Source organism: Rhinolophus sinicus, chromosome 7 (assembly GCF_057876585.1).
Source record: "Rhinolophus sinicus isolate RSI-liver-muscle chromosome 7, RSI-T2T, whole genome shotgun sequence".
NCBI lineage: Eukaryota > Metazoa > Chordata > Mammalia > Chiroptera > Rhinolophidae > Rhinolophus > Rhinolophus sinicus.
The window spans coordinates 48057112-48179007 of record NC_142507.1 but is presented as its reverse complement, the minus strand read 5'-3'; the positions used below and the strand labels follow the sequence as shown (position 1 = coordinate 48179007).

At 46.2% G+C, this 121896-nt stretch overlaps 1 protein-coding gene across 1 annotated transcript; it reads right to left on the bottom strand.

Moving 5' to 3' along the window:
- Positions 1-5683: 5683 nt before the first annotated feature.
- Positions 5684-74187, bottom strand: PTGFRN (prostaglandin F2 receptor inhibitor). The gene is made up of 9 exons (XM_019730614.3): positions 73847-74187; positions 45190-45558; positions 42351-42764; positions 36594-36974; positions 24810-25235; positions 20089-20508; positions 12166-12273; positions 8864-9169; positions 5684-7415 (listed from the first exon to the last, which is right to left on the bottom strand). Exons 1-9 carry the CDS (start codon positions 73893-73895, stop codon positions 7249-7251), a joined length of 2640 nt encoding a protein of 879 aa, XP_019586173.3. The 5' UTR covers positions 73896-74187; the 3' UTR covers positions 5684-7248.
- Between the last annotated feature and the right edge of the window lie 47709 nt (positions 74188-121896).

Below are 121896 nucleotides of genomic sequence, written 5' to 3'. Positions count from 1 at the left end.
GAGGTTTTTTTTGGTATATGTTTTTTTTCAGGTTTGACATGCCCAAATATTAATTCCTCAGAATCACAGAAATTGTAGCTATTGTGGCCCCCTATCCTAAGCAGACCCAAGAAATATTTAAACAGGGACCTTTTACACGTCAGGCTCTGTGTGAGGCATTTTCACAAACGCAGTTTTATTGAATAAATCACGTCACCAAGTGATAGTACTATTTCCATTTTACAGAAGAGAAAACTGAGGCACAGAGGAATCAACTAACAAGACTGCATGGCTAGGAAAAGGCTGCATTCTAAGGCTGCCTTCTCACTTTTGGCTCAGTGCTCTTTCTATTGTACCTCTAGCTTGCTGCTCACAATTTTCAGAAGGTAGAATGTGTGGGGGAGAGTGATTGGAGGACAGAAAAGGAAATCCCCAAGGGCTCAGCAGGAAGCTGATCGTGATTTCCCTGCTTTCCCTACTTGAGCTCTTATAATTCAGGTCTGATTGGTGGTTACCCCACAGGTATGGGATTTACCCAAGTATATGGGCGGAGCCTCATGTGTACCCACATGGGACACCAGCAGTGACACCACAGGAAGGCATCAAATGATCTGTCAACTCCCTGCATTTTTTACAAATTGAAGGCAAGACCCTCAACCAGTAAAAAGATTACAACACAATGTATTGCAATATTTGCTTTATTTGGTGATCGATACTCAAACCTGCAATATCTCTGAGGTATGCCTGTAATGAATTCATTCTACCTAGTTGCTGTCACATTTTGAGGGCTTCGATTTTTCATTTGGACGAAACAATTTGATTCGTCTTCCAGCCTTGCCTAGGCCCCCATCTCCCCTGCTGCCAGAGTAATCTAAAATGCAAACATTGCCCTGTACTTTCCTGATTAGTTTTGCAGTGCCTCCCCAAATATGTCTAGAGAATCAAGTCCAAAGTCCTTGACTTGACTTTTACGAGCTGGCCCTTGGCAACTCCGCCAGGACTTCACGCTTCAACTCTCACCCTTCAGACACAGAACCACTGTATTTCTCTGAACGAGTCTTTTAACCTCATTTCCCTCTTTCACTTTTGCAAATGCTATCTCCCCTTTGCTTAGAACCTTACCCCACTGCTACCTGGTAAATGACCATTCAGTTAAAACATTCTGAATGCATCTCCTAGGTGAAACCTTCCTTGACATCTTAGAGTTCACCACTCCCTCCTGTGCTATGGCAGTGAACTTCTATATAATTTTACTTATTACATGTAATAAGATGAGTTATTTACATGCCTCCCTCTCCTAAAGACCACGAATTTCATAAGGGCAGGGCCCAGTTCTTACTCATTTCTTATTCAAGAAATACTTACTGCATGCCTAAAATATTCAGGCCCTGAGGCTGGTGTAGTGATTTAGAACATTTACAGACTTGGGAATCAGATTTGGGTTCAAATCTTGAGCAAAGTACTTAATTTAAGTCTCAATTTTCTCATCTATAAGAATGGGGACAATAACAGCAGAAACTCCACTGTCTGACACAATTAAGAATTATTAATTGATCAATTAACAGAAAATGTTAGCTAAGGTTGGGAATCATAAAAAGTATGTCTTAAAATTTTTATTTTTACCTCAACCACAGACATATATACATTCATTCACCAATCTCTTGGCAGAGGCCCAGGTTTTTCCTTTGAGTACGGGTCTCTTGTCTGGAGTCTTCTATCTCTTTTTTGCTTAAACCAAACCTATAATTTCTTTTCTACAAATTTCAGGTTTGATGTCTTTAAAATGGAGTACGAATTTAAAAACCATTTGTGACGCCAATGGAGTACAGCATCCTTCCACATTTCTGTGATTTGTTCTCCTTCAGTCTTTTATAGTTGTTTGGCCTGGACCTAAATTAACAGCATTTTTAAAGAAGCAATTTGCCTCTATTGAGTCTTTCTAGAGAATTCACGTTACTTTTTTTGATTAACACTTCCTTCTTTGGCACTCACATTTCATTGGTCGGCATACTATTCAATGAATTTATATAATCATAGTGACCAGTACTCTTAGCACAAATAGGGTGGAAAATAAACAGAACAGAGAGGACTCCGGGGAGTGTCACCTCTCTGGATGGAGCTGAGCCACCCAGGCCTACCTGAGCAGTACACAAGCCCCCAGGAGGAAGTGTATTCCAGTCATTTTATTGTTTTCTATACTTGGACATCTAGGCCTTGCTGATCCTGGAGACTGCCCAGGGCTAGCCAGTTCCTAGAGAAAGGAAATGATTCGCCTGTGAGCACGCCTTTCATGTGCAAACCAACCAATCCAGAGCCCTTACTCCCTCCCCCGCCTTCATTGGGCGTGCATGCTGGGGACCCCTGTCCCCTACCTCTAATCACCCCAGGGACTGGTACCAGACAACCCCTACGCCTCAGAGCCAGCTGAAATGATGCAAACTAGCCAATCCTGAGTCTGCTTACCCAGTTCCTTCCTGTGAAGACCACAATAAGGGCTGTCACTGCCCAAACTTCTCCCTTGGCCTGAGGGCCCCTGGTGCTTCCCTGTGTGGCAGTGCGTGGCATGCCCCCTCGTCTCGGGATCTGTGAGTACAACAAACTATCTTTTCAGTGCCACTCATCTCCTGACCTGTTGGCCCTGCCACACCTAAATAATAATAAAACCTGTGCTTTCCAACAGTGTGGCACACACATGGGTCCGTGGATGAGAGGAAATGGAGTGGCTGTTGTTTGGAACATCCGGTTCCGTGGAGAGCAGGTAACAGAGCTTCTGCTATAGCCGCTGTGAGGTGACTTGAGACACTTACCCCAGGGCATGACACGTCGTTAAGAATCCGTGTTAGCTTCTGTCACAGTTAAGCAACAGGGCCACAGTGGTGAATGGCCCGTCCTCAGGTCACATTCAGACCAGAGCATCTGTCAGGCAAGCCTCACCTAGCAGAGGGGGACAGAAAAGGCTCCCGGGACCTGGAGCGGAAGTATGAGATAGGCAGGTAGAAGAGGAAACGAACAGTACGTGCCAAGGTTGAACAAGGGCAAGTGGCAGGTTCCCCGAGCTTAGCACAAGGTCTAGGCACACAGTGGCTGTGCAAGCAGGTTTTTGTTTTGTTTTAATTTAAACTGAGGCAGGAACACGGTCAGTAGTAGGTAAGGGACTGCTAAAGACCAGCTCTGACTGTGCCAGCATCCTGGCATGAGCAGAATCCTCCCGGTTCACTGACAACATGCTGGGAAGGGCCCTTTGCCATAGTAGAGCACTAACCGGCTTATAAACTGCCAGTACCTTCACCATGGCTGGGATGGTGCCAACCCCTGGGCAGGTTAGTCATCAGGTCACAGGCCCTGCCTCTGAAGACCTACCTCACAATGTGAGGGGGTCCCTGCCTAGGACACCAACGGGCCCACAAGACAGAACATGGCGGGAGGCCAGCCAAGGCCGAGTGGCTGCTCCAAGGGCCAGTGGGCAGTCGGGGCTCCCCGCGCTCGCTTCTGTCCAGGTCCCTGAACCCAGGGGCTTGACCCAGCACCTTCTGAACCAGTTTGGCTCCAGACTGGGTTATGAGTCAGAAAAACCACTCTGTTCCAGTCACAATATGGTCACACAACTCTGGTGTTTGTTTCCTCATCCACAGAGAGGAACACCATCTAACTTCTCTTTCCTGACAGGCGACCTCAAAGTCATGAGAATTCACCGAACCCCAAGAGACCTTCCATGAGGTCTGGCCCTCACCTTTGCACTGGGTGGGAATCTCAGTATTGATCCCGTTAATTCCATTTCTTCTTTTATCTTTAGTGAACATCTATGAAGCTTTCATAGGATTCAATGAGATCAGAAGGTGCTAGAGCCGCAACAAGAATTCAGCTACAATCCCTCATGCAGAGATGAAACGATAACAGAGGCCCATACCAAGTTCCTCACACAACTTCAATTTAAATTAAACTTCCTTTAATGAAATAAAAAACAAATGGTGCATTGCATAATATTTGTGGTCACAGTATAAAACAATACAATTAGTTCATATAACATCGGATATGGACAAAAATACACGAGACCCTTTCTTTGTCTACATAAAATTCGGCAGATCCTTATGTGCCACGCTAAAAAAAGAAAGAAAATCAACTTTTTTCTCCTAGTGATCTGCACACCATAGTTATCACTGAGAATTTGGTCAAACAGTGGAGGAGAACGTACCCAAACCCCAGTTCCCTTCTTCCTCTGTTGTCATCGGTGAAGCTAAAAAAAAGTTTTCTGAAAGTAGCAAGTTGTGTAGTATTGCTTATTATTATTCCTGCCAAAAAGGCTCAGTCTTTGGCTCACAGATGTCACTGACAAAATCATGGCTGCAGGCAGCCTGCAAAGCAAGAAGCAAGAGCCACCAGGGAAAACAGATAAGGGTCTGGGTCGAAGGGACTTCCTTCACCAGGACCTTAGGGGAAGCCATGTGGACAGGAGGGGAGAAAAAGACACAAATAAATAAATTTCTAAATTAGGATTGAAATCCAGTTGGTGAGTCAGAGTTCCACTGTCCCATGAAAAATCTGAAGAGCTGTTAAAAAGTCAGAGTTTGCATTTCTCCTTCCTTTTTTTTTTTTTAAGTGTAAAGTGTATGTAAACATTATAAAGTAAACAATTTAAAAGTGATTTTTGAGGCTCCTATCTGAACATAGCGTAGGCTCTTTTTGGGGAGACTTTTAGGATTAGGGAAAAACCCAAACATTTTATAAAGTTTCTTTTTGTTAAGAAGTGCAATTTCATACGTGAAACGTGGCTACGTCCTGCTTCCATCCCCCCTGGTACTTCTGGCAGGAAGCTCTTCCAGAAGAGCACTTTGTGAGGGCCCCACTAGGTACAAGGGAGTGCATCTCACACTTCTAAAAGGACACACATTCCAGGCAAGCTAATGTCCCTGGAAGGAACGGGGGCCTTGGCACAACACCCTGGAAATTCTCCCCCCTTTGGACCAGCCCTCAGGCGACTTGCGCTTTGGCCCGCCCAATGGCCAGGGGGTGGGGTTGGGGTCAATGCCTCAGCAACCCCAGCCCTGAACTGCAACAGCAATTTGAAAGGAAAAGGTGAGCACATATCACCTTTACTACTAGAGTGTCTGGTGTGACCCATTCATGGTTTCACAGACACCTGGGACCACCTGGTCACGCCCCAAACTAAGTACCTTTTCTTCCTACCAAGAAGGGCCCACTTTACAACAATCCTGAATCTTCTTTTCATATGTGTGATAACTGCCAGGGCTCGAGGGCACTGGCCGCTACTAACACAGCACCTGTTGACATGCATTCTCTCTAACTCTGGTTTGTACAATCAATCACCTGTGACCACCGCCTCTGAAACAGCACCGTTAGGAAACGAGACGTAGAAAATACCCAACTTGAGCGCTCTCGAGGCCTCCTCTTCCTCTAGTCACTCGCGCTCTGCTGGGGCACACCTGCCGCCTGTCTTCCCACCACAGACTCCAGGCCTGGGATGCGTCTGTGTTGCTACCATGAGCACAGACGCTAGCGTCTGTCACATGAGAGGTCCCCTCAGTGGGCAAGACAAAAAAGAAAAAACTGAATGGAAATCTGCCTCCTGGGGGTGACTCGGTGACAAGTGCAGAACGAATCGTGGGCAGCAGAAGTGGACAGGAAGATGGTGAGCCGGGAGGGGCACGGCTCGTCCGGCCCATTGTTATAAACAGCCGCACATGAATGGCCATCATTTTGTATTACTTTATTGCTCAAAACAAACGCATCTTTTTTTTTTTTCCCCTTCGGAAGACAGAGCAGTCATATCCATCAGAGCTAGGACAGCAACAGACAGGGATGCAATGTGGGGCATGAGTCACCAGCAAGCCTCAGAACACCCCACCGGGATGCTTCCGGAAGGCCAGCGCTGTGCCAGGGGTGAGACATTTCAGGATCTCTTTGGGTCCGTTGTCCCACTCCTGGTACAAGCACTCGGGCAAAACGGACTGCTCTCAGATCTACTCTGCAGGCTGTTCACATGGTAATAAATGGTTGGGTTTCCTTCTGCTCCTAATGGGAAAGCAAACGTACCACAAAGTATATACCCTTTCTCACCAACCCCCTGCAGGGGAGCTTACAAAGACCTGAAGGACTGAAAAGGTCAGAGAAAATGCATGGCTCTTCTAGGCAATTTCTGATTCCGTGAAGTCAGTCCGTCTTGCAAGCAGCAATTCCCCTTCACGTTAAGATCAAGCAGCCTGTGAAGGACGTGGGGTATGTGTGGGTTCCCCTGGCAGTCCCTTGGTGGCCAAGACCTTTGTCACCTGCGAAGGGCGGTAGGGGGCAACGGAGGTGGCTTCTTCCACCTGACACGCCCCTGGCACCACTGACCGTCCCGGCACGAGCTGCAGAAACCTACTCCCACAATCCGTCTTCTGCTCTCCACGGGGCCCCTCGAGGCACAATGGCCTCAGCACTGGTGGAGTGTCTGCTCCTTCCCTTGTCCCCAGCCTCTTGTTCCATGCAGACCGTCTCTGGACTGCCCTGGACAGAGGTGGCTGTGTCTTTTTCTTCATAATTCATTCTTAAGGCTAAGGTGGCGAGATAAGGTGCTCGGTGGAGAGCCAAATTCTAGATGCCAGGGCCGCCATTTCAGCACTCTCACATAAAGCAAAGAAATGGAAAGGGGGCAGAGAAGCAAAAACTGAAAATACGCATTTGGGCTCAATAAGAAGTTACATACTGCAAGTTTAGATCTCAACTGTAGTCTAAACCCCTGAAAATAGGGGCTGGGGCAGGGTAGTAAGAGCCACAAGTTAGCCTTTGCCACAGGGCTGTGTTGTCGTCGCTGGGCCGGAGGACAGAGTGGCACCGAGCAGGCCGGCCTCCAACCCAGAAGCCGGCCCTCGAGCAGGCAGTTACCGTCTCGCCCAAGACAAAGAACTCCGAATGCCATCACCCCTTCCTCACCGCAACCCCTCGAAACAAAAGATATAAACACACACAAGTCAGACATCTATAAACCAGTAGGAGAAAAAAATTAGGCAGAGGTTAACCATTAAAAAAGCCGCCGTGGGGAAAACACACACTCGATGGTTCTCAGAAAAGTGCCGTGGGAAGAAAAGCCGTGTGCTGGTAAACATGTCTGCGCTCAGAACTTGACATGCAGAAGCGAGCGCCAAGTCCCACCTGAGATTAGAGACGACTGCGTTTTAGTGGAACACACTTCGCGTTAAAATGTCACTGTCCTCTTCTCGCCCAAAACGCTCCTGGATCGTCCCCCCGTCACTGCCCGTCCCGGGCACCGGCCTAGTCCATCTCCATGGACATGAGCCGGCGGCGCTCACGCCTTGTCTCCTGGACCTCCTTCTTACAACACCAGTGGGAGCTGCAGTACCCGATGAGGCAGGAGAGGAGTCCGATGACAGTGGACAGGCCGACGCCGATCAGCAGTGGGTACTTGAAGGCGTTTAGCACTGGCAGGGGGAGAGGGGAGAGCAAAGAGAAGCCGGTGAGGGATGCTAGGGAGGCAGCCCCAGGGAAGCCCACCGCCTCCCGGCCCCACCGGGGTGAGCCCCCTCCCCAAAACTCAGATCTCATTCATCCTGCACCCAGCACTGCGCTCGAGACAGGAGCAGCTCAGACGTCTCTGTCCAAAAAAATGAGCAAATGTCTCCTCACCCAGTTCTTGGGGGGAGCGGGAGGATGCAGAAAAAAGATTTTATCCGACATCTTTGAATGTCAATTTGCTTTTTAGGGTTTTGGCAGGAGACTGGCTTTTAAAAGTCAGTATAAGGGCACCACACACTCTGCAGCAGATGCCTCCTTAAAAAAAAAAACTGTACGCAAATCAATTCTATGCATCAAGTAACTGAAGTGTACTCGGGGAGCTATTTTAAGTAACACTATAGTAAATTATCTAGCAAAGTGAATAATCACTCCCCCACTTGTTTGGTAAATCTGGGTCTTCATATGGAGTCACTTCAAACAAGGGACTTCCAAGATGCAAATACAGTGCAAGTGACTGAGTGTGAGGGATGCACTGTTTAGATCCCACACCCCAAATCCCGTATCACCTCCCCCCAGAAGGACCATCACTCCTTGGGAGGTGCCTGACATTTAACATGGCTGAATTTTCACAACTGCCCTATGAAAGGTTAGCATCCCATTGTACAAGAGAAGAAAGAAAGGATCAGAAAGGTAAGTCATCTGTGGAAGAGCTGGGGTTTCAGTGCCAGTCTCACCCCCAAATTGACGTATCATCGGGGAAACACATTCAAAGGCTCCTACTAATCCCTGGAGACAAGACGTCTCTCCATGGAGTTTCTTCAAGTAATGTTTACTTTGAAGCTTTGTGCCGAGAAGACGTTTCTCGTTAACCAAGGAACACATACCCCTACTTGGGACGCTCAGGTAACAGGGGGTGGGAAGAGGGCCCTCTGACACCAAGGCCGGCAGCTCCCCTTCCCATCTAGGGGTTCCGTGAAGAAACCCCTCCACACTAGTGACAGCTGGAGTGACCCCCATTCCAAGAAGCAAAACCAACATTTAGGCAAGTGTGGCAGGAACCCATTCACGGCCTTGCCTGGAGAGCTGAACCTGCTCTCTCAACTGTTCTCTGCCTCTGCCTGGCAGAATCTGTGCCAACCCCAGGACACACTGCAGCGGGTTTGTATAGAATGCATAGAAAGCATCAAAAATCTTTCCAGCACGTCTTAGAAATCCTTTCTCAGTGGTGCCTCCAGTACATGCCACCAAAGCTGGGAAAACAGCAAGGGCTGCATCTGCTCAGATGTCCGATACGGGCTCCAGCCAGGTCTAGAGAGAAAGCAGGCTGTGCTGGTTGTGTGGCACGTTCAGCAGCACAGCAGAGAGAGAAGACATTGCCCGCACCCTGACAGATTTATTTGTGTGTCATTCTTACCATCCATCTTCACAGTTATAAAGATGGGCTTGGAGTAGATCTCTGCCTCCTTCTGCCAGGAACCTGTTGGTGACTTCACCCAGGGAGTTACGGAACAGTAGTAGTTGCCAAAGTCCTGGTCCTCAGAGCCGTGCACTTGCAGCAAGAATTCCAGCACGCTCACACGCTCCAGGCTGAGGTCGCTCTTCCAATCCCTCTGGGCCGTGGTCACGATCCCCTTCCGATCCAGGGAAGACAGGAGGACGGGCGCCTTGTCCAGGCCAAAGGAGTGCACGGCAAACCAGGACACATCAAAGGCCATATCATCTATGGATCACCAAGCCAAAATGCTAGGGTCAGTGCCAGGGGCAGAAATACCATGCACGGCTCACACGCATGTCACCCACTATGGGCCAGCACCACTCAACCTACCCGGGCGGGACCAAATACCAGGAGATCGCAGAGCGGGCGGCTTAACCCACGGAGTCCAGCTCCAGAATCCACCCCTTAACCATGCCACTGCCCCCACCCAGCCTAACGAGCACAGGAAGAAGTGTCGGACCCTGAACGATCTCCTAGGAAGGACACAAGAGGTAAAGCGGGACTGTGGTGACATCACACGCGCTGCCTCCCGAAGAAAGCAGGGTCCTTGGACATGACATGAAAGTCGTTACGGAATGAAAGGTACATCAAGTGACTCATAAAAAATGTAGAGTTGTAAACAGTTTAGATTTTACGGTTTGCTGAGGTTCCCTCCCCACCCCGCAGAAGCGCTTAAGTTCAGAACCACAGGAAAAAAATGTCAAGCTGAGAAAACTGAACACAGTTTAACAGTCCCACTGAGTAATGCTGCTGAACCGTAAAGGACTCTGCAAAATTAAGGTTCTAACAGCCTCAAATAAATTAATGTGGGCATAAGAGAGAGAAGACTGGCACAAGTGGTAATTCTTATAGAATGTGAAAATAGAGTGTACATCACGAGCCCCTGACCACTTCTTTGAAGAGTCACCAACTGATATTAGCTGTGTCAGGTCTGAGTTGCATCCAGCGGGCAAGAAAGGACTGCACGGCCACGAACGGTTTTCTCTTACATTCGCTTGACAAGGCTTTCGACAGAGATGTTAAATGACACAATTTTTGTTAAACCAAATAATGCTTACTCGTTTAGTAAAACCACACTGCTAATGACCTCAAAAAGCACATCATAAGGCAAATAAATCATAGTCAGATGCTTGCAAGAATTTCTACAGAATTATCCAAATGACGATTCCTTTTCCACTCGCTCTAAAAATAAGGGCTACGGCAAATCTCAGCTCTACCTACAGGGTGACAGCTCTCTACTCTGATGCTCAAAATACCTTCCTTTTCGTCGCATCGACCCACTGTGGTACTTGAGCATAAAATTGGATTGTTCCCAGTGTATAGGTCATGTCTTGCCAGGAAGACCAATTCCCAGGTGGCAGGGGGAGTGCTGTCAACGTCGTCACACCTTCATGGTGCCCAAGTAGAATAGGCACCCAAATATCACTGTCATGTACAAAAACTCTAGCTCAGTGCTGCTGTCCCTGAGGTCACAGAAGGTGCTGGGGGCGGTTATTGAAGGCAAAAAGTCACACCGTGTCCTTGTTACTTATACCCAGACTCTAACCCCAGTCCTTTCAGTGTGGTGGCCAGGCTGCAGGGCCCAGCTACCCGGGCTAGACTTCCAGCACCAGCAATTGTTAGCGATGTGACCTGGGTGAGTCACTTAAATTCACCGTGACTTAACGACACCACCAAGGTTAAGTTAACTATCTTTCTTGAATGCTTAGAACAGCACCCGGCACGTAGTAAGTGCTCAATAAAAGCTGGTTGTCACGGACAACACTCTCCTTTCCACAGCTCAACATACGACTTCCTACAAATAGGGGCTGCTAAAAGGAGGGGCATGACCGTCGATAGCAGGGGCTCTTGGTGCCGTCATGACGCACTGGTGTCCTCCAAGGGACTGGCCTTTGCTGACAGAAGCCACCTCCTGGCAGTGAAGAAACACCCTTGCTCCCCAGTCATTCAGCCTGTGGACAATGCCTGGGGGGACCTACAAGCCCAGTCCCTTACCTCAAGGAAGCCATATTCCGTGGTACGACCCACGCTCCAGAGCTCCCCGTGGGGAGTTAACTTGTTTTGAACTCACATCTTTGCCTGGCTTCTTTCCCTGCTCTATCTCGATTCCCCTGTGCCCTCACTGTTTTCCCCTGAGAGCACGTCTTCAATGAATCACTCACACGCTTTGTCTCAGGCTTTGCTTCTGGGGAACCTGACCTAAGATGGTGCCTGGAAATGGCCACCATCTGCCCCCACCCCTCCGCCCACCTTGGCACTTGGCCCACTTACACAGCATGTCCCTTCCAGAAGAGAATTCTTGCACAGCCCATAGGATGTGTGAGGAAAAACTAAACTACAACTTGTGTTTAATTATTCAGGACCTTCCACCCACACAGCGCAAGAGTGCAAAGTTCTGGAAAAGTGTGATCTGTAAGATTAACAGCCACCTGTAACTTTGGCAATTACTCTGGAGGAAAAGGTTTTTATATTAAGGGTACCAATGGTGACCCACGATTTATTGAGAAAGAGCATTTAAATGATGTATTATTTGTATATATCATAAATGAGCTTGAAGGGTAAAAAAGGGAATTATATTATTCCAACTTTTACAAAGATTTCCCTCCCCTTTCCCTGGCAGTCTCCTACTTTCACCTTCATTTTCACTTCCGAATCCTACTCTGTATCCTCAGTCCTCTGCACCTCAGACATGGCAGTGACAGGTCACACAGCGACGTTTTGGTCAACGACAGACCACATTTACGATGGTGGTCCCATAAGATTATAATGGAGCTGAAAACCCCTACCACCTAGTGACGGCACAGCGCGATTCATTCCTCACATGTGTGTGGCGATGCTCGTGTAAACGAGCCAAGTGTGCTGCCAGTCGTGTAAAAGTGTAGCACAGACAATTCCAGTAGTAGGCTGTACCATCTAGGTTTGTGTAAGTGCCCTCTGCCTGCGGGTTTCAAACCAGCTTCAGTCAGCCCTGGAAGTAGCCCACTGATTGTTTTGACAACACAGATTAAAGGCCTGGATGCGTTTCCAAATCATCTGACAGATGCATCCATTCAATAGTATTTATTAAACACCTACTGAGAACAAAGTCCTGGGCTGAGGAGCAGTTTGGGGATAAACAGACAATCCAGTCCCTGAGCTCCACTTCGGTGTAACAGACAGGATGACGTAAGAGACGTTTACAAAAAGCCATATAGGGAAGGAGAAAGGGTAGGGAGAGGTACCTGGGTCCACTGCTGCTCCTTCGACAGTGACGATACAGAACAATTTGATCAGATCTCCCCGGATGACTGATGGTGTATCCGAATACACGGAGGCGTTAAATACAGGACCTGCAAGAAAGTGATGCCGCCTTATTAGTCTCTTTCCCACTTTTGTTTAAATTCCATTCTTGGTACTCGAATGGCCATCTAAATGGGGCTCCCCTTTCCTTGGAATTGGGCTAGAAACTCACAAAATAGGTGTGCCAAGGTTGCTTTTCTTCTATTGAGAGAGAAACGCGAGCCTAGGCACATCCAAATAAGCTTCACCTGAAGATTATAACCAAAACAGAACTCTTTCAAAGAATTACTTTGCTTATGGCTTTTCTTTTTACCTCTTCTCCGATGACAACCACAGTCTCATTTGCAGGCCACCCCTATCTCCCACCCAGGTACAGCCTGGGTTGTTCCTGGTTCTGCATGGTTTATTTCCAGGCCAGGTGGCTTGGAGATCAGAGGGATCAGGGCTGAATCAGGGACGCTCTGGGTCTTGGTGGAGTAGCAGCCGCATTGTGCTGGGTGCTGGAGAAAGCACCTGCTGTTAAGAGGCAGGAATCCAGGAAGGAAACAGACATGCCAACAGTGACAACATTTCCATCAACTGTCATGGGACCACTGCAGGCATGGCTTTGATCAGCCGGGGACATTGAGGTGGCATGGATACTCCTTAAAAAAAAACTACCCAGACAGGATTTGTCTGGGACATCTTCCTAAGGACACTCCCTTGATATCCAGCTCACTTTTGTAAAAGACCGCTTTCCTTCTTCCAAAGGCCAGAGATGTTTCTCCCCAAACCACGCTAACTCCCTCACAGTACCATCTCTCACTGCCAGGCAGAAGTGCCCCCTCTAAGTTTCTGAGTTGTAAGGTAATGAGCCTACATATGAGCAACAAAATATGTAGTGTAAATATTGAACACACAAAGAGAATTATCTGGGGCACCTTCCGTCTTCTTGGGCAGAGAGAGGGGCTAGATAGTGCATTTGTTTTTTAACCCCTTTAGAGCTCACTTTTAGGTGACAGCACGACATAGCTTAAAGCCAACCTGATCCAAAAGAGCCCAACATTTACCTTATCTCCATTCCTAATATCTAGGAACAGAAAAACCTAAAGAAGTTTCCAGAACACCAACGCTAGGGGATTTTCCTTGGGTTTCCTGGGAAGCAAAGATAGATGGCCCCGAACATTCATTCTGAAACTCATTAGAAGCTAAGAATACAAGTGTTAGCACTCCTTTTTAATCAGATTACCAGAAAGAAAGAAAAAGTACTTTTAAAAAAATAGGGTGGGGGGTGGGAGATGACGGTAAGGGGGATCAAATATATGGTGATGGAAGGAGAACTGACTCTGGGTGGTGAACACACAATGGGATTTATAGATGATGTAATACAGAATTGTACACCTGAAATCTATGTAATTTTACTAACAATTGTCACCCCAATAAGTTAAAAAAAAATAAAATAAAAATAAATAAATAAATAAAAAATAAAAAAACATCTAAAAGAAATGACCATGAGAACGAGAGTAAAAGATCGTGGAACCCAATGAGACAAAGAATCAAAAAGGCTGCCTTTTCACTTCAGCATCAGTAGTGAGATGAATTCATCAGATTGCTTTCCTAACACCAAGTACATGAGTAATCTGCATTCTGCTGGGAGGAAGGTGAAAGGTAGTTGGAGCATATGGAACGTAGGGAGGTGAGGCCGCCCTGGGCGGGTTCTGCAGAGTTCAGATTCGCCAGAGAGTAGCAGGCGGGGACTTAACTCGAGGGCATCAAGAACATAACAGCATGGCAGCCAGAAATGGGGAAAGGGATGAAAGCAAAGAGGACATGACCTCCTGCTGGACGTCATGCCCGCCCATTCACTCGGCTCTCCGCCAGGTTCCCTCAGGTTCTTACCACCCTGGATTTGCTCTGCTCATAGCAGGGAGGTGGCAAAGGATCGATCCAGGTGGTCTGAGCAGGCTTGGTGGCAATGACTGGGGGGAAAACTTCATGCCATATATGCCCATCTGTGGGTACAGGTTGGTAGCACCCATGGTGAGCAATGGGACCACATATTGTTTTCTCTGACTAGAAATTTCATGGCTATAAAATAGAGCTACATTAAGGGGTTTTCTAAAAGTGTCCGGGGGCCGGCCCAGTGGCTCAGGTGGTTGCAGTGCCGTTAGAGCACCGTTCTCCTAACGCGGACGTTGCCGGTTCAATTCCTACATGGGCCAGTGAGCTGTGCCCTCTATAGTTAAGATTGTGAACAATGGCTTTCCCTGGAGCTGGGCTGCCAGGAGCAGCCGGAGGTGGCCACGGGCTGCCGTGGGCTGCCGACTGCTGCCATGAGCAGCTGGTGGCCAGTGTAAGTGGCCGGAGAGCTGCCGTGAGCTGACCCTCAACCGACTGCCTCAGCCGTGGGAGTGCAAGGCTCATAATACCAGCACGGGCGAGAGAACTGTGTCCTACAAACTAGACTGAGAAACAACGGCTTGAACCAGAGTGGGGCGGGGGGTGGGACGGAAGAAGGGGGGAAAAAATGTCCGGGCCCCTTCTGAGAGAATATAAATTGTAAAACATAAAGAGATCCTCATAATGGATTTAGGTTTTGATTTAATTTGAACCAGCAAATAGAGACGTAACGTAATTTCGACAAATTTTACTTCCTTTCCTTTATATTTCCCAAGAAAACCCCAGATGCCTTCTAGGTCACCAGGTACAGTTCTCATTTCCCTAGTGGCCGTGGCTGCGGGAACAGCAGAGCATTTGTGCTACGGCTCACCACGCAGACGTGGACCAGGGGAAAGGCCTCTGTTGTGAACTCTTCACAGCGTGATTTCCTTCTCATGAAATCAACAACTCACTCACTGTTAACGTGGGTCCTCATCCCGCACTTAGAAATGCTTTTATTACGGTCCATTTCTGTGGTAATGCTGTTTTTGTGAGGGGATCTGTCTGGTTAACTGCAGAGGTGACAGACTGCGGCACAGAGAATGTAAATGAACAACCAGAGTCACTAGATGTCCCCCGATTCCTAGTCTGCAGAGAGGACATGACCACTTAGCTTTGATCTACATATACCGACACAAGCCAGGTTCCAACTCCAGCCCCCTAAACAAAGGCTGTTAATAGCAGTATTTTTGTGAAAGGGAAAATTACAGACCAACTGCATGTCCATCAATAGGGTGATGGTTAACCAAATTCTAGTAGGTATAGTTATTAAAGTTGGTATTTACCCAGAATATGTTAAAACCTGGAAAAAGCTTATCTTACAATGTTAGAGGGGAGAGTGGGGGAAGCAGGTCATAAAATTGTATGTACAGCCCGACCTCAAAATCACGAAGACGACATACAAGAGAAAAATCCTAGGAAGACAAACACCACAAGTGAACAGATTAGAGGTGATTCTCTTGTCCTTCTTTCTACCTTACTGTATTTTTTAAATTTTTCTCTATTAAAGAGAAAGAGAAAACCTTTCTTATTCTTCTTTTAAAAGACCAAAACCTTTAACATCATCACATGTAGACTCTATTTTTTCCCCTTGATGGTGAAAGTCATGACTAAATGGAGTGCCCCTTGGGAAATGGTCCTCACACCAAGAGGCAAGTGTCCTGGAACCAGGGAAGAGAAAGGTGGACGCCAGGAAGGGCCTCTTTGCTAGACGTGCCTGACAGTGCGCTGTGAAGCGATGGCTCTCCAATATCAAGTCAATATTTGCTGGGAGTATTCAGGGCTATGGCATTTGCTGGGTGCTGGATTTGATGGCAGCTTCTCTGAAACTGTGAACTGGCCATGACAACTCCAGGGATTCAATAACATAAAAGCCTTAGACAGTCCAGTCAATCTGGAAGCTATGGTAGTTTTTTTCTGTTATGCTGAGACTTAAAGAATTGAGAAATAAATTCAATCTCCGTGCCTCACCCAGACACACAAAAGATTTTATGTCTCCCCTCTTCCTCGTAACCGTTTTAAAGAAACAACAAATAGGAAATGTAAAACAACATGGAATAACCTCTAGATAGTAAAACAGATATTTAAAGGAAAAAAAACCACATAACCATTTAAATCTTAACAGACACAGAAAAGGCATTTCAAAACACCCAACACCTCTTCATGATAAAACCACCCAACAAACTAGGAATGAGAGGACACGTCCTCAACTTAGTAAGTGGCCTCTATGAAAAACCTATGGCTACCATGATACTTAATGGTGAAAGACCAAACACTTCCCCCTACAGTCAGGAACAAGACAGTGATGTCCACTTGTGCTAATACTATTCAACATTGTCCCAGGGGTTCTAGCCAGGACAATTAGACAAGAAAAAGAAATAGGAGGTATTCAGTTTGAAAAGGAAGAAATAAAACTATCTTGCTTGCAGGTGGCATAATCTTATATTTTAAAAATTCTAAGGAATCAACCAAAGAAGTATTAGAACTAATAAATTCAGATAGGTTGCATGATACAAAATCAATATACAAAAATCAGTTGTGTTTCTACACACTTGCAACGAACAAACTGAAAAGGAAATTAAGAAAGCAATTGCACTTACAACAGCATCAAAAAGAACAAAATATTTAGGATTAATTTAATGAAAGAAGTTAGAAAAATGTACACTGAAAACTACAAAGTACCACTGACAAAAATTAAAGACCCAAATAAATGAAAAGACATCCCATGTTCATAGATTGGAAGACAATATTGTTAAATGGTAACATTCTCCAAATTGATCTACAGATTCAACACAACCCTTATCAAAGTCCTAGCTGTCTTTTTGGCAAAACTGATGGGCTGATCCTAAAATTCATATGGAAATGCAAGGGACCCAGAATAGCTAAAACAATCTTGAAAAAGAACAAAGGTGGAAGGCTCACACTTCTTCATTTCAAAAATTACTACAAAGCTACAGTAATCAAACAACGTGGTACTGGTATAGGAACAGACATATAAATCGCTGAGATAGAACCGGGAGTCCAGAAACAAACCCTTACGTTTATGGTTAAATAACTTTTGACAAGTGTGCCAAGACAAGTCAATGAGAGAAAGAACAGACTTTTCACCAAATGGTGCTAGGACATGCAAAAGAATACAACCGAATCCCTTCCTCATTCCACTCAAAACTTAACTCAAAATGGATCATAGCCCAAAATGTAAGAGCTAAAACTATAAAACTCTTGGAAGAAAAGATGGGCATATATCTTCAGAACTCTGGGGTAAACAATGGTTTCTTAGATATGACACCAAAGACATAAGCAACCAAAAGAGAGAATAAATTGGGCTTCATCAAAGTTAAAAACTTGCATGCGTCAAAGGACACCATTAAGAAAGTGAAAAGACTTCCCACAGAGGGAGAGAAGATATTTTCAAATTATGTATCTGTTAAGAAACTTGCATCCAGACTCTATGAAAATCTCTAGATAAAAAATAACTCAATTTAAAAATGGGCAAATGACTTAAATATTTCTCCAGAGAAGATGTATATACAACCAACAACTACATGAAAAGATGCTCAACATCAGAAATCATTAGAGAAATGCATAAAAAACACAGTGAAATGCCACTTCACACCCACTAGGTTGGCTGCAACAAAAAAGACGGAGAATAACAGGGTTAGTGGAGAAACCAGAATTCTCATACACTGCTGGTGGGAATGTAAAATGCTGCAGCTGGAAAAGAGAGTGGCAGCTCCTCAGAGAATTAAAGTTACCATCTGACCCAGCATCAATCCTAGGTGAGAAATGAAAACCTACGTCTACACAAAACTTGTACACTTTATGTCAAAATTATTCTATAACAGCCAAAAGGTAGAAACAACCTAAATGTCCATCAAGAGATAAATGGATACATAGAATGTAGTGTATCCATACAATGGAATATTATTCCGTCATAAAAAGAAACAAAGCACTGATACATGCTATAACATGGATGGACCTTGAAAATATTATGGTACGTACGTGAAAGAAGCCAGTCACAACACTCCACATACGATATGATTCAATTCATGGATAGAAAGTAGATTAGTGGTTGTCAGAGGCTAGGGGTGAGGAGATGGGAGTAACTACTACTAGGTACATAGTTTATTTTTAGAGTGATTAGTAAGTTCTGGAATTATATAGTGGGGATGGTTATCCAACTCTATAAATGTGCTACTAACAACCACTGAATATTACACTTTACATGGGTGAATTTTATAGTATGTTAACTACATCTCAACAAAGTTGTTATTAAAAAACAAACAAGCAGATACACAATAAAAGAGCACGGTGCTTTTGCCGCTCTTTCCAAATCTAAAGATTTAAGTCAGTATTCGCTCTTTATTAATCTAAAGGCTAAGAGATTAAAAGATGCCTGAAGATTATTTCACTAAATACTATTAAAGACCATAATTATACAAAATAATATTAAATAAAAGACAAACTTTATTAAGGTCTAATTTACCTTAATATAACTGGTAATAATTTAATTCAACAAACACCTTGCATTTGTTATACTAATTCAAGTATACCTGGATATTTACAGATGCATTTATAAATTCAGGAATTTCTAACTGGGATCCAGGGCAGATTTAGTGAAAACACTGAATATTAAACTCACAAATGATGATCCTTTATCTTGATATTCTAAATAGGATTGAGGATCAATGATTTTTTAAATCATCTACCTGCTGAAACACACACACACACACACACACACACACACACACACACTCTCATACACACACTTGTCAGAAAAGCTTAATAAATTACACAGATGAATAAGAAGTATTTCTATTTGAGAATACGTATCTGTCATTTAAAAAAAAGGTGGACCTTTCCATCTTATAGCACAAGAACATTTTACTTTTCAAAGATAAAACCAATTCAGAACCAACATACAAATGCCCCTGTTTTAACTAACCTTCCCATAGATGAACAGCCCTAAGTAACTACTCTTAACAATAGGGCTGACCGATATATTCACCCATGCCACTGCATCTCTGGCCACTCGACTGATGGGAAATCTTTTTCCGGTCCAAAAGCAAAGTCAGGCATAAGGGTTGGATACTCAATCCCTGTAGGGAAATACTGCTCTGATAAACTGGGCCAAGGATATTGCCCATGACCTTCAATCCGAGGGACCTCGGAGAGAGACAGGTACAGGGCTGGGTATGATTGGGGTCTTAGCTCTGAAACTTCCACTTGCGGAAAGTCATTTCGCCTCTCTGGAGACTCAGTTCTATCCTCTCTTTATTCATATTCCGTCACGTTCCCTCAAGATGCTAAAACAGATATTTACCTATTTAAAAAAATGAGGGTCAAAAGGAGGGTAGTTATGTTCCCACAAAAATCTGTATGGAAACATTCATAGCGGCGTTATTCACAATAGTCAAAAACCTGGAATCATGCAATGGCCACGAGCTGATGAATGGATAGACACAACGTGGTGTGTCCACACAATGGCATTTGACTCCGTCATAAAAAGGAATGGAGCACTGATGCACGCCACAATATGGATGACCCATAGAAACATGACGCTGAAGTGAAAGAAGCCAGACACGAAGACCACATAATATGTTCCGTTTGTGTGAAATGTCCGGAATAGGCGAGCTCATAGAGAGAAAGCAGATTAGTGGTTGCTGGGGGACAGGAGGTTGCAGGGGTGGGAGATGGAATTAAAGTTTGTCAGCTGAGGGGTGTGGGGTTTCTCTAGGGTGTAATGTGCTACAGCTCATTGTGGTGGTGGTTGCACAACTTTGTGAATATACTGAAAGCTATTGGGTTATATACTTTCCGTGGGTAAAATGTATGACCTATGAATCACATCTCAACAAACTTGCTTAAAAATTAAGCCATTGGATCAAAAAAACAACCCGAGGGTCCCTTCGAGCTCAATCTATGATCCCACAGGGTTCCCTGCTCACCTGAGGTTTGGAAGTCTATCTCAATAGGATTGGAGAGGCTGGTGGCTGCTTCTCGCCACAGGCTGCCCCTGACAGGAGACCAGGCTGTCACCATGCAGCGGTACAGCCCTGCATCCGACACCTGAGTCTGGTACATTCGATAGCGAAACTCATCTTCCTGCACTTTCTCTAACACCACACCATCCACCCGTGAGGCATCTGTCCAGTTCTCCAGCTTCACCACCGAATCCTGGTCCAGGGAGATGATGTACTTGGTCTCGTTGGGACTGGAGACATCCCCAACAGGCTTCTCGGCCGTGATGAGGACAGAGTAACGCGGCGACTTAATGTTCTTGGAAGACACTTTGCAAGTCATCTCAAAGGTATTTCCTGCAGCAAAGAAAGGCTTTGGCTGCCTCGCCTTTACCACAAGCACGGAATCTGCAAGGAAGGATGAGAAAACAGGTGATTTCCAATGGCATCCGTTAAAATGGACATGTATCTGAAAGGACGATGCCAAGGAAATAGGCATTTACTTTTACTTGCAAATGGCCACACAACAGCACTTAGGACAATCCGCAAACTCAGAAAGCACATCGCTGCTGGATGAAGCAGAGCAGTCTGAAGTGACTTAATGGGTGTGAGGGAAGAGGGAATCGACAGGTGCAAATTTGGTTTTAAGGATTTTCAGGGCCTTGTGAAGTTTCACCCAGAGTGAGAATTTGGGAAGCTACTGGTGTGGCCCCCGCCACCTCCGGCCCGAATGTGAGGTAGAGCTCACGCTTTGTGAACTGGGCAAGACGGGCTCCAGGTGGTATCATTTGCGTCTGCTCCCCCTGAGGTTCTGCTGGGTGCAGGAGAAGTACTCTTAGCTTAACCAGCCTGCTCGGAAGAGCAGAGCAAGAGAGAAATGGGTTCTCTGTTTAATCACGATGGTAACGTTACAGAACAGATTTTTACTCAAGTGATGGGAGCATACACTTGTAGAGCTAGCCACCTCCACAGAGATGCTGTTTTAACATTTTGAGCAAGTGTCCATGTCTGTGTGCTTCTCTGTCAAAAACATAATCCCCAAGCATATGCATATTAGAAGTTACGGCTATTAGAAAAGCTCAATGTCAGACGCTTGGAAGGTGCTTCTATATTTGTTGAATGGATGAATAAATGAATGAAAAACATTATTTTTATCCCCCAATGAGACCATCAGAGCTACAATCTGTCTAGTTATAAAACGGAATTTTTATGTTGGTTTTTTTGGGAATAGTTGTTCCACCAAACCCCCGAGGAGAACACGTATGTTACAGTGTCTCTCCAGAATCACTGATTCCTGAGGTTCCACTGAGGCACCCATTCTTTCCTGATTCTCCTGTGAGTTTGGTCACCCATTCACTAACTAAACAAGTACATTCTAGGCACTGGGAAGGTCACAGGAAAACATACAGAAACCCTTCCCTTTATACGCTAGTGGAGAAAGACGAACAAAATACAGAAGTAAAATATACGGTATGGTCAGATGGTGATAAATGTATAAGAGAAAATAAATCAGGGAAGGAAAGAAAAGGGTATGGACTCAGGGGTATGGATGGGTCACAATTTTAGTGGCCACAGATGGCCTCTCTGAATGGGCATCATCTGAATAAGGACCTGAGGACCTGCGTTAAATCCTGCTGAGTCAAGATAAGTAACAATTGAATTTTGCAATAAGTTGATGACGAGTAATCTTAGTATTACGAGCAGGGGGGGCAAAGTGATTGGAGTAGGTGCAAGAAAGAATGGGAGAGAAACTGGGGACATCAAGTATAGATAAATCAAACACTTAGGCTACACAGTAGTCCCCCCTTATCCACATGGAGACATTCCAAGACCCCCCAGTGGATGCCTGAAACTGCAGATAGCACCGAACCCTAAATACACTGTTGTTGCTGTTTTTTTCTATACATACACACCTAGGATAGAGTTACATTTATAAATTATGCAGTTTTACAGCTAGATTTGTTCTTACCATAGATCTTAGCAACCTCAGCATACAATTTTCGTTCTTTCCTTATGAAGTCAATAACTTTCACCTTTTCGTTTAAAAGGTGATGGATTCTCTTTGGTACATCCAAATTGCCAGCATCACTATTCTTGCACTTTGGGGCCATTATTAAGTGAAATAAGGGGTATCTGAACACAAGGACTGACAGTTGATCTGATCACCTAGAGGGCCACTAAGTCCCTAACGGGCAGGCAGCATCTACAGCGTGGAGACATCGGGCAAAGGGAGGATTCACATTCCAGGCTGGACAGAGCAGGGTGGTGCAAGAGTCCATCACACTACTCAGAATGGCACGCAACTTCAAACGGACAAATCGTTTGATTTCTGGAATTTTCCATTCAATGTTTTTTGGACTCCAGTTGACCGTGGGTAACTAAAACCTCATACAGTGAAATTGCGGGAACGGGGAGACGACTATAAAATAAAAGAGAGCGTCACGGGTGGGCAAGTGGGTATGGGGAACAGAAAGATGGAAGGGGAGTGAGATGGAGATTAGTTTAGTTTAAGAAACAAAAACAAAAACAAAAAACAAAACAAAAAAAAGAAACAAAAACACAGGAGAGATCTAACGGCATGTTTACAGGCCAATGGGAAAGGTCCAGAAAAGAGAACTATTGACGACGTAAGACGGGAGCCACGTAGCTGAGGCGTGAAAGGAGCTGGCCTTTGCTAGGACCTGAGCCAAGGAAGGTGGGCTCAGCCGCTGGGGGTCTCCCCTGACTGTTTCTGGTTTTCTTAGGGAATAGAAAGCAGGACCAAGAGCTGAGAGTGAAGCTGGGAGAGGAGCCGGGACAGAGAAATGGTGACAATGAAATAATCATTTTAGAGAGTAGGGAAGTAAACAGGTTAAGGAAATGCAGAATGCTTCCCAGGCCATGTGGAGAGCCCACTGGACATGAATGATTCCAGATTTACAGCCAGGCCAGTCCACAGGTGTAAATGTTTTTCTCCAACCACACTCAGCTCTACAGACGCAGAGAGGGAGGCAACAGAGAGTTGGCATTTCATTAGGGTGTGGTTCAGCCAGAGGATGATGCCAACCAAGAGCGGGGTAAGAGAGCTAAGGGGACGCCCAGGGAGTGGTGGTGACTGACTGGGAACTTAGGCGAGGTCACAGCAGGGTGACCCCTAACGTGTCCTACCTCCCACGTGTGGGCAGATCCAAGGAGGAAGAGGGTGCTATGAAAAATAACACCGGACAGCAGGTGCAGAGTGGACTGCCCCGGGCAAATGGTCACCCTACGTAAGACAGAAGTGAAGACACAGTGGGAGTGAATGAAGGACAACGCAAGGTGGTAGGACCAGTGGGCTGTCGGTCCTGGGAGGGCTGAAGGGCTGCTGTTGGCGTAGGACAGAGAGTGATCTAGAAAGACAGGTGTGCTTAGAGAACAGGATACTTGGAATTGAGAGTATGCCAGTCTTTCCATGGTCAGAAGTGAGACCGCTGAGTGTTGGGTGTGAGCAGGGGAGTGAATAACCAAAACAGGACGGAGGATGTGATGAGTAGAGAGGACGAGGGGCGGAGGAGGAGAGGTTTAGCTACATTAGGCTGCTCAACCTCGGCTGCACAGGAGACCCACCTCGGGAGCATTTAAAATCCCTATGCCCCACGGCCTAGACACCCTCCCCCCAGGCCAATTAAGACAGAATCTCCTGTGGGATTCAAACTTTGGTATTTCAAGAGTTAACATCTTCAAAGAATGAACGAGGAGGACCTGGGCATCGACAGGTGATGGCAATGCGGAGAGGTGGTATCACCTGATGAGAGGAGATCGGAGCTGGATGTTTTTAGGGAGAAGGGAAAATGACCTAGAAGCTACAGCGAGGGACCAGGAGGGCCCTGTCCCACCCAGGCCCACCTGTACGACAAGTGTGGGAAGAAAACACCACCACTCAGGAAGGCTCCGGGAACGTGTCCTCAGGGGAGAGCGAAGTTGGTAACGTTTAATGAGAGGAGGAGAAAGGAACATTCAGAGATTGTTCAGGAAGCAGGAGATTTTGCTGAGTTCCAGAGGGCCTTTTCGGGGTGTAGGGATATAGAAGAGGTGACAGTGAGTCAACAGAGGCGTGTAGGGGGCCGTGTCGTGCTTATCATCCAGGGTGTGAAGGAGGACCTCGGAGGTGTGTGTGATGGGCAAGAACAGGGATGAAAGACTTGATGAATCTGACATCGCAAGGCCGGCAGCGCTCTAAGCACGCAGGAGGAGAGGCATCAAACAAACTGTTTCCCTTCTGTTCTGCTCCGTTCTCCCCAGAAATAATCTCTGTGAATGGATGACCCGCACCTCAAGGTCAGGTGCCGTGGCCTGTGGTTGCCACTCAGTCTGTGGCACCTCAAATGTGCCAGCATCCAGCGGGAACTCATAGACATGGACACCCCCCCCAAAGACCTGTGTGAGGTTTGGCGTAAGACCTCCCAGCGCAGCAAGAGTGACAGCGGCTGACCCCATGCACACAGCGGGTCCCCACATGACGATGAACTCCCACCACTAACTAAGCCCCAGGCTCCTCATCAGGACTTCCCCTTCTTCAGCATCACTGTCTCACAGGGGTGCGGGCTCTCGATAAAAACAAGTCATTGGAACAGGCGTTTCTTGGGATTCTTAGTATAAATGACCTGCAGGGTCACGGCGCATCTGAAAACGCACAGGGAAATGACTTCTGCCCAAACACAACGGTTCATGATCAAGAATAAAGCGCCTACCTTCTGATGCCCAAAATATGTGCACAGGTTTAGAGAAGACATCCTTGCTCTTGGCCCAGCTGTTATTGCGCTGTTTGGTCCAGGCGGACACGACGCAGTAGTAATTGCCTCGGTCCTCCTCTGTAGTCCTTTGGATCCGGAAGCCGAACGTGTCCGAACGCTCCTTAGAAAAAATAAAGTCTCCGTCGCGGGCCCGCTGCTTGCTCCTCTCTCCGTATTTCAGCGTCCAGTCCGCGTCCATCACCGCAAGGAGCTCGTTGGTCAGCGCGTCGTCATTCCGCCGGTTCACCCTGTAGTACCAGGAAACCGTGAAACGGACGCTGGCCTCCGAACGCTTCGTGTCCACGACCCGGCATTCCAGCTCTGTGAGGTCGTCGGAAAACTCCGGGACCTTCGAAGCATTCAGATACACCTGATAGTCTGGCTCTGAACAAAAGAGAAAGGGAAAAATACAGTCAGACAGCAACATATCAAGAATTAGCAAAAGGAACAAGGAAACGCACGTGCTCCTCTGGTCCTGACACTGAAATCCCTAGCGTACCAACTACAGTGACGGAAATGAAAGTCCCTGCGTTGGAGGGGAAGGATCCTGTAAGCATTGGTTATTGCAAAACTTGTCCAATGCGCCTCCCACTGTGGCCCCAAGAACACCTCCCAAGGCCAGAAGCCAACTGTTCCTGAGCAGAATATTGCTCTTCCCACAGGGCTGCGCTCTGCTGTCAGTCTCCCCAGGGAGATTAAGCTCTTCTGAAAAGGACCTAAGAGGCTTGGCACCCAGGCTATACCAAGATTTTCTCTAGAATGCCACGCAGCGCCCCCAATGGAAAACCCCATCCCAGAGTACATTCTAGCACCTGAGGCCAGTCAACCCCACCGTGGCTCGGGGTCCTGCCGTCCTTAGCTGTGCCCCACACGTAGGCCCTCACGTCAGCATCCCCCGGGAGTCTGATCCTCACGTGACTGGCCCTCGGATTTTTTCTGCTGAATTCGTGTTCAGTGGTCAACAAACACCGCTGTCCTCAAAGTGCCCAAAGGACATTTTCACTGCCACGTGGAACACTCCCGTAGAGCTCTACCAGCCTGGAAGATCTTGGCTCTAGTAAAACCTGCTCACTTAAGACCCCCCCGCTTCCTTGCCGGCACCGATTCTGACAAGGTGTGAAAAAAGCGTGCGTTCTCTGCGTCTGTCACAGTCCTGCTGTTTCACTTATATAAAAACCCCTCCTTCTTCTGAAGTTCACAGCATCCATTCAATCCATTTCTGCAATTCCACATTTCTGCCTTGTTTGACCCCAAGGCCTTCCTCCACACTTGCCAAGGAAGTGGCATTGGAACCCCTGTGTCGCCTCCCCTCTACCCCCACCCCTCTGCGTGTCACACTTAATTATCTGAAGTTCTCCAGTCACCAGACCCACACCATGTGGCGACGTGTTTGTAGTGGCCCTCTCCTCTTGATTGTCCTGCAAATTTTCACTCATTCTTCCATGTCACCTCCTCTGTGCCCCCTTCCTGGGGTCCCCAGAGTGTGACAGCCTTTCTCTGTGCTCCCATAAGCCATGCATGTACTTTTGTGTAGCGGCATTCCCAGTGTTATACCCTTTGCTTGAAGGTCCCGTCCCCAAGTTCCAAATACACAGCCTTGTATGTGGTAGGCACTCAATAAATGTTTGCTGTCTTCATGGTAAGGCCTCTAGAAAGGGCTACACTTTTCTTTCATAGCACTTTGCTTCTAGGAGGAAAACACCACTCTACCTACACAAAACTTGCCATTTGCCAGCACTATCTTTATTCATATCACCTCAAACAGCTGAGTTTTACTTAACGTTGTTTTTATTTATGACTCATTCAGATTAAGAACTGCTGAGGTCCAAGAACTGCTAGTTTGTGATTTACACTTCTAATGAAATGTATAACGTCATGACTTCTCCAAGAATGATTCATTGGGCCAGGAAATGGAAAGAACTCCAAATCCTAATTCCCTCCAATGCCATCTTCACAAGCATTCATGTGCTAAGTGAGGCTGGACCCTGGGCCGTAGAGTTAAACCATCGTGGCCCTGCCCGGCCAGGGGAGCAAAACCTGCCCGGAGAGGATGCTGCAGAGAAACACCAGAGGATTCTAGAATGGCGTCTGGCCTCCTCATCTCACAGGCGAGTGTGCTCAAGTCGCACGGCTGGGGGTCCCTGAACCTGGGCAGGGTGCTGACACACCACACCACCTCTCAACAACTGAGTGACACATGCCCCCGAAATGTATTTACACCATCATGTGCGTAAGCGAAGGTAATCCCAAACTGCCTCACATCCAAGGTTGGAGACCCCTTTCTCATGTCCGATTTTGGCATAGCAGCTGGAGTGTGGGCAGAGACAAGGTTAATGTGGAAAGGACAGACTTGAACTCGCTGTGCAGAGACCAAGATGGCCCTCCTCTTAGTCCTATCAGGACCGACCTGGAACGTCGCAACATCAAGAGCCCTCATTAAGCAGCAGTAACAGCTGTCACTCACGGAGCCCCAATGTCATTTAAAGCACAATGTGAAGACCCTTCACGTGTGTTACCCCGTTAGCCTGAATGACGAACTGTGAGGCAGTAACGAACTATGGTGAAGAGCCAGGGATCTGGAGCCAGACTGTGTTCAAATCCTGGCTCTGCCGTTTACTTGCTGTGTAACCTTGGGCCGATGACTTAACCTCTCTGGTGCCTCACCTGTAAAAATGGGGATTGTAATAGTAACCACCTCATAATGTTACTGTGAGGATTGAATTAAAATATACATAGAAGTGCTTAGACTGGTGCCTAAGTATGCGTCTGTATGCACATGGGCACACACATATGTACATCCACATGTATGCACACACATACACACATATATCTGTGAACTACTATTCACAGTTCCCATGGCATATCTGAGGAGGCAGGCTCACTCAGCTCCAAAGTGGCAGAACCCGGTGCTGTATCCTTTCCAGCACTTTTCCAGTGCATCCTCCCTCATGCTCAGAGGAGCCACACTTCCTGTCTTCTGAACTTCGTATTGCTAAGTACCACTGCCTGGCATAATGACCATTAGGCACACTGAACGCTACGACTGGCGTGACACTGCAAAGTTACTGCCACAGGGACTCTGACCCAGGAAGACAGCTCCCTGGGGGCCATCCCCTCAGCCTGGCTCGCCGTGGAGCAACCTGTGGTGACTTCTCTTCTGTCTCCTTCCGGATTACCATTTTTTTCATCATACACCCTTCAACCCTTCATGGTTTATTTCCAGCCCTGGAGCATAGTCTTCCAAAGTGGCACGTCGAAAACAAAGGCTATTAAAGTTACCATGAAAGGTGGTGGATAAGTGGTGACTTAGCTGACCTACTAAGTGGTCAGGCCACAGAACACACAGGAAAGGTTGTCAAAAGCAGTCCCAGCACCAAGCCCAGAGTCGCTCTCCCCCACCTCCTCCCCTCTGGCCCGGCCACACCCCAGAGCTCACTCCTGGATCCTGGACCCCAGCTGCTCTCCTGCTCGGGCCCCAACTCTTCCTTAGTATCCAGACCCAGACCCGGGCACAGAGCTGCACCCTGGGCCTCTCGACTTGGTCGCCCCATGGCCCTCAAGGGTAGCACATTCCCAACCTAATTCACCACCTCACACCCCACCTGCCTCTGTGTGCACACGTGCACATATATATACACACATTCACACACACATACGCACATTCATACACACATACACACATATACATATATACATTCACACACATTCACACACATATGCACACACACATATATATATACATTCACACACATTCATACACACATATACACACATTCACACACACACGCACACACACACACACAGCTAAAATCCCATTCCAACAGCCAGCTCCTCCTCCTCGCTTTCCAATGACTGTCCCCATCATCACACTCGCACCATTCACTCTCCCTGCCTGAAATGTGCACGATCTGGCCCTCCACTCTGAGGGTCTCGTACATTCTACCTCCTCAGCATCTTTTCCACTTACCCTGTTCCAGGCCTCACACACAGTAGGCGCTCTACAAATATTTGTGAATAGCAGTGAAAACCCCTCTCATCCTGGTTCTCTGTGCCTCCAGCCGAGACTATTAGAATAACCTCCTACCCGACCTCCAGGCTGACACACGTACCAACCAGGTCGTCTGTCCAGTGAACCCCCGTGGCTGTTGCTCTCACCTCCTCAGGTGAGAACACACTCACCAGCCTGGTGCAGAAGCCCTCCCCCGTGCAAGTCCAGCCCACTTGTCTAGCCCCACTGCCCACTGCCTTCTCGCATATGTTCTAGACTCCATGCAACCTCAACACTCCCTAAATGCCTCCTACACTTCCGTTGTCTGCCTTCCTTCCTGCCGTTCCCTCTGCCTCAGCACCCGGGACACCTGCTCAGCATGGTGCTGAATAAGTGACCAAAGGGACTGTCCCCTTCCCCCCCATCCTCCACGCCCCAATGGAAATGTTAAATCCTATGTATCCAGACGCAGAGCAAGCACAGCAGCAAGGAGCTGCAGCATGTGTGCGTCTAGTTATAGGAATCCCAGCTTGGCAGGACAGGAAAAGCTCTTCATGGACCAGCTGGTCTCCTCATTCTCTGTTGAAACTAAACCTTAGGCCCCACAGAGGAGGACCCTAAGGCCAAGGCAAACAAAAATGAGTGGCTTCTTGGCTTGGGAACTTCCAAGGGGCAGGTTCTAGTAATTTCAAGGATGTTCAAAGGTCATCTGAACTATCCACCAGCCCTGCGGGTCGAATTAGACTTCTGCCCCTAGAGACGGTACGACCACCATGGCAGAATGGTGGGAGTACAGGTGGGCTCTTATTTTTCTCTCATGCCTGGGTGGAAACTTTCCTTTCTTGCTTTTTTACAATTTTAAAAATTGTTTGCAGAGATGGTGCCTGTTCTCAGCGCCCATCATGCACACACCCCTTCCGTGGAGCCTCTCCAATGCTGCCTTTGAACTCACCTAGCCTGTCACAGACTCTCCTGCTTATTCAACAGAAGTTCACAGAGACCCTATCAGCTGCCAGGCTCCCTGCTTTCCAAGGATTTTATCTGAACATAGCCTTGAACTTTGGTTCTATGTAAGTGTGTCTTATGGGCCTTCTATTGGGTTTTGCACCGTCAGGACCACCTACCTTATTCATCTGTATGTGCTATGCATGCAGTGCCCTGCACGTAATATCACATGTGCTGTACTGGACTCAATTTAATATTTTGCATAAAAATGCTCATTTCGGGCATAAGCACGCCACTACTGATTACCACTATATTCTCTTTGATTTCCTCAAGAAATCAGCTAAGAATGCAATGGTGGTTATGTTTTTAAAATGCATACAGCTAAAGATGCATACCGAACTATTTAATGGTAAAATGACAGGATGTCTGGGATGTGCTTTAAATTTTTCCAGAAGGACAAAAAAAAAAAAGTACTTATGTGTCTGGGGGAGAAGAAATGACACTATTGATAAGTGTGGAAGCGGATGGGTCTTTCTATTTCTGTGTAAATTTCTTTGTAAGTTCTATTCCAAAAAGTTAAAAACAAACGACCCCCTGCACCCACCGTGTAAGCCCCGTCACAGAACTGAAGCCAGGCTATGCGCGATGTCTGATGTCGCTAACACTTGGAGAAGCAAAGATGTGCTCCTGAGTCTGAGTCTGGCTCCCTGGATGGCACCTGCTCATATGTGGGCACACCACGGCCTCCAAAGGTGCAAATCCCATTTCAAATGAAAGACTATGGTTTTGAACATGGGTCATGGAACTCCTTGGTTACAAGGAGTACTTGCCCAAGACAATTAAAACGCATCAGCAGAGACACAGGTATGCCTTGTTCCGTTTCCTCTAACGCAGCATGCATGCACCCTGGTTACAAGGAGTAACTTCTTGGTTACTCCTTGGTTTCAAAACAAGGAAGAGCTACCAGAATCACTGGCTCACCTGTAAAAGCTGGCAGTTTGTGCCTACTGTGTGCAGAGACCCAACTGTAGGTTTTCACACAATTACCTCCTTTCACCTGCACAATTCTGTCAGGAAAGTATTATTAGCCCTACTTGACAACGGTAAGGATAACAACTGGCATTCATCGAAGCCACGTACCACGCCATACACTCCCCTTGCATTCTCGTTTAATCTAACAACCTGATGAGACAGAGACTATTTTCCATGTACGTTTCCTAAGTGGATATAAACAAACACCAACGCCCAGAGGGGTTAAGTTCGAAGTGAGGTCTTGCCCCGTGTGTATGAGTAGAAACCGAGGCAGGGCTTTGGCTCCGTGGCCTGGCTCCCAGTAGGACCAAAATGCACGTCATCCCACACCAATTTATTAACTCTTTCTCAAAGCCTGCCACATCCCAGAAGACGAGGGTGACGACATCCACTGAGGCACTAATGCTGAACTGTGTACAACACGACTGTGTCCTAACACCCCCTTTGAAGCTGACTGAACTTGGCAGGGCTAATTAGCTGAACAGGGTGCATGCATGCTGCGTCAGAGGAAATGGAACAAGGCATACCTGTGTCTCTGCTGATGCGTTTTAATTGTCTTGGGCAAGTAGTTGTGTGGAGGCAGCTGAGCACAGTGACTAACTGTCAACGAGTTACCTATTGTCAAAGAGTTGCCAAGAGCACATCTGTATAGAACAATGAACTTATTCGCTAACATTTAACCCGAGAGCTATAAATAAGTAGCTCGTGTTTTGGGGGGGGTGAGGGGGGGGACACCTGACCTCACCTCCATAGAACCATTAGTTATTGTAGAACCATTATTGTGATGTTCTATTCAACGCCAGCGATGCCAGAGCACTAAAGATAACATCATCGAATGGGACAACTATGCCCCCCACATGAAGTAACACTCATGTGGTTTTTCTCTCATCCTCACGCAAAGCTTCCCAAAGAAAGAAGAATGAATTGCCAGATTTGAGGGTAGGAACAGGAAAGGGGCTGGGTGTGGTCAGTTAACCCCTTCTCCTTGGGAGCAGTGCTTCCAGAACACACGTTCCTGGTCATTCTTGGTCCCTCCGTGCCTTAAGGCGGACTCCTATGTCTTCCCTGGGTCAGACCTTGGTGGGGAGAGGTACGTCACACCTTGACCGCCCCCCTCAAACACCAGTAACTCATCACCAGCACCATGAAAACATAGTGAGTACGTAAGTCCCACGCATGTACTAAACATTTGGATGCATTATCGCAGGAAACCAAGAAAACCAAAGCGTAGAAAAACCTTAAGTGACACGCCCACGATCACACACCTAGAAGGTGGGGGAGCAGCTTTCCACGCTTACCCCTGTGCTCTTCTTCTGCCTTCAGACATAATCCTGGGCAGACAGCTAATAACAGCTGCCTAGAAAAGTCTGCGGATCTAAATCGTATCTCCTATAGATGGCACAGAACCCCGAAATCTCCACCAAGCACTTAGCAGATTAACAGCCCCTTTTAAAGAAAAAGAATTACCTTCCTCGCTGGCACATGGCTGGAAGAGGCGACGGTCCTCCTGTGAGGAAAAATGCCAAGCAGGTTCTTAAGCCTGAACAGCAGAGCTCGGCTCTGCTCCCTCCTTTCTCCTGCTCTCTCTCATATCTGAAGCCCGTGGAAGCCTCGCCAATTACCACCACAGCCGCCTGGTACTTCGGGGCAGAGAGCTCAGCCGTGAACTGAATAGGACCCACCTCTTGCCAACGGCTCATTTAAGACATCTGATAGCAGAGAGAGAGAGATGGCCTAAGGTGCAGATTTACTCCCCATCGCTCCAGATTCTCCATAGTTTTAGCCATAGACCACACCAGCTCAACACAAAGCGACATTTGTCCTCCATAGCAACTCAGTGTCTTCCAGAAACTCCTCCACACGCTCAAGATTTATGCCCTCAGCTTTTACAGAGAGTGGATATAAGAAACATCCATTTCAACGATCACTTAGGGCCTTTTGTAAAAGAACAGTTGAAAGCACTGTCCATTATGTTACCCAGTGCCCCTTAAATAAAAAAAAGCACATGATAAATTAGTTTTCTTTAAAATAAGAAAAAGTTTGTCTCTCTGAAAGAGCTTGTTTTCCTTCATCTGAGAACTGTATAATCACATTTCTTTTTGCTTCAACTCTTCAAAACGTCAGAGGCAGATTCAGTGCTCAGATGAAGTAACTCATTCATCCCACCTACCTTGCGATACCTATTGTTTGATTTTTTTCCACCTCTTTTGATCTTGATTTTATTTTTGTGTCTCCTGCTTTAAATTGTGTGAGCCATTTAGCAAGCGAACCTGAATCTATTTTTCTCCTTCAAAAGTAGGACATGATCCTCCGTAAAGGAGGCTTTTTCTTCCCCTCTAAGAAATCATCATGAGCCTCCCAGCTGCGCTTGGACTTGCCAGGCCCATTCACATCACTGCCCTGATCTGTCTGGTTAACACAATGGAATATGAGAGGGTTCCAATCAGTTTCAATCCCTCGTTTATTCCGTGTACCAACCCCTCCCGCCCCCACCAAAAAAGGACAAGAACGGCCCTGCTCTTTGGACTTCCAAAGCCAAAAATGTTTCCACATAAGATAACAATACTTGAGGCAGACTCCATCTAAGATGACAATACTTGGAGCAAACTTGACCCAGGGCCATAATTCTCTCTAAGCCATCCTAAATGTTTATTTTGAAATAAAACAAGCATTAACTACAGTGATAAATTGTATTTCCCAAAGATGACTCCAGAACTATTCCCCACATGCCCCTTTGTGACCTGACTCTGCCCCTCTTCCATTAAGAGATGGGGTCTTTTCCTCCACCCCCTTCAACTACAGCAGGCTCTGTGATGGTTTTGACCAATAGGAAACAGTGGAAGTGACAATGTGCCAGTCCCAGGGATAGCTTGTCACTGGCTGGGTACTTCTACGTCATGCCTCTTGGAAACCGGTCACCATGCAAGGAGTGGGACTACCCTGAGAAGACTGGGCCGTGAGAAGCCCCAGCCACGTGCAAAGGGCCTGGGGGATGAGATGCCACCATGTGAGGACAGAAAGAGAGGTCCAGAAGCATGGTGACAGGTGCTTGGGAAAGCCATGCGGAAGGGAACCCCCGGTCCTGGCTGTCCCAGCTGCTGCCACGTGGATCACACACAAACCTTCTTGAGTCCTTCCTCATTCCCGACCTTCAAATCATAAGCAAAATAAAAACCGGAGGTTTTCAGGTGCATATGGGGCAGTACCTCACTCACCAGGTTGCTGTGGGGATTAACTATTTAATGCATGAAAAGCCCTCAGCCCAGTGCCTGGCACACAGTAAGTGTTCAAAAAAAAAAAAAAGATTATAATTGTTCGTCTGCCAAGTGGCACAACTCAGGAGTTTTGTGTCACACCTGCACAGGGAACCAGCTTTCTCAGGAACTCTCTTGTGACGCCATTCCATAGTCACACAGTGTAAGACGACCTATATAAACAACGTACTCAGCAGGTCGTTTGTCTTCCTGCCTTTGTTGGCCACCTGCCACGTTGCATGTGGTATGGAACCCACATACATACACATATATGCTGTGTAGCTAGAGAGAATCATGTCGTGTCAGGCTGGGCCCATCCGTTTCTGGGCAGAGAATCCCACCGGGAGTTCCTGGAGAAGGTCTGCTGCTGTACTCACGCCCGACTTGGGCCTAAGCAGCTGTCAGGTGGGCGTCACAGGCTCAAGGAAGGAGGCGAGTTACAGGAAGGAAGGAGAAAAAAGCAGTCAGTTTTACACCACAGACACTCCTCGTGGGTTTCCGCGGGTGCAAAGGTCTCTGAATACCCTCCGCGCTGAACATCATTGCTTTTTTGGCAATTCTTGTTTTCCTATGCACATACTTGAACACTACCCGTGTGTCTGGTGCCGGGTTCTCTATCCATCAAGCCAGCGTGGACTGAGGGCCCAGTGTGTGCAAAGCGCTGTGCAGGCGTGGGGTCTGCGACCCTCAGCGTCAGGCAGGGAAAAGGACACCACCCCTTTCGTGACCAGGGTGCTGGCACTTGGCAGAAAAGCAAACAACCGGATCCTGAGCATAATAACTGAACCTTTTCCCCACAATTTAGTCTCTTTATTTCTTCCCCTCTTTTGGAGAACACAGACACCAGCAAATCCCTTTTAGTTACAAGGGCCCGGTTTGCTCCCAGAGCTCCCTTCCCCTTCTGTCAGTCCCTGCATGCCCCCTGGGTATGCCGGGATCAATGCAGCAACACTTCAAAGAGGCCCTCAAATTGGAGTGCAGGCAGTACTTTCTAAAAAAAAAAAAAAAAAAAAACGGTTGGAGCTGCGATTCTAAGTTGGAGGGGGATGGGGTACCACACGTCAGCGCTGGGGTTTGACAGCACCCCACAACGCATCGAGGATCATTGCCGTGAGACAAATTCAGCTCCAGAGATGAAAAATCTTCTTTTGGTGCTGACAACATCTGTTTTATTTTGAAGGTTGCTAAGGAGAGTCCTAGCTGGGCCAACATTGTTCCAGTTCAGTACTTCATAGCGAGTCTCTTGCGTGGGGTGCGGACGGCAAGCATGAAAGCTTGCCAGACAGAGACCCTGCTCCTTTCACTTTTCGGATATCAAAGAATCAGCCTGCGACCAGGGGTGACGCACGCCCTGCCTACTCTCTCTCTGAAGTGGACGTACCTTCTGCAACTCTCTTATTATTACTCTTCTTGTCCCTGCCGGCTCTGTCCCTTCTTGCCAGCTCCCCCTCTTTGCCAAATAAAGGCTTAGTAGGAAGGAACAGATCCACTCAACCCAGGAGAAGATTTCGATGTGGAAACAACGAAGAGCTAAGGGGGAGTCGGGGGTCACGGCTGGAGGATGTGCGGCCCCGGACGAAGGAGGGAATGATTTCCTGGCCTTTGAAGACGTTGAACCTCCTGACAATCAGAGCCATGCCAAACGCCTCCGGCAGGGCTCAGGAGAGTCACGGGACAGCGGGGAGCTCGAGCTCAGAACAGAGCCGAGTCTGACTGGGAGGCCGGTCTCCATCTTTGCGATAATGGAGGGGGGAAGGGAGGCACTCTGCACTCCACGGGGCCCCATCCTGCCTCAGTTTACTCGCAATTAATTACAAGACAGTAACAAAAGTTAGGACACGTCAGCCCTGCAGGGCAAGCATGTAGGACACTCAGAGATGGGGAAGATGACGACGGTAAAAAGGAGAGCACGTGACAATGATCTTCACCTCTGTGACCAATTGTTATAAATGGGTGGCAAGGTGGTCAACAGTTGGGAGCCCCCCTGTTCTCCCCAGGGGGGGAACCGTACCCGGGTCAGAGCCCACCCCGAGAGCTGGGGAAGCAGAAAGGCCCTTGCGTTTAACTGGGATCTGGAAATAAAATCATTTTAGGATTCTAGGGCATTCAGCAAAAAAAAAAAAAAGCCTTCCATTAAGTGCAGGAATTCTCCTTCTGCACTGGGCCTTAGAGCACCTTGGAGTCTAGGAAAAGGAAAAGAAGACTGGCCGCACTCCCCCTCCACAAAGATCCATTTCCAAGAGCCACTCAGCATCTCAACAGCAAAAGGAAACTCAACCCTCTCAAACGGGGGTGTGAAGCCATGGTATCTAAACATTTCCCTTGCCTGCCAGATTCTATTTCAGCCAGTTTTGCTTCCCCCCTGACCCTGCCCCAGCTTGGGATGTATCCAGGCTAAAGTATGCTTGTCCTGATACCAAGAACACCAAAATAACGCGACACGCACAGGGCCCACACACCTCCTGATATCCCTGAGGAGGGATTCAGGCAGAGAGGCAAAGAGTCGTCCTGCAAACCACTCACCTATCCAGGTCACATCCACACCGGCTGGGACAGATGTGGCCTCTGCCACCTTGTGCCAGCTCCTGTTGTGCCCCGGTGCCCAGAGAGCCACGTGGCAGAAATAGTAGCCAGTGTTTTCTCTGTTGACATCTCGAACCAGTAAATGGTAGGAGCGCACATCCACGTGACTCAGAGCGACATGAGGAGAGCTGTGCACCAGAGAATCACGGTCCAGCCGTGCCAGCACGTGGGCGCCAGGCAGAGCGTTGTCAGGCGTCCTGCTGAAGTACCACGTCACCTCGGGCCGGACGTCATCCGCTCGGTCTGTCGTGATGTTGCAGCTCAGGTCCAGCTCCTTTCCTTCAGCCACAGATGTATTCCTGCCCACGGCTGCTCGCAGAACTTGAAAATTAAAAACAAACACGTCTCGGTAATTTGCACTATGTTTTCCCCTTCCACACACCCCCTCCCCTTTAGATCACCTCCTTTTACGTTCTTATGTACGGCCTTAACGTTAGAAGGCTCTGTTACAGTTTCAAGTGCTTGAGAAATATTTATCAAATAAATGAATGTGACATGCCACATTTCTTGTTATTTCATAAAAACAGTAACAGCAGCAAACACATACACGTACTATATGCCAGGCACTGTTCTGAACATGTATTAATTTATATACTATAAACATTACTTTTCAAAACAACCCTATGAGGTAGGTACTATTTATTATTACCTCCATTTTACTGATAAGGAAATTGAAGCACAGAGAACTTAAGTAACTTGCCCAAGGTCACACAGCTAGTATGTGGCAGAGCTGGGACCCAAATCCAGGCTGTCCGCCTCAAGGGACTCTGCTCTTAACTGATACACTATCGTTTAAAAAGAAGTCTGCTGAACCTCGTAAACTAAAATTATACTTTTTCTATGTGCATGATATTAGGTTGGTGCAAACATAATTGTGGTTTTTGCATTGTTGAAATTTGCCAGTTGATACTGGAAGACATTCTTAAATAAATGTGGTTATGTCATATATCATGTTAATGCACATTTCTCGCTTTACGGGTTTCTTTTTTTTTTTTTTTTGGCTAATGACTTATTACTTGCGGTTTATTTTATATTTATTTTAGACTATGGAGATGATGTCAGACAAAAAGCAAATTCGAGCAATTTTCTTATTCGAGTTCAACATGGGTCGTAAAGCAGCAGAGACAACTCGCAACACCAACAACGCATTTGGCCCAGGAACTGCTAACGGACGTACAGAGCAGTGGTGGTTCAAGAAGTTTTGCAAAGGAAACGAGAGCCTTGAAGATGAGGAGCACAGTGGCCGGTGATCGGAAGTTGACAACAACCAATCAAGAGCAATCATCGAAGCTGAGCCTCTTACAACGACACGAGAATTTGCTGAAGAACTCCACATCGACCATTCTATGGTCATTCGGCATTTGAAGCAAATTGGAAAGATGAAAAAGCTCGATAAGTGGGTGCCTCATGAGCCGACCGCAAACCAAAAAATGGTCATTTTGAAGAGTTGTCTTTTCTTGTTCTACACAACAACAAATCCTTTCTCGATCGAATTGTGATGTGCGACGAAAAGTGGATTGTATACAACAACCGGCGATGATCAGCTCGGGATGGACTGAGAAGAAGCCGCAAAGCACTTCCCAAAGCCAAACTTGCACCAACAAAAGGTCATGGTCACTGTTTGGCGGTCTGCTGCCGGTCTCATCCACTAGAGCTTTCTGATTCCCAGTGAAACCATTACGTCTGAGAAGTATGCTCAGCAAATCGATGAGATGCACTGAAAACTGCAACGCCGGCAGCAGCTTTGGGCAACAGAAAGGGCCCAATTCTTCTCCACGACAACGCCCGACTGACTGCTCGTCGCACAACAGTGCTTCAAAAGTTGGAACGAACTGGGCTACAAAGTTGTGCCTCATCCACCATTTTCACCTGACCTCTCGCCAAACGCCTTCCACTTCTTCAAGCATCTTGACAACTTATTGCAGGGAAAACACGTCCACAACCAGCAGGAGGCAGAAAACGCTTTCCAAGAATGCCTCTAATCCCGAAGCATGGATTTTTACATTACAGGAATAAACAAACTTATTGCTCATGGGCAAAAATGTGTTGATTGTAATGGTTCCTACTCTGATGAATAAAGATGTGTTTGAGCCTTGTTATAACGATTTAAAATTTACAGTCCAAAGCCGCAATTACGGTTCCACCAACCTACTAAGATTTAGGTGATTTTACAGAGAAAGGATAGTTCAGTTCTGACTGGTACATATTATTAGTTGGGGACTAAGGGTAGAGGTTGGAGGCTGGAGTGTAGGAGGTGAGGGTGAAACCATCTTTTGGGTAAAGGGGGGGGGGGAATCCTAAACAGAAGGACCAGGAAAGTGAAACCAGACAATACGCTTTATGAGTCAAATTTTCAAAATGCAGTGTAGTCAGAGCATTATTTATCCCGTTGGACAGACCACCTTCAAGTTAAGCAGAAAGCATACATTCTCAAACCAAAACAATGATTTGTGGAGTATCATACCACTGAGCTCTCTCATTAGTGTGGATGATTAAAAGTACACTGTATTTAGATGAAGCCCTGAAGTATTTGGTGCCACCGTCTCGAGGCAGATGTGGTTCCAGCATTCCCTTGTCACAGCTCTTTACATGGAAACATTTTGCTTTATTTATGCGGGGGGAGGGGGTGGTAGGGGGAGGTTTAAAAAGAAGTTGAACATCTGTAATCAGAGTAGAAAAACATTTAACTCGTGGTAATGCTCTGGGAACAGCTGCTTAGATGACACACAGCCAATATCTCCCAGGGGTTCAAATGGAGGCACAGCCCTGGTCTTCCAGCAAGAGTGGCTCAGCGTCAGCTGATGTCCCGAGCAGGCTCAGCAACAAAGGCTGGTGCCCAGTTCAGAAAAGACCCAACCCCTAAGCCCATGTCCTCTGGAGAAAATAGCTTCCATGTGAATATGCCAAAGCCTGACAACATTTCAAACAAGTGTTTCAGGCCAAGTTCAAGACCCTCCTTGACGAAGACAGAAAATGAGGTGGGCACAGTAATTAGAAACAAGAATGTGAAGTCTAATTTCTTACCTCCACCCACACTACAAATTCTTCCTCCTCCTTGACTCTTTTAAAAGTAATTGGAGGATATCTTTTGAGAGTCAGTATGGAAACGGTTGCCCCGAGCCTGCGCTGCGGTTTGAAGCTTCCCACCTACAACGCCTGTGCCCAGAGACCCTGGAATACTGCTGCTGAAGGCCCTCTGTGCCGGCCGCCAGCTACTGGAGGTAAAAGAAGGCTCAGGAGGGAGCCAGGTGAGTGAAGAAGTGGTCAGTATGGGGCTGTGGACTGTACGTATGGAGAATACAGTCTCACGTTTAGGAATAACGGCAGAAACACCTCTTCAACTATACTTGTCTAGTTCACACTGTACTTTTGTCTCTATAAGTGGCTAAATATCTTGTCACACCACTAACCATTGTTCCCACATCTTGTGGATTGGGTGGGGTGGGGGTGGGGAATCACTTGTGAGAAACAGAAAGGAATGGGCTAAAGGAAAAAAAGAACCAGTTCTAAGGGCCCATAACGCAAGAGGGGACCTCAGACAAAGCCTGCAGTGGTTCAGGCTTTCTCCTACTGGATATTTACTGAATCCATAAACTAGACACTAAAATGTGCATGAACCTAAACACTCCTAATATGGGGAGATACTGCCACCCAGGTAACACAGCCCTATCATGTAAGTAGCTTTGTGCTGTTTACCATAACTATGCAATAACAATATTTAAGAAGCTAACTATGCATAGTGCAGGTGTTCGCAGGAAAAACACCAGCACTCCAGGGTGGGGGTTCTTAACCTGGGGTCCACGAATAGGATTTAGCGAGTCGGTCACATGAATGAGAAAAGAATTGTGTCTTTGTTTTTACAAATTTCTACTACAGCAGCTCCTCTCATTATGAAACGAAGCAACAAACCAGCATAGTATTATCTGTGCCTAGGACTTTGCCCCAGGAGAAGCCACAGATATCTTCACATCGAGTTACAATTGTTGCAAATACCTTAACTATCCTTCACATTCGTCACTACTTAGAAACCCCAGTACTTGTGAGGCTTGCCACTACGTCTTATTATTTAATGCATTGATAAAGCACAATATTGCTATATATATAACAAATCTGTCTTAAAACCATTTTGATGACGATTTCAACATAATTGCTTTCTTCTGTCATCCTATGTAGGTATTTTATGAATTGAAACATGTGAATTCTGAGAAAGGTCTGTGGGCTTCAAAAGACTGTCAAAGAAGCCCATGATACAAAAAGGTTATGAACCCCCAGGCTCAGGTGAGAGCCAAATGCTATTCCCTGCCTAACAGATTCAGAGTACTGACGTCTTATAACTAGGTATTATGGGTTCTGTGGCTTGTTTAAGGTAAAAAAAAAAAAACAAAAACAGAAAAACACCTTCATGACTGCCATTCCTGCATAAAGAGATAACTTGTGGCAAATCTGAAACTCTTAAGCCTTCCACCCATTAAAACCATCGTTTGGTGCAAGCTGAATGGCTGAGGTTTCTTAGGACAGACTCCAGGCAGGTGACTTCTCAAAAGGAACGTGACCCAAGTCCATCTGGAAAGTGACTTCCAAGGCCAGCGGAACCAAGACTGACCGTGCCGGGCAGCCCCTTTCTTCAGCAAGAGCACCTCCCACCTTCATCAACAGTCACGGTCACTGCACCTCAGTCCTGCTTTTATCAAGTCCAGCTCCTGTGTGGTGGTGCAGCAGCTTGCAGAGGAAAAATGCTCCCCGTGTACACTGCTTCCTGCTTTCCTTCCCATCTGAGCAAAAGAGTGGCCTCACACTCACTTTTATACTCAGGAAGTAAGTCCAGACAAGGGCGTCTCAGTTTACAAAACAGGAGGCAGCAGCTATGGCAGCAAAATACTCTGAGATCAGAAGATGTGAGACTCCCAGAAAACCAAGGACCTTCATCCAGCCACGGCAACATCATCCTGAAATGGGATCTTGACATTTGTCTCTGCCAAAGCGGGATGCTCCATGAGGCCTGGGAACAATCCTCCAGCACCTCCGACCCCAGAGCCCAGGACACAGCTGGTTGCCTGGGTGATCCTTTGATTTTTCAAAAGGCTGGTTCACACATGACAGGACAAAGAACTTCTTGCTTATAGACCCCAGGGCTGGATGCTCCTGGCCTATGTGTCATACAGGAAATGAGAAGAGGCCCAGCCCCAGAGAACTCCTCACCTAGAAGGGGACGGCGTATCTGAGGGAACCTGAAAAGCACGCCTAGAGAATCCATGTTAGAGGGGAGATTTTGGGGTGAGCCAGACACACATCCCCAACAGCTGTGGGGAATGGTAAATCCAGAGCTTTGGAAACACCACTCAGGAGAAAGCCAAGGGAGCCACGTGGGGGCAGTGCCACCCCAAAGCCCCTCTGGACACCAGGCTGGACCTCATTGTGGCACTTAAATGGATTTAATCCTTCAGTCAAAAAACTGTCTTCATATCATATGGACACTGCAGCTTCCCCTGGGTTTGAATGCAGATGAAAAACCGCTGCAAAGCAAAACTACACGCATAAAGCACAAAACGAACATGCCCTCCCCTCCCCCACTCAACACGTGGCCTCACATGAGAAGCAGAAATCTTGTCCGAAAAAGATGGGGCGGGCTCCTGCTTAGTTCTGCCATTGGTCAGAAAATAAGATACAGTTTAAAATACCCGCTTTCCAGAAGCTCACCTGTCGGCTGCATCACCACGGTGGCCACATCCACGGCTTTTTCTTGAATTTCTTGCCAGTTGCCCTGCTCTTCGATCCACTCGCTGACGACGCACCTGTAGGTGCCCTGGTCCTCGGCCAGCGCCCGGGACACGGAGAGGCGGTACCCGTCGCTCCCCACGGTGTCCAGGCGCAGGTCTCCGCTGTGGTAGCGCTGCTCGTAGCCCGGGCCCGGGCGCAGCCGGCCCTCGTGGGTCAGGGCGAGGACGCTCCGCCGGGTGGCGCGGTGCCGCAGCTCCCACAGCAGCGCCAGGTGCGTGTGTAGCGTGGACGCAGTGGAAGCCACGCAGCGCAGCTCGAAGGGCTCGCCCTGGCGCAGGCTCAGGCCCGGGGAGGGCGGCGGGCTGGCGGCCACGCGCAGGGAATCGGCCAGCACTGCGGGCAGAAAACAGACTGTCAACGGGCCACCCAAGCCCCCACCCCGGCAAACCCCCATCACCTTCTGAGCTGACCAAGGCTGTGAGCAGGGAAAACTTCGTCCTCCCCTTTCCTGATCTAACGCCTACATTTCCCCATTTTGATTCATCTGTGATCGCAATTGACTTTCTGACTTGAAAATAAGAGGCCCTAATAAGATGCCCTGCTAGAACTGGGGTGTGTGTGTGTGTGTGTGTGTGTGTGTACTCTCTTTGAGGAGCTGGGCCTTGGGGATATTCTTCTGCCACCCTTAAGCAACGTACTTTGCCCCTTTGTGCCTCAGTTTCCTCATCCCTGACAAGCAGTGAAAACGGGATGGATGTATTTCAGGGAGCTGACTGAGCGTTCCCAGTCAGGGACGTGCCCTGGGCAGTGCTGGCACTTAGCAATCAGGATAAAACAACTGGTTATTACCGTCAAATACTCCTTTATTAGGACACGGGGAGCCTGAGGGATCTTCCAAGAGTTAAAGCAATACAATCCACAGAGGGGAGAGCCAGGCATGCCTGCCTGTGCCCTGCGGCCCGGGAAATGCCTACGAATGACTAGAGTGGGCAGAGAGCGTCTGCAGGTTAAGAACCCATCAGGGAAAGCGGAAGCCTCAGCTCTCTGCTCTATCAAGGCCATCTGGAAAAAGGCGGGGCTCCCCCACAGAATCTAAAAAAGGGAACCTGAGATAAAGCAAAGTACTGGTGAGTGCTATTGAGGAAGGAAAGCGACAGTGAGGTAACCAGAGAGGAAGCCTCTACGAAGGGGCAAGGAGAGTCTCCCAGGCTTGTCTGTGAGCTGGGTAAGAGATTCCTCGAACACCAACCACTGTTCACGCTCTTTGGTTTTTACCCCCATTCCACACTCAGAAACTAATCTGGTGTCTTTGAGAAGGGACTCCTCTGGATAACAGAAAAACTGCTACATCTTTAGACAAGACCCAGCTCTATTGCAAAAGGAATACGGTGACCTTCTAGTATATACATCAGTCTATGATTCCAGCCGACATGACTCATTCCCCAAAGCCAGTTTATCCCTCAGGGCACAGATAAACAGCTTTAAGACCCACGAAGTTCAAGGCCAGGCAGATCCTGGACCAGGCACGACAGCCACCAGGGCTCCACCTGGGCAGCCAACGAGTCTCTTTCGTGGGCCTTTCACCTGCTTTCCTGACCCAAGGAAGGGCCTCTCCTTGCTCCTGTTTCTAACGCCTGGAGATAAAACGGAAAGACACTGGGATGGGGCGGAATTCTCCTGCTGCCTGTAACTCCTCAAGGGGACACAAGGGCGCATCTAATCTCATGAGAGCGTAGCATGTGTGTGCTGACTGTAAAAGCAATGCATCGTTCAACTGCAGGGCAAGAATGTGTTATGGGACTTATTTCTAAAAAACATCTGGGATTTTCTATAGGAATAAGAGGTAAAGGAAGAGGTCGCTTTGATGTTTCAATACCTATGTGATGGACATGGCTGTTTTATCACCTCATGAGTCAAATAGGGGACAGTATCTGAGATAGGGCAGAGTTCTACAAATCAGTTTTGTATCATCATGCTCATTGTCTACTTTCCCCATCCTTAAATACACTCCTATCTTGACATGAATTCTTTTTGGAACAAGTCAGGGTACAAATAAATGCATAATTAAGTAATAAAAATAAAGACGATAATGTTTCTATTTTGCAATCCCCAAATTAAAATTTTTGTTCTTGCTCCTTTACTAATTAGCTGTGATTTTTAGGCAAGTAATTCACTTCTGCTCTTCCATTTCCTCATGTGTAAATTAAGGAAATATCCTGCCCTATTTTCTTCATTGGATTCGGAGAATTGAATGTGTGAGTAAACCTAATTGGGCCTGGAAAATGGAAAAATAAATGGAAATAAACCCAAAAACAATGCAGATATATAAGGTGTGATACTTGCATCGCCAGGCCAAAGCTTGCAGTGTCTCCTCATAAGCTAGCAGTGACCACATCACTGTCTCTACATATAACGCATACAGCCCCCCAGGGCACTGCGCTGAGGCTTGACGTGTGCTAACTCACTTCGTCCTGACCGCCTTTAAACGAGGCGCTGTTACAGAGAAAGCTGACGGAACATGCCCGTGGAAGCTGACAAGGGCTAGATATTACGGAGAGCTGGGCTCTCTACCACTACACCCTGCGGCTCACCAGCCAGGGGACAGTTCAGAACCATAGTGGAGAGACGAGAAAGGACCCTCCGAGGCCATCTGGCCCATCTTCTGCCTTTGAGCAGGTAAAACACGATTATTCCATTGGACAGAGGATGGAGCAGAACCCCAGAGGAGTTAAGTTGCTCAACAAAGTCACCCACCGTCGAGGGGCAGAGGAAAGTCTGGCCCTGGCATGGCCACCCCCCACCCCCCGTGAGGACGTACCTTTCACCTGCACTGTATCCTCATAGTTGCCCTGGACCGTGGCATCCGTGCTGGGGGTCGAACATTTGTAGTGGCCTTGGTCAGAGGGCTGGACGTTCTTTATGTGGAGCTCCACGGCGTCGTTGGCTGTTCGTCTCAACAGGATGTCACCCCTCTGCAGGCGCTCCCGGTACAGCTGGGCCGGGAAGCCCACCTCCCAGGTGCTGGCGAGCTCCACAAAGCTGGTCCCCGAAGACGAGAAGCTCCAGTCAAAGTTCTGCTCGCTGGGGCCGTCATAGTCGCTGACGTTGCAGGGGATGACCAGCTCAGTACCCACCACCCGCGCCAGGCTGCCGGCGGGAACTCTCACCACGCGCCCTCGACAGAGAGCTGCAATGACAAGAGATGAAAGGTGGGTCTTGGATCACGCCAGCTGCTCCTGTTTGCAGGCACGTGGCAGAAACGTGACAGCTGAACAGCTGGGGAACATGGTGTCCTGCCTGTGCGTGTACAGAAGGAGGGAAAGCCCATCCCTGGACCCACGAGCGAGGGGTACACCCCTGAAATGAGTACGTCTCACTCCACAGTTTCCTAGGATTGACAGGGAGGAAGATAAGCATGAAAAGTAGGCTGACTCTAAACCTGAATAGCTTCTTCTCTCCTGTTACTATGTAAACTTACCACTCAATGTGATGTAGAAGTATGTTAGGTTTCGTGAGAAAGAAAAGGACACAGCTAATCAAGTATTTACACTTCTGTCCGCCGGGTATCAGCCCTCATCCCTGGAGACCATTCCCTGGGGCGCCTGAGACCTGATTTACATTGATGGATGCCAATTGTTAAATCTTGGAGCAGCCTGCTGATAAAATGATTTAACTCCGATTATCTGACATTGCCTATAAATTAATTTTAAAATATGACGACTCTACCGAGTATTAATTTTCTATTTTCTGGCTCATTTCTTTCTCTCTACTCTTCACCCTGATCTAAATTCAGAACGAGGATGGGAATGTGCAAAGGGAGAGAGTAGCTCGTCTGGTGGGTTGCTGGCTTGGGTATTGTTAGGAATGTAGCAACTCAACTTGCTGGGGACAAAGCCAGTGGACAAAGCCAAACGTTCACTGGCATCCCTGCCCCCAGAACACAAGCCTCTTGTAGGGCCCGTAGGGACCGTCACCTGTGGGACTTTTAAGATGTCTTCATTGCAATGAAACTGCAACACAATTCTGTAGCACGCTTACTATCTGTGTTTAACATTGCAATTCAGACCAAATGGACTTGTATGGCTCCTCTTGGGTGTTCTATAAGTAAGCAGAGCACTAAGGTCTACAGGAAAAAGCATGGACTCTGAAATCAAGGAGATGTAGGTTTAAATTGGGAGGACCTCCCACCTTTGGCTTCCTCAACCATAAAATGGGGTAAGAAGGTCTCACTGAGCTGATGAACTAAAACGCCTGGCTGAGAGTCTCTCATGTAATACGAGCTCAATAAAATGGGGACTTCTATTACTTATTTTCAATGTTGTGTTTTCCCTATGAGCTGAATTGTGTCCCCCTGCCTCCTAAAACTCATGTTGAAGGCCTAGCTCCCAGTACCTCAGAATGTGTGACCTTATTTGGAAATACGGTCATTGCAGATGTAATTATTTAAGTTGTGATGAGATCACACTGGAATAGAGTGGGCCCTTATTCAATGACAGGTGTCCTTAAAAGGGAGGAGGTCTGGACACAGCCACGCACGCAGAGAGAACAGCATGTGAAGATAAAGGCTGAGAAGGGGGTGGTATATCTACAAGCCAAGAAAAATGCCAAGGAACACCAAAGATTGCCAGCAAACCCCCAGAAGCTCGGGGAGAGGCCTGGAACAGATTCTCCCTTACATACCCCTCTGAAGGAACCAGCCCTGCCAACACCTCGACTGCTAGTCTCCAGGACTGTGAGACAATAAATTTCTGTTGTTTAAGCCACCCACTCTGTGGTACTTTGTCACAGGAGCCCCAGCAAAATAATACACAATTGTTGCTTGTTTTTCAGTGGTTTAATTCACGCTTTTCAAACTCTGGGTTGCCACCATTTAGTGGGTTGTAAAATGAATTTATAGTAGTTACGACAGCATGTGTGTATGTTTTTATAATGACATTAAACAGAACAGAAAATATTAGAGTCCATTACACTTAGTAAGACGCAGTTGTGTCTTATTAAGTTTCGTTAGGCAAACAAAGGTATGTGTATCCCTGATTATAGGTGAAACTCTTTTATCCTAATTTGTGTCAGGGCAAAACAAACAAACAAACAAAAAAGAACGCTGAGGAATGCTTTTGCAAAGCCAGCTCTTGTTTTCTCCACCCATTATCATTGACTTTGAGAAAGAAACAGGAAATTTCCATATAGGAGACACGGTGATGGAGACAGTCGGCACTCAGAGCAGGGGGCGCTGGTGGCCTCCTCCTCCCAGCCCAGCCAGAGCAGGCCCTGACTGTTCTCCAGTTCTATGAAAAGCTGCTGCACCCTACTTCACTCTCCTTAAAAACAAAGGGACTGGTACTGGTAACTCAGAACGATGGGTCACATGTCTTCCCATGGAGAACAGTACTACCAATCCCAGATAGTCTCAAGGGGTAGTGCGGGAACATGTTGTGACTTTCTTCCAAAGGCAACGCAGTGCGTATAGGATGACGTTATGACCTAATGCTTAAAACTTCCAGCAAACGCTCATGCATGGGTGCTGCCTGGTATTCCTGAAGTGCCCCTCAGATGGGCTGACCCTGCACCCCCATCCCTGGGATGGACACTGGAGCTGAAACCAAGTAAATCAGAATCCTCCCAGCTCATTTTTGCTGAAAATTCTCAGGAAGACACCTATCCTTTCCTCTGGAAGCAGGGTACTACACAAATTATTTGCTCTGAAGCCACACGTGGGCAGCCCTCCCGACAAGGTGAGGAAGCGTCTACAGCAGAAGACCCAGGCCGACAATCCAGAACCAGAGAGAACGTACCCTAGTGACCTGATGGCATTATCTGAGCCACTGGATCCAGCCTTCTGGATCATTCCACATTCACCCAGACACCACACACACACACACACACACACACACACACACACACACACACCCTTCTTCAGGACATTTTCGTTTCTTGCAATTCCATTCACCTCCACTTAGGGACCTTAATCTAATTCCTGTCACTGGCAGCAGAGGGTGTTGAAATAATACATAACTACCCAGCAGCAAAGCCATCATCACCCCAGTTCACAAGGGAAATAGCTGATCTCTTTTTTTGCCGCTGTGGAGATTCAGACCATTCTGAATCTTCCTAAGAAACCTGCCAGAAGGAAGTGTCAAGGGGAAGATCCGTCAGAGGCTCCACAGCCTCGTGCTTACCCTCCACGTGCCCAGGTTTCCTCATCTGTGACATGGAGACAATAGTCACCACACACTCCATCCTTAGGAGTCTGAGGATGAAACGGAAACTCCAGACAGGGCTGCCACGTGGTAAGGGGACGTGGTTTATCGGCTTTGCAGGCCGCCTGATCACAATCACTGACCTCACTTCCTTGGCAAGGTTTCCTCATGTGTAAATCTTTTCAATTCTTATCCCTTGTCAAGAAGCTGACCAGGGTTGACAAACGCCCAATGGGGCGCTCAGGCATGAGATGACGGCCTTTGTAGGGTCCTTATCTTTATTCTTAGTGATTGGAGCTTGGGAAACTGATCCACTCTCGGCTCTCCAATCCTACCTCCACATGGTTGCCCAAAATCACCCTTTTAACACACAAATAACGTGTCACTTCCCTGGTCCAAAGCCTTTAATGGCTTCTTATCACTTACAGGGTACCGTCTATCTCCCAGGCAACCCCACTGCCATCACCCTGGTTTACGCCACCTTCTCTCTCCCCTGAATTATTATTGCACAACAACCTCCCAGCTGGCCTCCTGGCTTCCGCTCTCCACCTCTACTCTCAACACAGCAAAGCAACCTTTTAAAAACTTAAGTTGTATTCTGTCACTTCTCTGCTCAAAACTCGCCAGTCACTCCGCATCTCACTCGGATAAACCCAAAATCCTCACAGAGGTCATCAAGGCCTCGGAGAATCTGGCCCTCTGTGTTTCTCGAACCTCCTGCTCCTCTCCCACTGGCTCCCTCCACTACATGTTAGCCATGCTTTCCTCCTAAAGTTTCTAGAAGAAACCAGACCTGCCGCAGCCTCAGGGTTTTTGCATGTTTCCTCAGTCGGACACTCTCAGACCCCCCTACGCCGGCTCCTTCACCAGCTTCAGGGCTTTAGAACAAGGCCTTCATGACCACCTGAAAACTGCACCCCCATCCCCTCCATTCTTGCTCTTCTGGCCAAAGTGTCTTCTTCTCATTTATCACTAATATACTTTATATGCATGCATATTATTTTTACAATTATTTATTGTCTGTCTCTTCCCACTAGCATCTAAGTTCCATAAGAGCAGTGCTTTTTGTTTGTCTTGTTCCCTACTGAATGCAGTGCCTAGAACAGGGCCTGGTACACAGTCATTGTTCAATAAATATTTGCTAAATGAGTGACTGAAAAAAAGGCATGAAAGATGATTCACGGCCTGGCCCATGGCTACCACTCCAGTTTCTCCCACCATTCTCCCACCCTGTAATGCTTATGCTCCAACAAAACAAATGACCCCTCATTTTCTAGAAATGTGGTGCTCTCGGTTCTGGGACCCGCCCAGGTGGCCCCGGGCATTTCCCAGGAGTGGTCATGGGACCTTTGCACCCCATGGCCTCTGCCTCTGTGCCTCCTGGAATACCCTCCCACCAATCTCATCCTCCTGCAAGAAGCAGCTCCAGCACCACCTGGCCTGGGAAGCCTCCCCCCCCATCTCCCCTGGGATCACTCAGGCACTCCCACCTCCATGTTCCAACTTAACCTGCGAAAGTACCTTCAATGCTGGCTACGTTCTAGTGCCGCCGGGAAAAGCAAAGCAGATATGAACAGATGCCAGAAAGATCAAATCTAATCTAAAAAGATATAAACCAGGGCCGTGTCTTGCATGCAGAACTGAGCTGTCCCCCTCATCCATGCAAATCAAGATTTTAAACTTTGGTAACAGAATTTCAGCTTGTTACAAGCAATCTGGTATTTAGCACTGATTTCTTGTAATGGTGCTAAATAACAGCTAATAATATTTTTAAATAAATGTAACTTGTAAAAAAAATAAAGCATATGGCTCTTTTCAAATCAAAACGATTATCTGCATAGCCACACGTTGCCAGTTTTTGTCAAAACCTCTTGTAAAAGTTGATAACTAAGGAGAAAAGAATGAAATTTTCCTCCGGTTTTCTCAATTCTACCAGCATTTCAAATTAAGAGTCCCAAACACTTTGGTACCTGAACTGTGACGAGGCTAGTTCTCCATAAAAAATGTCTCTACTAAGTAGCAACTTTAAATTATGGTTTCATTTATTTTCAGGGGTCAACAAAAGAAATCTTCATATGAAAAGCATTTGCTTATCACCCTTAAAAGTACCAAGAACAACGTCATGCTGTTTGATGACACAAGAATCCATATGATAAAATTCCCTTAGAATTCAGTACCAGAAAATTATACCTGTTGGTGGACCATTGTACATTCTTTCCCCAGAAAACAAGAACCATATATATCCCTTCCCACTCAAACCAGTTATCACAGCCCAGAGGACCGCTGATGCTCAAGACAAAATAAGGGGGCTTTAATGTCACGTGGTGCAGTGGTATTAAGGCCTCTCTGCCAAACCATTAGCAATCCCAATTACTAAGTGGTCCAGCACGTGTAATGCCCTGATGAGATCAGACCCTTTCAGATAAGGTGCAGAACCCTCATTGCCTCCCACTTCTTTTAAAGAAAAATTTGCCTAAGCCTACAAAAAAAAACATAAACCAAATCCACCAAAAGCCCAATACAACTGTTATTGCTAGTTTCATCTCTTTCCTCTATCCCAACTTCCAAGTCCTGTTTTCCAACATATATGGAATCCATGTGTCCTTTTGTACCTTAGCTTCAAGGAAGTCCTATACCAAATATGATGATAACTATGGAAACTACCCACAGCTTAAATTTCTAGTGATTATTTCCTTCCACTGTCTCTATATTTTCCCCTGCCTTCCCAGCTACCCTTGTACTTTTGATTTTTTTTTTTACCTTTAAAGTTTTCATTGCATGGACATGTACATATCATTGCAAACTGCCTCAAACACTTTTTTGGGAGGAGGGGATGTAAGTAGGGTATAAATTTCAAAAGACCAGTAGTTGAGATTTCCACTTCAGGATAGAGTAGCTTATCCAGGCCTGAGAACAAGATGCGTAAAATACAAGAAACTGATAACTGAATGCATCGGTGATCAATCCAGGTGTCTAGGATCAGGGGTTCAGATCACGCCAAGGTAGAACACACAATGTTCACTGCTTTTTCTCTAGATATACCTGCCAATTTTCAGAGGTGTGGGCCACAGATTTCAATAAAGTTAGTAGCTCAGAGCGGCCAGCATCTCACGGGGCCAAGAAGACAACCACGGAAGTTGGGGCTACTAAGAAAGTCATAGTTTGTGGAGCCAAGATCCTAGGGAAAAGGCAACAGCAGGGAGGCAAGCACACTGCTTTGCCCCTCAAAGCAACTGACATTATGAAAATGGCTTGGGGTGGGGGGGATGAGTGGCGGAGAAGCTAAGCAGAAAGTAAATACTAAGAGGCTAAAAGGTTAAGAAAGTGTTCAACCATCTCAGTACTAGGGAAACGATAGTTGGAATTCCCAGTTCACACAGGAAGGCAGACTATAGTAAACACCCCAGACTCTCAACTACTATGCCCTTGGAGGAAGAGCAAAGCTGAAAAACCAATTAGCTCTCATCAATACTGAAACCCAGTCTCAAAACATCTCAATTCCTTATTAGACTATGGTGAGCTTCTCTTACTCTACAAGCCTGCCAGAAGAAAAAAAAAAAAAGTACATCTTGGGGAGAAGATAACATCATACAGACCTGCTATAATTTTTCAGTATCCTATCAAAACTTACCAGACATTCTATACGACACGACCAAATGACTGAAAACAAAAGAGAAAAAAACAGACAATAGAAACAGATCCACAGGGATCCAGATATTGGGGTTATCAAATATGGACTTTTAGATAACTGTGATTAGGTTACTAAAGAAATAAACAATAGCATTTCACTTCTTAACTGAAATCTATTAAAATAATCAAATTGAAATTCTAGAACCAAAATATACACATATACACACGTGTGTGTGTAGCAGGGATGCAAAAAAATGTATACACATGACTTACATTCATCTTTTGTTATCGGTATATATTGAGTATTAGCATTTTAACACAGTTTTCTCCTTTCTTAAAATGCGTATATATTTTTTTGGCACCCTCTGCATATATATCATTGGAAATTAAGAGCTCAATAAATGGCTCTGATAGCAAATTAGATGCAGCAGAAAAGAAGTCAGTGTAACTTACCCAGGGTGTCAAAAAGGATGAAATTCACAGAAAAGAATCTAAGAGACCCATGAGAGACAGTAAAAAGCTCAAACGTGTTATGGAGTTCCAGGAGGAGGAAGAATGTGGTCGAATTAGGGAGAATTCATTTTTGAAGAGATAATGGCTAAGATGTTTCTTAAAGCAACAAAAGACATGCCACAGATCCAAGAAGCACCACGTATCATAAGCAGCATAAATACAAAGAAGACCACACCTCGGTACGTCACAGTATAACTGCTGAAAGGCAGCGAAGGGAGCAATGATATAACTGATGGCTGACTTTCAACAGAAAACATGCTCATCAGACAATGAAATGACATCTTTAAAGTCATGAAGGAAAATAACTGCCAAGCGAGAATTCTACACAGAGAAAAATCCTTTTTAAACAAGGCAAAATAAATATGCTTTCAACCAACTCTCAACAAGGGAAAGAGAATTAACAAAAAGAAACACTATAGAAACACCAACAAAAAATATTAAAGGGAGTTCTTCAAACAGAAGGAAAATGATCCCAGAGGCAATCATGGAAAAAGGTACAAAGGCATAAATAGCAAAAAGAAAGGGTATCTGTGTGGATAAGTCCACTGAATATTGATGATATACTACAGTATTAGTAATGTCTGCTGGAATTTAAAATATATGCATAATTAAAATATAAAACATCAACAGCACAAAAAGTGAGAGAAAGAGTGGAATAAATGGAGCTTAAATGTTCTAAGGTCTTGCATTATCCCGGTAATGATAAAAGGGCCACCAGTAGACACCAAGCAGTCAACAGTGTATATTCCAATCTCTAGAATAACCACAGAAGTGAAAGAATGGATAACAAATAAACTATTGGGGAATAATAAGCAAAGGGAAATAATAAAAAACAATTGATAAATCACAGAATCCATAATTTCAACTAAAATCATGTATTTATTTTGTGATGTGTTCACTTTGATTCCTCATCAAATATCTCTCAAGAAGACTGGGACAGAGTAAGAGGAGGAATAATATACTGTGTCTCCCTTATATGCCACGCACTGCGGTACATACTATTCCTAATTCGTCTTAATTAATCCACAGAACAGAACCGTAAGATAGATCCTACCACCCCTATCACAGAACGGAGGAAACAGGACTGAAACTGAGACTCACAGACGTTCAATAACTTGCTCAAGGTCATAACAGCTGTGAAGTGAGGGCCTCAAAGCCACGTATCTGGCCTATACATGACACGGTCAAGACAAAGATGGGCTGGGATGCTTTGCCTTCAACTGTGTTACTGATACGGCTACCTTCTGTTGATTTTGCCTTTGCTCTGAGTAGAAAGAAGAAAGCTTGAAATTCCCTATAAAATATTTCAAATTCTCCAAGGTCAGGGTAAACCAGACAGGCAGCATAGGAACAGAAATGAGTTCCTCAGAGAGAAATATATATTCTCAATACGAAGTAGACAGATGAGAGAAGCAGAGAAGTGGGATTGTTAAAAATACCTTCCAGGTTCTTCAAAAATTTTTCTCACCTACTACCTTCATTATTTTAAGTGATACTAGCTTAAACGTCACAGACTTTCCTATTCAAAAAAAGGTAAAGGGAACTTTATTCCAAAATCATATAGGAAGGGCTTTATGGAAGCCCACTGCTCTGACTTTTCAGCAGTATAGATAACTAACAAGCAAAAGGTAATAGTTTGCAGATTACCATTTGCCCCCCTTTAAGGTACTCAAGAAAATAATTAAATGCCTTCAACTTTCCCCTGTCATATAGAATGGATAGGGGTAGGCAAGAAAAGTCAGGCAAGTTTTTCAAGGTAAGCTATTCCTTCAAAGCTTATTTCAATAAGAGCTCTCCGTGAGGAATCATTCAGACAAGCTAATGAAGACTAAACTGTATTTATCTACCGTCTTCCACCCCCTCGTGATATCCATGGGAAATAGATTTTATTTCTTGGGGTTATCACCAACATTATTCTAAATCAAGACCTGCAGAGCACAGCAAAGGACTTTTGCAATTGTTTCTACTATTGCTCAAATTTTATCATCTCACCGAGCTGCCTAGAAGCCAACAGCCTGACTCTCCAATCGGGGCCACTTGGAAAATGAGTATTGATTGGCAGTTTTGTATCTGGTGGTACAGGTGGAGCTGAAACGCTGAAACTCAACAGCTGATGTTATTTTAGTTCCCTTATAAAAGGACAACCAAGTCCCTTTTCCTGAGTCTTTACAAAGCCTTTAAGACGGACGGGGGGCCTAAAGATTTCCACACGGAGTTCCTAGTTCACATGTGAACTAGAAATGAACACATAGACAATCAAACCTGCAAACTCTCCTAGCACCTATGTTGCAGTATCTGACTCAACAAATGAAAAACCTTTGTCTCTTCATGTCTTGCCACTGAGAGGCCTGGCAGGAAGGGACTGTGCCAGCTTTCATCTAGACAGTTCCTAAGTGATGAAAATGCAGCATTAAACAAGTTACAGCCAGCAGAGAACGTGTAATGAAATCACATATGGCAGTACTTCAAAATCACATCTGAACGCAAATAAGGTTCTACTAGAGGCCTTATAATCATTAAAAAAGAGAAAAAAAGGTTCAGTTAAGCCCTCACTGAGATACACTTGGGAAACATGTTACTCATTCAACAAACAACTGAGCAAGAAGCACCAATGCAGATGACAGGTGAGAGAGAAAGGGAAAATGGCCTTATATTTGATATGTTAAGGGACTTATACATGATATGTTAAGGGTCAGAAAGTGTACCAAAAAAATTATAATATAAGAAAGGATGGGCGGCTGGATGGCTCAGCTGGTTAGAGCGCGAGCTCTAAACAACCGGGTTGCCAGTTCAATTCCCATATGGCCCAGTGAGCGGCGCCCTCCACAACTAGATTGAAGACAAAGAGCTGTGGCTGAGCTTCTGGAGGGGCAGCCAGGTGGCTCAGTTGGTTAGAGCGCGAGCTCTCAACAACAAGGTTGCCGGTTCAATTCCCGCATGGGATGGTGGGCTGTGCCCCCTGCAACTAAGATTAAAAACAGCGACTGGACTTGGAGCTGTGCTGCACCCTCCACAACTAGATTGAAGGACAATGACTTGGAGCTGATGGGCCCAGGAGAAACACACTGTCTGTCCCCCAATATTCCCCAATAAAATTTATTAAAAAAGGAAAGGATGGAAGTAACCAAAGAGAGGTACTATTAAGTGCCATGGACTTCAAAAGTGAGAGTGTGTCCATCCAAAAAGATTAGGGAAAAGCTTCATGCATTGTCAACATTTGAACTGGGCCTTTGAAAAACGGTTGGTGGGGAGGGAAGGCTGGACAGGACACACTGAGGAGGAAGGTAACCAGAGTTAAAGGGGGGAGCCCTTAGGAGAGGACCTGTGGGGGTGGTGAAGAGGAGGGTGATTAGAGCAGACGGGGGCGGACCCAGGGGAGGTCAGGCGGGAGCCCTCTACAAGATGACAGAGGTAATAAGAATCAAAACACAGGCAATGCTGGGAATGGGAAGGCAGCAGATCTGAGAGCCATGCTAGAAAGATCGACTGATACGGAAGCCCCTAACAGATATCTGAGTCCCACATGAATGTGAAATCACATGCATGGAGCGAGGGGGGTGAAGAGACGATGTGGAAGTCAGAGAGGTGACTGAGGGACAGAGTACAGAAAAAGAGAGAACGGAACAAAACCATAGCAAACTCCTATCTCTCAGACACAAGCAGAAGAAAAACAGCACAGAAAAAGAAATAGTGGCCAGTGAGAAAGAAAACCAGAAAAGTCTATGTCCCAGCCGCCAAGGGATGCAAGAATTTCCAGGAGGGAGGGTGGGGAGTAACATCGACTGTTTCACTTATAGACAAACCCATCTGCTTGCTCCTGGTAGATGCCCAGCTCCGAAGGCAGAACCTGTTTCTTACCCAGATCTGCATCTTACACATTCCTAGAGCAGACTCCTATTACACTGGTATGTTTCAGTCTGAAGGAAAAATGAACAAGCCTGCGGGAAAGGCTAGGTAGACGGGTGCTGAGAAAAGCCTACTGAACTGAGGACCTACTGAAGTGGTCATTGGTGACGTCCACAGAGGTGCACTGTCAGTGATGTAGTGTGGGGCTTGGAGAGAAAGAGCCAGAAGCAAGGGAACAATCAAACATGCAAAGAGATAGGGCACAGCCATGAAAACGACCCCAACGCAGGTGTAGGGATTCAGAAGGAGCCACCCCAAGATGTGCTTCAGTGGTATGCAGATTCCTTGGCGCTAAAGGCAACTTTAGCCTCAGGCTCAAGAGAAACTGCCCCTCCCTTTAATTACACACAAAAAAAAAAAACCTTGAATGAGGGGCGTAGCCCATGAGATTACCAATGATAACCTCTTTTGACTCATCTACAGAGTAGAACAAACCTCTATTTACTAAACATCTGCTCTTCTTATCCTGCAATGGCCCTGGGAAGCCCCAAGGCTCTGCCTCATTCCCTAGCTCAGAACCTATGTTCCCTTTCTATCTCTGAACCTCGGGAATGTGGGGTCTGACTCACTCATGCATGCGGGGTTCCCATACGGTTTCCATGCGCATGTATTAAATTTGATCATTTTCTCTTGCTAATCTGCCTCATGTCTATTTGATTATTAGACCAGCCAGAAGAAGAACCTTGAAGGTAGAGGAAAGTTTGTTCCTCCCCCCAGACAAGCTCTGACTTGAGCCTCTGGGTACATAGGAAAGCCATTTACTGAGATGAGGGAGTCAGTTGTATCAGGCAAAGCTAGAGTTCTCTCCTGGCTGTTCTAAGCTTGAGAAGCCTGTTAGACAGGAGAGTGGGGGGTACAGTGGAGTAGGCAGTAGACATGTATGCCTGGAGCTGGGGAGGGGGGTGGGGTCCAAGCAGAGACAGTCATTGAAGAGTCATGAGCACACAGATGGTGTTTAAAACCACAGGGTGCCTGGGGTCACCTGGGGAGACAGTATACACAGAAAAAGGAAAAAAAGAGCCAAAGATAGAGCCCTGACTTTTTTCAGAATTTAGGAGAAAACTGTAGGTAAAAATAGAGAAATGTTTGAGGCAAAAAGCTTGAGGAACCTTAGCTTGGTCTCCCTTGTGTCCGTCAAGTAGGAGAGGGGTTAGATGTTGGAAATAAATCATGGGAAAGGTTTCGAACAAGCAGTAGAAGGATTATAATAGGAAACCATCACAAAATGAACACAAAAGAGGCCTAAGGTACAGTAAAGACACCCTGACTTGGTGGGAAACTCGGGTGGGCAGGTTTGGAGATTTTCCTTAGCAAGATAAGGCTGAGGCTCAGAGATGATGGTTGGGGTGGATCACTCAACTACGACACGAGGACGGACACAGAAATGTGGCAGGGGAGCCCCAGGACGCTAACAAGCTCATTGCTGAAGTGCTGACCACCAGGCTTTGCTCTGGATCAGAGCCCAGGAAAGCGAGAGTGGCCTGGTGGACTCGAAAAAAGGAACGTTCAAGATTGGGGGCTCACAGCAAGGATGGAGACAGACACGAGGATACTGGAAAGGAGTAAAGGGAAGAGGTTATGGTCACAGGGGGATATATCAGAGTTGACAATCAAAAGGTGACAGAATTCAGAGTGACGACAAGGTCCAGACGTGACTGTTAAATCTCACCAAGTGTGCTATTTTTCCAGGGACCAAGGCACTCCCTGAGTCCTCGGCTGGCCTGAGCTGGCTGCAGAAACATGAGGAAGGGGCTGCTGGGAATAACAGATCATGGGGGTGCAGAGGGTGGCCCAGACGTCTGAACCTTGTTCTCACTTAACATGTACATGAGTTTCTGGCTCTCGTCTGTAGTCATTTGCATCCAGAAACCCTCTTTTAGCCTTCGTGCAGTGCAAGGAGGAATAGTAAGCATTTAGTCTTCCAGGTCAAACAAGAATTCGGTGAAAGAAAGATTTTGCACTCCACCAGAATTGACAGGCTCTTTAAGGTTAGTGCAACTTTACTGAGCTTTTGCTGCTGACATAACCATCGCCTCTGGCACTACAGACAGGAAAGGCAAGGAAGACAGGAACAGAACCAAGGCCACCAGCAACCGAGGAACACAAGAACAAATCTCTTCTTAAAGACTGGATCATTAACTCACTGGACTTCTGACCGGTGAATCACTAGATCATATAACCATGACTTTGGTTCCAGTTCTGTGGCCTTTGAGAGATCCTAGGAGGCCAGAGCCATGCAAAATCTTTAATTCTACATTATGAAATTGTAGGGTTTTGTTCTGGGTCAACTTGGAGAAGTTGGAACTACATTTCCCAGAATCCTCTTCCCTATGCAGTTCCGGGTCAGTTCGACAGAACAGTAGTGCATTTGAGACTTGGGAAGTGGAAGGGCAGCAGGAGCCACTATGCTCTGGTTAAAGGTGGTGAGACAGATGCACAGGTGTGAGTGGGCACCAGTGTGACCTTGCTTTTCTTTCTGTTCTTTCTTCCCAGTTGCTATCCTTACTGACAAATGCCCCCAGATCACCATTTGCTTGGCGGCAAATCAGAAGTGGTAGCTATGAAAAGGCAATTACCCTTCCACAGACTCCCTCGCCAGGCCCCCTTTGTAGTCTCTCCCTGCTGGGGTCCCAGATTCCTCTGCAACCTCCACCTTGCCCACCTCCAAAGGTGCTTCAGGAGGGCTGACTAATGGCTTCCCCCGGGTCCTCCAGCTCCCCTTTTCTGGCCTTCACTTTCCCCAGCTCCTCCCAATTGTGTAAAGTCTAATTCTTCTAATAAATGCCTTAGTCCATAATATTTATAGAGACTCTGCTTCTCTGATGGAACCCTAACTGACACCGTGAGCCAAGTATTGAACAGACAGCTTTGCCCTCAAGGACGCGGTAATTGACGAAAACTACCTTACATTTACAGCACTGCTTTACAGTTTATAAATCCTGTTCACATCATTTAATACTCAACCTTAAGAGGACTAAATGAGCAAACTGAGGTTCTGAGATGTCAAAGACCAACAAAAAGATGCAAAAACATTGTGAGGCGATCTGAACTGATGAGTAACCCAAATAACTCACCAAATATCACATGATTTAAAGAATTCTCTGTCTAGGGACCAGAGACAGAAAAGGCTGAGCCAAGATCAATCCAGAGGATTATTTTAGAGCTTCCTATAAACTTAACAGCTGCTAGAGGCCCAAGCACTGCCCAGCATCCCTCACTACTCAGCCATTTTCAAGCTTCTCCGTGTTCGAACTTGGCCAACACAGTCTGCCAAGTTCTGTGGGAACACCTGGTCCTGCTTTTAGCCTCTAGTTTAACGAGAATGCGGGATTCATATAGGATTTAAACTTCCATCTGGGCATGAAAGGCACCTGAGACAACTGGTGCTGAAACTCTCCCCCACTCCTTACCTTGGGCAGCTTTGTCTTGTCTCCCCCCTATTTTACTGTCTCCCAACGAGGCCTTACGCCTGCCCTTGACATTTACAGATGCCATGAGTGAATGGCGGTCCATGACCAGCTACCCCAAGGAGGCCCAGGAAGGAGAGCGGTGTCGCAGTTTGACCTGAACAGAAAAAGACTCTGGGTGCACGTGCCCTTTAAGGAAAGGACTTTAACTCTATCAATCTGGTATCTCATTCCTTCATTCAGCAGTTCTTTACTGCACACCTACTGTGTGCAGAACGACATCGTCAGGCAAGGTGATGGGCGAACACCCAGCTAAGCGTCAGAGTCGAGAAGGATGGAACGTTGTGGCAGCTTCATAGAGAAGGTGGGAAGAACGAGTCCTCAAACAATGAGAATCTTTTAAAATATCACGGAAATAAAGGGCATGAGGGACTTGGAGCATTCTAGGGAGGACAGAACCGGAAAAAATGGACCAACTCACCCACAGCATCATGCTTAAATTCCTTCAGGTGACAGTCGAAGCTCTTTACACTCTTAGGACTTTCTCTCCAGTCTCAACGCTTGCCCTCTGAAGACTACAACTCAACCCCATACTCCAGCCATTAAAAAAAATAACAAATTGTCTTCATGCAAGACCAGCACACTTTCATAAATAGGTGTATTCCTTTAGCCACACTCTTTCTTCCGTCTGCCTGAAACAAATAACCCACCTCTACCAGACAAACACTGACTGGTCGTCAAGACTTAATGAGCTCGGATGCATCCACCTTGCAGATGGCTTTCCTGATGCTCCCCCAGGCTCAGTCCCCAGCTCCAGGCAGAGTTCAGAACGAGCTTGCCGAGGTCAACTGGGCATGGCTGCCCTGATCACCCCGAGCTGGGATGGTCTGCCTCCCTCGCTGGACTGGGAGTCCCCCGAAGGGGCAGACGGCTCTCTGCTCGTCATCACCTTCACAGCCCAGCAACATGCGTGGTGAGGTCATGACTGCACCACTTCTGTCTCACTGAGCTTCCACAAACTCGGATTTTAGAGCCGGCATTGATCTTCAGACCAGCATCTGGGTGGGATAACAGGAGAAACTTAATCTCACTTATATACCAGAAATGGCCCCTCATCGATGAATTTTCAAAAAAGCTCTTTGCTAAGCTCATCACAGAAAGGGAACAGCATGTGGTGAGAGCAGCCATAACACACATCAATCTAGATGCCGTTCTCAGCACCCCAGGAAGTGATATAATCTCAATATCCCAAACCTCAAATTTTGCCACTGCAGATTTATTACCACTCACTCTTCTTTGGGGCGAGAGAAGCCAACGACCCAGGTCCTTCGGATCCTTATACAAGATCCCCAACCCAGACATGCTACTAACGCCTAAAACTGTATATACAGGTAGAGAGGAGAGACAGGTGGTATGCACACAGGTGTAGAGGATTGTCAGGTGTCTTACCTTTCCTGCGAGAACACCTCTGTCTAAACTAGCCCACAATGTTCTCCCTTTTCTCTGAATTTTCAGCATTTCTTCTAACAATCCTTGGACACTTCTGTGACACCAGCTCTCTTTCTGTGTGTATGTCATGCCTCCACATCTAGACGGGCAGCCACAGGAGTCGAGGGATGGTGTCTATGCCCCTCGAGAGATCTAGAACAAGGCCTGGCACCAGGGAGGTAATAACTAGTCGTTGCGAACTAGGCAGACAGCGGGACGAGGTCCATGCCACAGGCAGCAGCATCCCTGCCCCTGCAAGACGTGGCCAGAGCAGGCTGCTTGCTAGAACAGTGATGACAGGCGGCAGATCTGTGGTTTGGACTAACTAGCTCAACCACAGGGCGCGCGGAGCATGCACTGGAAATGCAGAAGTCTGCTTCTCCACACTGCGAACAAGCAAGAGGAGGCCCAGGAAGGCAGCAATGCCAGTTGGGGATGGGAGAGGCGGTGTCAACCCCACAAAGGGAGGAAGGGGTGGAGGGAGCAGAGAGACAATGAAGAGAACCCATGACTTGTTTATCTCCCACACCAGCTGCCAAGGAGACAAGAAACAGAAAATCACACGAGGAAGAATGGAGACATTCTCATCCTTCCTTTTTCACGGGCGGACTCCACTTCTTCCTACTCTACCCCGCAAACCTCTGTCTTAGAAATGAAGTCACAAGAAATTCGTGCGGTAACACTATGGTAGTAACAAAAAAGGACAGGAAGCACACATACCAAAGATAGTCACTTCTGCCCCCTTTATGACGTAAGGTCCATCACACAGATTTTACATAGGTATTGCATATATGTCGGACATTGTCTCTATTATAGATGTGTATGTATATGTGAAATACACCCAAGTGTTTTCGAACCACATAAATTAATTTAATCATTCCAAGACACGAATTCCTGGACACTGGGATAAACAAAAATAGACATGATCCTACTTTCATGGCGCTCACCGTCTGGGGTAAGAAGGACCAACACTCATTCTAATAACCTGATCATTAGAAATCGATGGCTGTGCTCTGAAGGCACGTGGCTCAATGACAGCCCACGACAAAGGGACGGGCACAGGCTGGTCCGTGCTACCGCCGGCAGCACCCCGGGGTCTGCACGTGTCCTCCTCTCTCCAGGGAAAGTGAGGCTGGACTTGAGCTCCAAATGGAAATCATTCCAAGACAATAGAAAAACAAAAGGGGGGGCAACACAGGCATAGAATGTACAGTCGTTTCTAAGGGTGTGGAGCGAGGGGTCCTTGGGAAAACTTCAAGGGGAGTCATCAAAATTTGATGACGGGCTCAGTTTTCCCATTTCTTTGTGCTGAGGCCCAAATGCCTTCACGGAACATACTGGACAGAACAGAGACCTTGACGTCTCACCCCCGTTTTCTTAGGATCGAACTCAGATTCCACTGCGTGGCCACCCCCTTAGGCCTGTGGAGCCCCAAGAGTGCAACTGGGCAGTACATGCCACCTTGTTCCCTCTGTGACACTCCAGAGGGGCGGGAACAGAGACCTCCCGCAGGTACTTACGAGCTAGGTATGACACCAGCTTTCTGGGACTCATCCTGACGCTTCGGATGAAACTTGTTTGTGGGATAAATTGTTATTAAAGTGGGACTCTGATGACTAGACCACATGATTGCGTAAAGCTCGTTTCCATAGAAAAACATCTAAAATTGCCCATCGTTCCTCTCCAACGTCCCCGTGTCTCTTATTCAGTAATAGTCCTTTGAAGAAATGCTCCGATGAACTACCTAAGGGGAATATCAGTAATTGTTTTAGGAGCCGTCTTCCTTGTAAGAAACAACCAAAAATAGGATGATGGCCTGATGTATCACCTTAATGTAGCAGGCGAGCTTCCTCTGAGCCCCCGCAGACCTCACCAGCCTCACACGTGTGGGCTCTTAGCTGCTCTGCGGGCACTGAGGATGTGCCAACACCTTTCAGGGTGACTTTGCTCACATTCTTCCTCTCCACCAACCTCCCCTCCTCCGAGTTTAATATCCACACCCACTGAGGCCTCTCTTACTGCTCCAGCTTAAGTCAGCTAATCCCCACATGAAACGCCAGCCCCCACACACTGATCTACTCCCACCTCTGAGCAACTGGCGCTGGTCATTTTCATACCTGAAATGCTTTCCCTGCTCCCGGCTCAAACCACGTTCCTATCCCACCTGCTCCACGAAGACTTTCCATAATAACAGCTCCAGGCCCCCGTTTTATCCCCATCATTCCGACAGCCCCATATGCACAGCTCTCCGGTAATTCATCCACTCAGATGTTTCAAATGCGCCAACGATCCATTCTGCTGTTCAGTTTTAAGGGGTTCCGTTTCCACGGTGGACTCCGTTTCCTAATTCCTGTGTCACCTCCCCCAGTGCCAGAAACATGGTAAATACTCCCTCCATGCTGCGGAAGTATTAAAAAAAACACGACCACGAGGAAAAGTAGGGATGTCTTGCCCTGCGGTGTACGGTAATAGCTGGGCACCAGTTTCTGACTTCGACCAACGAGACGGCTCTGGGCGAGGCACTGTGCTCTCCACTCAGAACTTACTTTATGGGTGTTTCGATCAAAGATGATGGACTCCACTGCCTTCTAACAAATAAGAAAACATTTGGATGTGCCAGCCTTCAGAAAATGGAAACATGAATAGCTCTGCCAAACGTAGTTTTTGTGTTTTAACTCCTCCCTGCAGCACAAACAAAGCAGCAGAACACCGGACAGACAACAAAGCAGCTAAGAGTCTGTTCGTAGACCATTCTAAGGGGCAGGGCATTTAGAAAGCACTGTCCATCCCTTTACCTCCAGAACCGCCAAAGACAGCCATTCCCAACAGCCGAGCATTCACACCTAGAAGGTTCTCGACAAGCCTCAAAACTGTCTGCACCCAAGACGAGGGAGACAGCTTCCCTGGGTCACCAGTCACTGCACCTTGAAGGAGCCATGATACAGTGGAGGCCAACATCGTAAACACAGGTTCCTAGAAATATGGAGGTTTTCCAGATTGTAGCCTTTCGTTGGCATTGCGTCCAACATCATTTTGAACCTTTCCCTTTCAGACCAAGAGAATGAAAAGGAAGAAAGTCCCCAATCATTGAGAATGTATGTCTTAGTCAGTTAAGGCTACTGATGGGTGACATCTGAATTTCAACTCTCCTACCCTTCAGGAAGGAGGTGGAAAATCCAAGGCGGTGGTAACATTTGGACACATCCGAAGATGTCTGTGTCTCTTCTCGCTGTGGTCTTGGGGGTGTTAGGAAAAGGAGAGCCTGTGATACGTCACCGTCTGCCAGGCTCTTCCCTAGACCTGAGGACTAAATGTGGAAGAAAACCCAAGTTGGGGGCTGAGCCTTGATAACTCGACCCCCACTTACAGCTTGATAACCTCAATAAAACATGCCAAAAAATCAGTAATAAGAAGGTCTGTCATCTAGAAGCACCTTCTTGGTTCTACTGTTTCTGTGACTTTTCCCAGAAGTCCATCTGAAAGCACAGTTAGCCTGGTGGCAGGGGGACCTCCATAACCCAGAGAATCATGGGGAAAGATGCCAGTTTCACAGCACAGGAAATGGGCTGCAAGGAGGAAGTAGTTGCTGATACAGTGACAGAATGACAAACAATTCCCAGAGCCCTCCGCGGCCCCTACCGCCCTGTTGTGGAGAGACACCAGGCAGGTGAGAGATAAGAGGGACAGGCTGCAGACAGGAGGAACGCTGGGAAAGATGGGCGAGGAGCCAAGGCTGGACCAAGCAGCCCATATGGCCAACAGCAGGGGTCAGTGTGGACTCAAAGAGTTCGCGATGGAAGAGGGCCTTTGAGATTGGCTAGCCCGGCCCCTTACATCACAGAGGCTGAGAGCTACTCAGCAACTTGTCCAAGGTCACAACACTAATGAGTGGAAGATCAAGGGCCAGAATCCAAGCCCAGTGTTTTAAAAGGCGAGGAAACAAACATTATCACACTTTGGCCCAGTCAGATATTAGAGGTAAATTGGCCAAAATGACGTCAGAGGTGATAACTCTGGATAAGTGTTCATTTGGGCTACTGCCCGCCCAGCCTACCACCCCTCAGATTTCCACTTCCAAGACCCTAGATACACAAGTTACCTCTCTGGATCCTTCCCTCCTCCCTTCCTGGCCCACCCACTCCCTGTGCCTCTGAATCTGCTTTTTAACCCTCATCACGTCCTCTAGTCCCTCCTACCTTCTGTGATTTATCAGGCCTTCCAGCTCCATCACCTGCTCATCCCACCTACAAATCTTGGCCACCTGTCACAGCTCCTTACAGATTCCTGCATCCCTCATCCTTCCACCATCATCGCATGGAGAGGTCACACCACATCCCTCCCTTGCTCCCAGGCTGCCAAACTTGGTGGGATTAAGTCAGGACACCAGGCTGACTGCCTCCACTCCAGAGCTGAGCTGACCCCTCCTTCATGGCTAACACCACCTGCCACATTCCCACAGAGCCCAGGCCAGCCCCATGCTCCTCTCTCTGGCTCTGACTCTGACCAGGGCCATGGCCTCAGCGTTCACCCAGGAAGCCCAGGCCACCAAATAACCTGTGTGTCAAGCACTCTTCCAGACTAGGGTTTGTCCGACTTCAGCATGCATTCAAAACCCCTGAAGACCTGGTTACAATGCAGACTAAGCCCTGAGGTTCTCCCAGGTACTGCGGAGGCAGAGGCGGCTGGCCCCCAGGCCCCACTTTGAGTAGCAAAGTTCTACGGATTTACATACATGAAGTGTAATGTTTGCATTTCTTTTAGATATGTTATTTTAATCTTCATGACAAACCTGCAAGAGAGGTATCAGTTCCATTTTACAGCTGTAGAAACTGGGGATCAGGGAGGTAAAGAAACCTGTCCAAGTTTCACTTTGCTAGAGGGCAGGAGGCCGATTCCAGAGCCTGAGCCCTACTCTTTCTTTGCATAAGTGGTTTTCAAGAGCAGAAATAGTTTAGATACACACATATAATGCTTTGTTTGTCATTATCATTCTGGTTTTTCAGCAGCATTCGGTCAATCCCTCTTTAACAAATCTACTTGCACCCTTCTCTGCTTGGTTTCTGACAGAGGCTCTCCTGGTTCCTCGCCCTGACCACTCCGTCCAGATCTCTGCCTTCCACTTCCTGTCCGCTAATTGTACGCATTCCCAAGACCTTGCCCTGGACCCTCACCTCCATCATCCAGGTGGTGTTGCACTTTCTGGGGACACCACCAACCATAAGCCTGGTGCATCCTGCCCCCCCCCCCCTTGGAGGGGAGACATGCGTCACCTCTGTTTACCACAGAATCCCCAGCACTCAGAACAATGCCTGGCCTGGGGTACTTAGCACTCTCGCAATATTTCCTGAATGAGTAAGTGAGCTACTCGCCATGTCACCAAGCTTCTCAATTTCCATCTGCAAACAGCTCATCCTAAGGCCAGGTTGGGGCTGAAGGGCTAGGGTTCACCAAGTAAAACAGATACCTGCCAACCTCCGTCAAATCACAGGGCACACAGGAAGGGGTCATACCTGTATGGCTTGCAGGGTAAACATGGCTTCTGGTTTAGAGGCATCTCTGACCTGCAGGATCCAGGGGATGAGGACATCAGCATCACGACACACCTACAACCCACCTGAAACCCATGTGGGTCCCTTACCATGGCCAGAAAGCTAGGAAGTTCTGGCCCAGTCTAGCTCTAAATAAGAACACGGGAGAGCCATTACCAGATGTGCTTGTCTTGGTCACTTTTAAGGTCTGAGAAGTAACCCATCTGTCTGCACATGTGCCTCTATTTTATTAGGATTCAAAGATAGCACCCATCCTGAAATGTGCCCTGCACCCTTAAGCCAAGTTCATCCTACACAGAGCAACACTAGCCAGTCCCCTGAAATATCCTGAGTGATGTAAATGCTTTCACGTTCCAGCTGCTTATAAAGGTGCAAAGCAGGATGCAATTAAGGTCCCACGCCATCATACTTAAATTTGAATCACGCTGCTTAGTGACTCCATAGTCTCACACAAACACTTAGAGAGCACGGTGGAGAAATCAGCATTCGAAGGACACAAACGGGTATGCAGAGCCATTATCGCTGGTCGACTAAAATCGCATTGCTGGTCCGGGATAGCGTTAACTTCCGGGTCTAATTCTGTTGCTTCACAAACACTCCAGTTGGTGTGGGGGGGAGAAATATTCAAGATTTCAAAAACCACTGACTGTGCCAACTACAGCACTTGCCCTTTCCTAGAAGATAAATTATGAACAATTTTTGCCAGTTCTAGTTATTTTCCCAAAGCAGAGAGTCAAATGGCCTTGCTCGCCTGTCTTGAAGAAACCAATGCAATTAAACGGAATAGCTATGAACGGCCGTGACAGCGTCCCCCAACTTCACCTGATAAAGTGAGATGCAGTCACACACTGACAGACAAGCACACACCTTATTTAACTGGCAGACACAGCGCCAAGATGAAAATGTACATTCAATCGATGGGGTAAAAATCCATTCAACACTCGTCACTAAAACAAAATAGCCATATAAATGCCGACTAGCCTGAATGCCTAGCAAGCAATGAGCACCAACAACGAGAGTCCCTATTCAGCAGGCTAATAAGAATAATTATAGCCAGGGCAGGCATTAATCAGCTTGGCAGAGGCAGGAATTCTGTTAACAAGGCTAAAATGAGGGCCAAGGAATCTCAGAAGGCCATAGCATTTCAAAGACCGTTAGGCTGGATGAATTCACCAGGGTTCCTGCTGCCAGGCTTCCCGCGTCAGCGCTGTCTGGAGAGAGCAGCATTTCGGGTCCTGTCCTCAGAGAAGGTGCGGTGACCTACGAGGGCGTGCAGAGTCGCCCCATCTGTGAGGTGCATCCTGGCACAGTCTGCTCAGGAATTGGGCGTGAGCTGCACTCACCCCACCCACCCCCCGCCCCAGACCCTCTTAACTAGAATGGTACTTTTGCTTTCAAACCACTATCACCTCTTTTCACCTCACTAACCTCAAGCAATACACAGCATAAGGTTATGGTGACGATCCACCAACTTTCCCTTAGTGGAGGCAGAATGGAGTCCTGGGATCAAATCTTGGCTCTGCCATGAAGCAGCTGAAAGACTCTGGACAAGTTCCTTAACTCTTTTTTTCCCTTAACTTTTCTTGGCATCAATTTCCTCATCGGTAATATGAAGAAAACACTGGTACCTTTCTCACAATGTTGCTGTGAGGAGTAAGGAAGAGAATATATGTACAAGCTTGACGTTGGATCTGCCCATCCTCTATACACAGCTGCTATTTTAACTCTGTGCCTATTAGGCGCCGAGCCCTGCATAGAAACTCTGAGAAAAGAACAAACCAAATGTTCAGTATACAGACACACGTCCATTAGCTATGAGTGCTGTGCCTGGGCAGTGGGAGGGTGGGCACTTTTTTTTTCTTCTTTTTTTTTTAACTTTATATCCTTTATAATACAGAGACTGCTACCTATTCCGTCAAATCTGTTCTCACCCTCCTTAGGAGCAGGCACACGGCTGCCAGGCTACTCTGCATTTCTCAGCTTCCCTTGCAGCTAGTGTGGCATGGACTGAATTTTCTCGAATGGAATGTGAGCAGAAATGATGTGTGCCACTTCCACGCTTGGCCAAGAAGCCTCCATAACTATTCCTCTATGCTCTTTCACCGTTTATGGAGCTGGAAAGACGATGGTGACAACCAAAGTGACCTTAGAAAGCACAGTTGAAAACAGCAGAACTGCCATCAGCCTGGGAGCGGCTGTGTAGAGCAGGGGGGGAATCCCACCAACCTTTTCATCAAAACATCCCCTGGAGACTGTTAGGAAGGACACGTCGATTGTTTGAACCTCTTTGCTTTGAGTCTGTTGGAGCAGTTTAGCCTGCCTAATTAACATAATACCCATCTATGTTATGTGAATTTTAAACTATCCGTGTAATGCTTTTGTCGCTTAACAACTACTTCAATGGATTTGCAAATATTTTTCAAAAGACACACATTTTTTCAGAATATCATAACCCCTTTCCACAATCTTCATACCTTCCACTTTCTAATTCATGCTGCACCCAGTGAGGATTTACTCTCCTCAGATGGCCATGGTGTCTTAATCTCACCCTGAAAACTTTCAATGGGTACCCATTATCCACAGATAAAAGGAGACATACATACACATATATGTGTACATGTACATATGTGTATATATACCTATATGCGTATATACATACGTATATGTGTATACACACACATACACACAGAGGTCGGACTACCATGTTTCCCCAAAAATAAGACCTAGCCGGACAATCAGCTCTAATGCATCTTTTGGAGCAAAAATTAATATAAGACCGGGTTTTACTTTACTATAAGACTGGGTCTTATATAATAATAACATAACATAATATAATACCAGGTCTTATTTTACTATAAGACTGGGTCTTATATAAGATGCGGTTTTATATTAATTTTTGCTCCAAAAGACACATTAGAGCTGATTGTCTGGCTAGGTCTTACTTTTAGGGAAACACGGTATTCAGTTCGCAAACTTGTTGTAATGATGGTGCAATCTTTTTGATATCAGAGAGATTATTCATTACGAACTTGTATCAACTGGACAAACGATTAACCGAGTTGACTATTTGGAAGTGCTGAAAAGGCTGCGTGAAAAAGTTAGATGACCTGAATTTTTCATCAACAATTCATGGCTCTTGCATCACGACAATGCACCAGCTCACACAGCACTGTCTATGAGGGAGTTTTTAGCCAGTAAACAAATAACTGTACTGGAACAGCCTCCCTACTCACCTGATCTGGCCCCCAATCACTTCTTTCTTTACCCGAAGATAAAGGAAATATTGAAAGGAACACATTTTGATGACGTTCAGGACATCAAGGGTAATATGATGACAACTCTGATGGCCATTCCAGAAAGAGTTTCAAAACTGCTTTGAAGGGTGGACTAGGCACTGGCATCGGTGCACAGCTTCCCAAGGGGAGTACTTCAAAGGTGACCATAGTGATATTCAGCAATGAAGCATGTAGCACGTTTTCTAGGATGAGTTCGCAAACTTAATTTTCAAACCTCACATATAGCTTCACAGAAAATATTTACTGAACACCTACTATGTGCTAGTCACCCTATAGGGATACTACAGTGAACAAGACCAACATGGCCCTTGCCCCCCAGGGGTACAATCAGGGTGGGGATTTAGACCATGACACACAATTACATACAGTGAGCGAGATAAGTGCTATGACGAAGAAGTACAGGCTGCCTGGCAGCACCCATAGGCCAACAAACCCACCCCTCGTGGTCCAGACTTTTCAGCACAGCACAACCATCTTTCAGAATCCACCCAAAATCCTTCCCTCACGTCCTCCTCCTTCCACCTCCAGTTACGTGGAGCTCCCTCGTCATTTCTGAAGGAGCCCTGTACCCTCACTCATCCACACTTGATGCCTTTCCCCAGAGCCTGGGATGTTCTTCTTCCCTTTCTTCCAAAATACTAATTGTCCTCAAGGCTCAGCTCAAATGTCACCTCTTAGGAAAACCAGCCCCAATCCCAAGTCAAAACGACTCCTCCTCTTCCTTGCTTCCTATCAGTACGTATTTTCTATGTCAGGTATTTCATTATCTTTAGTCAGCTGTTTTATTATCTGTCCTCCCCCAGCCACCCCCACCACTCAGGGAGGCATTTGTCTGGGACACCCGTATGGATTCCTATGGGTATTTGAGAAATGCGATCTTGAATGCACAAACAAGACAGGTCAGACATAGGCAGACATATGAAGTTGTTGTGATGGTGATAGACTCAGCAAAGCTTCATGCAGGCAGTGAGTTTTAGGGGGGAAAGGAAATACCCAGGCAAGAGGAGAGAAGCAGGAGGGGCGTTGCGAGGCCAAGCGGCATGGAAGAGCCAGGAGGCTCACAAATGTTCCACGTAAAGGAGAGCCAACAGGTTACTTAGAATGAAGTGTCTGAATCAAGACAGAAGACCAGAGGGGAGAGAACACAAGGGGAAGCATATCTTTATAAAAAGTCCTAAAAAAGACAAACCAGCGCACAAAGGCAGGACCCCCAAAGCTGATCCTTTAGGAAAATGAACTTAGAAGGGAGGCTGGTGGAAAGAGTCAACCAGGAAGATGTCAGAAGTGAACGGTGTGGGGAAGTATCACATCTTGGGCTAGAAGAGTAGCTGTAGAAACAGGAAGGACGGGAAAAAGCTGGAGTTTGCGCTATGGGAAAAGCCACAGAACTGAGGGACAGAGTGAACATGGAGGTCAAAGAAAGTGACAGCAAGATTATGCCCAGGTTGCAACACGAGAGGAAAGACGATCTTGCTTATCAACGTATTATGTTTCAGGAATCAGGACAGTGCTAGAGTGGAACAATAGGGAGGCCTTCCCGAAGGTCAGACTGAAGCCATACTGAGTGAGATTCCGTGGGGACAGAGTTATCAGGTTCAAGTTCAGGGACCTGTTAGGGGATAAGACATTGGCTGGTGACACCACAGACATTACCCGTGTGAGGTTAACATGAGATGCTCAGTCAGGGCAGGATACACTGGTATATAATGAAGATTTCCCCAAGCTGTGCTTCCTCCATTTGTTTTTGCTTTGCCACTTCTATTTTCTCCCTTTGCCCTTTCTTCTCTCCGTTTTTTTCCCTTATCATAGCTATTCAAGGGCTTTTTTTTTTTTTTCAAACGTCTACCTTTAGTGATACACAGGTTGTGACCTGCACAACTCTAGGGGGAGTCATTCTCACACAGACTATAAAGTGAATAGCAGTTCCCCGAGTTGTGCAGTGCACAGTCTGTGCAACCATCAGCCATGGCCCTGTCTGACCCAAACACATGAGCCCATTAACTATTATGGACTATCATCAGCAGTGCGAAACAAACGATCTTACAAGGGTCCCAGAGTGAAAAGAAAAGAATAAAACCCCTAGGATCCGAGATCACAGAAGAGAGGCTTCAAAACTAAGTGAAAGATCTGGAAGCTTTCTGCAAATGGTGGCAGCTAAAACAATGTGGCTGGATAAACTCTCTGGGGGAGTGCTTCCAGAAAACCCCTCGGAGGCGAAGAGAACACAGTAGCAGCAGAAAGCCTGGCCCACCAGCAGCAAGAGGCGTGGGGGTTGGGACAGTGGGCGCCCTGGAGCCATCAGGATGGGAGCGGCTGTGGAGGTCCTCCACTGGGACCCTCAGACCATAAATGCAGAGTAGTCATTTACCCCGTGTGCAGCTGGGGCCTGGAAGGGACAGACACCCCACACCACCCACTCTGCAAAAGATTCTGATCTGCCTTCTCCAAAGGCTTGGAAGGAAACCGGTGGTCAGGTAACAGCATTCTTTCTCTTCTGACACAGACCAAAAGGATTCAAGAATATCAAAGCACATAAGGGTCAGCCCTGGGGCACCACGGTGGGCACTTAATAAACAGATGTATTTCTGTGGCTGATTCCCACATGGTTATGTTAATACACTAAGACAACGATATGTATCTACTTGGAAGATGGTGTCTGTATGTATAGAGTAAAAGGAATATGAAGAGAAAAAAACCCACCAAAGATTCCTTGGGTTGGGGGAGGGCATTGGGCCAATTCATCAAGAGGCACGGAGGTTTGGGAAGGGTGGAAGACAGGGGACAGGAAAGGCAGGAAAAGTAACAGGTAGGAAAAGTTGGAGAAGCCAAGCCTCCTAGGTCTTTGTGTGTCAATATGGAGCTAGGCAGTTTCCAGAAGAAATACAGGAAAAGACTGAGGCAGAAGCTCTAACCACAGCCAACATGACAGAAGGACTCGCACACTGATTTCTATTGTAGCGCTCTGGGCCACCTCGTGACCTTCGTAGAAGGAAGTTGGTGGATTCCCTCGCTTCCCAAGAAAGGTAACTCATCCTGGGTTTGTGTGTGAGGAGCGAGTCGGCGGGTCTCGACTACCGCCAGGCAGATCAAAGGCGCATATTTCCGCTCCCGAGCTGGGGACACTGGCCGGGGACCGCAGGCACCTTCCGGGCCGGAGATCAAGGTGAGCCCGGCTCCTGGCGGCCAACAGGTAGGGAGGGCTGGGGGCAGCGGGTCACGAGCCACTCCCCCCGCACGTGTGGGGGGCGAGGCTCGGCCTGGCGACGCGGGGACAGGTACCCCGCGCGCTGCCGGGCCGGATTCGCGCCCGGCTCCCGGAGGCCCCGCGGTCATTCCCCGCCGGGCCGCGCCGCCCGCGTACCCCGGTCGGGTCTCCCGGGAGTGGCCCCGGCACCCTCGGCGCCCCAGGCCGCGCGCTGCAGCCGCGCCCCGCCGAACCCTCAGGGCCCCACGGTCCCCCGCGCCCCGCCAAGCCCCGCGCGCACTCACCCAGCGACAACAGCGCCAGCAGCAGCGGCCTGGGCGCCAGGCGCCCCATGCTCGCCGGGCGGGAGGGACTCTCCGCCTCCGCCTCCTTCCCCGCCGCCTCTCCTCCTCCTCCTCCTCCAGCTCCGGCTGCTCCAGAGTCGGCGCTCCTCCGCCTGGGCCGCGCGCCTGCTCCGCTCTCCTCGCCAGCCGAGCAATCCCAGCGCTGGGCGGACGTGCGCCCCTCGCTCCCGCCGGTCCGCCTACCTCCTCCCCGCCCTCCTCCGGCCGGCCGGGCCCCGGGAGCCGGGCGCCAGAGCCGCCCCGCTGCGCCTCGCCAGCAGCCCCGGCCGCTTCCCGAAAGCAAAAGGGAAGAACCGCAGCGCCCGCCCGCCCGCGCCTCCCATCGGGCGCTTTGCCAGCAACAAACACAAACTTTCCCAAGCCCCTCCCCGCTCCAGGTAACGGAGCGAGCGCCGGGCCCGCCCGCTTAAAGGGGAGGAGGCGGCCGAGCCCACCCAGCTCTCCCCTCGGGCTCCCGCCCCACGACAAACTTTCCTCCGACCTTTAAAAGTTGGCCTTGGAAAGACTCTTCTGGAAACCGCATCGCTTTAGCTCCTTCCTGGGACACCCCGCGTTCCACCACTGTGGAATCACCCACGCTTGTCTCCTGCTCCCTCAGCTAACTGCCCGCTCGTTCACCCACTGGTCCCAAGCTAAGCACCCCACCAACCAGCCCCTTGGCCCTTGCGAAAAATTGTTCAGATAGGACTGAAAGCCATGGAAGCACTTTACAGGCCATGGATTCCATCCTCCTTGTGGTACAGCGGCCCTAAGTGTTTAGGTGACTTGTCCAAGGATTCACAGCGAAGTGGCAAAACCAGGACCCAAATCGCACAGCTCTGCTCACTGCCCTGCGGAGGGGTGGGCCTCACCGTCCCTCGCCCACCTGCTTCCCTCTCCATGGTGCCTATGGCCTATGAGAACACTTCTCACACACACCCATGAAAGAAAAGACAAAAAAGAAAACACTCAAGTGTATTAATAGCTACAGTACTTCATATGGAATGTACGTTAAGTGGACGCAACTGGTGGCCAATAGATTCTTTTTTCCCCCACAATAGGGTTTTGTGCTTTTGATTTGAATACAAAAGGCCCAGTATTGGGGGCGGAAATTTTTAGTGTTCATTGTTTAGAACTTCACACAGGATAATTCAAACATACTGGGAGCAGCCCTGGGGCCCCCTGCCCCCCAACACCACAGTCTCACATTAATAATAGATGCAAAACAAATCACAGATGTTAGTGGGGAAACTGCCTAAGTTGGGGAGAGAAACACACTTTTACGCTGAGGCATTATTATTTCCACTAACAAGTGTGTGTTATTCCGCCAACAAATGTGTGAGCACCCAGGTATGAGCCCTTCTGAAAGAGACTCAAAATTTCATCCTTGATGGCACAACCATGTGAATGTACTTAATGCCACTTAAAAATGGTTAAAAGGGTAAATTCTATGTTATCTATAACACAATTTATAAAAACGTTTTTTAATTCGTTCTTGCCACCAAGCCTTTTGCTATGCTGTCCACCCATCCTGCGATTCCTTCCCATCTCCTAGAATCCTCGAGAATTTCTCTGGGAACTTTTTCAGTTTAATTGAATTAACTTTAAATGCAAGCCTCACATTAGGCTTTGGGAGAGGCTGGAGCTACACAGAAGAGTAAGGCCTGGTCCCTGCAGAAGCTCAGATCTTTCCCTTTCTTAACTACCCACAGCACTTAACGTCTGAACCACACATTTTGCCGCTTAATCACATTCATGTGAGCACATGCGATGGACTTAAGGTTTATACCTCCCCAGATTCATATATTGTAGCCCTAATCCCCAATGGTATTTGGAGATGGGACTTTGGGAGGTAAGTAGGTCCTGAGATTGGAGCCCTCCTGAATGGGATTAGTGCCCTTCCAAGAAGAAAGGAAAGAGATGATCCCTGTGCCATGTAAGGATACAGCAAGAAGGTATGTGTCTGCAAACCAGGAAGAGAGCCCTCACCTGGAAATGCATCAGCCATCACCTTGATCTTGGATTTCCCAGCCTCCAGAACTGTGAGGAATAAACGTTTGTCGTTTAAGCGCCCCAGTCGGTGGCATTTGTTAAGCAGCCCAAATTGACTAGGACAGCCCAGCATTCATCCTGCTCCCGTCTCGCTGTAATGGTGGAAGTGCCAGAGGGACTGTCACATTCTCATCTTGTATTTCCCATGGTACTGCACAGTCGATGTTTGCTGAAAATCTTTCCTTTAACAGACACATGCAACTCGGGTGTGTTCCTGGCACATGGTAGGTCTTCCATAAATCTTTATAGCGCAAACTGATGTCAGCCACTGGGCTAGACTCTGGGAAGCCAGAGATGAACAAGATAGTTCCTGCCCGTGAGGGGGTTACAGTCTGTGCATCATGACTATCGTAGGTGTGGCAGCCTGTGTAAGGTGCAGTTGTGACACAAGGGAGTGGTCAGTCCTGAGAAACGTTGTCCAAAGAGCTTCTCAGAGGGGATGACTATGAAGTGAGTCTTGAAGTATCAGTAGGTCTTTAGCTATGAGGCGTAGGGATGAGCTGACAATAGATACTGTATATTTAATGGGATCGGGATTCTTATCCCCTCCCCTCCCCACCCCCAGGTGTTATTAAATGAATGGTGCATCTTACACTCATGGAACTAACAGTGGTTAGTAATTGAAATAGAAATATGAAATGAAACTGTTCAGGCAGGGTGAGTAACACGAGGACTGAAATGGATAGCCTGTTGGTCGCGGGCAGTCACCTGTGTCATGAGACTCAGCCCACGACAGCTGTTTTTATAGCAGAAAAGGAGCATAAATGAATAACTCCAGACAGTTGGTCACAACCACCATACCCTTTGGGTAGCCCTGATGACCAAAGGATAAAATACATCTCTCACGAAAGAAACGGCACCCACATCAGACCAGCACAATTTGTTATAATTCATGACTCCGGAATCTGATGATGCTTGTATTATGAAAGACATCTTTATGCCAGAGTAAGGCTTTTGCCCCAGTCAACTGTTCTTAGTTTGGTTGTCTGTGTTTGCCCGGATCAGGAAGGCTCACTCTCCAGCAACTCTGACCTACACTCATCCCCAAGGAGGTGAGTCCCACCATAGGTTTCCATGGCCAGGTCACAATGACCCTCAGAGGGCTCTGGTCACAACAGCCAGATTACACGTGTCTGCCTGTACACATTGCCCCTGAAAACCTCCTAAGGGTCCCCACCCTCACACTGCTAGCTGCTTTCCCTGCTAAAATCAATACATTCACCTTATTATTTAAAGTTGAGAATGGAAATGTGAGAGGTCCCAATGAATGAATTGGCTGATGGTCCCAAGATTCACCCAGACTTGGTGTACGAGCTTTGCCACCTCCACCAGCCAGTCTCCAGATGACCCTGACCCTACGTCATTCATCAGAGTGGCAGGCGATGGAGTATCATCACACGTGGCCTTTCGTCCCCCTCCTCATTTTCATGAAAATAGTCCTCGTGTTGTTTCCAGGTGCCTGTGTCCCCTATTGAAGTTACCCTGGGGATTACTAATCAGAAAGAAATTTAAGATTTAATCACAGAATTAGAGAATGGAATTAAGAGTTAAAAAGGGAAGGGTGGGGAGAGGAAGCCTTCACTTCCTGATGAGTGAGAGTCATTCAATACTGGTGAGGCCTTGGGGGAAGTTGTGGAATATCCATCTGATGGAGCTTCAAAAACAGCAAGGGGTCTCATCTGTGTGGAATGAGTTAAGTTTGGGCTGTGTTCTGTGACCTCTGGCCTTAAAAGACTGTAATGGGAGCTCGTGGAGAAAGTGTTCTTAGATGACTAGAACTGCCCCTAATTTCACTTCCACCCGGCCAGCTGTGTCCCCAGGCACCCACCCTGTAGCATTTACGCCTGCAGGGATCCTGGGGTAGAAGAATATGAGGAGAAAATAAGTGGAATGAGACAAGGCTTTTGCAGTTAAAGCTCTCTACAAAAGGGAGGCATTGTTATTATGTTAACAGTGTACCTGGCCCTTGTCCTCCAGGAGCTTATATTCTAGTTGAATGTATCAAAAGATCAGTAGTACTGCAAAGAAATTCAAAGGATTGATGCCAGGAAAGAGAAAAAATTCAAAGGGAGGTAAGTAGATAGGAGAGGCACAAACCATTGTGTGTAGGATTCTGCAAATATGCTACCCACTCAAGCTAAAAATAGCCTCTCACAATGAATACAGACAGCAGAGTTGATGGTGAAAAAGAAGTTAGAAATAGTTACAGAGGACTTTGAGACGTTGGAAGTGATTCTTTACCTAAGACCAGGGCTGCCAATCTTGGTGGTACACAGAGGTACCCCACTTGTGCCTTGACACTGAGCTGGGGGAGGGGGCTTTATGCCCTCCGTGAATGCACTGTACCCCAGTTTTCACACAGAAGCATGGTGGTGGGGGATGAAGGAGTGGGCCATATCCTTTTTCCTTCCCCTTCCAGCCTTTCTCACCTACTTGACCTCTGCTTCTGGGTTCAACTGAAATATTATCTTAAGTTCTAGGTGCTCCATTTTAAAAACATACGCAAACTAAAATGCATCCAGAGTAGAGTTGCTAGCTAAAATATAAGATGCCCAGTTAAATTTGAATTTCAGATAAACAAGGAATACTTTTTCAGTAGTCCCAAGTACTACATGGAACCTATTTGTACTGAAAAAAGTATTCTTTGCGTATTATCTGACACTCAAATTCCAACTGGGCATCCCATATTTTTTATTTGCTAGATCTATTTGATCATCCAGCGAGAAGTTACTTTGCATGGAAATAAGTTCTTCTGGAAGACTTGGAGAAGATAACAAGAAGCTCTGAGTGGTTCTCTTCAGATTATTTTGAAGATTTATAGACTTGTTTGGGGTGTTGTGTTGCCCGTGTGACTGGGTAAAAATTGCCAGGAGACAGAATTGCCCTAGTTTGTCATCACCAGAGTTAGTTCAGTGATAGTGGTATCCTCTCCTGGCTAAAGAGCACTCAGCCCCAGGTTCAATCTATAAAGGCAGCCATAGCGGCATTCCTGCATTAGGTGGGGCCCTAAACAAACTGAGCTTCAAGGAAGTCCTTCCAACCTTCAGGCCGTGTGATTTATCTAAATCCAGCTGACTCTCTTTTCTAGTGCCTCTTACAAACTTTGTCTCTGCTGTTCCGCCCTTTTTTCCAACTTGCACCCCTTAGGGCTGGGCTGGAGGTGTGTCCTGCCGTGTTCGAGAACGGAGCAAGCTCCTATGCTTATGCCAGGGCTTTATTCTGCAAAACCAGGCTCCTGCTACCCACCTCCTCTCTACTGGAGAGGACTCATAGATTAATTCTTCCAAAACCAAGCCATCGCTTTTGGTAGACGTGTCCCCATTTTTATCCACGTTGTCGCTCATACTCCCCCTCAGCAAGTCATTGAGCAGAGGGGTACATTTTGCAACTTTGTCTGTTTTTGGAAGGTGCTTGGGGAGTGGCATTTTGCCAGCCAGCCACTTCCTGGGTACAGGAGTCCCCCTTATCCACGGTTTTGCTTTCCAAGGTCACAGTTACGCCCCATGCACCATGGTTTGAAAATATTAATGGAAAAATCCCAGACACAAACAATGCATAAGTTTTCAGTTATATGCTGTTCTGAGGAGCATGATGAAATCTCGCGACGCTTGCCCCATCCCACGAGACACGAATCACCGCTTTGTCCCTGCGGTAGATGGTGCCACGGGGTAGTTACTGAGCCGCCATCCTGGTTGTCAGGTCAGCTGTAGGGCTGTGGCAGTGCTTGTGTTCAAGCAACACGTGTCGTAGCCACAACGCTATGTCATGATGCCTCCGTCGTCCACCTCACTTCCTCTCAGCATGTAGACATTGTAGCATCTCACAGCATCTCCAGAAAAGGGGTGAGTGAGTACAGTACCTTAAGGTATTTCAAGACAGAGACAGACCACATTCACATAACTTGTATTACAGTATATTGTTATAATTGTTCTGTTTTATTATTATCGTTAATCTCTTACTGTGCCTATCTCATAAATTAAACTTTATCGTAGGTGTGTATGTATGGGATAAAACCATAGCCTATATAGGGTTTGGTACTATCTGCGGATTCAGGCATCCACTGGGGGCCTTGGAACGTCTCCCCCATGGATAAGGGGGAACGACTGTACTTCACTGAATGGCTTTTCTTTCCTCACGGCAGAACTAGGTTTGTAGCCTCTGCTTTACTACCTTTTTCTGGACTAACGTTGTTGTGTCTATGCTGTATGACGTAAAGCTCCTGGGGGTCTCTTTATATATTTTTTTAAAGCTTGTGGGGTCTTGAGGACCCATTTGCCTCTGAGTTAGGAAGCACACAAAGTTACTTTCTGTGGAAAATCTTGCACATCCTGCCCATGAAAACACTGGCGATCCACTCGTGAGACATAGGGGCTGTCCAGGTGTGGCCCCAGCATTTTCACTAGAGGATGTCAGACCTGCCCCAGGTGGGCTGGTTGATCAGGTGGGCAGAGCAGTGGGTTTGTGCTTAACTAGCCACTGGGAGTACCCGTCATCTAGATGATGATTTTACACCAACTGTTCCTCAATATTTTTAAAAGCTCAGCCGAGGGAAACATGTACCTAAAGTACATGCAGTCTGTACATTCTTCTAGATACCCTAAGATCTACCCCTGAATTATGAATGAAGCAGACCATCAGTAAGCTTGATATCTGGCTATATCATATTGGCTCCCAATAACGTTGCTTTTACTGAATTGCGTTTTGTCATGATGCCATCAGTCTATATTGAGGGATGTCCTGAGAAACAGCCTTATGCACTTTGTCACTGTGTTTCCTGGAAGGACAGCTTTACAGCCATTCTTCGTTATATCCGGCAGCAGCCACTCTACTCAGGACCCATGGAGAAATTCTGCTCTGGTCTCAGCACTACAAGTTGTGCTTTTCCTTAGCCACCGGTTTCTTTTTACTTTATGGACTCTGCAGATATTATAACTGGCAGTGTTTTTCTTTTCATCGTAGTGATTAGATTACTTAGAGTCAAATCTGTGCCCCTCCACCCCCACCCTCCCAGCAAATGAGTAGAACTTAAAGCGTGGATTTTGAATAACCTCGCTTTCAGCTCCTCCTTCCCTTGCCACTATTCATTCCCATTTCTCTCATTTTACCTTTTTATGTCTTTTATTATGTTCGTGCGGTTGCACCATGTAGGAACCGGTTTCCTGTCCTTCCTACTGTAAAATTCTATTCCACACCTCCTGCCCTTCAAAAGACATTTTAAATTCTAACTCCTCATTTGCAGATTAAATACAATGAGGTAATAATCACAGGGAATTCTGCTACCAGGGAAAGGGTTGGGATGTGATTAGGCTTTGTCAGCTGCCCTTGAACTCAAGGCCGGGGGGCTGAGAGAGGGCACGTGACCCATCAGAATCACGGGAGCTCCTGAGAAAGGCCAGTTTCCAACAGCAGCGGGGCAGCTGCTTCTCCCCCCCAACCCTTGGAAAGTGCACTGTTCATCTGTCTGCACTGGTTAGCAAATATTAGAATTAGCTTGCTTTCTCTGAGCACACAATGGTTGGGGGGGTTGCCGAGGTCTGAGAGCGTCCTGGGCAGATGGATGGTAATTTACCCCAGATGCTGTGTAATCAACAGATCAAATGCAATGGTCCAGCCAGCACTGAACTGCTCAGTGTTTCCCGTGCTCTGCAGGTTCTCACTTCTGAGCGTTTACTGCTGCCATGCCCTCCTTCTGAAAGGCCTTTCACATTTCTTCATGTGGCCACTTCTTTAGGTTAGGTTCCCTTGAAAGCAAACCTAACACACTGAGTTGGGTGTGAGTCATTTATTTGGGTAGTTATCTCAGAAAGCAGCAGTGAGGGAGCACGGGGAGCAAGTCAGGGAATGAGAGAAATCAACAAAGCGTGTGTTACGGTACCACTAGGGCCAACTGTGTAGACTGTAGCTCAGCTGTCCCCCAGGAGACAGAAGGCTCCAGCATTTCCTCTCTGATTCCCACCCAGTTGGCTGGCCAGCAGGTGAGTGAATTCTTCCATGCCTCTGGTGTGCACCGTCCTAGCCTAGAGTCCTGATGCTGGGGCTTGAGCTGGGCCAACCTGTACGGAACTGTCCTCCATGGCTTTGTGGAAACTCAGAGAGGGGCCAAAGGATGTGACATGATGCAGGGCGTCTGCCACATCTACCCTTCCCTCCTCTAAGAGCCCTCCCCATTTCCCCAGGCTGGTGTCCACCCGATGCCCCATGCATGTCTCCAGCTCTGCAGTCAATGTGTGTGTCTTACAGTTACACACTGTCCTGTATTTATGTCTGTATCCCCCACCATAATGAGAGTAGAGGCAGTGGTCCTCTCAGCTTTGTATCGTAGCACGCACACGGCTCATAGATCTGCTCCATAAATACCTCAGGTCCAACGAGTATAGTTTTAGCTCTCTTATCTATTGCATTTTATGTGGGAAAAGATCACTTCAAACCACTTATTTAGTCCAACTCCTTCATTTTACAGATGAGGCATCTGTGGACCAGAGAGCCTAAGTAACTGGTCCAAGATTACACAGTATATTAAAGTGATTATCGAATATTAAAATGATTCCACAAAGTATGCAAAGTGCAGACAAGGGAGCCAACTGGAATTAGAATGTGAATTATTAGCACTTCAAGTGGAAGGGATGACCACCTCTGTGCTGGATTTCCAGCAGAAAATTGCTTAAAATAAATTAACGTGGAAAGTTCCTGAGCTTTGATTAAAGAGGGGAATGGCTTGAATGATGTGCTCTCTTCTAGAAGAAATTCACCCTCTTACATACATTTTCAGGTAAGGCACTAAGGAAGTGGAATCAGAATAAACTTGTTTAGCATTCTCTTTGTCCAACCTGTTCACCTGACAGTGGTAGCTATAGGGAGAGTGGTATTTTTGTTTTTAGTAAAAAATGAATTGTGGATGGTACCATTATCTTAATAAACTGGAAAAGCCATCTGCAGGCCCTCCCCTTCTCCTCTGCACCTTTCCTACCACCAGACCATCTTTCAGCTGTCTTGGGCACATGTGTGATCTACAGAATGGTCAAAGATGGTCCACGATTCTGATGAAAATCAGGAAAAATAAAAGTTTACCCCTCCTCACTGCATGCTAGTGTAAGAAAAATCCAGTGAAACACTTTATTTGGGTGGAGGGTGTCGCATGAGTCATGGCAACTCGTTAGTCATTCCTGCAAAATGAGAGAGTTAGGATTTATTTGAACAGACAGACTTGTACTAAACTTATTTGCCCAGACATGGGTCAACATTCCTCTAGAAAAGAGGGTTGGTGTAGTGTTTCCACAGTCTGTGTTCGTGACACTGTGACAAAAGGAAACTTGGTGAATGTCAGGCAGACACCTGCTCCTCGTCTGTGTGGCCCATCCTTAGAAATTTTCCTTCTGACACTCACCTGAGTGTGTCAGAAGCTCCGAAAGTCAAATGATGAAGAAAGAAGTGGTGACATTTTTATTCGGACATTTTAGAATAGAGGTTAACAGAACCAGTGTCACACAGCATAAGTGAACACTCAGGCTCTGCCACTTACAAAAGTTATCTGACTTGGCACATGTTATTTAACCTCTCTGGGTCTCAGTTCCCACATCTGCAAAATGGGGACAATAATAGTTATGGCAAAGCACTGTTTGGGGGATAATTGAGGAAGGGTAAATAACGCGTTTCTGTGGTAGAAGCTGTTGGTTCGTAACTCAGCAGTGAGTGTCTCCACCTCCACTATGGCAGACAACCAGCTGCCTCCCAAAATGGGTGTCCCATTCCACAATGCGGACTTATCACTGGGAATCAGCTGTCCTGTGAGGACTGTATTTCCAGCTCCCTTTTCTTCTCCATGCGGCTACATGACTAGGCCTTGCCAATGAGTGTGAGCAGAAGCTGCGTGTGTAGCTGTGAGGGGTGCAGGTTAAGAAGCAGTTATGTGGATTCTTCAGACTCTCTTCCCCTTTTGCTAGTGGAAGCCACAAGCCTAAGATGACAGCCACAAGATGGGTAATAAACAAGAGTTCCTGAATCTCTACGTGGAGGAAAGCTGCCCCAACGAGGAATACCTGCATTGGTCTATTACGCTAGGGAGAAATAAACTTCGAGGCTGTTAAGTTACTGAAATGTAGGGGCTTACTTGTTACAGCTGCTAGTTACCCTCATAATACCTAGAACCTCAAAATAGTGAGGAGTCCACCCACCTCTCTTGAGCCATATGCCTCACAACAGGTGGCTGCCTCACTCCCAGTGAGTAGTAATACCTGACAGCTCTCTAAAGCTCTAACTCTGAATCCTCATAAGTTTCATTCCATTGTCAGTGATTGGTTTAAGCGTGAACACGTCAGGAAATTCTGGCCAATGAGATGTGAGGGGAAGTCTTCTGGGTGGGGTTCTTGGAAAAGTCTTCTTTTTCTTATATTTATATAGCCACTCCAACTTTCTTATGATTACTGTTTTTTTTTTCTTGTTTGTTTTATTCTTTATTGTTAGAGTATCATTTACATATAATAAAAATCAGCAATGTAAGTATACAGTTGGATGAGTTTTTACAAATCTAGACAGTCATGTAACCAATACCTCAGTCGTGATATAGAGTATTTCTGTCTCCTCAAAAAGTTCCTCCTGCCCCTTTGTAATCAATCCTCTCCCTCCACACCCAGGCCCTGGCAACAACAACTGCACTTTCTGTCACTCTAGTTTTGCCTTTTCAAAAATTTTATATAAAATAAATCATACAGGTATAGCCTTATATATTTAGTCTAGCTTCTTTCACATTTCATAATGCTTTTGAGATTCATCCATGTTGCTGTGTGTATCAGCAGTTCATTCCTTTTTATTGCTGACCAGTATTCCATGACATAAATATAGCACCATTTATTTATCCATTCACCAGTTGACGCACATCTGGATTTGTTCCAGGGTTTGCCTATCATGAAAAAAGGTTCTATGAACATTTGCAAAAAAGTATTTGTGTGGATACATGGTTTCATTTCTCTTAGGAAGATATCTGGAAGTAGTGTTATTGGATCATATGCTAAGCTTATGTTTCAATGTATAAGACACTGCCAAATTTTTCCAAATAACATTTTCAAACATATTATTTGGCAGTTACTGCCCAAGACATGTAAGAGTTTCAGGTCCTGCACATAGCTGTCAGCACTTGGGATTGTCATTTTTAATTTAAGCTATTCTAGTGGGTCAGTAGCAGAATCTCATTGTGGTTTAATTTGCATTTCCCTAGTGACTAATTAGGTGGAATATCTTTTTAAATGCTTATTTGCCATCTGTTTATCTTCTTTGGTGAAGTGTCTATTCAAATATTTTGCCCATTTTTACTTGAGTTATTTTTCTTATGAATGAAGTGTAAAAGTTCATTATATATTTTGAATACAAGTCCTTTATCAGATTTTTGTAGGGTATATCTTTTTTCATCCTTTACCTTTACCTTTATCTGTGACTTTATATTTAAAGTGCAATTTTAGTAGACAGTATATAATTGTTTTCTAATCCATTCTGACAGTCTCTGCCTTATGCATGTATTTGGGATGCTTGGAACATTTACATTTAATGTAATTTTAGTATGGTTGAGTCTAAGTTTATGATCCTACCACTGTTTTCTATTTGTTTCATCTGTTCTTTTCTTTTTCTACCTTTATTTGGATTGGGTTTTATCTGTTTATTTTTGGTATTCCATTTGATCTCTTCCTTTGGCTTTTAGTGATACCTCGTTGCTATTCTTTTTAAAGTGGTTTCTGTATTTACAATTGGTATCTTTAACTTGCCATGGTCAACCACGTGTACATATAAGAGCCTGACAGCACTCTATCAATTTCCCCTTCTCTTCCTTTGTGCTATCGTTTTCATTAATTTTCTTCTACATAGGCTATAAATCTCAGACTACATTATTGTTACTTTGGCTCTAAACAGTCAATTATCTTTTAAAGAAATTTTACAGTAAGAAAAAAGAATGTCTCATTAATGCACGTAGTTACATTTCCAGAGCTCTTCATTTCCTTTTGTGGTTCCCAGTTTCCATCAGGTATTGTTTTCCTCCCACTTCAAAAACTTCCTTAACATTTCCTGTAGGATGTTTCTGCTGGTGATAAATTCCCCAGCTTTTTGTTTGCCTTAAAATCTCTATTTTGCCTTCATTTTTAAAGGATACTATTTCACTTGGACATAGAAATCTAAGCTGTAAGGTTTCTTTTTCTTTTCAGCACTTTAAAGATATCATTTCATTGTCTTCTGGCTTGCAGTGTTTTTAACAAGAGCTCAATCATTACTGTATCTCTTTCTCTGGCTACTTTTAAGATTGTGTCTTTATTACCGGTTTCAGCAATTTTATTATGATGTGTTTTGTTGTGATTTCCTTTGTGTTTATTCTCTCTAGGGTTTATTAAAATGTTAAGATCTGTAGGATTTAGTTTTCATTGAATTTCAAAAAATTTTGTCCACTATTTCTTCAAATATGTTTTTTGTACCACTACCCTTTTTGTCTTTCTGAATTCTAATTATACATATGTTAGTCACTTGATATGATCCCATAGGTCACTAGGGTTCTGCCCACTGTTTGAAACTTTTTCTGTCTGTACTTCAATTTAGATGGCTTTTATTCCTATGTCTTCAAGTTCATTGATCTTTTCTTCTGCAGTGTTGGTTATCCTGGTAAGCCCATCCAGGCTTTATTTCAGATATTTTATTTTCAGCTGTGGAAGTTCCACTTCATTATTTTTGTAGTTTTCACTCATGTCTTTATTATCTCCATGTTTTACCTTGAATTCTTGGACATATTTTATAATAGCTTTTTAAATTTGGGGTGGGGGAATTCCTCCATAACTGTCACTTTTAAGTCTGTTTCTGTTTACTGATTTTTCTTTTGATTAAGAGTCACATTTCTCTGTTTCTTTGCATATCCAGTAACAATTATATACTAGGCATTGACAGATTATATTGTTGAGTATCTGGATTTTGTTGTCTTCCTTTAAAGAGTGATGGGGTTGTATGAGTTGGCAATTAATTTACCTGCAAATCAGCTTGATTCTTTTTTTTCTTCTTTTTTTAACTATTTAAAAACTGTTTATTATTAAAAGCAATGTATGCTTATTATACAAAAGTTGCACATCTGAAAAGTATAAAAGAAGAAAACAACACAGAATATAATTATCCACTAATAACCACTGTTAATATTTATGTGTTTTCTTTCAGTGTTTTTTACCTTTTATGGATACATTTCATTAAATATATATATTATAATGAATACATAGCTCTGTTTCCTGCTTTTTTTCACATAACAATATTTTCTTGTGTCATTAAAAATCTTTTATAAACTAAATTTTTAGTCTATTTTGAAATAATTTTAGATTTATGAAAGAGTTGCAAAGGTAGCACAGATTTCCTGTGTATCCTTCACCCAACTTCCCTTGATATTAACATCTTCCGTAACCACAGTACATTTATCTAGTTTCCAGATTCAGGAAATAAAAAAATGGAACACCCAATTAATCTTGAACCTCAAACAATGAGCAATTTTTTAGTACAAGTATGTCTACATATTGCATGAGACATACTTACGTTAAAAGTAAAAACAGCTTGATTCGCTTGAGGATTTTTTAAACCATTGTTAAGGCAGGTAGCCCTTACTCTAGGGTGAGTTTAGCCTTACTGCTAAGGTGTGACCCTCTGGAGTCTCACCTGAATGCCCAGGTATGCAGAGAAGTCTCTCCACTCTAGCTGGCTCAAATACAAACAGCTATCATTCCTGTGTGAACACTGGGAATTGTGCGGCTTCAAGAGTCATTTTATTGCCCAGCCTTGTGCAATTTTACTCTGAGTTTATGCAGCTCAATATTCAACAAAAGACTCAAGGGTTTCCCTTATGCAGATTGCTGGGGGACCTTTCTCTGTGTAGATTTGTCTCTCCAGTACTCAGCCCCCCATTCCAAATTCCATATCCCCAAACTCTGGTCTCTGTCTCCCAAACTCAGAGAGGCTGCCTGCTCTGCTTGGGTTCCCCTCTTGCTCTGTGATCCAGAAACGTCTCCGGGAAGAAAGTCAGGGCAATTATAGGGATCATCTATTTCCACCCCCCCCCCCCCTTCTCTTGGGGATGATCCTGTACTGCCTGCATTTATGGTGAAAAACAGTTTTTTCATGTGCTTTGTCCAGTTCTGTAGTTTTTTATGGCAGGAAGGCAATTCCAATATAAGTTACAGTTTTATGGCCAGAAATAGAAAAGTCTCTTTTATCTTTAAAAAAAAAAGAAAAAGAAAAGAAAACATAACCCACATACACATATGGTGTCTTTCTTGGATGCTGTTGTACTTGGTTGTGATGATGGTTGCGTGTCAGCCAGGTTGCAAACATGAAGAGAGCTGGCCTGCGGATGAAGCTAACATGACAAGAATGGCAGGGGACAAAGATGACAATTACCTGGGTCCTTGGTGACATTGTTGATCCACTGAACTAATCAACTCTGAAGCCCCCGACCTCGGAGACTAATAGATATGTGGGGAAAAAAAACAAGAAAACCGGGGCCGGCCCGGTGGCTCAGACAGTTAGAGCTCCATGCTCCTAACTCCAAAGGCTGCCTGTTCGATTCCCACATGGGCCAGTGGGCTCTCAACCACAAGGTTGCCAGTTCAATTCCTCGAGTCCCGCAAGGGATGGTGGGCAGCGCCCCCTGCAACTAAAATTGAACATGGCACCTTGAGCTAAGCTGCCGCTGAGCTCCCTGATGATCAGTTGGTTGGAGCTTGTCCTCTCAACCACAAGGTTGCCGGTTCGACTCCCGCAAGGGATGGTGGGCTGTGACCCCTGCAATTAGCAATGGCAACTGGACCTGGATCTGAGCTGCACCCTCCACAACTAAGACTGAAAGAACAACAACTTGAAGCTGAACAGCACCCTCCACAACTAAGATTGAAAGGACAACAACTTGACTAGGAGAAAAGTCCTGGAAGTGCACACTGTTCCCCAATAAAGTCCTGTTCAAAAAAAACAAGAAAACAACTTTTCTTAATTTTTAAGCCAGTTAGGTTGGAGTTTTGTTATTTGACATCAAAAATATCCAAATTAGTATGCATTCGTACAAATTAGTATAATAAGAAAACAGTAAGTGCTCATTTTCAGTAAGTAATTATAAAAATATAATTGTAGACCACTGTGTACAAGTAGGTAGTGTGCTAGGAGTTTTATACATATTATCTCACTTAATGTCAGAGCAAGCCTAGGAGGTGGTTAGTAGTAACCCCATTTTACAGATGCAGAACTTGAGGCTGAGAGAACAGCACATTTTTCAAGTTTACAAAGTTTGATCTGTGGCCCTGCCAATATCCAATCACAGGCCTCTCTGACTCCCAAGTTACAGTTATTTAGTCTTCCTGATAGTGGTTTTCTTGTCCCTGAACTTAATTGAGACCATAGTTCTTTTCACGAAAAATGAGAAAAACCATTCAATGAACAAAGGCCACGCGAATGTTAGCCCAGACTTAGTGGACAAAGAGGAAGTGCTAAGCTGAATCCTGAGTCCTCCCTTCCGCTGCCTGCCCGTTTCCGAGACAAAAGGTTTGTGTGCCTTCAGCTAAGTCAGGACAGCTAGCCTCATCATGATAAAGACAACCTGAACAGAAAACCTAAGCCAGCGAGTACCTGGGAATTAGAGTGAGGTTTCCAGAAGCAAGAGTTCCAGGCGTCAAGCAAAGTTGCAATAAGCAGCCAGGGAGTAACGTCAGGGCCACCTGGGAAGAGTCAGTGACACAGGAGATGGGAAACAGAAGTTGCTGGAGAAAAGCCCCCCAACTCCTGTGCCATTGGTCCTGCTGTGGGCAGGACCCTGAGTGGTGCTAGTTTAGAGCTACTGGAAAGAGCCACAACCCCTAAATCCTACCCTGTTCCCAATAGGAATGCCACAGTCCTCGTTTTAAAAGACGTTGAGAAGTATAACAACTGGAGTACATGATGGTGGCATACGAGCACTGTAAATCCTTTAGGAAATCCTTCCCTTAGTCACTTAGTTACCTGACGTTCCTGAGAGCTGTTATCAGTGGAGAGGAAGAGAGAGAAACTCAAGAGCAGAGGAAGAAGCAGGGCTGCACTGAGGCAGCGTGCCCGGAGCTGCAATTCTACAGCCTCTTGCAATGGTCGACTGTACAGACTCAAGGCGAGAATGGGCGTGAGGCTGAAAAAGCACATTGCTGTTCCTCACTAGTGCCTTTCCCTTCAAAGCTGGGCAATCACGTGGAGTGAGTCAGTGAGTCAGTGAACACACTTCACCAGGAGAAACGAGGGCACCTGGACAGAGAGTCAACTTTGGGAGGGAATGAGCCAAGAGACACAGAGAATGAAGGAGATTTGCCCTTCTCCCCACCAAACCCAGAACACTGAAAATGACAATACTTTTTATAGAACTGCCTTCAGAAGTGGGGAGGAGACAAGAGAGACCTAGGCAAGACTGATTAAGTAAAAAGCAATAAAAAAAAACTGCATTAGCTCTGGAGGAGGATGTGGAAAAATGAAAACAGTAAATGTGTTTCAAGGGGAGGGTGGACTTGTGGATGATTTTTTTTTTAAGTCTGTTTTTTCAATAAATAGCTTTTTAAAAATGACATCCTGTCTTGAGAGTCAGGATTCTGTCTGGATAGTCCCAAGTCCCTGTTCTTTGAATTTAACTCCTTGCCCCAGGGGCTGGTAGGACTTTAAATTGATCCTAAAAACAAAGAAGGGAGCCAGTGCCACATTTTTAATGACCTCCAGCTGCTGGGACAGCACCTCCAAGCATTAGCCTTAGCTACACCCTCAGAGCTTTCTGCTTTGGGGCAGCCTGGGTTCCCCAAGGTTTGGCTGTCTCTACGTTAGATCAGCTTCCTGGAAAATGTTACTGCCAGTGTCACCAGTTGCAGAAACCATCCTGCCTTTGGCAGGAGGAGCTTTGCTGGCTTCTCTTTCCCTGGGCTCTCCTGTGGGAGAAAGCCACACCACACTGCCATGGGGCCATCTCTCTTCTCTGCCGCTTCAAAGTAGGCAGAGAGACTTCTGGAAAGGCCAGGGCTGGTCAGTCAAGAAATGCAAAGGCTTGACAGTCCCCTTACCATGTGGGCCCTCCAGCTTGGGTAAAGTGATGTGACTTATATCCCACCTTCTCCTTCACGTCCTCTTGTAGGAGAGGTTTAGTAAGGCCAACCCATTTTATAAGTCACCAGATTTGAAGGTCACCCCCCCTTTCTTCCAGCAAGGAGAACCTAGATGCTTGAACTGCTTATCTCCCGAACTGCATAATTAACTTTTTTTCCATTTAAAATGGAATGAAATATGAAATATGTTGACCTTCAACAAATAGGCAGCCAGATATTGCTCCAGCAAAATGGGACTATTTGGGTACAACAAAGAATTGCAATTCGGGACATGCTGCCTAATGGCAAACCACCACAGGCAAATCCAGAGAAACAAGAGAAATGCTTTTTTATAGACTTATGTAAACAAAGAGTCCATTGGAGGAAATTGAAAGTTGAAAGTCTAGTGACTTTTCATTGGTTGACTTGTGGCAGTCTCCCATTGGCTGAGCTGTAACTGGGCAAGGAGGGATTTTTCCTTCTTGCTGAGATAGTAATGTAGTATCACTTCCTGTGGAAGATGCAAGGTGGTTTGTCATTTCCTGTTGAGGTCAGTAGTGTGCGTTAAGTGACATGTGCGAGATCTCTCTCTTCTAGCTTTCCAACTCCATTTTAAATGAAACTTCCGTTTATTAATTTTTCACATTTCTCCCTTTTGATCAAGACCTTTTTCCAGGAGCTTTGCTGATCAAGAGTCAGGTTTTTCTGGATTCAGTGGCCTTTTGTCTTCAATACCGGGAAGGATCTTTGCTGGGTGTCATGTCCTACCTCAGAGGGAAAGGGAAGAGACTGGAAACCTATTGTGGTCACATCTGAGTGACAAGGAGAGGTGGGAGGGAGATCTCTCAGGCAAAGCTCCTCTACAGTGTGTATCTTAGAAGAGTGAAGACAGCAAAGGTACACTCAGATCTGAAAGAATTAAACAAGTGCTTTGGGAAGACACAATGCAGGAATAAAGCATGAAACAATTAAGAGAAGCTGTTTGGAGCAAAATGTCTTATAAGTAATACAGCCTATAGGTTGCACATTCAGAGACTATGAATTTGGGTAAGAATCCAGAGTGAGTTACTAATCTAGATGAAAGAGACGCGTCTGTGGGTTTGAAACTTTCCAACTGGCCTGGTCTGAACATCTTGGGAAAGCTGACTCATCGGGTGCAGTGTGCTTCAACTTTGGGGAATTTTGACCTTCAAGTCTCCTTGAAGGTGGTGTGCAGGTCCAGTCAGGGTTCGATGCTTTCATTACTTACTTGTGTCACGTGAATCCAGGAGTCTGTTCCCTGGAGTGTGGTGGCACGGAGGTTGGCTAGCAGTAGCTGATGGGGGCCTTTCCAGTGAGGTTGAAGAGAGTTTTTCTGAAGGTGTCTTTTCCAATAGATTATGTTGCTTAAGGTCTTCACGTCCCTGGAGTGCACTGTGAAAAGATTGCTCTACCAAAACATGGTTAATTTTGATAGAAGCGAGCATGCCTTTACGATATTGAAGTATATCTCCTTTTATCAGCTGCAGATCAAAAGAGGCGGGGGCTGGGTGCATTGGTTGCCCTGCGACTGTCTCAAGGGGTGAGAGTTAATGAGTTCCAAAGGGGGTGGATCTGAGATTTAGAGGGACCAATGGCAATGCTTTTGGCCAAGGTATCTGGAGGGTCGCTACAAATTTTGCCAACTGAGACTTAGTAATGTCGTTAGTGCATTTGATTAAACCTGAGGATTGAGGGTGGTGAGCGCAATGGAAGTATTGTAAAACTGGCCGAATAGCGCAGACTTGTCAAAGCACCTGACTGGTGAAATGGGTTCCCCAATCCCTACGGAGTCTGAGAGGGTCTCCCCAGTTAGGGGTAATCTTTTCCAAAAGGACGTTAGCCACAGTGGAGGCAAACAGTAGCCTCTCTACGGGGGAAAACTTTAATCCAACGAGAACACATAAAGACCATGACTAAAACATTTCTATCCATGAGATGGGGGAAACTGTATGAAATCCATCTGCCAAATCTCAAATGGTCCATTAGGCAATTTAAAGTATCTGGGAGCCATGCAAACAGTCTTCTTTGGGTTGCATTTCGGACAGGTGGGACAGGTGAGGTAGGCACTTTTTTGCAGCCCTATGAATATTTCCCCACCAGTACTGATTCATGAATGCTATGGAATTCATGAGTGTCAGTGGATCGGTGGTTTAACGTACGTACAGTAATTAGGAGTGAGGTTTTTAGAGTTTCCGGTAGGAGTGGGTTGTCCTTCGGCCCAAACCAGAGCTTTCTCTTTTTATCAAAACAACAATTGTTGGATTTCCAATCTTGTTTTTCCTTTTCTGAGGCCAATGATTGGGCTTCTCTAGATGGTTTTTCTAAGTTATCCTTCGGGAACTATCCCTTTGGACCACGACAAAGGGTTGACTGCTGTTGGCTCCTTTAAGGGTAGCATTCCTGGTGAAAGTGTCAGCAAGGTGATTTTCCTTAGCTTCCAGAGAGTCAAGTTTAGGTGCCCTGGGATCTCAATCATAGCTAAAGCAGCAGGTAAAAGTATAGCATCCAACGCTTCTGAATGTGCCAGCCATCTCAAACTTTATTTCTGCTGGCAGCAAGAGAAGCCACCATGTGGCTTCCACAACATTCTAAAATCACGAGTTACTACGGAAGCATATCTATTATCAGTATAAATGTTCAGTTGTGCCCTTGGCTAGGGTGCAGGTCAAAAAGCAAAGGTGCCACTTCAACTGCACCCAAGGGTGTTGACATTGCATATTCAGCACAGTATTAGCCATTGTTTACCTTTTAAATAAGAACAACCAGCGAACCTCGAGAAGTCTCAGTTACTGAAAGGCATTTCCTGCCCATCACAAGGGGTCAGCTGGTGATCTCACAGTGTTAAGCAGTTCCGAGGGCCTTTGTGAGTAACGAAGGGAAGAAGAGTCACAGGTTAAGGTGCTTACAATGTGAACGAGGTGAGTGAGGAGCAGTTAACAAAAGGGTTTCATAGGAGGAGGGGCGGCTGACTGCACAGTGTGGAATGGGATGAGAACTGCGTTCTTATGTGGGGGGCGGGAGCTGAGACCCCTGCCTGACACCCTTGTTCTGATATCAGCTGCCCTAAGTACTGAACTTAGGTTTGAGCGAACTGCACAATTGTTTGGCGACCTATGTCTCTTAAACGCTAAAAGCTTTATTAGCAAGTAGATGCTGTCTTCTTTGCACGGCATGGAGTACAAAGATGGTTACAGAGGATCTTACAGTGATTTCCTCGGAGGCCATCACCGAAAGGGCAGTGGCAGTGATGGCCCTAAGGCAAGGGGGATATTCCTGTGCCACAGGTTCCAGTCGCTGGCTGTGATACCCTGTGGGTGGTCGATGGTGGTTTTCATGCTTTGGGGTCAGTACCCCAAGGGCATTCCCTTTCTCTTCATTTAAAAAAAAAAGGAATAAGAGAATCTGATAGTTGAGATGCCCAAGGGCAGGTGGGTTTACTAAACGTTCCTTTACAGCTTTAAAGGGCTACACGGTCCTGTTTTCTTCCCATAAAACTGGGTCAGGGTTGTTGTTCTTTAGTAAAACACACAGAGGTTTGGGCGTAAGAGAGAGCTTTGGGTCCGGGTTCATTCATAACCAACTAGCCGGAGAAAACCTCGCAGCTGACACTTAGTTTGTGGTTTGGGGAAACTTAGGACCCCACAAACCTAATCTGGATCTGGGTGCAGCCCTTTGTGGGGACAGAGTCCCGGAGAGCAGTTTCCAGGCTCTCGGCCTCACGTGGAAAGGTGCTGGCTCAGTTATTAGGTGGTCATCAGCTGTAATCAGATGGTCATCCACTGTGGCTGGATGGCCATCAGCTGTAATCAGTTAGCCATTAGCCAGTAATATAACTGCCGTGGCTACGCTAAGGGGTTGGTTAGTTGGTTGGTAGAGAAGCGAATGGCAGATTACGGCTGCTGCTTCCTGTGTCTCCAACCCAGCCGCCTGCCAGAATGTAGTGGCATGACTCCCCTGTCTATGGCTCCGTGGGTGTTCCTTTTTGGCCTCACCATGTCCTGCGTTCTTATGTGGGGAGCGAGAGCTGAGACCCCGCCTGACACCCTTGTTCTGATATCAGCTGCCCTAAGTACTGAACTTAGGTTTGGGCGAACTGCACAATTGTTTGGCGACCTATGTATCTTAAACGCTAAAAGCTTTCTTAGCAAGTAGATGCTGTCTTCCTGTGAGGGGACTTGGGAGGAAGAGCCAAGAGCAAGTTGTCCACATATTGCAACAAAACAGGACCCCTTGGAAACTTTGTATCACCTGTATCCGCCTTCAGGTTTTGTGAGAAAGAAGAGGAGTTCCCAGGAAAACCCTGAGACATTACTCTCCAGGTACATTGTTTTTCTTTCCAAATGCAGGCAAAAATGTGTGGACTAGCTCCATCAACTGGAATGCTAAAGAATGCACTGCATACATCAGTTATAGTAAAGAACTGACTTGCGGTTGATGGGTGGTAGTCGTGTCGTGTGTGAGGGTTAGTAGTGTGTAAGCCTGAAACCACGGTGTGTTACAGGGTAACGATGTTGTCTGTTGCTCAGAGTCCTGGACAAACCTTTACTGTCGACCCTGGGTTTTCTCACAGGTAACACAGGAGTCCTACGGGGACTAGTGCAAAGGATAACGAAGCCCTGAGTCTTGTAACTTTCTGTTACGGGCTTTATACCTTGAGTGGCTTCTTTACTGATGGGGTATTGATTGATTCCGGGAAGGGGTTTGGAGGGATCTGTTTGAATCTTGGTAGAAGGTGTACTGTGGATTCTGTAAATATCACTTGAAGACTTTTCCAATAAAAAGGATGGTAGGTGACTCAATAGGGACAAGTGATTAGGGCTCCCAGATTCAGCTATGATGCCATTGGGAAATGGAGCAAATAGAAGATGCTGAAAGGTCATTGAATTCACCTTATTAGCTCTTTGGATGGTTACTGTCAAATTCTAGAATTGTTTCCTTTTTGGGGGAGAAAGAAATTCCAGCACAGTACTTTTCTAAGAAATCTCAGCCTAACAAATGAATAGAGGGTAGAGGAACGAAGGAGAAAAGGGTGGGTATCTCTCAAAGGCCCAGGTAGAAAGGGGTGGGCTCAGAGACAGGGAGCTGTTGAGGTTGATGAGAGACCCCCCACTATTTGAAGGGCTGCTTTACAGCAGAGGGATTGAGCACGGAGAGGGCAGTGCCGGTATCAACAGGGACAGAGAGAGATTCATTCCCCACCTGGGTGGTGGTTTCTCGGAGCAGATTAAGAGGGAGTGTTGGGAAGAGCCCCTGTGGTTCCTCAGAGATGCAGCATTGGGAATTCAGAGGACACTGGAAGGGCTGGTTAGAAGGCTGAAGGTGCCTGAAGAACTTAAGTGTGTGACAGTCCCTTTGCAATGACAGCAGAAACAAGGAGGTTTTTGGTTTCGTAGAAAGGCCTTCATTTGCCAGAGCTGAAAATTAGGAATTTTTTTTAGTGTTTTTATCTTTCAGCTGACTCATCTAGGGTGTGAGCAAGCTGATTTGCCAAAGGGACCCAATCTAGACATGGTCTCCCATGCCATCCTGGCCCTTTGGAACTGAAACAGAAAGGTCTCAGTTCAGCCCATTAATAAACATGGAGTTAAAAGCTACTCAGGTGGAATCAACATCTGAAGGAAGGCAGAATTACCTTTGAAAACAATCTGAAGTTGATTATAATAGTGGTGAACAGGGTTCATCAGACTTGTGTGAACAAGCCTGAATTTTGTTCCAACCAACATGCTCTGGGGAAGCCTTGGAGTTGCCCGAGGAAGTCGCCTCGCGGTTGCCAAAGCCTGATCTTATAATAAGTCAGTGGCTTCGTCTCCTCGTTGTCTTCCAGAGACCTTTCAGGATTTCTCCCAATCAGCAATGTCCATCTAATGCCAAGCCTGTTCTTCCCCAACCAGCATATGAACTAACTGATGTGTTTTCCTTGAAGGAAGTAGACAGTCAGTTGGAATGTAGGAATTTTTACTACGGCATGCAAGGGATTTGGCCCTGCCGGTGTTGCGGTGGGAATTACATTTGATCTGAAGAAGGAGCAACGGTTCCATTGCGCTGATTGGAGCCCCCACCCCAGCAGGCTGGCATCCTCTAAATGCAGCTCATTGTCCTCTGCTTCTTACACAAGCCCAAGTCAGCCACTGTTGTAGAGGAAAGTTATGAGTGAGACTGGAGTCAGAACGAGTGATCACTAAGGATGCTTCCAGAGGTTACCAGTTAGGCCCTCCTTTGGGGGATGGTCAGACCCCATAAAAAGTTGTGTGAACACACACACACACACACACACACACACACACACACATACACACATACACACATGCACGCCCACCGTCCGCCTGCATTAGCCTCTAACCCTGGGCTTCTCAAATTGGAAAGTGCATACAGGTCACCTGGGGATTCCATCAAAACGCAGATTTGGATTAAATAGATTTGGGGCGGGGTCTGAGAGTCTGCGTTGCTGCTAAGCTTTCAGGTGACACTGATACTGCTTGTTCTCAGTCCACATTTGAGGAGCACTCAGAACGAATGCCATCTCCTGTTCTCCACCTGACACACGGAAACAGCATTTATGGCATCAGGTTCAGGGATGGGGGTGACTCAGGGACGTCAGAGTCGAGGAGAGGAGGTGACTATGTAGGTCAGTGATCGCATTAGAATGTAAGTATCCATAAAGCGTATATAGATATGTGTAAATACAGGGCAGAATGGGACTGAGCGGAGACCACCAAGACAAGATGAGAAAGAAAGAAGGGGGGAGGGAGGGAGAAAGAGAAGAAGATAAAAAGGGGAGGGGGGAGAGAGAGAGAGAGAGAGAGAGAGAGAGAGAGAGAGAGAGAGAAAATGGCCTGGCAGAAATTGATGGGTTTCTATCTATGGATTTTCTTACAGGGTCTGGGAAGGAAATGCAGCTAGTTTGGGTGATTGTTCGCAAGTCAGTGACCTCATTTGTAAAACAAGGCAGTAACTACCTAACTCCTTGAGTTTCTCGTGATAGTAAGTGCTCAAACGTGTTTTGTTAGCTATAAATGAAAGTAGGTTTTATTAACCAGAAGAAATGTCAGCTGGCAGAGTCACAACCTCCAAAAAGGGGCTGTAGACGAAAATGAGGGGCACCTAGGAACCCGATGTTAGACATTTTACATTTGTGCTGAGAACTAAGTAACAGTGTGAGGCAGCGAACTCCAGGTTGTTGGCAGAGTAGCTGTGTGTGAGTGGCGCCCCCTGGAGTTGTGCAGCATAGCAGCTCAGATTCTTTGGACCCCCACGTTTCTTCACGCTGTGCTAAAACTTGATTATATGTTTGAGTCACCTGTTCTGGATTTCATTGGACAGGACTGTCAGTGAGGGTTCCTTTGGGGAGGGGGCCAGGGAAAGAACCTCAGGAAGGTCTAGAAACAATGGACGTAGTCTGTGAGTGGACGTATCTTTCTCTATATTATCCTGGGTAGTGGCAGAAAAAATGTCACCTGGGAGCTCCCAGACCAGCATGTCACGTCCTGTCTAAAAGAAGGCTTTCCCAGGCAGGGAGGAGACTCATTCAGCATTCTGAAGGTTATTGCCATTATGTCATAGTCGGGGTTTTTGATAAACGGCAGACAACATACAGAGAAGCACAGGTTATGGCATGCAGTTCTCCAACAGGTTCTGGCCACATCAACCGAGGTGGAGATTTAAGTGGTAGAAGCCTTTCTGTGGGAAATCAAAGTGGCCTCAGTTATGTGAGAAGTCGCTATTAGCCTCACAATGGAAATTTGGGGTGTTCTCCCTAGGTAGGGTGTGCTTTCCGTGGGAAGGAATAATACAGAATTCTGTACTAATCACATTGGGACAAAAAAAAAATATATTGCTGATATTTACTAGTTCCACACAGAAAGCCTTAGCAGTTAAACCAGAAAATGTGATTTTGGCAGGGACTGCTGGGGTTCCTGGAAAGCCATTTAGTGCAGAAACCGGGGGCCAGATCCTTGGAACAGCAGAGGTATTCCCTTCTCCTCCTGGCCGGTGACAGCTGCTTTGTGGTCCATTCCCCATGGTCACAAACAGTTCAGTTTTCAATCAAGCAATTTTTACTCAGTCATCAAGGTCCCTTTCAGCTCGAAATTTCTACGAGTCTGTCATCAACTAATCGTGCAACTAAGTTTTCAAGCCTCCATCCCTGGCACAGTGGAAGTTATCTGGTCTCTTTTTTCCAATCCCCCATCCTCCCAAGAGCTTCTCTATTTGAGAAGCCTATGGGGAAAAAAAAAAAAAAATAGCGAATCACATTCTCATTTAGTTACCATCTTCTGTTAAAGCACTGCAAGCAAATTGTTTTTCCAGATAACTGAAGTTTAGTCCATTAAGTGCCAAGGTTTTATTTAAAGCTGTTTTGATGGAAATCTTTTCACAATGTGTTACACAGCTCTCTGTTTTCTTCAAGAGATGATGCTGAATATTATGTAGCCTTTCTTTAATGTTTTACAATTCCTATTCATTTGCAACCATTTGTTCAACATGTGTTTATTAAGTAACTGTTATTGGTTAGACACTCCTAACCACTGGGAATACAGTGGTGAACAGCACAGAAATCCTGCCTTCCAGTAGCTTCTGGGTGATGGGGGGAGACAGAGAAATTCATGGGCAATTGCCGTACAGTGAGCTACTGCCATGATAGGGTAAGTGGAGAAGGGGATTTGGTCTAATCTTGAGGTCAGGAAAGGCTTCCAAAGGGGTTCCCTAGATGCCGGGAACTGGAGTCTTAGTTAAGGGGAAAAAAAAGTTGAAAGGGGACTGAGGAGTTGAAAGGGATCCTTCAGGAAGAGGAAACTGGAAAAGGCAACGCCAAGAGGCAATATGGAGTTTGAGGAAAAATACAGAGAAGACTGGGGCAGGGGACACAGTGATGGTGGTGGTGGGGGGATGGCATGTGCTGGGAGGCACAGAGAAGCTGGAACAGAGAAGGCTGGCGACAGTGGCAGAGCCAGGACACGTACGCTCTGGATAAGAATGGGAGGTGTATCTTCTTTTCAGTCCGGGCACAGCATGAAGTGATTAATCGATGGACAGATGTTAATTGACCACCCACCATATACCAGGTGGTGATAATAATTGCTAACCATGAGCGCTTAGTACATGACAGGCATTACACTAAGCACTTACACGGATTGCCTTATTTAATCCTCATGAAGTAGGCATTAATGTTATTCCCATTCTACAGATGAGGAAATGGAGGTTCCATGAACTTAGGCAGCTTGCCCAGAGTCACACAGCTCATCTGGCACATGCTGTGGTAGGTGGCACAGATAATAAGGAAGTATTTGGGGAGATCTTTGTAGAAGTGCATGGCATTTTTATGACCGAGCCTCAGGAGTCACACACCACCGTCATTTCTGCCACACTCTGTGGGTCAAAGCAGTCACAAAGCAGTTACAAAGATCTACCCAAGTTTAAAGGGAGGGGACTCAGACCTCACCACTGAAAGGGAGGAGCATCAGTGTCACATGATTGGAAGAGCATGATGGATGGGAGATATTCTGGCTGTCATGTTTGGAAAATACAATCTGTCGGTTGGTACCTTGGGAAAGGCAGTGGATTGAAGGCTTGATCCATTGCCTGGCTGGGCACGATTGTGCAAAGCACACGGGACAGAAATACATGCAGTGCTCTTACCCTCACAGTTTTGCTCTGGGAGACCCCTGACTGAGTGAATTCCAGAGGGAGGAAGTGTTTTCTCTGTGCTTGTACTGTCCCTCCTGGAACCATTTTTACTTCACGATGCCAAGGTCTTATCACCAAGGCTGGTACGGCTGGGTACATAGCTATTAATAATTCCTATGATGTTGATGGTCTCTAGTCTACCAAGCAGTGGGGACAGCTGCAAGTGGGGGAGGCAGTAATTGTAGTGTTTGTCCGTGAGAGTCCATTACATCTGAGTGACCATCTCTCCCCAGCAGACAGCTGTGTTTCATTGAGAATTATGAGCATGGTGGTTACTTAGGAAAGCTTAGTTAGGAAGGGGTATCCTGGAATGGACTGGAATTTCTGCTACTATAGTGGTTGGAGACTCAAGGTATCCAGGTAAACACAAGCTCATTTCCTGGAATTCCATGAGCCAAGATACAGAAGCAAGAAAGTGTAAAAAGTAAAATAAAATAGCCCAGGAATTTCTGGATGACCAGATCCCTTTATTGCAGTGGGTGGTCTGAGACGTGACGTAGTGAGAGAGGAGGTCGAATAGGTCAGCTGCTGAGACCTTGGACATCAGGCAAAGGAGTTTCATCTTCTTCCTTAGACCAGTGGCTGCCAAACATTTTTGATCATGCTACCCATTAGGACATGTTTTGAGAACCCTTCATTGAAATGAATACTGATCACTGCTGTACTATATAGGATGTACGTTATCATACCTTTTGAAGACTAGAATTAAGGCAGAGGCCTAATAATTATTAAAGGTGATTCCAATATTTTTTCTGTACCCCAGTAGATCAGTGAACACACATCCCATGGTGGAGGCCACTGGCTCAGACAGGGAGCAAGCTTTGAAGGGACTTGTTCCTGGGAGAGGTATGGGCAGAGGGTGGCGTATGAGAAAACTCGAAGCTGGTGGACACCCAAGGGAGAGGGGCGCGTTATCTCTACACCTGGGCTAGCCCCAGTCCTCTCTGTGGTTTTGTTACCAAGAGAATCTATTATTCAAGCGTGCACTCACCCGGCTCCCTTCTCGTTTCCCATCTCTCTCTCCTTTCCCAGCTGTTCAGGGTTGGAATACTTGCTGCATTGTTCCATACACTGAACAAATTGCGCCGAGACCTGTAGACCGCCCCCCAACACCTCAAATAAAGGAAAACCATGTCTCATTCTGTCAAAGCTTTTTCTTGATCCAGCCTGAAAAGATATCCAGTCTGGCTTCCTCTGTTACCTATGTGCTACAATTTCTCTCATCACCAAACTCTCGATAGCTCCCTTTCTCGTGTTGGAACCCCGTGAATCGCCCAGGGGGCCAAGAATGCTGCTCTGTGTAGGAGAAGGTCTGATAATATTGTGTAATACGCATTCAGCAGTGGGAATACGTATAGCTGTTAAATGAGAATTCTCTCAGCAGCCCGGAAAGCACCAGGGACAGTCCTTCCTGAAGTCATGGTTTGGGTCGTCTGGCCTTCTCGTCTGTCAACAAGCCCTGGTGGCAATTGGTTGGAGTGCATGAGCTTCCACTTTCAAGCTGGTCATGGAAAGACGGTTGGTCTATCCATCGCCTTCCATCACTGCTACCTTTTAGTGAATGTAGCTTTTTTTTTTTTTTTAACCTGCCAGTAAACATTAGCTCTCGTGATGATAATAGTGGATAAGCCATGTGCCCTAAGCCACATCAGCCGGGGCACAAAGCTGAAGTCATAGGAATTTCTCTGACTTGACCATTACCCGTCTCTGTAGGTCTTCCCTGATTTTTTCCGAGAGGCTTCAGGGGTCTTTGGCAAGCCAGGGGTCCTCACGGCATCAGCTGGCTGGCAAGAGGGAAACCCCCGCCACTGCCCGCCATGGAGAGGCTGGTTGTCTCCCCCTGTGTAGGGAGGTGCCTGCTGCTGACGCTGCGGGGCTGATACATAGTCAAGATGGCAGCTACTGGAGATGCCAAGCTGGTGGTCTCCTGGGGATGCCTAGAATCACATGCCAGCTGCCTCAGGCCAGACTACTCTGTGCCCTGCCACCCTGTCCTGGTGAAGCATGGCATTTCACATGTGTGTAGCCCACTCACACCCAGTCCATTGGGACACAGACAAGTCTGAGTGACAAACGCTGTGCTGCTCTTCCCACTGCCCCTCCCCTCCACCTCGGGAAGAAGACTGTGTGTGACAGACTCTCCCCTCTTTCCCAGGAGGCCCCCCAGGCCTTCCAGCCACCCGCCTCCTGCTTGTCAGTGGGACAAGCCCAGACCCGACTAGATCCTCATGGGAAGACAGTTCTGCTGCACCTGGGACCTCATGCAGCACAAAGCCAGACTGCCATGCAACCTGGGGAAAACATTTGGATACAGGAATACGGAGCAGATGCCCAGACAGCTGAGGGCAGGGATGGCCAGAGTAGAGGGAGAGGCAGTGGCTGAAGCCACTGCTGACTGGACACTAGAGGTGGTGAGGGGGTGGGGAAGAAGGAGGGCGGCAGCTGCTGGAAAAGAAGAAGGGAGGTTCCCAGCAGATGCTAAAAAAAAAAAAAAAAAAAAAAAAGCCCTGAAGCTTCTTTGCACAAATCGGCTTCAGCCTTCACACAGTGTCTTCCTCAACCCTTACCACCTACCCCATCCACACCATTCTTTGCTCGCCTCTAATCTATACAAAAAGGGGTGTTTAAGGTTGACGGGTGGGGGTTATTCACAAGTGTGATTGTCTGACACAGCTCATTCTAGAGGCAGACCTATTATCTCAAGCAATGCTTTCTTTCCACCTCACCCGAGTGGGATTAGAAATGGGGACAGTGTTACTTAATAAAGAGAAGGGGGCTGAGGAAAACGGGATGTGGTGTAAAGGGAGGAAGATACGACATAAAAAGCCCTGGTGGAAATAAAGTGCTCAACCAGTCCTGTATCCATTAAAGTAATAACATCGTTGCATGGCAGGTTTATCACTCCCTTGCAGCGCCTCAGCGTGGGAGCTGTGGCTCTTTTAAAAAATGAGAGCAGAGTTGCGTGCTGCTGCTCCAGTGTGGAAGGGCAGGTCTCCCTGTCCTTCCTCTCGACCCCCAAACAGCGATCCGCCCTCCACATCCCATCCCCCACCTTGGACTTCTCCCAGCCTCTAGAAGCATCGCGAAAATTCATTTCACTCTTTAATTAGATTTCATGGAGTAAGGGATTGGGAGGGGTGCTGGGAAAGGCGTGCATATGACCTCTTTCTGTAGAGAGGGGTAAGGCTGCTGATAGAGGAGGTGGGACAATAGTTGCTATGGAGACATATTCCCAGACATACAGACACACACTCATTTTAATGCTTTTTTTTTTTTTTTTTTTTTTTTGCCAGCAGGGGAAGGATCCGGTGCCCTATTTTTAGTGTCAGATTTCAGCAAAACAATTCACTTTCATTTCATCACACACACACTGCTAGGTTTTAAAGTAGGTCACTTTTTCGAACCGTATCAGGAGCTCAGATCTGTCTTGCTTGAGTAGTGCAAGGTTCCACGGAAGATTTTACTGATTGAGACGAAGATCTCAGACTTGCCTTGGTACAGCTTTCTTTCATCTCTGTTTGACAGGCATTAGAATAGAGCAGAATGAATAGCTGTAGGTAAATTTACATTTTAAAGACGAATGCAAAACATCTCAGCAGTGATAATAGTAAGGGGAGGGGGGTACAGAAATTAAAAATGACAAACTGGTCTGTTATTCTGTTATCAGATTATCAGTGATTATTATAAAAAATAGTCCTTGAGTGCCAACTATGCGCAGCCCATTGAGAAAGAAATCAAGCTGATGGTCGCTGTCCAATTTCAATCTTTGATCCTTGTTCTAGTTCCACGGGATATGTCAGAATATGTAAATCCAGAGTTTTGGGTTGTAGTTCTGCCCTGTGCCCAGTTGCAAGTTTTAAGTGTTTCTGTCTGCGTTTCTTGCTTTGTGCTCTTTGCTGAACCTCACAACCCCTTTGTGACTAGAATACACTATTGACTGCAATGAGCCCTGGAAGTCCCCCAGCAGAACCTGCCTGAGGCGGGCGACACTGAATTGGCCCAGCGTCTCCAGTAGCCCTGGACTCCCTGACCCCCTGATGGTGCCCGGCTTCCTCTTCCTTAGGGTTCAGTTCTTTCCGAGGTGGCAGCCCATCTAGACTAATTTCGGAAGAGCTCCCCTCTCCTCCCTTGAAACTCGGTATATTTTAAGTGGGCCCTTTGTTTCTATTTTCAGACTGGTAGAGACTTCTGGCTCCTCTTTCATAACACAGAGTGAGGAACTTCCTGTGTGTAGACTCAAAGGGTACCCCACGGTCTGCAGCCTTAGACATAATAGTCTGATAGAAAAAGGAAGACTGTAATGAAATCATCGAGACACAATGCCGACAGTGTCATCCTGGGTGGTGGGAGTTCAGTAGATTTTTATTTTCTTCTTCCTAACTCTTGGTAGTTTCCAAACTTAGCTGAGCCTTCTTAATCAGGGAGTAATAAAAAAGACTTTTTAAATGATAACTTCATGTTGAATGGCTGTGATGTACTGATGGCCATGCCCTGTGCTAAGTGCTCTTTTGCGTATAATCCTCACAGCCACACTCTGAGGTGGGTGTTTTGATGCCCATTTAACCAGGGAGGAAACTGACAAGGAGAGAGTTGGCGCCCGTGGTCACAAAACTAGCAAGGGGCAGAATGAGGATCCAAACACAGATCTGTCCGAATTTAAATGCGGATTCTAACATCCTAACTGCGTGTGCCTCAGATAAGTAGAGCTACCGTTTATTAAACACTTACTAAGTACCAGGCATTACACACACACACACACACACACACACACACACACACACACACACACACAGAGGGTGCCAAAAAAATGTAATGTATACACATTTTAAGAAAGGAGAAAACTATTAAAGTTACACTGATGGTCACCACTTTGATCACCTCTTGTAATTGCAGAAGTCAAACGTGACTTGTATTTATCTATTGTTATCGGTCTATATTGAGTATTACAATTTTAATACAGTTTTTTCCTTAAAATGTGTATACTTTTTTTTGGTACCCTCTGTGTGTATGTGTGTGTACATATGTATGTATGTGTGTGTGTATATATATGTATATATATATATACACCCACACATATGTATATATACTTCTGTGTATATATACATATATATGTAAACGTAAATGTTTCAATATATGTAAATAAATATATTTTAAATTAAATATATAACAAGTACATATAAAATCATGTCCTATACCTAAAATTATAGGTCGTTTTATTTTTTAATCTATATTCTACAGTTAAGAAAGCTGAGGTTCAGAACGATTAAGTAAGTTGCCGAAAGCCTCATAGGTAGTAAATAATGGGAGTGGGGGTATTTGAAGTCAGGTGTGTGCAAGGCGCATAGTGGCTCCCTGGGTCTGTGGCTTCATACGGGACACTGAGAGAAGCCTAACTCTCAGTTAGAGAATGGGCATTCAGATTAGAGACGCCCTATTGCTACACACACAACACTCTATTAGTTGAAAACCCTGAGTTTTGAGTACTTCGCCAAACTTATTTTTGTGCGGTGTAGGTTGCAGGTAGGCTCCAACAACACCTCTTTACAGGAAAAGGTGTAAGATATGGGGCCCCAGCCTCTTCCATAGTAGGGCTGCTTTGTTTATGAAGACATGGCCTCAGGTGGTCTGGGTCCCCGAGTCTCTGGAGCACTCATCCTGTGAAAGGAAAATACATTTCTTTTGTATTAGCATGATACAATTCTTCGGTCTATTTTTGTAGCAATTCTGCTATCTTAGCTAAAACAAAATTGGTACCAGGATTGGGAGTGGGGCTGGTAAGCAAGTGTCATTACGACCTCCTAAAATCCTTGAGCGATAGGAAGAGTAGGAAACTAAAGCTAAATCTTCCCCATTTTTAAGCTTTTAGGAAACGTGGTAAGGGTGTGCTTTCTGCCTTTGACCTGCCATCTAAATTGACTAGCAGTCCACTGATTTGGGAACTTGAAAAAGAAAAATGTTCTGACTCCCCAAAAGATCTATTCCTAGGCGGTGGCTCTAAAGCTGCAGGAAGTTCCATTCAGGTAAGTGCCATTAAAAGCTCTCCGTTACACAGTGGGTGGCAGCTTAGCTGTTATTCAATTCAAGATGTCTTCCTTCCAGAATGTATTGTTTCAGAGAGCTTCAACTAACTGCCATTAAATTAGAGGGAGGGGTGGGCACAGGTGTGTAAGCAAAAGACCTGAGTCTTCAAATTTAAAAACGATTTTTAGATGAGATCTTTGGCTGTTGCTCCTTGGGCATGGAATGGATAGAAGGCAAATGGAAGGCATGCCCCCTGAGTTTCTAAGGGAATTTCATTGCTGAAGAAACCATAAGCCGAACCTGCAAAAGCCTGTGACTCTTCCATGTGTAAAGCAACCCTTGTGCCTCCAAATCTGCATCAGCAGGAAACGGGCTTTGACAGCCGTGCAGCCCCCAAAGGGCAGACTGGCCTCTTCGTGCCCCGGCTGTAGTCATGCAGGACAATGGACACAACGGAACCTCCCAGAGGACAGGTGGCTGCCCTCCTCTGCTTGAGATGACAGTCTCCTCTATTCTTGCTCAGCGGGGTTTATAATTGCTGTGGACCGTGTGACTTCCCATTTTCTGAATGGGAGTTTTAATTGTGGTTTTCCTGTTCTTACTCCATCCCTGTATGTGTAGCTCAGTAGGGGGAAGATAATTAGTCTTTCAGTTTGTGGTTTGCAAGATCGTGGACTGAATCTATCTAGACCCAATCGGAGACTGCACATCGCCCAGAGATACTGATTTGAGCTAGCGGCAGTCCCTTCATAAGATTTTGGGATTTCTTCCTTTGGGGAGGGAGTGTGTCCCAGGCGGGGGAAGAAGGGTGCACGTATGCTTTTGGAGAGTCAAAGGAGGTAACCTGTGGCAGAGACTGCTTAATTGTCTCAAAACATTTGTTTTTCCCTGTATTCCGTACAATTAGTACCCTTAATATGTACCTAGCATTTGCTGCTGGAAAGACTCTGGTTCCCAGTCTTTTTTATTTCCTTTCAGTCAGGTTAAGGTCATGTGGTTAAAGATCTGGTCAATTGGATGTACGTAGTAGTGTGAACAGCTTATAGCAAGTGTTCTTAAAAGGAGGAGTTATTCCCTTCTTTTCGTCTTTTCCTTCTTTCACCTGGCTGGAATGGGGATGTGAGGGCTGGAGCTAAAGCAGCTCTTTTGGACTATGAGATGATAGGGAAACTGAAGACTACACAACGCAGAAAATGAAGGAAAAGGAATCTGAGTCCCTGATACTGTGGGACTCTTTATAATCTGTTTACAAGCAAGTTTATGTGAAAGAGAAATAAACCTCTATGTTGTTTAAGCCACCAATTTTTATTTTTATTTTTTGCTGGGAGAGATGGGTAAGGAGAGTTCAACCTCTTTTGCCAAACCTAATCCTAACTAATACATGAAAAATTACTTTCTTGAGTTATCCCAATTTCCCTAAAATTAGTAGTATTTTGGAGGCTGAACCCAGAGAGGCTATGGATTGAGGTTAATATGATGCTACCTTGTCCCATGATACATAAGTTAAGGGAGAACCCAATGCTCAGGAAATTCACATTGTTATATCACACTTTATATCATCATCTCTGGGAAACATTGATACCTGTTTGTTTGTATTGAGATGCTGGAGCTTCAGAAACCCAGATTCATTTGCTTCTCTGGGTTCTAGCTGGGGAACTTGTCTGCAAAGCCCCCTTACTAGACAACTAGTTGGTTTAGGAAAAATTGCCCACCTGGCACAGAATACCTGTGGCTCTGGAAAATGACTGAACTATTCCAAATTCTTTACAAAGTAAATCTATTCTTAATATCCCAACAACTGTTTAAATGTTGTTCCATCTAGTTTGGTATAAACCTATTTTTACTTCTTAACTTCTTATATCCCCATTGACTTCAGTTTTTATGTAGAAATGTTTATATTCTATTTCTTCCAAATTACATTTTATTAATTTGATGCAGTTGAAGCCTGCCTCTGATTCCACAACATTACTGAATCCCCTGTTATACCTCAGTATAACATTGATTCAATGATTTTGCCATTGGTCACCTAAATAGTAGTAGTTCCCTTCTGTTGCCTCTCTTGTACAATAATAGTGCTTGTTTATAAAACTGCTTTGACATGACCAAGGGGAGAGAGCGACGGCAAGATGAAGTGCTGTATTGTCTTTCCCCTGGAAATATGTCTTGGCTCAAATTCGAACTTGGGGTATAAATTATAATAGATTCTGCCAAGAGTACTTCAGTTCTGATACACAGCCTTAGACGAATTTCTGCTTCCAAGCCAGGTCATTGTGCAACTTGAGGGAGATGGGAAAGCAGAGTCAGGAAGGAGAAGGATGAGTTTTATTGCAGGGCTATCGTGCCACCATCATCCTCAGAAACGGAAGTGAAATTCCATTGTTCCCCCTCTACCTCTTTTCCTCCTCCCTCCTTCCCTTTCTCATTTCATTCTTTCTAAAGTTTCCAGCTTCTTTTCTCCCACCACCTCCCCTCCCTTCCTGACTTCCTTCCACCCACAAAGCACTATTCTGGAATCTGAAGAGGGACCAAAACAAAAATCTGTGCCCTCATGAACCCACAGGCTAGTGGAAGAGAACGTCAATTAAAAAAATTTTACAAATGGTAGTAATAAAAGCCAAGGAGGGAAGATAAAGTAGAAAGGAGGGGGGAACGGGAGGATAGGAATTTGGTTAGGGCTCACTGAGGAGATGATTTTGGTCGAGAACTAAGAGCAGTGGGGAGTTAGCCATGTGGCTCCCTGGGGAAGACCACAGTGACACCACAGGCCCTGAAGTGGCGGCATGTCTGGGAGTCAAGAACATAGAGGCCAACATAGCTGGGACAGAGAGAGCAAAGGGGGAGCAGCGGGTAAGGAGGTTAAAGAGGATGGGGGGGACGTTGCCCGCCACAGGGTCTTCTGGGTCTGACTTTTGCCTTTATCCCGGATGAGATGGGAGTCACTGGAAGCTCAAGTGGAGCTCAAGAGTGATGCCATTTGGCTTATGACTTCACAAGAGCATTCAGTTGCTGTGTTGAAAACAAGGTCAAGGCAGAAATGGGCTTTCTTGACCCTGCAGGACAGATATAATGGTGGCTTGGGTCTGGGGGGTGGCAGTGGTAAATGGTGAGAGACAGATGGAATTCTGGGTTTATTTTGAAAGTGTAGGTGATGATGGACTGAATTGGGGTTGGGAAAAAGAGGAGTCAAGAAAGATACCAAGATCTGAGCCCCCAGAAAATGAAGATACGATGAACTAAGATGGAGTATACTGTGGAAGGAGTGATCTGAGGGAGAATATTAGGCACTCCTTTCTAATTTCCTAATTTATTTCTTTCCTCCCTTCCTGCTTGCCGGCCTTTTTTCCTATTGAAGTGGATTGTCTCTCTACCCAGTTGAAGATGCAAATGTGGTGCCCAGTTGGTTCTCAGAGGGCATTATTCAGGGCCCCGTATGTTGGTATGAGCAGGAAGTCCAAAGGAGAGGCCAGACTTTCACCCTCCAAATCTGTAATCAGCATTTTACGTCCAGGGATTCCAGAGTACAAACAACCATCCAGTTCTATTTGGTTCTCTATCAGTGTGGTCACTGAGCAGAGAGATGCTTGCTGAGCCAACATGGGTCATGGTCAAAATAGGGACATGGTACGGTCTCCTCTTGTGACAGCCATAGGCTCTAAGTGGCTTGCCTCGTCTTGTGACAGCATCTTCCTGAGGATTGGCCCACTCACCAGAGTTATGCTCAGTGATGGAGACTCTCAACCCAATGGCTAGGACGGCTCAGAAGAAGGGTTCTGGGGTCCCTCAATTCTGTTACTTTCCCAAGGGATGTTAGGCATCTCGTGGACATACAACAAACAGAGATTCGGGCTGAGGAACAATATGGCCACAGGGTGACTTAGAAACGGGGTACAAGAAAAGGTGGGTCAAAAACCTCGTGGTGCTTGAGTCGTTCCGGCAGGAGGTAAGAATGTCAGGAAGTTGAAGCAATTCCCAAATCCTTCCAGCCTGGAGAATAGAGGTAGTACCGCAGTTCACTGAGTCCTTCGGTGCGTGCTCCATCACGAGGACCTCACTGCTTGGCAGGTCTCAGCCAGTGAAGACTGAAGGAAGGAATAAGTCTCAAGGTTACAGTCAGGATCATGCTGCTAAGTGTTTAACAACTGGCTCCCCTGAGGAGTGGGGGCTGGGTGGGAAGCTCTGATTAAGAGTTTGCCATTTCCCATGGTGTAAACATACTCTCTCCATGACCGATTTCACGCTCCCAACAGGACCTCACTGAGGCAGAGGTGGGAATGCATAGTAGCTCATTGTTATGTACCGTTTCCACCACATACATAGCTACAATAGATGGAAAGAACCTCAAGAGCATAGACAACAGTAAAATGCGGTAAAATAATTAGTAAGTGATGAGTTTTGAGTATTTGTTACCTTTGTTTTTAATATAATTTTTCATGGAAAGTTGACGTAACGCGACGTTTAATAACGGCTATATGCAACCACTGGCTTGCAAAACTCTTGAAAAAAGTTAACGGTCGGTTTTTGCAAGCCAGTATGAGCCAGCTGTAGCACACCACCGGTTTGCAGATCTTACCAGCCCAATCTTTTGTCCACACACACAACCACTTCCCTGGTGCCAGTCTTTGCCACCTGGTGGGCCCGTCTGACTTAATGATCTGGCCAGCTGGTAAACCTCCATACTGAGGGCTAGGCATGCCAGCGCCCTCTAGCCTCCTGGGAGTTTTATTGCCCAGCCCCTGAGTCATGCCAGCATGCTATGTACTTCTAACTTTGAACCTCTGGGAGTAGTGACACTTCATTCTTTTCCTTCCCAGGAGGCACTGGGCTCTCAGGCAAACAGGTCATCCGTAACATCCGGGTCAGCCTATGAAAGAAAGGTTGTTACTAGGCAGGGAGTGAGAGAAGGGGAAGGAAAAACAATCCTGCTACAACTCCTCCCAGGACAAAGGGCCGACTTGTCCTACACTTATATAACTAAAAGAGATTGTAAGTGACTTGTTGCTGAGCCAGGAATATTACGATGATTTACTCTTCTACAGGACAATAGATCCAACACTACTACATTTATGTAAGCAACGGCCGGAAGACACTTAAGAGGTTCTTCACAGAACAAGGAAGACACACTTCAGTGTGATTTTCTGTGCTTGACTGTAGAGACAAGCAAGTCCTACTGCGGAAAGGAGAACACGAGTTTGATCTATGGTGTATCCCTGTGGGGAAGCCTCTGGTCTCCCTGCCTCCTTCTTCTTGTCTTCTCCCCACACCCCACCCTTCCTTCCTTCTCTAAACATTTAGATCAAAGCTTTCTTAAAGCGTGCTACCAAGGGCTGGGAAGGCCAAGCCAAGTAAGAGGAGGATCATTCTTTTCCCCATTCAATTGTTTCTCTACAAATTTGTCATTCTCTTTTAAAAATGCAAATCAAAAGGTAACCCAATGCTCCTCTTTACTTCTGCTTCCTTTACATTCCCTTTTTTTCTTTTCTCTTCCTGTCTTTGAAATACCATATTTTGCCATGTATAATGCACACCCACATTTTTGGCCCAGACTTTCAGGGGAAAAGTCTTTGGTTTTAATTTTTTAATTCAAAATTTTATTTGTTTATATTTAGTTACTTGTTTTTGTATTATAAAGGAATTTTAGCATTTTTTTTTTTTTAGCATATTATGGTACAATAAATTTTATGTAACAAATAATTACAAAACACAAGAACAGATATGAGGTACAAGAAATTTTATGTACTGGTAACAAATTTACGATATTTACACATCATAGAAGGCCAAGAACTCTTCATCGTTACAAGTTCATCGTAAATTCAACAAAACCGATGATCATATTCCAAGATATTATTTTGCATACGGATATCATTATTGATTTCTAGAGTTACAGTTTTAATTCAGAAGCATAAATTTAAAAAATTAACATTTTTATAGATATGGAATTAGTACTATCCATGTATAAATGTGCATTCTTATTTTTCCCTCACAAATTTGGTCATAAAAGTGCACATTATACATGGCAAAATATGGTATATTTGTTGGCTTCCCTAATTTCTTTTTTCATCAAAAAGCCTGGATGAGGTAGGTAGCCATTTTGGTAGATGGACGCTCAAGGAGTGAGCCACGGAGAACGACTCAGTGGTGTCAGGAGTTTGGCTCCATACAGGTAGATTGGGAGCCAGGTTTACCACTGTTGAAGATGGGATGCACACATATGGCATCCCAAGGGGAAAATAATAAACTTCATGGTATTGGATTGAAACTGGAACTATCAGTGTCAACTATGATTTAGATGGGATGGATGGATGGATGGATGGATGGATGGATGGATGGATGGATGGATGGATGGATGGAAAAATGGATGGCTGGGTGGACGGATGGATGGATGGATGGATAGATGGAAGAATGGATGGATGGATAAATAACAAGAGATAGGTGTGTATATACATGTACACATATATATTTTCCAGCTCTGTCCAGTGAAAGACACTAGGAGGTCTGACACCCCAAGTAGCAACAAGTATACTTGGTGTTCACCTCTTCGTTCCCATTGTCACTCTCCACTATCGGGAACCTTGGTTTCCTTGAACAAATGGCTAATTTCATGATGGAGACAGGGAAAGAACAAGATGGTTCTGGAACATATTAGTATACCAGAATGTATGGACTTTCTCCAAGAATGATGAGGATGTATCAAAAGGACCCGAAAATCATCTCAAAGGGACTTCTATGACCAAATCTGGGACAATTTAAGGATAAAAATAAGTCATGGTAACTCACTGAATAAAACAGAAGCCTATGAGTCCATATAGATGTAGCCATACAAACAAACATGAAGAAAATTATTTCTTGTTGTAGAAAGTTAACTAATTAATGCATTAAAAATAATGGTATTAGAAAGTTACCATTTGGTAATCATCAGTGTAATCATTTAGTCAAGAAACCTCAATAAGTGATGGTAAATATGGGTAAAAGTGGGGTAAGGAAAGGGCCCAAGGCTCTCCCACACCCCATCTCCTGGGCATTCCTGGATCGATGTGGGTGGCAGTGGTTAGGCAAGGGACCCTCAGAATTGCATCTGCATTGATACGGCTGACCGGGGTACACCCTTTGTCCATTTCCCGGGCTCTGTCTCTTTCTGTGTGGCTTATGGTCTTTCTAATTCATGAGCTTGAACCAAACTTTGTAGAACGATTTGATATTGTTCCTTGGAATTAAGCACCATAAGATAATATCTTCTAATAGAAGAATGATAAAATAACAGCTAACATTTATTGCGTGCTCACCATGTACCGGATGGTTTACATGTGTTCTCCCATTTAATCCTTAAAACAATCAGTTCGTCTAGGAAGGACTATTCTTATCCACACTCTACACATGAGGACCCTTGGGTCCAAAGACATAAAATAATAACTTAGTGAGAAAAAGGAGCTGGCTGATACTCGTAAATGCCGATAATGTGATTCAAGGGATAAGGATGAGAAGGGGGCCTCAGACTGCCCCCCCCCCACAGACCAAGTCTACCCACCTAAGATTGGCGTTGTTAACCTGCCAATGGGACTCAAGCCCACTCAGCTATGGGCACTTGTCTTCCGGTGACATTTACATCTTCAATGTAACTTTTTTCTCCTGAACCATCTCCGTGCCTGTGATGGCCCAAACTGGGAGAGGGGTTGGAGCTGAGAACTGTGGTGAAGGTGCCATTTGGAGAAGTCAGCCTAGATGCAGGCAATAGGGTATATTAGTCTGTAGAGAGTTAAAACAGCAACAACAACAACTAAAAGCCTTCTGGTTTGTATTAACGCCACGCACCATGGCAATTCTAAACAATGTCAGTGACACAATGCTTTTCCCAGCCAAGGGCTGACTCTTCTATTCTCCATCACCTTGATATGCCTCTGGTTGGGTGAGATCCATCTTACTAGATAGTGAACTTTACCCAGTTTTCAACTCCCAGAATTTGCAGTGCCTTGGTGTCACAGACGCTCAAGAAACATTAAGTTGAAAAAACAGAAACTTGAACTCAGATACGTGTGTGGCCCTGTAACATTGGGCTGGAGATCTCCCTAACACTTGCCTGGGTGTCACCACCCATTACGAAGAAAACTTGCAGCAACACAGCCCCACTGTGTTAAAACACAGAGGAAAATGGAGGCAATCACCTAGATATGTAGGCCGGGTTGGAGCTTTGCCCAAATGTCACAGGCAGCTGCCTTCATTTTCCACTCTGCATTGGCAGTGGTTTTCAGGCACGCCACCAAGTGATTTTATTTATATATTTTATTTCCTTTTTTTTTTTTTTTTTTTTTTTGGAAAACCAGCAAAAATCACCTCATAATTCAGAATATTAAAGAATCCATTAGTTCTAGTTGGGCTTGGGACCCTAAGGGAAGTTAAGTGCTTAGAAAACACTCCTACTGCACAAATACCCGCCACACTCTCAAATTACCCAAACCGGCTCATAATTGGGACCAGCTGGCAGGATGAGAACAGAGGCTCCAGCACCAAGCCAGGAATCATGTTACAAATTTCATCCCTAGAAAGTAGTTCGTCTCGTTCCATGAAGGGTTAAGATGTGGGAGGTCAAAGGAATACGGTTTAGAAGCTGGAATTTAAATTGGCTAAATAGAACCTGGAAACAAAGGGCGTTCACATTAGCAACTGCAGCTCCTAGCTTTGTCCAGGACCAAGTTCTCATGAAATAAAGGGAGTTGACGACGGCATCCGCTCAATTTCACTTGATAGTTTGTCCTTCTAGAGTTGGCGTGATTGATTCGTATGTAGTCCCATAGCTTTCCTGTTCCCCAAGTTATTCCCCCTCAGCTTGGAAGTGCAAACCTCCCCATCTGTGCCCCAGGAATAAGGCAGGTTTAAAACGAGTGGTGTCTGTGCCATGTGGTGCTTCCTCATTTCAAGTGTTTCTTGAGATCTGCTTTCTCCTGCTTTCTCGACAGGCTCCCCAGCGCCCTGGCCTTGTAGGCCCACCCTCCTTCAGTCTGAGCCAGAACTCCACCTCTGTTCTTGGAGAGCAATGCAGGAGACCTACTCTCCCAGACTTGGCAGGCAGCTTTTCAGCCTGGACTGGCATGCGGAGGGAATGAAACAAGCCCTCTGAGCGAGGGCACCCTTTCTCAGTAGAGTCAAGGGGCAGCGTGGCTGTTAGCACCTGGTGCCGCTGGCGCTGTCCCAGCTGAGTCGTTTTCGGCGATGTGACCCTCGCTGTCTTCCGTGCTGCCAATCTCCTTTGGTTCTCACCTTTTGGCCGAGCCAGATTCTCCAGGCTTCCTGTCGATTCTGTGAACTACTTGATCTCTTTCCAATTTTTTTTTTTCCCTCCCTGCTTAACAGAGTCAATTTCTGGTGTCAGAAACCAGGAACCCTGACCGGTACAGCATCTGTCCCTGCAAGACTTAGGCAACCGACTCCAGTGCTTCGGGGGGAGAAGGAGAGAGGAACGAAAGCAGGAGAAGCAGAATAAAGGAAGGGAATTAGGCAGCAGAGGAGGGAGGCTTGGGGAGCGGGGAGAAAGTAAAGGAATGGCCAGGTGAGGTGGGACAAGCTGGAAGGGTCACTGACCTTGTTAATGCTTGTAATAGAAGCCTTGAAGGAAACTGCCAAAGTGGCCTCCCGGAGGTATTTCTGCAGTTCTATTTCTGGCAGACACGGTGGTTTAAATGGTTCTGTGTGACTGTTTCAGGAACAACAATTCCTTGACTTGGATTTGCTTCTGGAGATGGCTGAAGGTGTTAGCTGTGACTTCCTACATTTATCAAATGTGCTGCATGCTTGGAAGCACACAGATATATATGCACGCTGTGATATGCATAGGATAAACATGGGCAAGAGAAAAATGGGTCTTGGGCTGGTTATGTAGGTGGGGAGGTTTTATGCAACAGGCCTATTTAATGTCTCAAAGGGTAAACATTACTTACGATGCCGTCGTAGCATATCATTTGTCTTACTGGGAAGCCAGAATGAAGAATATTTAACAATTAATAGAAATCATCAGAAAAATTATGACTAAGTGCCATCTGCTGGCTTCTGTGAGTTTTTATTTTTATGCAGCTTCGAGCCTGCCCTCGTAATTATTGAATGTCTCTCTCCCTCTGAAGGTGAACTTGCTCATTCTATGTTTGCCCTATGAATGAAGGCTGCATTTTGTGGACGTGTGTGTGTGTGTGTGTGTGTGTGTGTGTGTGTGTGTATGAAACTAATGTAGGAAAACAAATTCGCCTTCCAGAAATCCATTTTCCTCTAAATTCTGATGTGAGAGTACAGCCTAGGGTTTATTTTAAAATTCTGTTTTCGTTGCAGATTGCAAAAATTCTGTGCGCTTGGCTTGTGTGGAGGGGGAAGGCAGGGGGCTGTTTCTTTGAAAGTGACTTTCTCTTCCCTTTGAATCCTCTCCTCTGAGAATGTATATGGTTTGCATCTCAAAAGCTCTGTCTAGCTTTTGGCAGGTGAGGAATTTCCATGTCTCATTTTGATGACATTGCTACACGCGAGCCTCTCTAGTGCTCAGAAATTAATGGAAAAGGACACAGATTCCATGTGACCACGTTTGACCTCTTCCCCCCGTGTCTGGCTCTGGAGCCTGGGCTGGAAGTGCTCAGCAGGAAAGAGGTCTTGCTGTTAGTAAATTGCCATGACTTGTGTTTACACGGTGAGTCAACAGGCGTAGGTCATCTCTCCTTGGGCTGATTATTTATCTGGGTAACTCACATTCCAAACCCATTGTTTGTTTGTGATTAATGAGACTGATTGTCAGTAATTCCCAGGTAATAATAGTTACCAATTACTAATTGTCAGCTAGGTACTAGAAACTGTGACAGATTATTGATACATATATGCATGTATAAAGGTGTTTATTATATTTGAAATTTGTCTTAGAATTTCAACAATACATAATGTCAAGCAACTGTCCTCTATTATTTTAATGGTATAGTTGGTGCATAGAAAGAATACAGGTAATACATGACCTATCACGTGACTCAAGACTAGAACTAGAATGTTCCCAGTGCTGTTGCATTGTGGGAGATTAGTTTCACTTCTCACATCTTATGACGTAAGCGTTATTCTCCCCACTTGATAGATTAGTAAATTGAGGCTCCGAAAGGTAAAGCAACTTCTCAGTCACACACAGCTGGTAGGTGGGCAAGGTGGTGTGGTAAATGTTACAGAGGCTCAGCCATATCCACTTCTCCTTCCCTCCCGGGGTCAAGGCAAATGCCTCGTCCCAGCCCCATCACACGGGCCATGTCTAGCTCTGCCCGTGGATGCATGACTGTCACTTCTGGTCTCAGGCAGCATAACATTGCCAGAGGCTGCCCAGGCTCTCTGCTCCCAGGTATAGCGTTCGACCCACATCCCCTTGATGCTCACCATTCCCGCTCTTCCTGCAGTCACCCTGTGACTGCTCAACTGGGCCAGGCATGTTGGAACTGCCAGGGGGTGACTGCCTCCAGGTGGGGTCTTGAGGAATGGCACACAGCATTCGGTGGATAAATACCACTGCGTCTTTGCCCCTTGAGTGGGTCAAACTGCGGGCATGTTCTCTGCTGTCTCACAGAATCGCCAGCAAGCATGTTGTTCATGAAAGCACTCCGTATTGATTTCCTTTCCTTCCTGTCTCACATCCATATTCCCCAATAAGCTGCCTGTACTCACATCCCAGGCTGAGGTTCGGCCTCTGGGGGAGAACCCACGTTGAGATACTTTGGCATGTGTTCCAAGGGTGTACTACTATATAAATCCTCTGCACGGGGGGCTCTGTCACGTTGTTTGTGTCCCCTTCCACAAAAGACTTGGTGTCCTGGGGGTTGGGAGTGCTGTTTGCAGACACTGTCCCTGCAGGGATTGCCTCCGCTGCAGAGAGCCACCTCAGCATGGTCCACCCCTGATTGACACCGAGGTAGGGGGCTCCCACTCTCTTGGCCCACTCGGGATGGCTGTGAAGGGCTGGTCAAGCTACAGCGACCCAAGGTTAGGCCAAGGTTATTGCTAGGCCTGCACTGCAGCTCATCTCCTCCCTCTGCACTGCTCTTTCCACAGGTGCTGGTCCCAAGGGCACTCCCTTACACCCTCTGTGTGTTATTTCCTTTCAGAGTCTGCTTTGTGGGGACCCCAACTTGCCACATGCCATCAGTATGGATCCCCAGGACTGTGACTTCAGGAGCCTGTCTTGAGGGCAGACGTGGTGGACATGGACGGTAAGTGAAACAAGCCCTTTGTTGGGATACGTGGACAACATTTAAGGTTAATTTGCTACCACAAGATAACACAGTGAATTTAAGTTTTTCTGACTCCAATGCCTGCGTTCCTTGCAGGCATCTCTCCATTTCCTAAAATGATTATTCCTCCCCTGGCTTTGGCTACCTGTTCTCACCAATTTGCATCTGACTGCATTCTGCCTTCTCTCGCTCCCTCGGGAATGTCCTTTGACCTTGGCCTTGCCAATCGTCAGGGCAAGTGCTGAGACTGACTCCACAGATACCTAAAGGTGGGCTTTCAGAGAGTTTACATGACTCAGCCAGCTCCATGCTTCCAGGCAGGGGCTGAGAGGTGGGGCCGAGCCTCTTGCCTGCAGGGAATGGTCAGGATGCTGCATTGATTTTATTCCTTTTCTCTATAACGCTAGCTCTAGAAGAGGGGAGGGTAAGAGAGATGCTTCTTAACGTATGGAACATGTCAATTCAACACCCACTTTTAAAGCCCCTCCTGTGTACCACACACAGAGGACATAAAGATGGATGAGAACCAGCCTTGTTCTCAACCGTACCGCCAAGATAGGCAGGTAAACAAGTAATTGCCATGCGATATTGCAAGTAAATAAAGGGGCATAGAGAAGGGGCCCAGGAATCTGACCGGAGGAAATCAGGGCCACCGCACCATGGGAAAAGGGCTGTTTGAGTTAGAGCTTAAAGAATCAAAAGTGCTCACTAGTGGAGTTAGTATGGGGAAGGGAATTCCAAGCTGAAGGAACCGTCTATGCAAAGGCACAGAGACATGACAAGTAAAGAATTTGGTTGACTAGAGCAGAGGGTGTGAGGCCAGAATGGGGCTGGGAGATCAGGCTCTTGGACGCCATTGAGCCTTTAGACTTTACTATGTAGGCCAAAAGGATTATATTCCCAGATTTACTTTTTCGGAGGGAGGTAGGGGTCCTAATGTTTCTTGAGGAATTAATATGTGGTATATATTTTACATAGATGACTTCACTTCTTCCTTGTAAGAACCTTGTAAGATAAACAGCATTATAGGATTATTATGCTTTTTGGAGACACTACCTTTGGCAGCAGAGATGGGGATAAACTAGAATGCATAGAGTGTGATGGCAGAGAAAACAGTGTAGGAAGTCTGTGACATTCTGGGCAAGAAATAACAAGGTCCTGAGTTAAGGGACAGCAGAGAGAAGGAGAGAAAAGTTCAAATGTCTGAGCTGTTTCTATGGGACTTGATTGGCTGGAGCTGGGAGGCTGAAATACTCCATTAACCATAAAAGGGACCACTGGAAGGGCAGGCTCATGAGGGAGCATGTTACATTTGAGGTTCCTGCAGATGTCCAGGTAGAGATTTCTATTGAGGAATTGGGTGTGTGGGTTTGGACACCAGGGGAGAGGCCGGGAGGGGTAATATAGACTTAGGATTCTCTCCCTGTTGATGAAGACGTGCCAAGGCAAGTGACAGAGCTTGGCACTGGAGAGGAACAGCTTTGGCTCCAAATCCCAGCTCCATCATTTACTGGTGGTATGGCCTTAAGCAAGAGCATCTGTAATCTCAGTGTCCTCATTTGTAAACTTGCAGGTGGTAATACTGACCTCATAGAGTTATGATAAGTGTTTAGAACGCCTAGTAGAATGTCTAGATCATAATAAGTGGTCAGTAAAAGGTAACTAGTATTGGATGAGTAGATGACGTCACGGGGGCGAGTGTACAGGGCAAAGGAAACAGGACGAGGCAGGAACCTTGGAGAAGAGGAACATTCCAGAAGTGAGTAAAGGGACAAGAAAGAGGGTCTAAAGAATCAAAAGCTGGAAGTGTCCTGGAAGCAAAGGGAAAAGATCTTTTCTAGAAGGAGCGGAGTTTTGCTGGTATCAATACTGAGATGAGTTCACAAGAAAAAAAAAAAATCCATGGTAAATTAATATATGAAAGATGCTTCATCTCGCTCATCATGACAAAACAATAACGAGGCACTATTTTTCCGCAATTAGGTTGGTGAAGATGACAAAGGTTAGTAATATTCTGTGTTGGCCCAGGTGTGGGAAACAGGTGCTTCCAGACACGGTGGAAGCACACATTTATGTACCTTCATGTTATTTTTAAAAGATTAATTTGTTAAAATGTATCCAAATTGTGAACGCATATGTCCTTGACCCAGACATTGTACTTCTGAGAGTTTACAACAAACATGTGTACAAAGATGTATCGTCAATGATATTAACTATGACATACAGCAAGAGAAAACTAGAAGCAACCTAAAAGTCCATCAAAAAGGGATTGGGTAAATGCATTTGAACTGGGATGGTTGGTAGAAGATAGGGGTTGAGGTGGTACTGATTAAGGGATAAACTCGAATGCTCAGAGCCCTCATGGCAGGGAGAATAGAAAGTGTGTGGCATTGTGGACAAGAAATGACGAGGTCCTGAGCTAAGGGGCTGCAGAGGGATGGGGCAGCAGCGAAGTGTGAGTCTGGTGTGGCTGCAGCGAACCATCCTGAAGCAATTGACTGGGAAATGACGACAGAAAGTTGACCTTGGCAGCAGGGACCCATGAAGCTTCTTGGAAGAGGCATGACCAGAATTACTGAGGCCGTGTGTGTGTGTGTGTGTGTGTGTGTGTGTGTGTGTGTGTTGACAGGATGCAGTGAACAAGGGCCAAAGAGGAGAATGCCTTGTCTGGGCTGGCAAGACAACTGAGGAGACGCATGTTGACTGTAATTTTATTTAGGTGAGAGATGCTGATGCTGGGCAATGTGACCCTTCTCTAGTGTTTCTATAATGTGTGATGAATTATATGGTCTTGAGGAATGGCACACAGGATTTGGTGGGTAAATACTACTCCATCTTTGCCCCTTGCGTGGGCCAACTGCAGCACATTCTCTCCTGTCTCAGAATGTCGCCAGCAGCATCCTGTTCAAGAAAGCACGCCGTATCGATTTCC

What these genes read in the sequence shown, in the direction of transcription:
- PTGFRN (XM_019730614.3), bottom strand. Translation starts at nt 73,895, where the DNA reads ATGGGGCGCCTGGCGCCCAGGCCGCTGCTGCTGGCGCTGTTGTCGCTG. An exon ending in GGATACAGTGCAGGTGAAAG is followed by an intron (nt 42,765 to 45,189) that starts GTACGTCCTCAC and finishes TTCTGCCCGCAG; the next exon opens with TGCTGGCCGATTCCCTGCGC. An exon ending in AGGAGCAGCAGTGGACCCAG is followed by an intron (nt 9,170 to 12,165) that starts GTACCTCTCCCT and finishes GGTGATCCATAG; the next exon opens with ATGATATGGCCTTTGATGTG.